At 40.8% G+C, this 139,330-nt stretch overlaps 1 protein-coding gene, 1 long non-coding RNA gene and 1 other non-coding gene across 11 annotated transcripts; 1 reads left to right on the top strand and 2 right to left on the bottom strand.

Annotated features, from left to right (window-relative positions):
* Positions 1-23,268: 23,268 nt before the first annotated feature.
* On the bottom strand, positions 23,269-23,371 carry LOC115931183 (U6 spliceosomal RNA). The gene has a single exon (XR_004067724.3). It is a non-coding gene; the product is annotated as a U6 spliceosomal RNA (small nuclear RNA).
* A 12,646-nt stretch (positions 23,372-36,017) lies between these two features.
* Positions 36,018-139,045, bottom strand: ATF7IP2 (activating transcription factor 7 interacting protein 2). 9 transcript variants are annotated; one of them, XM_063699990.1, is made up of 13 exons: positions 110,451-110,490; positions 105,479-105,521; positions 90,470-90,617; positions 88,070-88,911; positions 85,878-86,002; positions 81,304-81,438; positions 79,069-79,167; positions 62,030-62,187; positions 47,391-47,464; positions 46,054-46,109; positions 45,595-45,661; positions 38,654-38,739; positions 36,018-37,818 (listed from the first exon to the last, which is right to left on the bottom strand). In XM_063699990.1, the coding sequence occupies exons 4-13, from the start codon at positions 88,899-88,901 to the stop codon at positions 37,405-37,407; spliced, it is 2,046 nt and encodes a 681-aa protein (XP_063556060.1). In that variant the 5' UTR covers positions 88,902-88,911; positions 90,470-90,617; positions 105,479-105,521; positions 110,451-110,490; the 3' UTR covers positions 36,018-37,404. The 9 variants fall into 9 exon arrangements, with proteins under 9 accessions (XP_063556060.1, XP_018868361.3, XP_055221251.2 ...); XM_019012816.4 differs by lacking the exons at positions 105,479-105,521; positions 110,451-110,490 and adding an exon at positions 138,924-139,045; XM_055365276.2 differs by lacking the exons at positions 105,479-105,521; positions 110,451-110,490 and adding an exon at positions 138,595-139,010.
* Positions 74,806-78,784, top strand: LOC134757489 (uncharacterized). Its single transcript, XR_010131499.1, has 3 exons — positions 74,806-75,218; positions 75,336-75,460; positions 77,687-78,784. It is a non-coding gene; the product is annotated as an uncharacterized lncRNA (long non-coding RNA).
* Positions 139,046-139,330: the final 285 nt, after the last annotated feature.

Here is a 139,330-nt window from a genome sequence, read left to right as displayed (position 1 = left end):
CCTACATATTCTTTGCTATATTATGTACAGTCTGCACTGTTGTTACATACTTAGCTTTTTTTTTTTTTTTTTTTTGAGACAGGGTCTCACTCTGTCACCCAAGCTGGAGTGCGGTGACAAAATCATAGCTCACTGCAGCTTCAGCCTCCTGGGCTCAAGCAATCTTCCCATCTAAGCCTCCCAAGTAGCAGGGACCATGGGCGTGCACCACCACACCAGGCTAATTTTTTATTTTTATTTTTGTAGAGATAGGGTCTTGCTATGTTTCCCAGGCAATCTGGAATTCCTGGGCTCAAGCGATCTTCCACCTTGGTCTCCCAAAGTTTGTTTCCTGTTTTTTTTTTTTTTTTTGAGATGGAGTCTCACTCTGTCACTCAGGCTGGAGTGCATGGCATGATCTTGGCTAATTGCAACCTTAACCTCCCAGGTTCAAGCAATTCTCCTGCCTGAGTCTCCTGAGTAGCTGGCATTTCAGGCATGTGCCATCACCTCCAGCTAATTTTTTTTTTTTTTTGAGACAGAGTCTTGCTCTGTTGCCCAGGCTGGAGTGCAGTGGCGCGATCTCGGCTCACTGCAACCTCTGCCTCCCAGGTTCACGCGATTCTCCTGCCTCAGCCTCCTGAGTAGCTCAGATTGTAGGCACCCCCCACCACTTCCAGCTAATTTTCATATTTTTAGTAGAGACAGGGTTTCACAATGTTGATCAGGCTGGTCTCGAACTCCTGACCTCATGATCTGGCTGCCTCGGCCTCCCAAAGTGCTGAGATTACAGGCGTGAGCCACCACGCCCAACCCACCCCCACCTAATTTTTGTATTTTTAGTAGAAACGGGGTTTCACCATGTTGGCCAGGGTGGTTTCAAACTCCTGACCTGAAATGATCTGCCCATCTCAGCCTCCCAAAGTGTTGGGATTACAGGCATGAGCCACCAAACCCAGACCCAAAGTGTTTTACATGTCAACATGTAGAATGAATCTCTACTCCTCCCTCAAAACATGTATCTCAAAAATTTCCTGCTTCCAATGCATTTGCTTCATGGCCAGGGGAAGCCAAGCGTCCAGAAAGTGGAAGAGCGGGTACTACTACCACCCCCTAGTGGTGGCATGTGACAACACGGTATAGCAATAAAACATTGAAGCAAAGATACCAATTGCACATCCAACTTAGCCAAACCCAACGCAGTTGATAAAAGCTAATGTGTACAAATCCTGATTAATTTAGAATTAAATCTGTTACTGCTAGAACATGGCTATGTACCTATTTTCATTTATCTCAATTTATTAATATATAGCCATGGGATTAGCCATGTGATTTTTGTACTTTTGTTAGTAGTATATTACTACATTGAGACAGGTTTACAGTTTGCAACGGAATGTCAGTGTAGAATTGACTATACTTGCATGAGAAAAAGAATATATTTTCAGTACAAACCTATTATGAACTCTTTATTCATTCATTAATTATTTATTTTTGCGACAGGGTCCTGCTCTGTCGCCCAAGCTGGAATGCAGTAGTGAGATCTCAGCTCACTGCAAACTTTGCCTCCTGGGCTCAAATGATCCTCCCACCTCAGCTCCCGAGTAGGTGGGAGGATCACAGGCACATGCCACCACGCCGGGCTAATTTTTGTATTTTTTGTAGAGACAGGATTTCGCCATGTTGCCCAGGCTGGTCTTGAACTTCTGGGCTCAAGTGATGCCCCTGTCTCAGACTCCCAAAGTGCTGGGATTACAGGCATGAGCTACCGCACCCGGCCTTGAACTCATTTTAAATAGGTGTATTATGAAAAGTCTCTGTGAGTGTTTTCTTTCAAAAGTTTCTTTCTTTGTAGTTTTTCTTGTAAGAACTCCATATTGTATACCTGTAGGGCAGAGTTTTGCAGCATCAGTACAATTGACATTTGGGCTGCAGAATTATTGGTGGGGACTGTCCCGTACACTGTAGGATGTGTGGCAGCATCCCTGGCCTCTACCCACTAGATGTCAACAGTGCACCCCACCCCCCACCACTGCTGTGACAACCAAAGATATCTCCAGACATTGCCAAATGCCCTCTACAAGGGGTAGGGAGAAAATTGCCTCCAAGGGAGAGCCACTGCTGTTGGGTCCTGTATACACCAGGAAATATGGTGATTGGCAACCATGATGGTGGGGCTACTTGGGGGCTGTTGGAAATTGCCAGCAAAGGTGGTTGGCCTAGAGTAGCTCACACCCATTTGGAAGGAAAGCCAATGACAGTCTCCCCCACCAGGGCCCTTGTTGTCTCTCTGAACACACAGGAGAACAGCACGGGATGTTCCCCATCCCAAAGCTGAAACGGCACATTTGCTCAATATTTGTCATCAGCTAAAACAAACAGACCAGAGGAACCAGGAAGAAATGGCTTCCCTGTGTTTGTAGAAGGACAATAGTGTAATTTCACCACGGTCTTGAACACTTGTAAGGGAAGAGAGGTGTTACTTCACTTTGGCACAGGGTTACTTTAAGGCACAGATTTTTTATGCTTATTTTTTTTATTTTTTTTGGCCAGGAAGGGAAGTTCAATTGCTGTGGTCTGCCATTGCCCCATCCAGAAAGAAATGATGGCAAGCCAGATGTGGTGGCTTATACTTGTAAGCCTGGCACTTTGCGGGACTGAGGCAGGAGGATTACCTGAGCTCAGGAGTTGAAGACCAGCTTGGGCAATGTAGTGTGACCTTGTCTCTACAAAAAATTTTAAAAATTAGCTAGGTGAGGTGGCACACTTGTGGCCCCAACTACTCAGCAGGCTGAGGTGGGAGGATCGCTTGAGCCCAGCAGATTGAGGCTGAAGTGAGCTGTGACTGTGCCACTGCACTCCAGCAACAGAGGAAGACACTGTCTCAGAAAGGAAAGGAGGCTGGGTGTGGTGGCCTGCAATCCCAGCACTTTGGGAGCCAAGGCAGGCAGATCACTTGAGGTCAGGAGTTTGAGACCAGCCTAACCGACATGGTAAAATCCTGTCTCTACTAAAAATACAAAAAAATTAGCCAGGCATGGTGGCGTGTGCCTATAGTCCCAGCTACTTGGAGGCTGAAGCAGGGGAATCACTTTAACCCGGGAGGCGGAGGTTGCAGTGAGCTGAGATCATGGCATTACACTCCAGCTTGGGTGACAGAGTGAGACTCCATCTGAAAAAAACAAAAAAAAAAACGGGGGGAAGGGAAGGGGAAGGGAGGGGAGGGGAGGACAAGGGAGGGGAAGAGAAGGGAAGGGAAGGGAGGGGAGGGGAGGAGAAGGAAGGGGAAGAGAAGGGAGAGGAGGGGAGGGGAGGGGAAGGAAGGGGAAGAGAAGGGGAAGAGAAGGGGAAGGAAGGGGAAGGAAGAGGAAGGAAGGGGAAGGAAGCGGGAGAGAAGGGGAAGGAAGGGGAAGAGAAGGGAGAGGAGGTGAGGGGAAGGGAGGGGAGGGGAAGGGGAAGGTAAGAAAGGGGAAGGGGAAGGGAAGAGAGGGGAACGGGAAGGTAAGGTAAGGGAGGGTAGGGGAGGGAGGGGAAGGGGAAGGGGAACGGGAAGGGAGGGGAAGGGAGGGGAGGGGAGGGGGAGGGAGAGGAGGGAGGGGAGGGAGGCGAGGGGAAGGGAGGGAATGGAGGGGAGGGAAGCGAGGGGAGCCCTTTGGGAGGCTGAGGTGGGAGGGTTGCTTGAGGCCAGGAGTTCGAGACCAGCCTGGGCAACATAGGGAGGCCCCATCTCTACAAAAGTTTAAAAATTGGCTGAGTGTGGTGGTATGCACTTGTAGTTCCAGCTACTCAGAAGGCTGAGGCAAGGGGATCCCTTGAGCCCAGGAGTTTGAGGCTGCAGTGAGCTGAGACCATGCCGCTGAACTCCATCCAGACTGGACAACAGAATGGGACTCTATCTTAAGGAAGGAAGGAAGGGAGGGAGGGAGGGAAGGAGGAAGGAAGAGGGGGAGGAAGGGATGGAGGGAGGAAGCAAAGGAGGGAAAGAAAAAGGAAGGAAGGAAAGAAGAAAGGGGGGGAGGGAGGAAGTAAGGAAGAAAGAAAGGGAAGGAGGGAGAAAGGGAGGGAGGGAGGGAAGAAGAGAGGAAGGAAGGAAGGGAGGGAAGGAGGAAGGAAGGGGGAGGGAGGAAGGAAGGAAGAGGAGGAGGGAGGGAGAGAGGAATCGAGGGAGGGAGGGAGAAATGAAGGCAGGAAAGAAGAGAGGGAGGGAGGAAGGAAGAAAGAAAGAAAGGGAGAGAAGAAGAGAGGGAGGGAGGGAGGGAAGGAGGGATGAAGAGAGGAAGGAAGGAAGGAAGAAAGGGAGGGAGGAAGAGAGGGAGGGAGGAAGAGAGGGAGGGAGGGAGGGAGGAAGAGAAGAAGGAAGGAAGGAAGGAAAAGAAAAAAACAATGTCACCTGAAACATGGTTAGAGAAGTGCTGAAGCCGCTAAAGTGGGGAGGCTGCACACAGCAGGACGGAATCAGAAGGGTCATCTAGAGCAGGCGGTGGCTGATCTTGTCATCGGGAGATGAGAGGAGTCGGGGAAGAGCAGGAAGGTGTGCAGTCAGCACGTGGAGCAGCTGCTGGCTTATCCTGTAGGTTTTCCTATGGGATGAACGTGAGGCAGGTTGCTGGGAGTTCCAAGCAGGATGAGGAGCCTTCAGTCTGAACTGCAGGCATCCCAACCTCAAGAGTTGCCTCCAGGCCAGGCATGGTGGCTCACACCTGTAATCCTGGCACTTTGGGAGGCTGAGGCGGGCGAATCACCAGAGGTCAGGAGTTCAAGACCAGCCTGGCCAACATGGTGAAACCTCATCTCTACTAAAAACACAAAAATTAGCCAGACATGGTGGCAGGCGCCTGTAATGCCAGCTACTCGGAGGCTGAGGCAGGAGAATCCCTTGAAACCAGGAGGCAGAGTTTGCAGTGAGCCGAGACTGCACCACTGCACTCCAGCCTGGGTGACACAGTGACTCTGTCTCAAAACAAAACAAAACAAAACAAAACAAAACAAAACAAAACAAAACAAAAAAAGAATATTGACACACAAAAAAGAGTTGCCTCCACTCAATGGCAAGGTGGGACCTGCAGGCTCCGCCTCCCTGCTCCATGTGTGAGTTGACCCAGTAACCAGAGCACCTGCTAAAGGACAGGCGACTCCACCCCCTATGCTCCAGCCTCATCTGCTGAGCTCATTTCCTGGCAGAGGAAGCAGAGAGCCAAAGGGTGATATGGGGCAAGTGCCCACTTAGCAGATTTAGCCAGCAGGTCAACTAATTTTAAGTTTCACTTGGCTTTCTGTCTCGCTGTACATGAAAAAGTCTTTATAATTTGCTGGCTGGGAAAATAGTTGCTTAAAGAATGGTTTATGGATGCTTTGCCTTAGAATCCCATGGGGAACATCTTGAGATTGCAGATTCCTGGGCTGCGCACCAGACTTGCTGAGTCAGAACCTCAAGGGCTGGGGCCCTGGGATCTGCCATTTTGACAGGCTCTCCAGGGATTTGGATTGAGGGACGTTGGCGATTGCAATTGGGAATACTTTGTGGGATGTTTGATTCTGTAAACTAGGCCAATTAGCTCAGTTTAGGAGGTGGTTATGACCCAGAGCATCGGAGCTTCCTTCTTCCCTGTCAGTTCTCTTCTTTCCCTCCCTAAGCACAATAAACACAGTGGCCCTAAGACGTGTCTTGAAAATATAATAACAGGCTGGGCGCGGTGGCTCACACGTGTAATCCCAGCACTTTGCGAGGCCAAGGCGGGCGGATCACTTAAGGTCAGGAGTTCAAGACCAGCCTGGCCAACACGGCAAAACCCCGTCTCTACCAAAAACACAAAAATTAGCTAGGTGTGGTGGCGGGCGCCTGTAGTCGCAGCTACTTGGGAGGCTGAGACAGGAGAATTGTTTGAACCCAGGAGGCGGGGGTTGCAGTGAGCCAAGATCACACCACTGCACTCCACCCTGGGTGACAGAGGCTGACTCTGTCTCAAAATAAAAAAAAAAAAAAAGAAGAAGAAAAAAAGAAACATCTGAGACTGGGTAATTTATAAAGAAAAGAGGTTTAAGGCCGGGCATGGTGGCTGACGCCTGTAATCCCACCACTTTGGGAGGCTGAGGCAGGCAGATCACAAGGTCAGAAGTTTGAGACCAGCCTGACCAATATGGTGAAACCCTGTCTCTACTAAAAATACAAAAACTAGCCAGGTATGGTGGCAGGCGCCTGTAGTCCCAGCTACTCGGGAGGCTGAGGTAGGAGAATCTCTTGAACTCAGGAGGTGGAGGTTGCAGTGAGCTGCCATTGCTTCACTGCACTCTAGCCTGGGCCGCAGAGAGAGACTCTGTCTCAAAAAAAAAAAAAAACAAAGGAGGTTTAATTGGCTCATGGTTCTTCCGGCTTTATGGGAAGCATGATGCTGACATGTGCTCAGCTTCTGGGGAGGCCTCAGGAAGCTTACAGTCATGGTGGAAGGCAAAGGGGAAGGAGGCATGTCACATGGCCAGGGCAGGAGCAAGGGTGGGGGTGCCACACATTTTTATTTTATTTATTTATTTTTGAGACAGAATTTCACTCTTTTTGCCCAGGCTGGAGTGCAATGGCGTGATCTTGGCTCGCTGCAACCTCCACCTCCCAGGTTCAAGTGATTCTCCTGCCTCAGCCTCCTGAGTAGCTGGGATTACAGGCAGGTGCCAACACCCCCAGCTAATTTTGTATTTTTAGTAGAGATGGGGTTTCACCATGTTGGCCAGGCTGGTCTCGTACTCCTGACCTCAGGTGATCTGCTCCCTCGGCCTCCCAAAGTGCTGGGATTACAGGCGTGAGCCACCGCGCCCAGCCACCACACAGTTTTAAATGACCAGATCTCACAAGAACTCACTGTCACAAGGACAGCACCAAGTGGATGGCACTGAACCATTCATGAGAAACCACCTCCATGATCCAATCACCTCCAACCAGGCCCTACCTCCAACACTGGGGAGCAAAATTCAATGTGAGATTTGGGTGGGGACAAATATACAAACTATGTCAACACCCCGAATTCTTTCTGGAGAGCTCTCTCTGCCTCCCTGTGGGCAATGTCTTGTAGAGGTCAATCAAAGTGATTTGTAGCATATGACCCAAGCCAGGCCAATCAACTTCCTCTTTCGGAGCCTCTCCTGGGCTCCCCAGTGGGATGCCACAAGGATGGAAATCCAGTTGGTCTTGATTCCTCCAGCACCTGTCTCCTATCAAGTCTCCCCTTCAGCCTCTTCTCTGATTTTCTCCTTGCTGTGTGTTGAGCCTTCTCTAGCCCAGAGCAAGATTCTGGGGGTTACCCCATGTGCTTCCCCCAGCCCCTCTCCTGATTAAGTTCTGGTGCTCTCAGCAACTCTGAGTTTTCTGAAGGTTTGTTTTTTTTTTTTTTTTTGAGATGGAGTCTCACTCTGTCACCCAGGCTGGAGTACAGTGGCACAACCTCGGCTCACTGCAACCTCTGCCTCCCAGGTTCAAACGATTCTTGTGCCTCAGCCTCCCTAGTAGCTGGGACTACAGGTGCATATCACCACACCCGGCTAATTTTTTTTTTGTATTTTTAGGAGAGACGGGGTTTCACCATGTTGGCCAGGCTGGTCTCAAACTCCTGACCTCAAGTGATCCTCCTGCCTCCGCCTTTCAAAGGCTGGGATTACAGGTGTGAGCCACCACACCTGGCTGAAGATTTTCTCTCTTATTCCATGACTGCATCCTGCTGCAATGCTCTGGAAACCTTCGTCCTGTTTTATATTTTCAAAGGGAGCAGAAAAGAGTTGAGGTTTCCTATGTGATTTATTTGGCCACATTCAACTTAGTCCGTCAGATAAGCTTTGTCATCGTTGACTACATAGACTACATGGCTTCTATGGTTTCATTGAGATTTGAACACTTTTCACTTGTGTTGGATTTTCAGCTTAAACTAATTTATTTTAATCGACGTCATTCAATTCCAATTTTATAAAAGGATGAACGCACGACGGAAAAGTGTAGGGAACATTTTGCTTGATGAGAAAATCCGCCAGCAAGGATGTTGGGCTCTCTAAGCAGAATTGAAGCTCTGGAATTAAGAACACAGCCAAGGAAAAGCTTTGGACTCTGAGTTTAAAGAAGCTGACTGACTTGTAAGGCAATTCCAGGTAAGATTGGTGAATCAAGTTAAGAATCAAAAGCAACTGAGATCAACGTGGAGGCCTGGAAGGTAAGGGCCATATTTTACCTAGATACTAGCTTAGAGACTTGCTACATTGGCACTATATTTTAAGTATGTTATTTAGTAGTATTGTGAAATCAACTGGTTTCAACATTGAAAAGGATAAAAATAGCTTATGAAAACAAAACGGTTTTTTTTTTTTAAAGGATAAGGTACATGTTTAATTTCAATTGCAGAAATGAAGGGAAGAGGCACTCCTGCCACCTGGTGGGCATTTATCCAAATTGTTTGTTCAGGTCTTTTAGGGGTGAAATTCGGGTTGTTGAATCTAGGTTGAACACACAAACATTCCAGCCCCAGCAGCAGTTGGGTCTTATTTCCTTCCCCTTGACCTGGGATCTGTACCTTTCTGTTTCCAATTAAGGCCTTTATAAATGAAAGCAACCTGGTTTGGCCAGATGAAAGTTCATGTCTCCTTGCCCGTGTCCTTGTGAACTGTATCACACTGCTCTCTGGAAATCTCGTGTGTGTACTTTTCACTTGTTAACCTCCTGTGTCCCCCACTACAAGGTCAGCTGCAAGAAGGCAGGGATTCTGTCTGGTCGTGCTATTCATGATAGTGCCTGGTACACTGTCTGGCATATTGGTCGATAGTTCCCTGATGACTGAAAATTTAACAAATAGGTGAAAACAGAGTTTTGGGTTGCCTGAGTGGCATGTTCCAAACCTTTACCATATGGTAAACCTCTTAGTTCAACTGCTAATAATTTCTTCTGTGTCTTGGGTTACAATCAACCTACCCAAGTTTGGCCTCTATCTTGCTGCAAGAAGTAACTCCTGCCCATAGCTGTACCAGATTAGATTTATACAGAACCCAGTAGCCTGAAAGAAGGCCTCCAATCCTACTACTTAAGTATCCCAAATATCTCTCTGCTTGCTACTCATGGGTCCCAATTTGCAAGCAAGTGGTAGGTGAGTGTCCCTGGCTCATGGGACATTTTTTTTTTTCGTAAGGAGATAAGGGGTAGATAAGTAGAATTAGCCCAGTGGGAAATGATTTCAAGCTGTCGAGTGATGATTAGGGTAATTTGTGGGTAGTCCAGAGAATGCCCCATGATCCTAAAGAATTACCATCATGCGTTGTTGCGATAGTGGTCAGATGAGTTTGAATTGATCATTGGCTGTGATTAGGGAGTCTCCTGTGCTGACCCATGTCCTCCCTTCAGAGGCATCTGGAACATCAATCCTGCAGATTATTCAGCTCATTAGGAATTCCCCGTGGAAGCTCAATACTTTTCTGAATAGTTAAACCTCTGTGTTGCAAAAATCAAATACCGTCTGGCTTTTGTGTTATCTTGGCTAAATCCAGTCAATCCCAGCTTCTTCAATGGCATTTATGATATTCTGTTCCCCCAAATTCAGAGAATCATAACTGGGTTAGAAACAGTTTTATTTAATCTTGGGTGTAGAAAGATTGTTTTCATAGATCAGACAGCATTTACCTCAATCAGAGTAAGAAAAAAGAATGTCCAGGTGTGTCCTTGCCCCAGTGATCACAGCATCTGTTGATATGTTCCTCGATATCAGTATATAGATCAAACTTACTGTCATCTTTAAAGAAGTTTACTTCATTCAAGTGCGGTGGCTCATGCCTGTAAAACCAGCACTTTGGGAAGCTGAGGTGGAGGGATCACTTGAGGTCAGGAGTTCGAGACTAGCCTGGCCAACATGGTAAAACCCTGTCTCTACTGAAAAAGTACAAAAATTAGCCAGGCATGGTGGCATGTGCCTGTAGTCCCAGCTACTCAGGAGCCTGAGGCATGAGAATCGCCTGAACCTAGGAGGCGGAGGTTGCAGTGAGCCAAGATCGTGCCACTGCACTCCAGCCTGGGTGACAGAGTGAGACTCCATCTCAAAAAAATAAATAAATAACTTAATGGCATCGACAAATGGTTGCCCACCCCACAAACCACCCACACACCCTAGTATCAAAATTATGGGAAATTGTTTCTTTCAAAGAGACTTCAGAAAAATATTGTATCCTGGTATAGAATGGATGGTTATTTCATTGTTTATATGAAAGGGCCTTGCTTGTTGACCAGTATTTGCATTTTAATTAATTTTTGTCCTTTCCCACTATCTAAGTAGCAAATCTGTTATAACTCCTGTGGTTCCTGTCTTTTTAGACTTTGCCTGTGTGTTTGGATGTTTGGATTCCAGTAGAGAGGGTTCTTCCCCTGACACAGTCCCACCACTCGTAGTTTAATTGCAGGAGAGGAAAAACTTCATTTATCCTGTTAGATTCTGTGACTGGAGTCTGTAAGTTAAACTGACAACAGGTAGATGAACAGGAGGAAAAACATACAAATTTTAATATTTTTACATGCTTGGGGCTTCACATAAAAGGAGCAAAAATGCAAAGCAGTGGTTAGACTTGGGGGCTTATATACCATTTTCCTTTTTTTTTTTTGAGATGGAGTCTTACCCTGTCACCCAGGCTGGAGTGCAATGGCATGATCTTGGTTCACTGCAACCTCCGCCTTCTGGATTCAAGCAATTCTCCTGCCTCTGCCTCCCAAGTAGCTGGAACTACAGGCACAAGCCACCACGCCTGGCTAATTTTTTGTATTTTTAGTAGAGACTGAGTTTTACCACGTTGGCCAGGCTGGTCTCGAACTCCTGACCTCAGGTGATCTGCCCGCCTTGGCCTCCCAAAGTGGTGGGATTAGAGGCATGAGCCACTGTGCATGATCAAAAAAAACAATATTTTTTTTTAAATTACCCAGGAGTGGTGGTGTGTGCCTGTAGTTCCAGATACTCAGGAGGCTGAAGTGGGGGGATCTCTTGAGCCCAAGAGTTGGAGGCTGCAGTGAGCCATGATTGTCTCACTGCACTCTAGCCTAGGTGACAGAGAATCTGAGAAACAGAGAGGGAGGGAGGGAGAGTTTGGGTTCCTAGGGCTGGTAAGTTGTGGAAAGATGACTAGGAAGTGGTGGGTAAGGGTTGTTTAGTAATGTTTGTCATGCCAACTCATCTCTATGCCAGTCACCCTGCCTTGGTATAGAGAAACATCTTTACATGGGGAATTTCCCTGCTTTTAGGCAGAAAGGGAGTGGGTAGAGAGCTCTTTTTGTCTGCAGTTTCTCAGTTGCCCTCAGCTCAAAATAATCCTTATGCCGAAGTGGCCTCTTCTGGGGTAATGTATTCTGATCCCCTTCAACACCAACAGAAAATCAAGGTAGATACACACCCCTCCTCCCAAAGTCTCATGAGGGTGAAAGGCAGGAACTGAAAGGATTATATTTGTCTTCCTTATACGGCTCTTTCTCTCTCTGTCTCTTTTTTTTTTTTTTTTTTTTTTTGAGATGGACTCTTGCTGTATCGCCTAGGCTGGAGTGCTCACTGCAACCTCTGCCTCCTAGGTTCAAGCAATTCTCCTGCCTCAGGCTCCTTACAGGCAACTGCCAGCACACCCAGCTAATTTTTGAATTTTTAGTAGAGACAGGGTTTCACCATGTTGGCCAGGCTGGTCTCACACTCCTGATCTCAAATGATCCACCCGCCTCCACCTCCCAAAGTGCTGGGATTACAGGCATGAGCCACCGCACCCGTCCTCTTTTTTTCTCTACGTTCAGTTCAGTTCTTCCAGTCTGTCATCCTGGATTTGTGGTCATGGGTAATATGTAAGATCATTAGTCTGTCTCTGCTTTTGCAACCTTGACTGCCATCTGATAATTCAGGATAAGGCCTCTCTGCTTTCATGATGCTGGGCACATCTGATTGAGGTAAGAGCTCTTGAGGGGATTGATGGAGGGCTTTGCAGCTTCCTTATTGGTGGGTAAAACGTCTCCCAGCAAATGTGGGTGTCTAAGAGTATGCAGGGGAACCCACCTCCATGGCATATGGGGTGAGGGCCTGGTATCATTTCTTTGAACAAACTATGGCTCCCAGTGGAGACGGAATGTATTAGTCAGGCTAGGGCTGCTATAACAAATTACTATAAATGGCCAAGCGTGGTGGCTCATGCCTGTAATCCCAGCACTTTGGGAGGCTGAGGTGGGCGGTTGACCTGAAGTCAGGAATTCGAGACCAGCCTGGCCAACATGGCAAAACCCCGTCTCTACTAAAAATACAAAAATTAGCCAAGTATGGTGGCACATACCTGTAATTTCAGTTACCCAGGAGGCTGAGGCAGGAGAATCACTTGAACCCGGGAAGCAGAGGTTGGAGTGAGCCGAGATCGCACCACTGCACTCTAGCCTGGGCAACAGAGTGAGACTCTATCTCAAAAAAAAAAAAAATACTATAAACTTGGTGACTTAACCAACAGAAATTATTTTTCTTGCCATTCTGGAGGCTGAAGTGTCCACAGGACTATGCCCCCTCTGGAGGCCCTCATGGAGAACTCATCCTTGCTTCTTCTAGCTCCTGGTGGCTCCAGGCATTCCCTGGCTTTTGGCTGCATTGTTCCAATCTCCACCTCTGTCTTCACATTGCATTTCTTCTCTCTCTCATCTCTGTGTGTCTCTTATCAGGACACTTGTCATTTAATTTGGGCTGAGATCATCCAAGATGATCTCATCTGGAGATTCTTAATTACATCTGCGAAGATCCCCTCCCCTCCCCTTCCTCCGCTCCCCTCCCTTCCCCTCTCCTTCCCTCCCCTCCCCTCCCCTCTTCTTTTTTAAGACAGAGTCTCACTCTATCGCCCAGGCTGGAGTACAGTGTGGTATGATCATAGCTCATGGAGCCTCAATCTCCTGGACTTAGGTGATCCTCCCAACTCAGCCTCCTGAGTAGCTGGGACTACAGGTGTGGGCCACCATGCCTGGCTAATTTTTAATTTTTTTTAGAAATGGAGTCTCGCTATATTGCTGGTCTCAAACTCCTGGGCACAAGCAATCCTCCTGCCTTGGCCTCCCAAAATGCTGTGATTACAGCAGGCATGAGCCACCGTGCCTGGCCGATCCTTTTTTCCAAATAAGGTCACATTCACAGATTCTAGGATGAAGACATCTCTTGGGGTGGGGGACCCAGTTCAACCAGCTGCACACGGGATGTAGATAAATGCTGGAAGGGCCCAGAGGACGCCTCTTGATGATGGAGTAGAGTTTCTCTTTCTTCATTAGCAAGGCAACTACACATATTTGTAGTGCAGTGCCCTTAAAAATCATCATTTATATTTTCAGTTCCTGTCTCAGCAACCAGATGAAGTTTTGAGTGGAGTCCCTTCCATCCACATTAATCTGTTGATGGGAGTGGTGTGTTCCTTCAACATTACCACCAGGTGGCAGCCAAGAACTTAGAGTCAGGCGGGCTCATGCTTGCTGCCTGACCCAAGTACATGGTCTTAGCTCCTGAACTGAGATCCAAGTTTCCAAATAACGACAGAGGATGCCAAATCGCCTTTGCTCTGGCCTATTCAGTAACATGTCACTTAATAAGGAGAATTACCGGATCAGTCCACCAGCCAGCCTAGTGTGGCAATAACTTACCCCAACTGTTTAAGCATTTACATAGCACTACCTGTTTTTTGGTGTTTGTTTGTTTTTTATTTTTGAGAGGGAGTTACGGTCTTGTTACCCCGGCTGGAGTGCAATGGTGCGATCTCGGCTCACTGCAACCTCCACCTCCTGGGTTCAAGTGGTTCTCCTGCCTCAGCCTCCGGAGTAGCTGAGATTACAGGTATGTGCCACCAAGCCCAGGTAATTTTGCATTTTTAGTAGAGATGGGGTTTCTCCATGTTAGTCAGGCTGGTCTCGAACTCCCGACCTCAGGTGATCCACCCACTTCGGCCTCCCAAAGTGCTGGGATTACAGAATTAGATTTCAGAATTAGATTTCAGAATTAGATTTCAGAATTAGAGGTGATTAATTTGACTGTTATCTCTTTCTCTCTCTACTTTTTGTGCCTGGAATACTTAGTTAAAACTTATTAAGCATGGTGGCTCACACCTGTAATCCCAGCACTTTGGGGAGGCGGAGGCAAGCAGATCACTTCAGGTCAGGAGTTCAAGAGCAGCCTGGACAACATGGTGAAACCCCGACTCTACTAAAAAAATACAAAAATTAGCCAGGTGTGGTGGTGTGTGTGCCTGTAGTCCCAGCTACTCGGGAGGCTAAGGCAGGATCACCTGAACCTGGGAGGTGGAGAATGCAGTGAGCCGAGATTGCACCACTGCACTCCAGCCTGGGTGACAGAGTGAGACTCCATCTTAAAAAATAAATTAAATAAATAAAACCAATTAATCTCAGGAGACCTGATTCTCTCTTGCTGAGATGGGTAGAGAGAAATCCTTTGGCAACTAAACCTGTTACTCTAGCATTCTCTCTGTTTTCCAAAAATCCTGCTTAAGCTCTACTTATCTGTATTCAATGTGAAACTATCCCCCCTTATTGTTCTTCTATGCCGCCTCATCTTAAAGTCTATACATTGATAGGTTCTGCATTGAGTTCTTGCACTTCTCTAAGGAAAGAGAGCAAGAGAATTGTGGAAGTTTGGAAGAAGTGAGGGTAAAGAGACTGGATATCTTTCCAAGTTAAAGCAGTTTGGAGCCAAGGCTGATGGTAAAGAGAATATTGCAGAATTTGTTAAATATCCATTAATGAGTAGAATCTGGCAATTCCTGGAACCATAGTTCGAGATTGAGGGTGGAATAAAGATATATCAGATACACCCACAATCAGAGAATTTAACACCTATAGCCCCTAACTGAAAGAAAAAGTGTGGGATGCAAGAAAAATGGTGAATACAGAAATGTGATAAAAATGCCAGTAAATTAAACAATTATTGACTGGAAATAGCTGTAATGAGCTCTTTTTGCTTTTAAAAGATGGGTCTAAACTTATTGATAAAAATAACAAATAGGGTGGGTGCCGTGGCTCACACCTGTAATCCCAGCACTTTGGGAGGCTGAGGCGGGTGGATTACCTGAGGTCAAGAGTTCGAGACCAGCCTGACCAACATGGTAAAATCCCGTCTCTACTAAATACAAAAAATTAGCTGGGCATGGTGACACATGCCTGTAATCCAAGCTACGCAGGAGGCTGAGGCAGGAGAATTGCTTGAACCCGGGAGGCAGAGGTTGCAGTGAGCCAATATTGCACCACTGCACTCCAGCCTGGGCAACAAGAGTGGAAAACTCTGTCTCAATCAATCAATCAGGCAGTAGGTGTTTATCTGGGGTAGGCAACCTGTAGTTAAGGCATTTTCTTGTAAGATCCTTTTCTTGATTGGAAGGATGTCAGAGATATGGATTAGACTTTGTTGGGAAAAAAGGTTTTGAATGTATGTTGATATTAAAACATTATGAATAAAATGACATATCACAGATCTGCATCATAATAATTCAGTGCCTGATGGGAGCTGAGAGGGTATACAGGGTTTAGATGAAACAAGGTTGACATGAGTTGAAAATTGTTGGCAGGGCATGGTGGCTCACGCCTGTAATCCCAGCACTTTGGGAGACCGAGGCGGGCGGATCACCTGAGGTCGGGAGTTCGAGACCAGCCTGACCAATGTGGAGAGATCCCGTCTCTACTAAAAAATACAAAATTAGCCGGGCATGGAGGCACATGCCTGTAATCCCAGCTACTCGGGAGGCTGAAGCAGGAGAATCGCTTGAACCTGGGAGGCAGAGGTTGCAGTGAGCCAAGCTCGCACCACTGCACTCCGGCCTGGGTGACAGAGGAAGACTCTGTCTCGAAAAAAAAAAAAAGTAATATATGTTGGCATTTGAGGGAAGTCACTGAAAGAACAGAAAAACAATGAAATTACTGTAAACAAGCAGAAGGAAGAAGGAAGAAAGGAAACGTTTCAACAGAAGGAATAGAAGGAGAAAAATAAGCAAACAAAAAGGATAATAAACAAAGAAAATACACAAAATAATACGGTATAAAATAAGTCTCACTGCACATTTCAGTTGTGAACCCAAAAGTATGAAAGACAGATCTCAATCAATTTAGAAAGTGTGTTTTGCCAAGGTTAAGGATGTTCCTGTGGCACACTGCCTCGGTGTTACAGGAAAGGGGTCCCGATCCAGACCCCAAGAGAGGGTTCTTGGACTCCACACAACAAAGAATTCAGGGTGAGTCCACAGATTAAAGTAAAAGCAAGTTTATTAGGAAAGTAAGGGAATAAAAGAATGGCTACTCCATAGACAGAACAACCCTGATGGCTGCTGGTTGCCCCCCTTTTTTTTTTTTGAGACAGAGTCTTGCTCTGTCACCCAGGCTGGACTGCAATGGCACGATTCTCCTGCCTCAGCTTCCCAAGTAGCTGGGACTACAGGCACATATGCCATCATACCCGGCTAATTTTTGTGTTTTTAGTAGAAACGGGGTTTCACCATATTGGCCAAGCTGGTCTCGAACTCCTGACCTCAGGTGGCCCACCCGCCTCAACCTCCCAAAGTGCTGGGATTCCAGGCATGAGCCACTGCACCTGTCTGGTTGCCCATTTTTATGGTTATTTCTTGATTATATGCTAAACAAAGGGTGGATTATTCATGCTTCCCCTTTTTTAGACCATATAGGGTAACTTTCACGCGTGTATGTGTGAAGAGACCACCACACAGGCTTTGTGTGAGCAATAAAGCTTTTTAATCACCTGGGTGCAGGTGGGCTGAAGAGAAGGGAGATAGAGGTGGGGCTGTTTTATAGGATTTGGGTAGGTAGTGGAAAATTACAGTCAAAGGGGGTTGTTCTCTGGCTGGCAGGGGTGGGGGCCACAAGGTGCTCAGTGGGGGAGCTTTTGAGCCAAGATGAGCCAGGAGAAGGAATTTCACAAGGTAGTGTCAGTTAAGGCAGGAACAGGCCATTTTCACTTCTTTTGTGATTCTTCAGGCCATCTGGATGAATATGTGCAGGTTTGGGCTCAGAGGCCTGACAGTAACCTCCTGACATTTCCATGGCATTTGTAAGCTCTCACGGCACTGGTGGGAGTGTAGCAATGAGGATGACCAGAGGTCACTCTTGTAGCCATCTTGGTTTTGTTGGGTTTTAGCTGGCTTCTTTCCTGCAATCTGTTTTAACAGCAAGGTCTTTATGACCTGTATCTTGTGTTGATCTCCTGTGTTGTCCTGTGACTTAGAACGACTTAATCTGGGAATGCAGCCCAGAAGGTCTCAGCCTTATTTCACCCAGCCCCTATCAAGATGGAGTTGCTGTGGTTCACACACCTCTAACATTAGGAGGTCCAGATGACACGTGCCTACTGTGGTTGAGGCACAGCTTGGATTTATACATTTTAGGGAGATATGAGACATCAATCAATATGTGTACGATGTACATTGGTTTGGCCTGGAAAGGTGGTGTTAGAAATAAGAGCTCGGAGTCATAAAGAAAATGAGCACTCAAACAAAAGATTTCTCAGCAAGCCAAACTTACTTCTGCAGAAAGGTGCAGCTTGCACCAGTCATGACTGCAAGAGCACACTGAGCGGGGCAGGGCAGAGGTTTTTATCCCTAACACAGTTCCTAGCACTTCTGTGTCCTTTCCCCATTGGCTGAGGTTGGACTTCACAATCTAAGGTAAGGTTGAAACTGAATAGGGTCTATTAGATGGGAAGGACGATGGACTGTCCTTTACTAGGCCAGAAGGACTTGTCTAAGCACCGCAAAGGTGAGAAGGTTGTTTACAGAACAGGTAGCTAGGAGACAAGGAAGTACAAGGAAGTTGGTCGTAAGAAACAAAGAACAGAGAACTAAAGCTTTTTGAAGATTAATTTATCATCTCTGACATTGGGACAACTGGGTGTAGGGTGGGAATTTCCGGGTCATAGGTAGACGAGAGACAAAGAGTTGCATTCCTTTGAGTCTCTGATTAGCCTCTCACCGAATATGCAATTTACATGTGAGAGGAGGGTGGAGGAATGGTCACTTAGGCCTTAGTCTGGTTTAGTGAAACAATAGGGCAGAGGAAGCAGATAGGCATTTGTCTCAAGTGAGCAGAAGGAAGACTTTGAGTTCTGTCTGTACCTTGTCCACAAGGAATTTCCTTCTGGGAAAATTGTGAGGGAGGTATGTAGCTTTTTTTTTGTTTTTGCTGTTGTTGTTAAATCTTTGTAGCTATGTTATTTAGGAATAAAATGTGAGGCAGGTTTGCCTGACATAGTTCCCAGCTTGACTTTTCCCTTTAGCTTAGTGATTTTTGGGGTCCCGAGATTTATTTTCCTTTCACACAGTAATCACTATAAATAGAGTCTGAGGGGTAGAATCTATCAGATTGAACTGAAATAAACAAACTGTGAAGGAGACCGTAAGAACCTCACCCAAATCTCCCAAAGTAAGAGTTCCCAGATTCTTCCAGCTCTGATATAACTTGTGTGTTTTGGATTTTTTTTTTTTTTTTTTTTGAGATGGAGTCTCGCTCTGTCACCCAGGCTGGAGTGCAGTGGCGTGATCTCGGCTCACTGCTGCAACCTCCGCCTCCCGGGTTCAAGCAATTCTCCTGGCTCAGCCTCCTGAGTAGCTGGGACTAGAGGTGTCCGTGACCATGCACGCCTGGCTAATTTTTGTATTTTTAGTAGAGATGGGGTTTCATCATGTTGGCCAGGCTGGTCTCGAAGTCCTGACCTCAAGTGACCTGCCTGCCTTGGCCTCCCGAAGTGCTGGGATAACAGGCTTGAGCCACCGCACCCAGCTAACTTCTTTTAATCTATAACTAAGGTCTCAATCCTGAAGACCTTCCTCTGTAAATTTACTTAATCTAAATGGCTCCAGGTGCTGGGGGGATTACCCTTATCTTGTCTCCTGCTAAATCATGGAGGTTTGGGGAATTCCTTCAGACCTGGTGGGATAAGAGTACCACCATCTTAACAAGACTCCACCACCTTAAACTATCGTTTCCATTTCTCAGAACTGTCCATTGCCACCTGACCAAACTGCAAAAGTCAGCCCCACCTATATCTTCAACACAGCATAACAACCCGAAGCAAGCATATCAAAGTCCCCAGCAGTCCCAACCAGCCAGCACTCCCCTAACCCCTCCCCCATAGGAACCACACCCAGAGCACACTTCCCCCACTGGGCCCTTTTTAAATGCCTCAGGCTGTAAGAGAAGTTTGCTCCTGATCCTGCCAGCCAGAGGCCCTTCTCAGGTTTACTCTCAATAAACCAGTCTCAAGTGTTTGAGCCACTCTCTTGTTTCATCTTCCTTCTTATCTCTCCCTCTGCTCTAACAGGACCCCCAGTAAACTTCTTCATTGGAGGCCTGGGGAGTTTTTTCAGACCCCCAATAAAACTTGTTTAATCCTAAACAGGTCCCATTAAGAATTCCTTCGTTATCTTGTCATGCTTTATAAGGCCCAGGAAAAGCCTAGGCAAAACTCTTGGTGGGCTTTTGTTCATTCCAGCCTTTGAATAAGGGCACTGGCTCTCTCAGCTTTTAACCACCCAGTCAGTGCTGAGACAGTTGTCATGGAGGCCTTTGTTAACGAGACCTGGCCTGCCATGGAAAGACTGAGTTGGGAGTGACTGGTGCTAAAATGAGACTTTTGATTTTTTTTTAAGTGCTATATTTATAAAATAATTTTCTATTGGGAATATGTTCACATATTGTGATTTTTTTGAAAAGAGGCTGCTGGGTGCGGTGGCTCACGCCTGTAATCCTAGCACTTCGGGAGGCTGAGGTGGGCGGATCACAAGGTCCGTAATATATAAAAGATACATATAAAAGATATATATCATTGATCACAAGGTCAGGAGATCCTGGCTAACACGGTGAAATCCCATCTCTACTAAAAATGCAAAAAAATTAGCTGGGCATGGTGGCAGGCACCTGTAGTCCCAGCTACTTGGGAGGCTGAGGCAGGAGAATGGCATGAACCTGGGAGGTGGAGCTTGCAGTGAGCTGAGATCGTGCCACTGCACTCCAGCCTGGGCAACAAAGCGAGACTCCATCTCAAAAAAAAAAAAAGAAAAGAAAAAAAGAGAGGCCAAGCACATCTGTCATCCCAGAAAATTAAGAGTCCGAGGCAGGTGGATTGCTTGAGCTCAGGAGTTCAAGATCAGCCTGGCCAACATGGCGAAACCCCATCTCTACAAAAAATATAAAAATTTGCCAGGCATGGTGGTGCGCACCTGTAATTCCAGCTACTTGGGGGGTGAAAGGCTTGCTTGAGCCTGGGAGGTCAAAACTACAGTGAGCCAAGATTGTACCACTGCACTCCAGCCGGGGCAACAGAGTGAGACACCCTGTCTCAAAAACAAACAAATAAAATATATATATATATATATATTTAATTTATATATATATCTTTATATTATATATAAAATATAACATATTACATATATTATATATCAACAGAAGATGGCAAATCACTCAGAAGTAGTCATGGAGATAAATATATATATCATTTATTTTTATACATAAAAATAAATAACATGTATCTTTATTATATATAATATATAAAAATCCCAACATATATAATATATATAATACATATTATCTATTATATATTATATAAAAATCCCAACATATATAATAATATATATTTATAATAAATACTATATATTTATAATAAATACTATATATAATAAATAATATATATTTATAATATATAATATATATTTATAATATATAATATATTTATAATATATAATATATAATATATAATATATATTTATAATATATTATATATTATATATTATATATTTATAATATATATAATATATAATATATATTTATAATATATAATATATTTATAATGTAATATATATTTATAATATATTGTATATTTTATATATGATATATATTTTATATATAGATATATATTTTACATATAATATATTTATAATATATATGATATATTTTATATATAATATATATTTTATATATAATATATAATATATTATATATATATTTATATATAATATATTATATATATTTTATATATTATATATATTATATAATATAGTATATATAATACATATAAAATATATATAATTCAATGATATATATCTTTTATATATTATGTATAGTTATATATCTTCTATTTTTATAAATAAAATAAAAGATATATAATTATATATTTTATTTATTTTTATTATATATAAAATAAATGATATATAATAAGTGCTATGTAAAATAAATGATATATGTTATATAATATATATCTTTTATTTATTTTTATTATATATAAAAATAAATAAGTTATATATATATTTATCTCCATGACTACTTCTGTGTCACTTGCCGTCTCCTGTTGACCCTCTTGTCTTAGTAAATCAGCAGTTAGGAAACAAGGTATTTTTCATTCTCTGCCTCCCCTAGCATTTTTGCTTTGTCCTAGGTATTTTGAGTTATCTCATTGTTGGGATTTTGCTCTAACTTGGTCTTGAAGTCTCTCTTGGGCAAGGATCTATAAACTCTAGCCCTGTCCTGATGGGGCTCCAGGAGAAGTGGGCGTTTGGAGCGTGCCTTTCATGGGATTCTTCTTTTTCTGGTGGACGACCTGAAGCCTGTGTCCAGCTGGTTACCAGGTGTCCCTCTCCCACGAGACTTGTTTGTACTGGCAGACACCCTTTTGCTCGTGCTGACCTGTGTCCAGTTTGTTCTTACCAACACAGCCACTGTCTGGGAGGAGAGCCCTGACCAGGAGGAGAGTCAGGCTCAGGTGTGTGGGTCAGGTGAGACACAGAGCTGGCAGTGCCACAAAACACAGGAAATCACAGCAGCGCTTTGTCACTCACAGGTCCAGAGAGAAGAGTGGTGACCACAGGGTTGATGGGACGTCCAAAGGCAACAGGGAGCTCATCCAGTGGGTGGGGAGCAAGAGAGAGAAGGATCTGCAGGACTAAAGCCTTTACTCGGGTCCAGGGAATCACCCCAGCAGGTTTCCTGTGGGGAGTTCCCACTGGTGGCTTTAAAGCAAGCTTGTCCAACTCACGGCCCACAGGCTGCATGTGGCCTCGGACGGCTTGGAATGTGGCCCAATACAAATTCGTAAACTTTCTTAAGACACTATGAGATATTTTTGTATTTTTTTTTTTTTTTTTTTTAGCTCATCAGCTTTCATTAGCATTAGTGTATTTTATGTGTGGCTCAAGATGACTCCTCTTCTTCCCATGTGGCCCAGGGAAGCCAAAAGGTTGGACAGCCCTGGTTTAAAGCAAGCAGGCACGGGTCGGGCTGTAACTGAGAAGTGATCACTGCGGCATATCTGCACAGCACAGGCAGGCTGTGGGGTTCACTGGAGTGAGGCAGGCAGGTTGTATCTAGCTATCCCATGGGGGGGTGGTCACCAGGATAGGGCAGACATCTGGATGGATGACACTGAGGAACTGGGAGGAGGTGGAGAACTGCAAATTGGAACTACGCCCTGCTTCTGGTATGGGAAAGTGTAACTTGTATTCAAAATGGAACCATACAAATGCAAATTAAAACCACAATGAGATTCCACCTTAATCCTGCAAGAATGGCCATAATTAGAGTCAAAAAACAATAGATACTGGCATGGATGTGGTGAAAAGGGAACATGTTTACACTGCTGATGGCGATGTAAATTAGTATAACTACTTTGTAAAACAGTATGCCTCAAAGAACTAAAAGTAGACCTACCATTTGATCCAGCAATCCCACTACTGGGTATCTACACAAAGGAAGAAAAGTCATTTGAAAAAGACATATGCATACACGTTTATAGCAGCACAATTTGCAATTGCAAAGATATGAAACCAACCTACATGCCCATTGACCAAGGAGTAAATAAAGAAAATGTGGTGTATATACACCATAGAATACTCAGTCATAAAAAGGAACAAAACAATGTCTTTTGCAGCAACTTGGATGGAGCTGGAGGTCATTATTCTATGTGAAGTAACAGGAATGGAAAACCAAATACTGTGTGTTCTTCCTTTTTTTTTTTTTTTTGATCTAGAGTCTCACTGTGTCACCTGGGCTGGAGTGCAGTGGGGCAATCTCGGCTCACTGCAACCTCCGCCTCCCGGCTTCAAGTGATTCTCCTGCCTCAGCCTGCCGAGTAGCTGGGATTACAGGTGTGTGTCATCACACTCGGCTGATTTTTGTATTTTTAGTAGAGACAGTGTTTTACCATGTTGGTTAGGCTGGTCTTGAATTCCTGACCTCAAGCAATCCACCCACCTTGGCCTTCCAAAGTGCTGGGATTACAGGCATGCGTCACCATACCCAGCCAAAAAAATATGGAATGCTTCATGAATTTGTGTATTATTCTTGCACAGGGGCCATGCTAATCTTCTCTGTATCATTCCAATTTTAGTATATGTGCTGCCAAAGCAAGCCCTGTTCTTACTTTTAAGTGGAAGCTAAGGTGTAAGGATGCAAAAACATATGGAGTGATATAATGGACTTTGGGGACTTGGGGTGGGGTGACATTGGGAGGTGGGAGAGATAAAAGACTACATACTGGGTACAGTGTACACTGCTCAAATGACAGGTATAATAAAATGTCAGAATTCACCACTAAAGAGTTCATCCATGTAACCAAAAACTACCTATACCCCCAAAAACTATTGAAATAAAAAAAGCAAATAGAACCAGAAAATTATAAGAATTTACCACACTCATTTATTCCTTACAATGGCACTGTATGTATCTATCAGGATTCTTAGTCTCACTTTTATTTTTATTTTTATTTTTTGAGACAGAGTTTCGCTCTTGTCACCCAGGCTGGAGTGCAGTGGCATGATCTAAGCTCACTGCAACCTCTGCCTCCTGGGTTCAAGCCATTCTCCACCTCAGCCTCCCGAGTATCTGGGATTACAGATGTGTGCCACCACTCCTGGCTAACTTTTGTATTTTTTTCAATAGAGACGGGCTTTTGCCATGTTGGCCAGGCTGGTCTCGAACTCCTGACCTCAGGTGATCCGCCTGCCCCAGCCTCCGAAAGTGCTGGGATTACAGGCATGAGCCACCACACCTGGCCTAGTCTACCTCTTAATAGAAGAAGAACCAGTTAATTATGGAAAAAGAAACAGAGAAAAAGAGGGAGAAGGAGGAAGGAAAGAAGGGGGAAAGAGAAAAGAGGAGAAGGGCACAGAAGGGAAGGAAACTATTACAAAATGTAGGTGGCCAGTAGTGCCTACATTTTGCACATAGAGAAAAAGAAGGCTCGGAGACATAAAACGTGTTGCCCAAACCAGTTAATAAGTGTTGGAACTGACTTTCAGACTCAAGGGTGTATTTGTGAAGTCCATATTCTAGCACACACCAGTAAATGAGATATGCTGCTTTCCAGGATAGGTTGGGAAGCTACTGCCCTCCTCACTTCCTCAGAGCAAGGTTGCTCTTCCTGTGTCCTGGGAGTCCCCGTTGTCTCAGGCAGGGAGCTACAGAAAGTTATAAATAATTTTTTGGTGCTGCAAAAGAAATAGCACTCGAACATAAATTTAATTTTCTCAGCAAGGCAATTTTACTTCTATAGAAGGGTGTGACTCACGGATGGAGCAATGGCGACAGCGCACCTGAACAAGGGAGGGGAAGGGGTTTTTATTCCTGACGCAGGTAGCCCCTACTGCCATGTTCCCTGTTGGCTAGGGTTGGACCTCACAGTCTAAGCTAATTCTGACTGGCTATTTTAAAGAGAGCAGGGGTATGAACTGGAGTGGCGGAGTGAGTAGTTTGGCAGGAAGGGCAGTTACAGAACAGGTGACTCAGGATAATTCAGGACACAGCATGTGAACAGGGGTGACTCAGGATGGAGCAGGTGACCAGGGGAACAGATGTGAACTACTGATTAAAACTGGAAAAGGTTGTCTACTGAAACTAGGGGTGAGGAGGATGAGGAAGTTAAACTATAAAATGGAGAATAAAGAACTGAACATACTGACATACTGATTCTTTGAAGAGAAATTTAGAACTCACTGTATTCAACAACTCCATCCTCTTGAATTTTACTTTCTCTTCAAACTTCCTTAACGTGTCTTGGGTTAGTTGTTCTGCCTGATTCTCTAAAAGAAGAAGCTTCTCTGAATAAAGTGGAGGAAAGTTAAGGGAGGTTTTAGTAAGTGCTGTCTCTATGACTCTCTGCACCAGCCCACGGATGCGTGGTATGACACAGCACCCAACACGAATGAGTACACCTATTACAGCTGCAAGAGAAGTAAGAATTGAGGCTATGATTTCTTTCCATTTACCGAACCACCTTTCTAGCCGCCCTGAGAAATGTTTATTTACTCCTGAGTTTTTGGCTAATTCATTGGACAGAGCAGTTAGACTTTGCAATGCCTTTGTTATACTTCCATCAGGGGTGGTATTGTTTGGGATAAAGGTACAATATTGAGTTTTTTTTGTTTTGTTTTGTTGTTTTTTTTTTATTTGAGATGGAGTCTTGCTTTCGCTCTGTTGCCCAGGCTGGAGTGCAATGGCATGATCTCAGCTCACTGCAACCTCCATCTCCCGGCTCCAAGCAATTCTCCTGCCTCAGCCTCCTGGGTAGCTGGGATTACAGGTGCACACCACCACACCCAGCTAATTTTTGTATTTTTAGTAGAGACGGGGTTTCATCATATTGGTCAGGCTGGTCTTGAACTCCTGATCTCATGATCCACCCACCTCAGCCTCCCAAAGTGCTGGGATTACAGGCATGAGCCACCGTGCCTGGCAACTACAGTATTGAGTTTTAATCATGACACAGACTCCTCATTTTTCTGCTAATATCATATCTAAGTCTATTCTATTTTCCCAAGCTATCTGGCTAGTAGCCCCTAATTGCTCAGCTATTCGTTTAACAGCATCTCTAGTGTAGTTAATAAACTGCTGTTTGTTGTAATAAATGTAATTTATCCAATCTACATTCTTATTGTCACCCACCAAAATATTGACTCAACTCCTGCAGCTATTCGATCTTGAGCTTTAAATTTATCTAGTACTCCTTGTGGGACTCTAGCTGCATCTAAATAAACATGAGAGTTGAAAGACCCATAAGGGTCTTCCCTTGTTTTACGATGCTGTATTTTCCCTCTCTCTGGTTGATGAAATGCCAGGGTGAAAGGGATAGCCAGTTGGACTAGAGCACAAGTCCCGCTCCAGTTACTTGGCAGAGTGTCCAGTAAAGGTCCACCACAATACTGCCACACATCTGCTCGGGGATGAACAAGGCTGACTGATTGGTAAGCTCCTGAAAAGTCTCGTGTCCTTTCAGGTCTCCAAGGAATAAGTTCCCTCCTTGTGAAAGACATGAAGTGAACTTAGTGTTGGGAGATGGAGGCTGGGTGGCCCTCAGAGGCTGACCAGCAGGGTGTCGGACTTTGGGATATAGCAGAGAGACAGCTTGGCAGGACTTGCTACCCCAGGCTGTGGGATCCTGGAAAAGAGCTACCATACAGCCCATGCCTGGTCGACTGGAGGACCATCCTAGTGGAGAGCAGACAATCTGGGCCTCTGGCCTGTTGTGTGTCCAGGCATAACAATTGCTTTTGTTTAGCGTGCGAACAGAATATCGGATCCATTCCAACTAGGCATTTGCATGTTGATATCCTGTCTCTATTGCTAAAGTTTGTTTTAAATCATTTACTTCCTCAACGTCCACTTTGATCCTATCACTGGGTATATAACAAGAGAAGGTTTGTTTAGCAGAGAACTTAGGAGAGGGAGAAGGCCATGCAGGAGGCGAGGAGGCAGTGAAGCACATTTCAAAGGATCTTATGGGGTCCTTGCCTGAGACTTCTGTTCCTATATCATAGAAACAGCTTAATGAAGGGGAAGACCTCTGGGGAGCAGAGATGGTCCTCTGTACTGGATTATACTGGTTCAGCTGACAATGGGGAGGGTAACTTCTTTAGGAAAATGAACATATGGTTTTAAGAAGCTGCAAGTACAAGTTGGGGCTGTCCATCCTTGCTCTTTAGTATTTTGTAAAGCATTGGACCAACTTCGGCAGAGAAGCTCTTCTCTAGGAGGACAGGATTCCCAGTTGATACTGGAAATCTTCATCAAACTCTTCCCAACTAACTTATCCCAGTTAACAGATTTCCGGTCTAAGGAGAGCTAGGAAGGATAAAAATACTTTTCTGAAGTGGAGAGTTGCCTCTGGTTTGGCAAATCTCCACAGGGCATCACAAGGCAAGCATCAAAAGTAATAGTTTGGGGTGAACTTGACCTAGTTACATTAATAACGAGAGGACTAGCAATAGAAGGGGAAAAGAAAGGGATGCAATATAAGAGGATCAACCCCGTTTTAGCTTTAGCTTCCTTGGAATTGGCCTTGGAATAGCTGTCCGTGATTTTGGAGGGGGTGTTGCTCTTTTGACCCAGGTGTGATGAGTCCATCCTTTTTCTGCTTTTCGAACTGTGATCTCGGTGGTTTGAAGCACTAGGTAGGGTCCTTCCCAAGCCAGTCTGAGTTTTCCTTCCATCCAACTTTTGACGAGGTCGTGGTCCTCAGGCTGATGGTGGTGTACTGGAAACGCTAGGGGTGGTAACTGTGCTAAAAGACCTTTAGTTCTGGGGGAAGAGAAAGTGGAAGGTAAACCAAGTATATAATTTCTGAGAAACTGATCGTTTGTTTCAAATGTAGGAAGATCAGTAATAGAATGTAGATAAGGCAATCCATGAAGCATCTCATGAGGGGATAGGCCTATGTCTTTGCGGGGAGCAGTTCAGACTCTCAACAGGGTAATAGGCCTTTCTACTTTCCCTGATGAAGGTGGGTGTCAAGGAGTATATTCCCATGTTATATCCGGTACCTGTGCTAATTTCTTAATGATATGTGCAGTGAAATGAATCCTATTATCTGAATCAATGTTTTCTAATAATCTAAACCTGGGTACAATATTTTCAACTAATGCCTTGACTACATTATTAGCAGTCGTACTTGAAAAGGAAATAGCTTCTACCCAGTGAATAAGGTGATCTACTATTACTAATAAATACTTTAGATGACCAATTGGAGGCATCTCTGTGTCATCAATCTGGATACTTTGGAATGGCCTTAAGCCTGGACTCCTTTCCCTAAAGGGGAAGCTTTTACTGTGCAACTTTCTGTAACCCATTTGGCCAGGGTATAAATTTCTATGCATCCATAAACTCTGAGGACTGCGTCACACATGACTTGGGGCCCCCAGTGGTTCCCTTGATGCAGTTGGAACAAGATTTTCCTCATAAGGGGTTTGGATAACATTTCTTTCTGGTCTAGCAATATCCATTTTCCTTCTGAATTCTCTTTAGCACCTGTTTTTTATTAGTTTTTAGAGCAAAGAAGCCAAACAGCATTTTATATTTGACAGTGCTTCCTGTATGATTTTATACTGGATAAGCTACATTTCACCTTTATATTAATGTGCTATTAATGTTAAACTCAATTTTAATAAAACCTTGTGACATATTTATGCAATTTTAATGTCTGACCATAAGGTAAGATTTTTATAGACTCTTTTAAACCCTTTATAATTTTTGTTAAAGACCAGGTTAGTGCTTTAAGAAAAACCTGTTGTGCTTTTATTTTAATGCCCAGTTCACAGAAAAACTGGATGATACCCCTTTAGCTTTAATATGTTTACACACAGTATTTCCTTTACCATTAATGTTTCAAAACTTGCTTAAATTTTCAAAACAATTTTTAACCTTTTAATGTAGGTAAAAATCCACATTCTTATGCCTCCTTGTAATCCTTTTACCAAAAGTTTATTTTATTTTTCGTACACACCTTGCACATAAACTGTTTCTTCAATAGTTTTACATTCAGGAGGCCTAATTACTTTTAAATTATACAACATTTCTGGCATAAATTCCCTTTTATAACATTTTTCACGACTTTCACAGACAATCTTTAACATGCCTTAACTTTCTGACTTGTTGTAAACATCCTTTTCTTTCAACAACCAGTTAATTTATTTTAGGACAAGAATTTACCATATAAGATTGTTTTTACATAAATTCTCCTTTTTTTTTTAATGTCAGAGATGATAACCATTCTTTCCTAAGGCAAACTTCCTTCATGTCTGTGGACTAGACTGCCTACGGCACAAGATTAAAAGTTAGGATAATACATGTTACACTGTTAACTTTTAGCAAACTTTACTTTTGTTGAAAACCTTGTAAATTTGGGACTTTAATTAAAGAAAGGCTTTTTCTGGTATCTGGGGACATGGACAATAGCTATTTCTTTTGGCAATTGAAGGTTATTTAATACTTGGGTGATTAAATAGCCAGGTCTTGGCCTTTGCTATTAATAAGACCTCGTTCAGTCCAAATTTTTTCAAATCTATGAGCCACTCCAAAGAAATGCTTAGAATTGGTATAGATGGCTCTTTCCTGGTTCTGTAAGTGCTTTAAGGCTTGGCTGAGTGCAAACAGCTCACAAGTTTGAGCAGACCAATTATTAGGCAAATTTCCTAACTCTATTTCTACAAGAGTTTCTCTACCAATTACTGAACACCTATTGTGTCTTTTTCCCTCAATCATGTGGGAGGAACCATCTATAAATAAGTGTTGTCCTGTTCTGAAGGGAGTTTCTCCTAGGTCTGGTCAGATCTTTGTATGGTAATTAATTACATCTAAACATGTGTGCTCTCTCTTTAGATTTAGATCCCCTGTTAGGAAACCTGCTGGGTTAAGCGAATTATCAGTGGTTAATGTTAAATCATCTTTTTCTAACAGAATAGCCTGATTTAAGATTCTTGAGTCAGTAAGCTACCTTTGTTTTTTGACTTAGGATAGTTCTGACCTGGTGAGGTGTGCTCACAATGAGGATTCCTCTAAAAGTTATTTTTCTACTTTCTTCAGTTAGCACAGCAGTTGCCACTATAGATTGAATGCATCTGGGCCATCCACAGGTTACTGGAGTAAGGATTTTTGATAGGAAGGCTATGGGTTGCCAGTGGCCTCTGTGCTTTTGGGTATTTCTAAGGCTACGCCCTTGTTCACACTGAAAAAAGATGGAATGGCTGCTTACAGAGGGTAAAGCTAGGACAGGGGCAGTTACTAATAGATGTTTTAACCTTTCCACCTACTGGATTTCTGGTAATTGCCAAATGGGGGGGTTTGGCCCATCTTGCATGAACTTTTTGTATAAAAGCCTATCCATAGACGACAGTACCCGACTAATCCTAAAGTTTTATAAGTTCTTGTTTAGTCTCTGGCAGAGGCAAGGATATAATGCCTTCAATCTGATCAAGCTCAATTTTCTGTTTACCTTTGCTAATTAAATGGCTTGTTCTAGTATTTGACATTTGGAGACTCTGTAAACCCTTGGGGTAAGACTGTCTATCAGTATTGCTATTTTTGACTGGAGTCAGGGTCTTCTTACTCAAAGGCAAATAGGTCCCGGCTGTCCTCTGCTAACGGACAAGCCCAGAAGGCATCTTTTAAATCTATTACTGTAAACCACTGGTGACTGTATGGGACCCTACTGTTAACAGTATAAGCATTGGGAACAACAGGGTGGGTAGTTTGGACTATTTGATTAATAGCTCTAAGGTCTTGCATTAACCGGTATGACCCATCTGGCTTCTTTACAAGCAGTATTGGAGTGTTTTAGGGAGACATACAGGGTTTAAGAAGCCCATCACGGAGAAGACCTTCAATTATCAATTATAGGTTTTAAATTTATCCTGGCTTTTAAAAGAATAGGGTACATTGCTTTCTCTTTACTACTTCCCCAGGGGTTTTTAATTTAACATGAATCTGAGGAATCTAACTTTCCTCAATTCCCATCTTTTGACGGTATCTCAGGATGAATGTGTTCTTCGTCTGCGGTGGTGAGCAAGTTTAGGGAGGGGAGGAATTTTCCATGATTGATTTGGAGGCCTAAGCCTAATTCTAGCATCAAATCTCTTCGTAACAGATTTGTCTCTGCTTCTGGAATTAACAGAAATTTAATATTAGCTGATTTTCTTTTATATATGACCTTTGTTCTTCTTCCTATTTGGAACTTTCTCTTTTGAGGGTGACCTATTTTTAATTTGAAGCATTTGTTTTGTCCTCTTTCTCTCCCTTTGCCTCTCCCTCTCTCTTTGCCTCTCTCTCTGCCTCTCTCTCTCTCTGCTTCTCTCTCTCTCTTCTACTCTTTCTCTCACTCTGATTCCCTTTGCTTCTCTTTCTCTCTGCCTCTCTCTCCCTTTGACTCTCTCTTTCTTTCTCTCTCAGATTTTTTTTTCTTCTATCTTTGAGTCTCCTGGCTTTACTTTCATACCCTTTATATTGCCTGGAGAGTGGGGATCTAGGTTTTTATAGGTTCTGGGCCCCTGGGTACTTTGTTGCATGGTGGGCAGAATTTTTGCCTTCTGCTTTTGTTTTTCTTCATCTCTTTATTTTTGAGACGGAGTTTCACTCTTATTACCCAGGCTGGAGTGCCAATGGCATGATATCAGCTCACCGCAACCTCCACCTCCCAGGTTCAAGTGATTCTCCTGCCTCAGCCTCCCAAGTAGCTGGGATTATAGGCATGCGCCACCACGCCCAGCTAATTTTGTATTTTTAGTAGGGATGGGGTTGCTCCATGTTGGTCAGGCTGGTCTCGAACCCCTGACTTCAGGTGATCCACCCACCTTGGCCTCCCAAAGTGCTGGGATTACAGCGCCCAGCCTCTTTGTCTCTTCTTACATAGACTTTTTGGGCTTCTCTTAGAAACTCTTCTATAGGTTTATCTTTCTAGTTCTCTTTCTTTTGTAATTTCTTGTTAATATCTGGCTGTTACTGACAAAATGAAGTTTTAACATTTCCTATGCAAGAGGGTCCTCGAGACCTAGACCAGTATATTTTCTCATTTGTTCCTTTAATCTGTCTAAAAATTCTATAGGCCCTTCATCTTTCCCTTGCTGTATATCAAATGTTCAGGTAAGATTCTGGGTTCGGGGTACAGATTCAACCCAGGTACAGATTCTGGGTTTGGGGTACAGGGACAAATCTATTAGGAAGAGATTTGATGCTAGAATTAGGCTTAGGCCTCCAAATCAATCATGGAAAATTCCTCCCCTCCCTAAACTTGCTCACCACCGCAGATGAAGAACACATTCATCCTGAGATATGGTCAAAAGACGGGAATCAATTCTCTAAGGTCCTGCATATTTTCTCGGTGGGCTGTGTTGTTATTGTCCCACTGGGGGTCTTCGGTGGGAAATTTTTGATCTGTTGTAGGAATGTTTTGGCCAGGAGGGTGTTCACAGTTCCTAGGCTCCCATAACTGCTCTATGGATCGTGTCTCTTTCCTCCGAGAAGAGGGGAAAGGGAAATTCTGAATATCCTTTTTACATTGCTCTGTCTCGCGTTGAAGTCCTTTTAGGGAAAGGTACTTAGGCTGGTAGTGAGTGGGCTCTTGGGATGATTCCCAAGAGGCAGGGTTATAAGGAGGGGGCAACAGGGATAGGAGAAGGGTCTGGGACAGCAGCTGATTTTTCTTGTTTTTGGTCCTTTCATTATCCTTCTAATATTTTAACGTTAGGCCTAGGGCATTATTAGGTGGAATATTATTGTTGCTAGCTTTATCCTTTTTATCCCTTAAATTACTTGGCTTATTTCCCATCTTGATGGTTTTGGGGTGAGGCTCAATCTCCCTTTACTGGAAATTTCTCACGTATTATGGTAAGGCTCAATTTCCCTTACTGGAAATTGCTTGCCAAAACTTTTGGAGTGAGGCTCAATTTCCCCTACTGGAAATGTCTTGCCACTTCTTACACTTTCAGTCTCCAAGATCCCCCGACCAAGGAATACTTCACCACCCCTGAGGCTTTTCTTGCCTTGGTACGTCCCAACCACCAAGGAAATACTTTGCCGCTTTTGCAACGTTTCTTACCTTGGTCTGTGCACAGAGGTACCTAGTCACCGTGGTATGTGAGGATCCTTTCCCCAAGGTCGCTGGTCAGTTTCTTTCGGCGTTGCTGAGAGTGTGGGTTTATTGATCATACTGGGTGGGTCTCAATTCCTTACCCGAGGCTGCTGCAACAAGGCAGTGGGGCACTTCTCCTGATGGGAGCGGTCTAGACCCACCCCAGATGGAGAATGGGAATCTCGGGCAAGCCCCCAAATTATTTTTCTGAGACGGAGTCTGGCTCTTTCACCCAGGTTGGAGAGCAGTGGCGCTATCTTGGCTTACTGCAAGCTCCGCCTCCTGGGTTCAGGCCATTCTCCTGCCTCAGCCTCCCGAGTAGCTGGGACTACAGACGCCCGCCACCGTGCTCGGATAATTTTTTGTATTTTTAGTAGAGACGGGATTTCACCATGTTAGCCAGGATGGTCTTGATCTCCTGACCTCGTGATCCATCTGCCTCGGCCTCCCAAAGTGCTGGGATTACAGGTGTGAGCCACAGCGCCTGGCCGAAAATTGTTATAAATTTTCGGTACCACAAAAGAAATAGCACTCGAACATAAATTTAATTTTCTCAGCAAGGCAATTTTCCTTCTATAGAAGGGTGCGACTCATGGGTGGAGCAATGGTGAGAGCACACCTGAACAAGGGAGGGGGAAGGGGTTTTTATTCCTGACTCAGGTAGCCCCTACTGCTGTATCATTCCCCTATTGGCTAGGGTTGGACCACACAGTCTAAGCTAATCCTGATTAGCTATTTTAAAGAGAGCAGGGGTACGAGCCAGAGTGGCAGGGTGAGCAGTTTGGTGGGAAGGGCAGTTACAGAACAGGTGACTCAGGATGACTCAGGTCAGAGCAGGTGACCGGGGTGACTCAGGACAGAGCAGGTGACCAGGAGAACAGATGTGAACTACTGATTAGAACTGGTGGAGAAGGTTGTTTATTGCAACTAGGGGTGGGGAGAATGAGGAAGTTAAGCTTCAAAATGGAGAACAAAGAACTGAACATACTGACATACTGATTCTTTGAACAGAAATTTAGAACTTGTGGTATTCAACAAGAATAAGGATGTCTCATGGGGCCAGACTTGTTCCTATGCATGAAAGCTGGTGGAGAAGGCCACATAAATTGTTCCCTTTGTGTCTGTTGTGAAGCCTGGAGTCACCATCGGTCAACCAGGCAGGCTGTTGGGGAGGAAGGATGGATGTAGTTGGGACCAAGTACAAACTGGAATCTGTGTCACCAATCCCACCTTGAAGCCATGGGAATAATGGGCTGTGGGAAAAACACACAGCAGCACCCATATGTGCCCTGTACTTGGACAGGCTAGAGGTGGCTTTGATGGCAACTGCAGGTCCATCAACTTGCAGATGAGCAACAGTGCACACCAGCTGCCTTGTTCTGATGTCCTGCACTGCCCTTCGGAACCTAAGACATGTGATGCCATTTCACTTCTGCTCTCCAAATCTCAGCAAATGTCTCATGATCAATGCTAACCTTGAACCAGCCAGGAAAGGAAATCCTGGGCAGGTAGTTCTAGCTTAGCTACGGGAACACAGTCCAGAACAACCACACTTACCTTGTGTACACCTCTCACTGAAGATGAGAAATACCAGAGGTTTGCTTCCCCAATTCACCTTGCAACTTGAACATACGCCCTAGGATAAGCCAATCAGAGGCTGGGATTTCAATCTGGAGCCACAAGGCAGCAAAGAGTGTGAATTCTAACTGTTCCTTCAGTCTAGTTCCCACAGACAGCAGAGCATGGTGTACACAGCATGAATCAGAACCATGTAGCTGGTTTTGAATCCTGGCTGTAATTATTCCCTGGGCCTCTGTGACCTTGCACAAGTCTCCTAAGCTCTCTGGGCTCGTCTCTCCATCTTTAAAATGGGCATAAAATGTCTAACATATCATTATGTAGAATGTGAAATGCATAAACTGTAGCAGGTTCCAAACTTCATTGGGTTGTTGCAAAGTATTTTTTCCTTGAGTCTGTAGGATTCCTAGTGATTCCGTGGGCCACTCCGTAGCCTTTTCTCAATGTATTCAATTTTCAGTCATCACTCAGTTTGATTCTGTTACCTAATGAAGGTATAAAGATTTCCCACTGGAGGTATAGGAAGCATTTCGTGGGGTGGGGTCAGGTTGTGGGTTCTGTGTACTGTGTGACTGTGTTACGAGCACGACTTTTGTCTTTAGGCTGGCTAGCTCCTTTCTGGTGTCACTGCTGTGTTAACAGTCGAGGATCTACCTATAATCCAAGCACTTTAGGAGGCTGAGGCGGAAGGATCCCTTGAGCTCGAGACCAGGCTGGGCAACATAGTGAGACCTCATCAATACTAAAATTCAAAAAAATTAGCCATGCATGGTGGTGCACACCTGTAGTCCCACCTACTTGAGAGGCTAAGGTGGGAGGATCACTTGAGCCCAAGAAGTAGAGGCTGCAGGGGCACTGATGCTGCCACTGCACTCCGGCCTGGGTAACAGAGATCCTATCTCAAAAACAAATGAACAAACAAAACTGTTGATCTTGCCCCGCCTCACCAAAAGGCAAAACAGTAATGCTTTCTTTTTTTTTGAGATGGAGTCTTGCTCTGTCTCCCAGGCTGGAGTGCAGTGGTGCGATCTTGGCTCACTGCAAGCTCCGCCTCCTGGGTTCACACCATTCTCCTGCCTCAGCCTCCCGAGTAGCTGGGACTACAGGTGCCTGCCACCACGCCCAGCTAATTTTTTTGTAATTTTAGTAGAGATGGGGTTTCACCATGTTAGCCAGGATGGTCTCGATCTCCTGACCTCGCGATCCACCTGCCTCGGCCTCCCAAAGTGCTGGGATTACAGGCGTGAGCCACCGCGCCAGCTACAGTAATGCTTTCTGAGGTACCACCTCTTAAGAGGTTTGCTGTCAGCCTTTCTCCCTCTTCCTGTGATCATAAAGGCTCATTTGCTAGAGACTTGAGCATCGATCATTATTCCAGATGGCCCACTGGTTGCAGATGCAGGTTCACTTGGTAATAGGTACCAAAATCTTGTTTATAGGCCGCGTCTTTGGGCTTCACAGTGAGTGAATGTCTAGTCCATGGCAATCCCAGGGTGAGTTCCTGGCTCTGAGCAGGAAATGGAACTCACAGGGCAGTTCCTCTCATGAATCAGTAGTTTTCTTAAAAATAAAGACACAGAACACTGCAGAAAATAACAGCTTTATTACTGCAGATGTGAGAGCATTTACAAAATGCCAAGGAAAACCATTCCGTTTTGAGTCTCTGGAGCCTGAACTCTCGCCATGTACCAGAAAAGAATGCCCCTCTTTTGAACTTTCAAACAGTTGGGATTATTTTTGTTTCTTATCATCCCAATTATTTGCTCAAGTTTGCCTCCACTGGGCCCTGTTCAGAGTTTCTTGGGCTGCTTGTACTAGTCACAGCTCCACTTCCATCTCTGCTCAGGAAGAGGTGGGCACAAGACACATCTGAGCCCCTTAGTATTGTGATGGTGGCTAGGAAATGATCAAAGGGTAGCATTTAGGAAATCAGCAAACTAAAGCCTCAAATCAAAGGTGGACAAATCCATTCTCAACTCAAACAGGTTGGGTAATGCTTTCATAAGATACTATTATGTTTTTGTGTACACAGCACACAAATTTTATTATGTCTACAAACAGATTCAGGAAAGACCTCCAGGCTATTTCCCCAAATGATTGACAAAGTGCAAAACAAAACAAAAAAGAGGAGAGCACAAATGAATAGCCCACTAAGAAGCTGAATAGAATGGGAAGCCATTTCATTTCATAAAATCTTTTAATTTTTGGCCAGGCATGGTGGCTTACGCCTATAATCCCAGCACTTCGGGAGGCCGAGGCGGGTGGATCCCCTGAGGTCAGGAGTTTGAGACCAGCCTGACCAACAAGGTGAAACCTCATCTCTACTAAAAATAAATTAGCAGGGCATGGTGGCAAGTGACTATAGTCCCAGCTACTTGGGAGGCTGACACAGGAGAATTGCTTGAACCCGGGAGATGGAGGTTGCAGTGACCACTGTACTCCAGCCTGGGCAACAGAGCAATATTCCATCTCAAAAAAAAAAAAATCTTTTAATTTTTATAATTAACTTTTATCATGCAGCCCAACATGTCATCTTTTCATAAAATCTTAGCAGAGGTGCACTCCAGGGATGATCTGGCCCTCAGTCAAGGGCTGACTTTTCCTGTAGCTATGCTGACCACAGCAGGTTACTAAAAGCTGATTGTCAATGGAGGAAACAGTGGCTGCTTGTATCCTAGGTCTTCTGATAGAAGTAGCAGTTCCACAGTCACCAAAGGTATTGTTCACAATGCACCTCAGCAACATGGGCCAATGATAGCGTATGTTTTAGAACTTATCCATTGGAAGGACATATTTAATACAAACCACAAATTCATTAAATTACTGGCCACTTACAACATATAGAAGAGGACTGTCCCAATAGAAAGGGCTCACAATCTGAGCTGGCCTTTTACAACGGCAAATAGTATTACAGTAACATTGCAAACAAACAAATATGAAAAAAAAGTAGTATATCATTATTAAACACCTTTTAGGTAAGATTTTCAGAAAACCCAGGGATAGATTTTATATCACAGAATGGTCCATATCGTCCAAAAATATCTTTTGATTGGACAGTAAAATAGTATCTGTTGGAAGCTAAAAACTGAGATAAAGTACAGGCCATGGGGAGTGGTAAAGCTTTAATTTCTCCAATCTTCTTCCAAATCAACTTATTATTAGAGGTCTCATGACACAGGAAGAGGTGGTAGCTTTCTACAGGAGCGCACTTGGGATTGATTTTGGTTATATTCCAAGTCAGGGCAATGCCATTGGGTCTGAAAACCCGTTTCACTTTGAGCTCAGGCTTCTGGGGAGGAAGTGTGTCTCGGGTTTTGTCTACTAATTCAGGTAGTGGTGCTGGTGGTTCTGGGAGAGGTGGCAGGTGCTCAAAGGACTCAGGAACCTAAAAACACAATTGTAAGAAAATCTAGCTTTTAAAGTGGTCAATTGCAGTTGTAGAAATATATATTTCTCATTCTTCAATCCATTTATCAAAATAATAAAAGGATATTTCAGTAATATGTGAGGCTGGATCCAGTCCTTTAAGCATAATCCTCTTTTGGATTTAAGATTTCTATATCCTGGAATATCAATAATCCAGAATGGGTTAGGTTCCAGACATGTGGGATAAATATTCCATCTCATTTCCAAATTGCGCTCTCAAACACTATACTAATTTACATGAAAAGTGTCAGCATGGCTGGGTGCATTGCCTCACCTGAGGTCAGGAGTTTGAGACCAGCCTGGCCAACATGGCAAAATCCTGTCTCTACTAAAAATACAAAAATTAGCTGTGCGTGGTGGTGCGCGCCTGTAATCCCGGCTACTCGGGAAATCCCAGCTACTCGGCAGGCTGAGGCAGGGGACTCACATGAACCCAGGAGGTGGAGGTTGCAGTGAGCCGAGATCATGCCACCGCACTATAGCCTGGGCAACAGGGCAAGATTTGGTCTCAAAAAGTGTCAGTGTATGAGAACACCCTTTTCCTCCCATCCTCATCAACAATGGCTATTGCTTCTTTTCTAATTTGTTCAATAAAAAAAGTATTTGTTTTAATTTCTGTAGCTTCTGTAAAACTCAACTGAATAATTTTAATTGTATAAATAAGTAGATTAACAAAAGCACATTAAATTGTTTTCTAAGCTGAAATGTGACCCAAATGTTTCTTCAAGAGTAACATAGGTACTTCCCACTCAATTTGGAATAAATATCCCTTACAGAGCACTTTAAATCAGTACCTGGATTGCATTTTGTGCCAGTGGGGTTGTTTCCTTTGAGTTTGAAGCAGCTTTTGAATGTGACTCCAGGGGGGATACTGGACTTTCTGTGAACAACACAAGGTTTAAGAAGTAAATGTTATCTGCAATAATGAATTCCATAGCCTTTAAGCTATAGTTTACATCTTTGGTGGCAATTAAATGTGAATTAAAATTATAAAACTGTGAATTATGAAGATACACTTTAAAGTTCAAGATACAGAGGTACCAAATATAGAAAATTTTTAAGGTGACAAAAATTCCCCTTAAGGTAAACACTTTAGACATTGTGTAACTGGCAACTAGATAAGTTTACACATGGGACAGAGATCTCTGATAAATGATCTTAGAGGCAAATTTTCTCGTTAGGCCAACAAAGATGTCTACAAACACAGAGCCATTTATACTCTATAGCCAAGTTTTAGGAATTCAAACTAAAAATCATGTGGGTTGGGGTTAAAGAAATCTCAACTAATGAGGTCTGTGCTCCTCTGGAAGGAATTAGGTATAAAATGTGGAGTGGGGAAAAGAAGAGGGGAAGGAGGAGAAACAGAAAGGAAAATAGATGGTGAGAAGAAGAAAGGAAGGGAACACGAAAAATGTGGGTGGGTGGGAGGGAAAGAACGTACAAGTAGGCAAAAGAATGGATTGAAAACAACTGGGGAGGCTGTGCATAGTGGCTCACATCTGTCATCCCAGCACTTTAGGATGCAGATGACTTGAGGTCAGGAGTTCCAGATCAGCCTGGGCAACATGGTAAAATCCTGTCTCTACTAAAAATACAAAATTAGCTGGGTGTGGTGGCACATGCCTGTAGTCCCAGCTACTCGGGAGGCTGAGACAGAGAATTGCTTAAACCCGGGAGGTGGAGGTTGAAGTGAGCCAAGATCAAGCCACTGCATTCTAGCCTGGGTGACAGAGGGCAGAACGAGACTGTCTCAAAAAAAAAAAAAAAAAAAAAAAGTATTTCCAGTTCTAAATCACTGAGAAATCACCAGACTGTTTTCTACAATGGTGGAACTAATTTACATTCCTACCAACAGTGTAAACGCATTCCTATTTCTCCACATCCTCGCCAGCATCTGTTGTTTTCTGACTTTAATAATCACCATTCTGACAGGCATGAGATGGTATCTCATTGTGGTTTTGATTTGCATTCCTCTGATGATCAGTGATGTTGAGCTTTTTTTCATGTTTGTTGGCCAAATGTACGTCTTCTTTTGAGAAATGTCTGCTCATGTCCTTTGCCCACTTTTTTTTTTAATTATTATTATACTTTAAGTTTTAGGGTACATGTGCACAATGTGCAGGCTAGTTACATATGTATACATGTGCCATGCTGGTGTGTTGCACCCATTAACTCGTCATTTAGCATTAGGTATATCTCCTAATGCTATCCCTCCCCACTCCCCCCACCCTACAACAGGCTCCAGTGTGTGATGTTCCCCTTCCTGTGTCCATGTGTTCTCATTGTTCAATTCCCACCTATGAGTGAGAATATGCGGTGTTTGGTTTTTTGTTCTTGCAATAGTTTACTGAGAATGATGATTTCCGATTTCATCCATGTCCCTACAAAGGACATGAACTCATCATTTTTTATGGCTGCATAGTATTCCATGGTGTATATGTGCCACATTTTCTTAATCCAGTCTATCATTGTTGGACATTTAGGTTGGTTCCAAGTCTTTGCTATTGTGAATAGTGCCGCAATAAACATACGTGTGCCTGTGTCTTTATAGCAGCATGATTTATAGTCCTTTGGGTATATACCCAGTAATGGGATGGCTGGGTCAAATGGTATTTCTAGTTCTAGATCCCTGAGGAATCGCCACACTGACTTCCACAAGGGTTGAACTAGTTTACAGTCCCACCAACAGTGTAAAAGTGTTCCTATTTCTCCACATCCTCTCCAGCACCTGTTGTTTCCTGACTTTTTAATGATTGCCATTCTAACTGGTGTGAGATGGTATCTCATTGTGGTTTTGATTTGCATTTCTCTGATGGCCAGTGATGGTGAGCATTTTTTCATGTGTTTTTTGGCTGCATAAATGTCTTCCTTTGAGAAGTGTCTGTTCATGTCCTTCGCCTACTTTTTGATGGGGTTGTTTTTTTCTTGTAAATTTGTTTGAGGTCATTGTAGATTCTGGATATTAGCCCTTTGTCAGATGAGTAGATTGCGAAAATTTTCTCCCATTTTGTTGGTTGCCTGTTCACTCTGATGGTAGTTTCTTTTGCTGTGCAGGAGCTCTTTAGTTTAATTAGATCCCATTTGTCAATTTTGGCTTTTGTTGCCATTGCTTTTGGTGTTTTAGACATGAAGTCCTTGCCCATGCCTATGTCCTGAATGGTCATGCCTAGGTTTTCTTCTAGGGTTTTTATGGTTTTAGGTCTAACGTTTAAGTCTTTAATCCATCTTGAATTAATTTTTGTATAAGGTGTAAGGAAGGGATCCAGTTTCAGCTTTCTACATATGGCTAGCCAGTTTTCCCAGCACCATTTATTAAATAGGGAATCCTTTCCCCATTGCTTGTGTTTCTCAAGTTTGTCAAAGATCAGATAGTTGTAGATATGTGGCGTTATTTCTGAGGGCTCTGTTGTGTTCCATTGATCTATATCTCTGTTTTGGTACCAGTACCATGCTGTTTTGGTTACTGTAGCCTTGTAGTATAGTTTGAAGTCAGGTAGCGTGATGCCTCCAGCTTTGTTCTTTTGGCTTAGGATTGACTTGGCGATGTGGGCTCTTTTTTGGTTCCATATGAACTTTAAAGTAGTTTTTTCCAATTCTGTGAAGAAAGGCATTGGTAGCTTGACGGGGATGGCATTGAATCTATAAATTACCTTGGGCAGTATGGCCATTTTCATGATATTGATTCTTCCTACACATGAGCATGGAATATTCTTCCATTTGTTTGTATCCTCTTTTATTTCATTGAGCAGTGGTTTGTAGTTCTCCTTGAAGAGGTCCTTCACATCCCTTGTAAGTTGGATTCCTAGGTATTTTATTCTCTTTGAAGCAATTGTGAATGGGAGTTCACTCATGATTTGGCTCTCTGTTTGTCTGTTATTGGTGTATAAGTATGCTTGTGATTTTTGTACATTGATTTTGTATCCTGAGACTTTGCTGAAGTTGCCTATCAGCTTAAGGAGATTTTGGGCTGAGATAATGGGGTTTTCTAGATATACAATCATGTCGTCTGCAAACAGGGACAATTTGACTTCCTCTTTTCCTAATTGAATACCCTTTATTTCCTTCTCCTGCCTAACTGCCCTGGCCAGAACTTCCAACACTATGTTGAATAGGAGTGGTGAGAGAGGGCATCCCTGTCTTGTGCCAGTATTCAAAGGGAATGCTTCCAGTTTTCAAAGGGAATGCTTCCAGTTTTTGCCCATTCAGTATGATATTGGTTGTGGGTTTGTCATAGATAGCTCTTATTATTTTGAGATACGTCCCATCAATACCTAATTTATTGAGAGTTTTTAGCATGAAGGGTTGTTGAATTTTGTCAAAGGCCTTTTCTGCATCTATTGAGATAATCATGTGGTTTTTGGTACATCAAAAAGCTTATCCACCATGATCAAGTGGGTTTCATCCCTGGGATGCAAGGCTGGTTCAATATACACAAATCAATAAATGTAATCTTTTGCCCACTTTTTAATGGGGTTGCTTTTTCTTGTAAATTTGCTTAAGTTCCTTGTAGATTCTGGGTGTTAGACCTTTGTCAGATAGACAGATTGCAAAAATTTTCTCCCATTCTGTAGGTTGTCTGTTCGCTGATGATAGTTTCTTCTGCTGTATACAGGCTCTTTAATTAGATCCCATTTGTTGATTTTTGCTTTTGTTGCAATTGGTTTTGGTGATTTCATCATAAAATTGTCATTTGACCTAGCAGTCTCATTACTGGGTATTTACCCAAAGGAATATTAATCATTCTATTAGAAAAATACATGCATGTATATGTTAACTGCAGCACTAATCACAACAGCAAAGACATGGAATCAACCCAAAAGCCCATCAATGATAGACTAGATAAAGAAAATGTGGTACATATACGCATGGAATACTATGCAGCCATAAAAAGAAATGAGATCCTGTTCTTTGCAGGGACATGGATGGAGCTAGAAGCCATTATCCTCAGCAAAGTAACGCAGGAACAGAAAACTAAATACCACATGTTCTCACTTAAAAGTGGGAGCTAAACAATGAGAACACATGGACATAGGGAGGGGAACAACACACACTGGGCCTGTTGGGGGAGGGGCAGAGGGTGGAGAGAACATCAGGAAAAATAGTTAATGCATGCCAGGCTTAATATCTAGGTGATGGGTTGATAGGTGCAGCAAACCACCATGGCACACATTTACCTATGTAACAAACCTGCACATCCTGCACATCTACCCCAGAACATAAAATTTAAAAAAACACACACACACACACAACTGGGGAGAGTAAATACAGGGATGGTTAAGAAAAGGGGGTTTATATTGGAAAGTATGAAAGTTGGGTAGCTAAAAATCCAAGAATTAAGCAGTAAAAACCATTTTAGATCCTTTATATCCTGTGATGTAACTAATATATTTTATGAATCCTCCAAATGAAATTTCTTTTACTTATATTTTTCTTTTGACAAAGATGAACAAGATTCTGTATTGTGTTTCAGAGTTAGTCACCTTATTTACTGGTATTTTTACAAAAACCTTCCTAGAAGTAAGGAGTTTATTATTTTAGACAGTCTGTTCAGCTATTTTGTACTAGCTTTAAGAGACAGATTTGTAAAATTATAATCTACAGGTTAAGAACTAATACCAATAACCTTTACATTTTTAGCCAACAGCTGAATATTTAAAATATCCTAGCAAATATAATTTCTTGTAAATAATATTCCTTTTTTCAAGGCAGTAAGTCAACTGGCCCTTGGCAAATTAAAACAGACTACAACAGAAGCTGAACTTTATGATAATAAGAGACAAAACAGGACTTTCATTCCAACCCAAGTAATGTTTATTTCCTTTTTAAAGTACATCTCTTGTAATCATAGTTGAGACTTGTATTGTTCTCCAGTCTAACAATGCTTTTCAATGGAGTGTTTGGACCATTTACATTTATTATCAGTGTGGTCAGGTTTAAATTGATCATTTTGCCTTTTGTTCTCTATTAGTCTTGTTTGTTCTTTCTCTGTTTTGTTTTTTTTTTTTCTGGCTTCTTAGATTGGGTTTTTTTTTTTGAGACGGAGTTTCGCTCTGTTGCCCAGGCTGGAGTGCAGTGGCGCGATCTCGGCTCACTGCAAGCTCCACTTCCCGGGTTCGCGCCATTCTCCTGCCTCAGCCTCCCAAGTAGCTGGGACTACAGGTGCCCGCCACCACACCCGACTAATTTTTTTTGTATTTTTAGTAGAGATGGGGTTTCACCATGTTAGCCAGGATAGTCTTGATCTCCTGACCTCATGATCTGCCCGTCTCGGCCTCCCAAAGTGCTGGGATTACAGACGTGAGCCACCGCGCCCAGCCAGTTTGGATATTTTAAAAATTCCTTTTTATCTCCACTATTGGTTTCTTAGCTTTACTTCTATTTAAAAGAAAAAACTGTTGCTCTAGGCATTACCATATATATCTTTAACTTATCACAGTCTAGCTTCAAATAACATGACACCACTCCATTTAAGAGCCTTGTAACAGCATACTTCCAATCCCGTGACTATCTTTTGCACTACTGTTTTCATCTACTGACTTCTACATACATTCTACAATATAGTTTTATTCTTTGTGTAGATCTACTTTCCATCTGGTATCTTTTACTATCATTTGAAGAATTTCCTTTATTTCTGATAGCAAAGGTCTGCTGGCAACAAATTTTATTGATCTGAAAAATTTTAATTTTGCTTTATTTATTCTTATTTTTGTAGAGATGGGGTTTCCCTATGTTGCCTAGGCTGGTCTCAAACTCCTGGCCTCAAGCCATCCTCCTGCCCTGACCTCCCAAAGTTGCTTTCTTTTTTGAAAGCCACATTTTCTAGATAAAGAATTACAGGTTGACAGTTATTTTCCCCCAACCCTTTAATGAAGTCATTCAATTGTCTTTTGGCTTGCATTGTTCTAGCCTAGAAACCTGTGAATTCTTTGTTCTTTCACCTGCATTGTATCTTCATTTTTCTCCTTATCACTGGATTTCAGGAACTTGACTATGATATGTCTTGGTATGAATTCTTTTGTGTTTATCCTGGAGTTTTTTAAACACCTTGGGTATGTGGGTTTATACTTTTCATTAAATTCGAATGAGACCTTATAACTGATCCCCAGCCCCACGATTGTATTTCACTTCTTTTTCCTTAAATCTGTGAAAGACGACAGACACTGTTGTCACTCTCTGTCTACATTTTCATGTTATACCCCAGTTTCTGTTTCTCTGTGCGTCCTCTTAGCTGCTATTGTTGTGGTTAGGGAAAAAAGTATGTACCACAGGAAGAAAATAAATGTGTAAAAGTCCCCAACAAGCCAGATGTCTTTCAATGGGTTTATGAATAAAGAAATTATGATGCATCCACACCACGGGCTACTCTTGGCAATAAAGAGGAACACACTACTGATACACAAGAATGTGGATGACCTTCGGAAGAAGTCAATCTCCGAAGGACACATATTGCATTATCAAATTTATATAAATTTGTGAAATAACAATTATAGTACAGAACAGATTGGTGGCTGCCAGGGATTGGGGCAGAAACAAGGTGTGAGTATAAAGGGGTAGCATGAAGGAGCTTTCACTGTGATGGCAGTTACATGAATCTGCACATGAGCTAAAACTGCATAGAGATATAAACATAGGCACACTAACATATTAAAACAAACTTCATAAGTAGACCCAGTGCATTATGAGTTGTTACCCTTCCCTCCTTTTTACAAAAGAAAGATCTAAAAAATCCTTTTACCTGTATTGCAGTTGGATAGGCCTTCTTTTGTCAAATCAATTATAGAATCAAGTTTCTTCTGTACAGCCTAAAAAAATTGTAAAAAAAAAAAAAAAAAAAGCTTTGCCTCAATAGCTGAAAATGTTTTTAAAAATTTAAAACCATTTGGTAATTTTAAATGGTAATTTTAAATCACCATTCAGAAACTAGAGATGGAACATTCTCTAAGTCTCTTGTGGTTTAACTCTACTATTAAAAAGCTCTTATAAAATACTAAATGGTTTCTGAGAATATGACTAAGGAGAATGTAAATGAATTTGGTAAATGAGTATCGTTATGAATTATGCTTATCATTAGCTGTCTGCTTTTCAGTGTGTAAGCTGGACTAAAACTAAATCATCCAACGTGTAGCAAACACTAAAGTTTCTTGAACTAACATATTTAAATAAACAATATTCAGAGTCAATATTTATTACTCACCATAACTTCAGCATTGGGAGAACTGCTAGAATTTCCTGATGTAATTTTTCTGGTATCTGAAAGAAATTAGACATTTGACAAATTTATTACACAATATTTATGGGCTTTGTGAAATATGAATGCTAAAACAAAATAATAGGGATGCTAATTAGTTGTTAATTATATAGTGATAAAAAGTAACTCAATTGACTTTACCTATTCCAAAGACTGAATGAAATTTTTTTAAAAAAATGTAATTTTGGGTCAAACCATTTTTTCTTTCTGTAACTTTGCAACTATATTAGTAACTCTTTTTTTGAAAATCTACCTAGAAATTTCCATGAGAAAATACACCTGGAAATGCATTACAGTATCTTTAGACTACAACTGCCTGACATGGCTGAGAAGCACTCTTCCTGGAACCAGTAGGAAGCCTAAGATAAATGATTAACATCCTTTGTAATTCTCTGATTCACAATCTTAGCCCAAATTGTGGGGACAATTAAGTAGCTATTAAGTGGAGGCAAAGCTTTAAAATTAAGATGCAAATACTTTAACATAGTAGAAAATGAAATGAAAATGGGGAATTTTGAATAAGAAATTATGAGCCAAACAAGATGGGTATTTTTGAGAGAGAGAAAAGTTATCATTAGAAATGTAAGGTTAAAATTTTTTTTTTTTTTTTTTGAGATGGAGTCTTGCTGTTTTGCCCAGGCTGGAGTGCAGTAGCACGATCTCAGCTCACTGCAGTCTCCGCCTCCAAGGTTCAAGCAATTCTCCTGCCTCACCCTCCAGAGTAGCTGGGATTACAGGCACCTGCCACCATGCCTGGCTAATTTTTGTATTTTTAATACAGATGGGGTTTCATTTTGTTGGCCAGGCTGGTCTTGAACTCCTGACCTCAGGTGATCTGCCTGCCTCGGCCTCCCAAAGTGCTTGGATTACAGGCGTGAGCCACCACACCCAGACTGACTAGACAAATTTTAAATCTTAAGTAGACTATAAGGTAAATTAATAGATAAAAAATAAGAAGACAAAAAACAAACCATCACTACCATCAAAAAAAGGCCAGGGCAAACGATTAAAAATAAGTAGTTTTACAACTTATAAAGTCATTAAACACATAAAAGAAACAAAAGGCCCTAAACTGATAAAACACAAGGTTAAAATGAAATCTCAATTACATTAAGGAATCATTTATTTAGGTAATATTAACCATGATATAAATTAGAACATTTGAGAGTACATTTAAATTTTTCATTTTATTAAAAGATATTATTCAGTTTTTCACTTTAAAGCAAACATTGATTTAAGGCCTTCTAACTTGATAGATCATATTCTAATCAGCTATAAGATACCTGTTGGATTTGATGTAATTGGAGTTGTCAAATTAGGACTTTCCACAGAAATCAACATAACATCATCATTGTTACTAAAATGATAAAAAGAAATTAAAAACAAAAACTAAACATGCATTATCAGGCTTAAACATGCAATTAGTGGTTAGGAGTCCTCTAACTTAACATTTCATAATGTTTTAATTGAACAATCGTGGGGGGAAATAGAAATGATAAAACCAAATACCCAAAAAAACTCCATTTATTACCAGTTCAGTTATATGACTAAAGATTCATCAAAATCCAATAATTAGATCCCTACTACATTTTATGGGTCTTTCACAATGACTCAAAATATATATAAGTATACAATGGACATAAATGTATAAAACATACAAATTCATTTGAGCGTATATACTTACTTCTATAGAAATGAAACATCATGTAATGAAGGAAATCTATTAAGACCCATAAAGACACCTGGACTCCTAAAGGTAGAAAACTATAACAAAGAAAATTATTTTAAAAAGAACTGCTACTACTCTTCATTTTCTCTCTCCAGTAGCAATATTTACCACAAATTTGAGACAATGATGATAAATGATGCTGATTACGGTTATAGAATATTTCAAGCCATTTTGACCCTGTTTTTTTATGAGCGACTTTTTTGTTTTTTGAGATGGAGTTTCGCTCTTGTCCCCCAGGCTGAAGTGCAATGGCGCAATCTTGGCTCACCGAAACCTCTGTCTCCCAGGTTCAAGCGATTCTCCTGCCTCAGCCTCTTCAGTAGTTGGGATTACAAGCATATGCCACCATGCCCGGCTAATTTTTGTATTTTTAGTAGAGACAGGGTTTCACCATGTTGGTCAGGCTGGTCTTGAACTCCTGACCTCAGGTGATCCGCCCACCTTGGCCTCCCAAAGTGCTGGGATTACAGGTGTGAGACACTGCGCCCAGTCCAATTATACCATTTTCTTGCAGACATCTTCTGTTTTTACTGTTTGTACTTAGGTGTATGATCCATTTTGAGTTAATTTTTGTTTATGGTATGAAGTAAGAGCTGAGGTTCACTTTTCCCTCTATTCGAGCAACATTTTTGAAAAGAACATCTTTTCCTGTTAAACTACATTGGTACCTTTGTTGTAAACCAATGAACTACATGTGCATTCTCTAGTGTGTCCACTGGTCAACATACCTATCCCTATGCCAACACCACTGTCTTAATACTACACCTTTATAGTTAAGTCTTGAACAAAGATAGTGTAGTCTTCTTTCTTTCCCAACATTGTTTTCATCTTCTAGGTCTCTGCATTTTCATATATATATTCACACACACACACACACATATATATATACACACACACATATATATACACACACACACATATATATATATACATATATATAATTTTTTTTTTTTTTTTTAAGAGACATTCTCGTGCTCTGTCTCCCAGGCTGGAGTGCAGTGGTGCAAATGTATCTTGCTGAAGCCTGAACCTCTGGGCTCAAAAGATCCTCTCATCTCGGCCTCCTAAGTAGCTGGGACGACAGCATGTGTCACCAGGCCTGGCTAACTTTTAAAAAAAATTTTTTTTTAAATGTTTTTTATGTTGGCCAGGCTGGTCTTGAACTCCTGACCTCAAGTGATCCTCCTGCCCTGGCCTCCCAAGATGCTGGGATTATAAGTGTAAGCCATCATGCCTGGCCTTAAGTTTTTAATCAGTTTGTTACTTACTACAAAAACGGCTGAGGCATTGATAGATATACAATTTGGGGTGAAGTAACATCTTAATGAATTCACGAAAGTTGCGTATCTCACCACTTATTTAGGTCTCCTTTAATTTCTTCAGTAATACTTTGTAGTTTTAGGTTAGGTGGTTTTGGTTTATCCCTAAATATATTATGTTCTCTGAAGTCATTGTAAATGGCATCCATTTTAAATTTCAAATTCCAATTGTTTCTTGCTTGTGTGTGTGTATATATATAATTTCTAAACTATATATTCTACATATATATAGGATGTAGTGTTTCTATATGAAGTGTGTTGTGTGTATACACTACAAAGAAACAAAAATATTTTCTATTTGCCAACATAATTTACAATGTCTGTCAGTCTATATTACTTTGTACAGATCCAAATTTCTATGTAATACTATTTTCCTTTTGCCTGAAAAATCTCCTCCAAAATTTCTTGTAATGTAGGTCTGTTGATGTATTCTCTCCCTTTTTTTTGGCTTAAAAAGTCTGTTTTTCCCCTACACTTTGGAAACATATTTTCACTGCATATAGAATTCTGAATGGACTTTTTTTTTAAAAACTTTCAATACTTTAGGTGTATCTATGATCTCAATTTTAGAGATGTCTTCTAGTTTGCACAGCTTACAGCAAGAAGTATGGTGCCATTCTTACTTTTTGTTCCTTTTTTGTTTTTTGAGACGGTGTTTTGCTCGTTTCCCAGGCTGGAGTGCAGTGGCATGATCTCGGCTCACCGCAACCTCTGCCTCCTTGGTTCAAAGCGATTCTCCTGCCTCAGCCTCCCGAGTAGCTGGGATTACAGGCATACGCCACAATGCTGGGCTAATTTTACATTTTTAGTAGAGACGGGGTTTTCTCCATGTTGGTCAGACTTTCTGTTCCTTTCCATGTGATGTGTCTTTTGTGTGGCTACTTTTTAAAATTTTCCCTTCCTCACTGACTTTCAGCAATCTGCTGATGTGGTTTTGTATGCTTTCATGTTTCTTCTGCTTGAATTTAACTTTTTTTCATTTATGGATTTAGAATTTGCATCAACTATGGAAAATTTTCAGACACTGTATCTTCAAACATTTGCTCAGCTCCTGCCTTAGTGATACTCCAATAATGTGTATTAGACTGCCTGATACTGTTCCATAGGTCTCTGATGCTCTGTTCATTGTTTTTTCAGTCTTTTTCCTCTCCATGCTTTAGACTGAACATTTTCTATACCTATTTCACTGATATATTGGCAATAGCTCTTTTAGGTCGTCTGCTAAGTCCAAATTATTTCTGGGTAGATCACTTCATTCTTCTCCTTGTTAATAGGTCATATTTTTTGCTATGTTGCATGCCTGGGAATTTCTTATTAGATGTCAGATATTGTAAAATTTATGCTGTTGGGTAATGGATGTTGTTTCATTTCTTCAAAAGAGTGTTAGACTTTGTTCTGGCATGCAATTAAATTACTTAGGATTAGCCTGATTCCTTTGAAGCTTGCTTTTGGCTTTTCTGTGTATAGATTCTTTGCAGTCTCTGGGACTAACTGAGCCCCACTAAAGCAATAACCATCTGTGGACCCTACCTGTTACTTCTGATTATAAATTTTCTTCATTTTAGCCAAGGGGAAAGCAAAATGTTACCAATCTTTCTTCTAGCCAGGGGGAAAACAAGATGTATGACTTCTAGGAATCAATCACTTGGCCTTCTTTCCAATAGTTCTTTCCCCAGTCTCTCGTAGTTTCATCCTTTGCATGCAGATCTGTATTCAGCCAATATTTCAAGGCCCCTTTGCAGATCTTCAGAGCTCTATCTGAATTTTTTTCTCTTCACTGTTCCACTTCATAAATTCTGGTCAACTCAGATTCTCCAATCTCTGACCTAAACTCAGCAAGACCACAAGGCTCTGTTTGGAATCCCTCCTCCATCCCTGCTCTTGACCTGGAAAATGCCTCCAGGCAGGAAGCTGGGACAATGGTAGAGTTCATGTCATTTGTTTTCCCAATCATGATCCTAAACTCCTGGTTGAACAATATCTGAAAACAATTTTTCAGCCTGATTTGCCTTGTTTATAGCAAAATGTCAGTTCCTGTAGCTGTTGACTGCATGGGGAGAGGCAAAAATCATGTTCATTTTTCAGTTTATGCTCAACAGTTTTCCATGCAGATTTAAAAAAACACAAATTCAACAATTTTTTAAATATCACATTTCTCAATGGGACTCTAACATTTGCCATTATTTCTAAGAAACAAAAACAAATATTTAAATCTAAATTTTATTAAGAATATTTGATTTGGGCCAGGCACGGTGGCTCATGCCTGTAATCCCAGCACTTTGGGAGGTGGAGGTGGGAGGATCACCTGAGGTCGGGAGTTCGAGACCAGCCTGACCAACATGGAGAAACCCCGTCTCTACTAAAAAATACAAAATTAGTCGGGCATGGTGGCACGTGCCTTTAATCCCAGCTACTCGGGAGGCTGAGGCAGGAGAAACGCTTAAACTCGGAAGGCAGAGGTTGTGGTAAGCCAAGATCATGACATTGCACTCTAGCCTGGACAACAAGAGCGAAACTCTGTCTCAAAAAAAAAAAAAAAAAAAAAAGAATATTTGATTTTTGGCCGGGTGCCATGGCTCACACCTGTAATCCCAGCACTTTGTGGGGCCGAGGCGGGTGGATCACCTGAGGTCAGGAGTTTGAGACCAGCCTGGACAACATGGTGAAACCCCATCTCTGCTAAAAATACAAAAAATTACCAGGCGTGGTGGGAGCTCTACTCAGGAGGCTGAGGCAGGAGAATCGCTTGAACTGTGAGGCACAGGTTGCAGTGAGCCAAGATACACCACTGCACTCTAGCCTGGGTGACAGAGAAAATCCATCTCAAAAAAAAAAAAAATTGGTTTTTCTATCCACTTTTACCCTCTAAATTGTTAAATTTCTTTTATATATATTTTTGTCTTCTAGTAATATTAGTCATAAATTGGATGAAAGACTGATAGCTGTATTTTTCATTGCTAATCTGTAAGAAAATTTTAAGTAATTCTTCTCAGATGTTCATTATACGACAGTCAAAACACTTTATCAATCTCAAAATCCTTCACTTAATTTTTCTTTGGTTGAAGCTACAGTACTTCAAATTATTGCTATTTGAGAGTATAAGAAACTGAGCAGAAAATCTTTAAAAAGGAGGTAATTTTTGGCAGTTTCATTGTATTTACGAGGTAAATAATAATATTTGGGACCCACCAAGGTGAAGGAGCCCTGGCAAACAGTCTAAGCTTTCAGATGGTAACCATGGTAGGCTATGTCTTAGAGACCAGAGTGAACTAGAGGTAGAAGGAGCCTTACCAAGATTACTACAAGCCTTGTGATATCATTCCCTTAGAAGATCAGGTGATCAGATCCTACTCTATTTGGCAAGCAGAGGATTAGCCTTGTCTTATGGCAAGATATCACTTACAGCCTCAACAATTTTTCAGAAACTATCAAGCATGCCAAAAAAAAACCAGAGACTGACAGAAAAACAATAGAAACAGATGCACAGGTGATCCAAATACTTGAGTTAAAACAAGAGCATTAAAACAACCATGATTAATAATTTTAAAAATATGGAAGTAGGAGCAAACAGTTAAAAAAGAGAGCATTCATCAGAAAAGCATATAGTCTATGAAAAAAACTACACTGAAATTAAGTACAGTCAGTTCATATAAAGACACCATTAGGGAAACAACATGACTCTGGGTCAGGAAAGATATTTATAATGAATGTATCTGTCAAAAAAATTGAAAAGACAAAGCAAAAATCTTCATAAAAGAAGATATCCAAATGGCTAACATGCAAATTTGCTTAATTTTCATTATTAGAAGGAAATACAAATTAAAACCACAATGTGATGCTATACACCAGTATGGCTAAAAAGAAAGAGATACCACCAAGAGTTGGCAAGGATACGCAGTAATAAAAATCTCATGTACTTATAGTGGGAGTATAACTTGGTACAACTTCTTTGGTAAACTGGTTGGTGGTATCAGACCTCAAGATATGCATACCTTATGACCTAGCAATTCCACTTCTAGGCATATGTCCAACAGAAGTGTATATATGTACATTCACCAAAAGACATGTAAAAGAATGTTCACAGCAGCACCATTTATGTTTTCCCCAATCTGCAAACAATCCAAATGGCAATGAACTGAACTAAACAGATTAATTGTGGCACATTCATATGATAGATATAATTGTGGCATATTGATATGATATTATATAGCAATGAATAAACTGCTGAATAGCAACAGCACGGATGGGTATCACGACACACAATGTGGGATGAAAGAAGACATAAAAGAGCTCACTGAGTATGATTCCGTTTCTATAAAGGCAAAAATAAAGCAAAAACGATTTATGGTGTTAGAAGACTGATGACTAGGAGAACAGGCATGAGGCAGGCTGGATGCCATTGGTGTATCTTAATCTGGGTCATCTGTCACTTTGTGAAAATTCATCAGGCTAACATACTGTTCATGTAGCTTTTAGTAGATATTACATGTCAACTAACTTTATTTTAAAAATTATGTCTGTATATAAAGCTGTTAATGCTTATCTTGAGAAATCCATTTGTAAAAGGCAAACTTATGGTCTAACTGGAATTCCACTAGATTTTAATGTAATGATATGAAACTTTCATGAAACTATTCAACTAACTGCTACCAATGAAAGCTCTTTTTTGTTTTTGGGCCAGAGTCTCGTTCTGTTGCCCAGGCTGGAGTGCAGTGGTGCAATCTCGGATGACGCCAACCTCCACCTCCCAGGTTCAAGCAATTCTCCTGCCTCAGCCTCCTGAGTAGCTGGGACTACAGGTGCACACCACTACGCCCAGCTAATTTTTTGTGTTTTTAGTAGAGATGGGGTTTCACCGTGTTGCCCAGGCTGGTGTCAAATTCCTGAGCTCAGGAGCCTCGGCCTCCCAAAGTGCTGGGATTACAGGCGTGAGTCACTGTGCCCGGCCCAGCTCTTTTTTAATGAACCACATCTGGGAGGGAAACTGAGGAAACTGATAATTTTTATGGAAGACTGAGTGTGACTAACATATGTTGTCTACTTGTAGTTTACCTTGGAGAAACATTTCTATGTCTAAAATTAGTAATTCATTTCTCTAGGCATTGTTATTATGTAGTAGGTAAGAGCATAGTTTCTGGAGACAGAATGTTTAGATCCAAATCCAGGCTCTGCCATTTACTACTTGAGTGTTTTGGGGCAAGAAACTCTGCTTTGGTTTCCTCATCTGTAAAAGAGGGATACATTTATTATTAGGATTAAATAAATTTTAATAATGAGTAGGATGGACAGGCGTGGTGGCTCACGCCTGTAATTCCACCACTTTGGGAGGCTGAGGCAGGTGGATCACCTGAGGTGACGAGTTCGAGAGCAGCCTGACCAACATGGCGAAACCCCGTCTCTACTAAAAACACAAAATTAGCTGGGCGTGGCAACACATGCCTGTAATCCCAGCTATTCAGGAGGCTGAGGCGGAAGAATCACCTAAACCCAAGAGGTAAAGGTTGCAGTGAGCTGAGATCGTGCCGTTGCACTCCAGCCTGGATAACAAGAGCGAAACTCCGTCTTCCAAACAACATCATCAACAACAGCAGCAACAAAAGAATGAGTAGGGAGCAACACATGCAAAATAGTAGTAACTTTCTTAAGACACTGTGGCTAGTAACTCCTTCCTGTCCCCCTTTCCATCTCTGTAAACATTTCCTTATCACACGAAATTCAATGCAAGATTTTTTTAGGCAGGATTAATATTTTATTCAATCAGTATTGGTGAAACGGTCTGCTCTTGGGTGCCTTAGACCCTGATGCTTACTCTTTGGAAGTAATTGCACATAAAGGCATTTCCTTCCAACTTAAGCAAGTTTAATTTTTGTCATGTGTTTTGGGCCATAAACTTTCTCTTCTATGAGCTTCTGCAGCTCAGTTGTTATTGCCTTTCCCATTTCCTCCTGATTTTAAAAACAAAAATGCTTAAACTTCTATATCTAGCCATACTATAGACACAGACAACAGTAGCACTAATTCCTTCAATACCTGTGGCATGAGAAAAAACAATTATAAAATCTCCTGGTTTTCTCTAGAGCCAGGATAACAACAGGGAACAATATATTTCTTTTTTCCTTTGTAAGGGTTCCTTTATTTCTTAAATGTTTTTAAACATTTAAAAATAGATAATGTATACAAAAGTACATGAAGGACAGGTAGAACAGCCATGATGGAGCCCCACACTTGAGCAATTTGAAAAATTGGGGAAAAAATATCTATTTGAAGACATTAGAAAGCTGTGGTGGCAGCCATAACTTGAGAGACCAATAACTAGAGAGACCAAGATCCAAGAGAAGTGAGCTGGACACTTGGCCAGTGTTCTTCTCTCAAGGCATCTGTCAACTCAGCCACACAGGATGCTATGAAACCAAGCAAAAAGTGACTGAAATCACAGAGGGCTGGTATTGAGGAGCCAAGAACTGGAATATAAGACCAGCAATAGGAGGGGTGCCACAGGCCATATCCCAGGCATGAGGGCTGTAACACAAGAATGGGGGAAAATAAGAAATCACTGTCTTATAAAATCTGTAGATCAGCCTCAGTTCTGCTCAAGTTCTGAATAGATGGAAATATTGTATTGTATCTCTATTGCCATGTAATAATTTACCCCAAAACATAATGGCCTAAAAATCCAAACATTCATTATCTCAGTTCCTGTGGGTAAATAAGTAGGAAGTCGTGTAGTTCAGGAGTTCTAGCTCACGTTTTCTCATGAGGTTGCAGTCAGGATGTTGGCAGGTGCTGCAGTCACCAAAGGTCTGACCAGGGCTGGGGGTCAGAGCCTAAAACGGCTTGTTCACATAGCTATTAGCAGGATGCCTCACCATGTAGAGCTCTGCATAGATTGCTTGATGTTCTTATGACATGACAGTTAACTTGCTCCAGAGCAAGTCATCTAAGAGAAAGCAAGGAAGCTAATGTCTTTTATGACCTACGAAAATAATGTCACTTGTGCCATATTCTATTCATTAGAAGTGAGTCACTAAGTATAGTCCAAGATGGAAATTAGGCTCCACATTTTAAAGGAGGGGTATCGAAAATTTGTGGACATATTTAAAATCCATCACAGGTGCTGTGTCTCTCTGCTGCTTTCCAGAGTACAGAGTGAATCTAGTCTGGTGGAAGACATCATTTAGAGCCTTTACAGTTTCCAATATACAATATCCAGTAATCAAACACAAAATTAGCAACTGTCCTAACAAATAGGACAAAGATGTAAAACAGCAAACACAAATAGAGTTCAAAGTGACCCAGATAGGAGAGTCATCAGAAATAGATCTGAAAATCTTAGTGACTAAAATGTTCAACACCTGGATGGCAAGGTAAAGAATTTCACCAAAGAACATGAATTTGTAAAAAATAACCAAGAACTGAAAAATATACAAATTGAAATTAAGAATACATGGGTTTAATAGCTACTTGGATCCAATAAAAGAAAGGATTAATAAGCTGGAACACAACACAGGTTAGTTGAAAATATCCAGACAAAAGTATCTAGAGCAAAACAGATGGAGTATATAGAAAAGCACATAATTAGAAACCAGTAAGGCAGAAGACATAGAATGCTCCAGAAGCAATATCTGAAGCAATAATGTCAAGAATTTTCCCAAGATAATGAAAGGTATCAAGCCATAGATTCAAGAAGGGCCACAAGCCCCCATCAGTATAAATTTAAAAGGCAAAGTATACTACCACCACCCCACCACCTAACATCTTATAGTATATTGATGAAAACCAAAGTAGAGTATCTTAAAAGCAGCTAGAGACTTATCTTTGAAAAAGCAAAAATAAAACAAATGTTAAAACATTTCAACAGAAATAGAAGTCAGAAAGCAATGTGATGAAAATGAAAGTGCTGAAAGAAAAATAACTGCCAACCTATAATTCTATACCCAAGTTAAAATACCCTTCAAAATTAAGACAAAATGAAGTCATTTCCGGATAAAAACTGATGGCATTTTTTCTAAGCAAAACTAAAAGCAAAAGAAATAATAAATGGAGATCTTCTTGTGAAAAAAAAAATGAGCCCAGATGGAAAGATGAAACTACAGGAAGAAATGAGCAAGAGAAAACATAAATATGTGGGTAACTCGAAATAAAAAATGATGGTACATAGTAGTCATCCTCTAGGACTTAATGTAAAATCGAAACGCACAAAAACACATAAGATGGGGAAAACAGTAAACAAAGCTAAAGTATTCTAAGATCAAGCATTGTCTATAAAATAGCAGAAGTACTATTCCGAGTAAAGAATACATATCATTATCTTAGAATAACTTCTAAAGGAATAATGAAAACGGTAAAATTAACAAAGTAATGGGGAATGGAAAAAAGATTAATTCAAAAGATGGCTATAACAGAGAGACAGATACATATGAGGAAAAGGACCATAAAACAGGGCAAACAGAAAACAGGTAGTAAGATTGTAATTATAAATCCACACACATCAGTCAGATTACACTAAGCATACATCATTTTTCTGATTAAAAGATAATTATTTTCAGATTATATTAAAAATATATTTTCCATTAAATAAATACAATGCCAGTGCCCATGCAGCCATATTCAGGTAAGTAAATTTTAAATTATCAGCACTTCAGAAATCCATATGCCTCTATCCTATATCATAAACTTCCTCACCATAAATGGCATATGTGGTACTAATCTCCTTGTTTTATTCTTTAGATTTACTCTCCAGCTTAGAATCCCTGAATCATGCACTTTGTTTTATGGCTATTTTTGAACTTCATTTAAATGGAATCATACGAGTCTTTTGTGTCTGCTTTCCAATCATACGTTGTGGGAATAATCCATACTGTTGCATGTGACTGCAGTTCCTTCATTTTCATTCATTTGCAACATTCCACCGTATAGATTTACGGTAATTTCTTTTTCAACTGTAGATGGACACTTTTTCCTTTCAGTTTTTGGCCATTATAAAAAATGCTGCTAATAAACATTCCTATACATATATTCTATGGCATAACAACATGCAATAGATATACCTCTAACTAGGATATATCAAGAGCTGGGACTGCTAGGTCAAAGGATATTCATATCTTTGATATTTCCAGATAATGCCAATTTTCTTTTAGAGTACTATACGAATTTACTCACGCAACAAAACATTAAATACTACTCCCTTTATTTCAAAACTTCACCAATACCCAGTAGTCAGATTTTTAAATGTATTTTTTCCTTACCTGATATGAAATGATATCTCATTGTGGTTTTAATTTGCATTTCCCTGATTACTAATGAAGATGAACACCTTTTCATATGTATATTGGCCATTTCGAACTCCTCTTTTGTGAAGTGGATGCACAAGTCTTTTGCCCATTTTTCTTTTGTATTATTTGGCTTTTACTCATTGACTTGTTGAAGTTCTTTATATATATTCTGCGTACTAGTCCTCTACAGGTTATATGTGCTGCGATTATCTTCTCCAACTCGGATGGCCTGTCTTCTCACTATCTTTATAGTGCCTTTTGAGAAAAGAAGTTTCTAATTTTAATGTGGTAAAATTAATCAATTTTTCTTTTATGGCAAGGGCATTTATGTCTTAAGAAAACATTCCCTATCCAAGTTCATGAAGACATTATATATTCTAAAAGCTTTATAATTTCCTTTAGATATTTTTAGTTCCTTAATCCATATGATTTTTTTTGTATAGCTTTACAAAGAAGTCCAATTTCATATTTCCCCCAACATAAACAGCAAACAAGATGGTACCATTTACTAAAAGTCAATCATTTCCCAAATGACTGACTGCCACACAATCTCCATCACATATCACATATACATACATACATGGGTTTCTGGACTTTCTACTGTTACACTGGTCTATTTGTCCAGCACATGCCAATCTCATGCTATGCTATTACTGTAGCTTTGTAATATCCTAACATCTGATGGCAAATTCCTTCCATTTTGTTTCACTAATTAAAGAGTATCTTGACCTCTGAACCCATTGCATTTTAGAATCACGTCATTAAGTTCTACAAAATTACACACTGAGATACTGACTGAAGTTGTACTCTATAAATATAATACTCCTTTGTCCACACCATATATCTTTTTAATTGATTTTTCTTTAATATCTAACGTTTTACATTTTCTTCAGCTATTGTTTGTCTTTTTAAATGTATTCCTAGGTACTTGATATGTTTTGGGGCTTCTATAATGGTGTTACAGCTTTTCCAAAATTTTATTTCCTGATTGTTTCTATCATGTATTCTAAACAGGAATACGAAAGATTTCTTAGATATTTGAATTCAGCAACCTTGTTTTACTCTTATTAATTTTAATAATTAATCTCTAGGTTTCACTAGATTTCAAACACACACCCCCCAATCACCCCAAAATAGTAATAATATTGTTCCTTCTTTACTATACTTTGTATTTTTCCTTTTCCCCCGATTTTTTGGCATTCTTGCATTAGCTAAGGCATCCAGTATGTTATATAAAATGGTGACAGCAGGCATCTTTCTTTTATATCTCCAAGGAACACTTCCAATGTTTTACCATCAGATTTGTCTTAGGGATTTTGTAGATAATTTTTGTCAGATTAAAGAAGTTACCTCTATTCTGAGTTTGCCACGAATTTATTTTAATCATAAATGGGTATTTTATCAAGTCCTGCATCTATAGTGAGTTGTGAGTTGATAATGGTTTTTCTCCAGGCAAATCACATTAGTGTATTTATTTTATTTTTTGAGATAGAGTCTTGCTCTGTCGCCCAGGCTGGAGTACAGTGGCGTGATCTCAGCTCACTGCAGCCTCTGCCTCCCGGGTTCAAGCAATTCTCCTGTGTCAGCCTCCCGAGTAGCTGGAATTACAGGCATGCACCACCATGCCCAGCTAATTTTGTATTTTTTTTTTTTTTTTCTTTTTGAGATGGAGTCTTGCTCTGTCGCCCAGGCTGGAGCACAGTGGTGTGATACCGGCTCACTGCAAGCTCCGCCTCCCAGGTTCAAGCCATTCTCCTGCCTCAGCCTCCTGAGTAGCTGGGAGTACAGGCACCCACCACCATGCCCGGCTAATTTTTTATATTTTTAGTAGAGACGGCGTTTCACCATGTTAGCCAGGATGGTCTTCATCTCCTGACCTCGTGATCCACCCACCTAGGCCTCCGAAAGTGCTGGGATTGCAGGCGTGAGCCACCGCACCCGGCCTAATTTTGTATTTTTAGCAGAGACAGGGTTTCTCCATGTTGGTCAGGCTAGTCTCGAACTCCCGACCTCAGGTGATCTGCCCGCCTCGGCCTCCCAAAGAGCTGGGATTACAGGCATGAGCCACCGTGCCTGGCCAATTTTTGTATTATTATTATTATTTTTTTAGTAGAGATGGAGTTTTACCATGTTGGTCAGGCTGGTCTCAAACTCCTGACCTCAAGTGATCCACCTGCCTCAGCCTCCCAAATTGCTGGGATTACAGGCGTGAGCCACCGCGCCCAGCCACATTAATTGATGTTTAATTGTTAAACAAAGATTCCCTGAGTCAAACTCAACTTTTGTAGACTATTGAACTTGGTTTACTAGTTATCTTGTTTAGGACAGCTGCATCTATTTTGTGGTTTAAAGCAGGCTGTAATTTTCCATTTCTGTAAAATTTAAAAATTGATTTTATAATAGTATTAGGGTTATGCTAGTCTCATAAAATGAGCTGAAGAACATTCCCTTTTTTTCTATTCTTTGGAAGAGTTTGCTTCAAGCTGGTGTTATTTCTTGCTTAAATATTTTATAAAACTCACCATTAAAGCCATCAGAATCAAGTTACACATTTGTTACACCTATCCGCACATTCACCATGGGCTGAGAGTGCTGCCTCAAACAGTTTTATAAATCGCAGGGTTCTTCCTTCAGAATAGAACATGAGATAGATTTGTTCATATAAAAGACACAAACCATGGCTAAATTGGATATATTTTTCTATGAAGTGCTATTTTAATGGTGTCTTTTTCACTTCCATCACTAGCACTTTTTATTTTTTGTTACTTCATGAGTTTTAGCACATGCATCAATAAGGGGTCACACTACAAAGTGTCACTGAAATGTAGCTCTTGCCTTCATCAACTAAATGCCTGCTTCACAGCAGCTTCCTGGCTTAAAACTAAAATGTGGGCCCAATATTACAGAATATTAGGGCATCTCCTGAAGGGTCACAACTGCATGTTAAATCCCCCAAAACAAACATAAATGGTTTAGATCTGTAATGCTTCTCCTTTGCTTTAGAGCCTCCTTGTGTACGCATAGTTATTTGTGGGAAAGGGTGTTCTTCAAACAATGGCCATCATTTAATCTACTTATTTTTGATTGTATGTTTTCCTCTTTTTAAAAACTCAAGTATAGGGCCAGGTGCAGTGGCTCATGCCTGTAATCCCAGCACTCTGGGAGGCCGAGGCAGACAGATTGCCTGAGCCCAGGAATTCCAGACCAGCCTGGGCAACATGGTGAAGCCCTGCCTCTACAAAAAATATAAAAAATTAGCCCAGCATGGTGATTGCACACCTGTAGTCCCAGTTACTTGGGAGGCTGAGGTGGAAGATCACTTGAGCCCAGGAAGGAGGTCGAGGCTGCAGTGAGCCGTGATTGTACCACTATACTCCAGCCTGGACAACAAAGTGAGACCCTATCTCAAAAAACACCAGAAAACCCAAAAACCAAAAAAAAAACCCCACAACTGAAGTATAATATGTAAAAGTAAAACTATAGGACATTTTAAGAGTGAATGTTAAGAATAATCAATATTACAAAGATCCAAAACTGTGATGAAGAAAAAATTCATTATTATAGATTTAGATAAATTTATGCATTTTTGCAGAAACACCTACCTTTCAGAAACAGACTTATTTTGATCTGATGACAAATTAATTTTTTTACTTCCTTTTTCTGAAGGGTTAGAAGGCTCATAATTCACAGAAGACTTTTCAATTGGACTATTAACTGACTCAAGATTCTTATCCAAAATCATAGCCTCTGAATTTGCAACCTATTAAATAGGTGAGAAAAAAGCAGTTGAAGGGAATTTTACCAATTGTATCCTTCCAAACAAAATTAGCATTTTCAAAGTATTCTTGCATACATATGGCAAAACATAAGTTAAATCACATGTATTTCGATGGCTGATGACCATGATTGTGATTTGCCTGCCAAAATGAATTTTTAAAAACTCCGAAGAAATAAAAATGATGGTATACATCAACGTCCTAGCTTGGATGGAAAGAAGGAAAAACAAATGTTCAGGTACTTAGACAACACTTTATTCCTATTAGACTAACTTTTAGGAACTAATAAACACTATATTTAAGAAAATTTTACTTTTGTTATACTTTTAATAAAGACTAGAAATAACTCAGATTGCTAACTTGCTCTTCCAATTGTTGAGTTTATTTAAAACTTGAAGCTGAAACATTCAGTGTTCTCAGCTTTGGTTGAGAACTTGCAGCATTTTATATATATGTAAATATATATGTACATTAATTCAAAAGGATCAAGGACAGCATGAACAAAAATGCACTAGGTGCCATGGAAGCTGGGCACCCATCTGTTGCCCCAAACCTGTAGCAGTGGTGGCTAACCCCCCAATTCCATACTTGTAGGATTAGGGGGCCCAATTCACCACAGCAGCACTATCAGTTGGGTGCTCATCTGACATCTGGGGCAACGGCAGGCCCAATCCGTTGCAGTGGTAGTGACCATAGGCCAACTTTTCCTGAATTTCCCACCCAATGGCACTGGGGATTGAGGTGGCACCGGCAGGGGCTAAATGGGAGACCCAGTGGAGCCAGAAGAATGAAGCTAAGCAGTATGGCACTGTAAGAGCTCTGAAAAGTAAACTGTCATTGAAACTGCAGCTTAAAAGAAGAGGCCAGGATCTACACACTAAACCTAAACAGGGGAACTTCCTGCTGAAAGGGAGTCCTATGCTTAGTGTTTTCAAAGAGCCCTCCCTGTGACTGGATACTGAGACATTTGATCCTTCCAAGGCACTAGCAAAAGGGTGTCCAGCCAAAATCTTGACTTTCTCTCCAGGGCATACTCTTCTGATAGTGAGCCTCTTAGAGTCTTCTGCAATCTGGTCAGGCTGAGAATTGCCTAAATCATTAAGTCCTGGTTCCTTTCTGCTAAACAGCTTGTTTCTTCTTCAATTTTTCTCTTTTTTTTCCTCACATTGTGAAAAGAAGCAAGAGGAAATCAGGCCAAACCTTCAACACTTTGCTTAGAAACCTCATACACCCCGGTAATCCCAGCTACTCAGGAGGCTAAGGCACGAGAATTGATTGAACCCAGGAGGCGGATGTTGCAGTGAGCCGAGATTGTGCCACTGCACTCCAGCCTGGGCAACAGAGCCAGACTTTGACTCCAAAAAATAAAAAAATAAAAATAAAAAAAGAAATAAAATCTCATAAGTCAAACAAAATCCAAATTCATAGTTTACAAGTTCTGTTTTCCATATAATGTAGGATACAATGCAACTAAACTTCCTGCCACTACGTAACACAAATCCCCTTTCCTCCTGTTTCCAATAACATGTATCCTCATTTCCTTTCAAGTCCTCACCAACAATGCTTTTAATGTCTATATTTCTATCAAAAGTTTGTTTATGAAGATCTAGGTATTAAGTCCATGGTAGGTTTTCTCCACTGTGCTCATTTCCTTTTAACCTCCACGGGCAGTCTTTAACTTCCAAATTTCTACTAAGAGTCTGTTCAAGGTAATCCAGGCTTTTTATAAAGCATGCTCCTCAAAACTCCTCTAGTCTCTACGCATTACCCTACTCAAAAGCCACTTTCACATTTTTAGGTATTGGTTACAGCAGAACCCCATACTTCCTGGTACCAAATTCTTTGTGAATTTCCTGAAGTTACCTTAACAAATTACCACAAACTGCATGACTTATTTTATCACAGTTTTAGAAACCAAAAGTTTGAAATCAGTTTTACTAAGCTAAAATCAAGGTGCTGGCCTTCCTTCTGGAGGCTGCCTGCGTTTCTGGACTTGAGGCCCTCCTCCATCTTCAGTGTACTTCATTCCAGCCTCTGCTTCCATTGTCCCATTTCCTTTTTCTGCCTTTGACCTTCTTGCCACTTTTTTTGTAAGAACCCTTTTGATTAAAATGAGCCCACACAGATAATCCAGGATTAACTACCCATCATCTCAAGGTACTTAATTTAATAATACCTACAAAGACTCTTTTCACCATGTAAGGTAACATATTCACAAGTTCTGGGAATTAGGTCATGGACATCTTGCAGGGACCATTTTTTCCATCTACCATAGCTGTAGAAGGTCGAAAAAACACTATCAACCATCTTGGCACAATTAACTCAAACATGACATTTACAGAACATTACAACCAACATTCTGTACATGGAACATTCGTCAAGTAAAATAATATGCTGGACTACAAAATAAGTTTAACTTTCAAAATTTAAGTTTTACATAGTATGTTCTCTGACCAAATGAAATCAGGTATTATAAAAATAAAATACCTAGAAGTCACAAATATTTTGAAATTAAACACACACTTCCAAATAATTCATATGTCAAAGAATACAAGGAACATTATAAATCATTTTGAACTGATGGAAAACAAAGATATGATGTATCAAAGATTATAATATTTGCATCAAGAAGTACATAATCTAACCACTAAGAAGATGCTTAGAATAAGTGATACTTAGAAGGAAATTCAGCTTTAAATGTTTAATGTTAGAAAAGGTCTCTTAAGAACCTGGAAAAAGAACAAATTATAACTCAAGTCAGTAAAAGAAAGACAATAAAGAAAAACAGGAATCAAAATAAAGAAATCAAATGATAGAAATAACAAAATCTGGTTGATCAAGAAGGAAAAATAATAAATATACAAATTAACCCACATCAGAAACAATGTAGAACCCCAAACATTAAAAGGACAAGTGAATTTTGTTTTTTTTTTTTTTTTTTTGAGATGGAGTCTCACACTGTCACTGGGCTGGAGTACAGTGGCACAATCTCGGCTCACTGCAACCTCCGCCTCCCAGGTTCAAGCGATTCTCCTGCCTCAGCCTTCCAAGTAGCTGGGATTACAGGCACCTGCCACCATGCCCGGCTAATTTTTTGTATTTTTAGTTGAGACGGGGTTTCACCGTGTTAGCAAGGCTGGTCTCGAACTTCTGACCTTGTGATCTGCCCGCCTCGGCCTCCCAAAGTGCTGGGATTACAGGCGTGAGCCACCCCGCCCAGCCTAGGACAAGTGAATTTTACTGATAACTTTATGACAGTGAATTCAATAATTTAGATAACATGGATAAATTCCTTACAAAGATAACTTGCAAAACTGATAAAAGATGGAAAAAAAAAAACTGAATGGCTCTGTACCTACGAAAGAATTGGATTTTCAAGTAAAAACCTTCTTACGAAGAAAGCTGTGGGCCAGGCGTAGTGGCTCACGCCTGCAATCCCAGGACTTTGGGAGGCCAAGGCGGGTGGATCACCTGAGGTCAGGGCAGGCGGATCACATGAGGTCGGGAGTTCAAGACCAGCCTGACCAACATGGAGAAACCCTGTCTCTACTAAAAATACAAAATTAGCCAGGTGTGGTGGCGTATGACTGTAATCCCAGCTACTCGGGAGGCTGAGGTAGGAGAATTGCTTGAACCCAGGAGATAGAGGTTGCGGTGAGCTGAGATCGTGCCACTGCACTCCAGCCTGGGCAACAAGAGTGAAACTCCATCTCAAAAAAATAAATAAATAAAAAAAGAAAGCTCCTTGCTCAGTTTTCAGAATCTAAGTGCTGAGTATACAAGTATTCACTATAAAATTATTTCGGATTGCTGGCAAGATGGCTGAATAGGAACAGCTCCAGTCTGCAGCTCCCAGTAAGATTGATGCAGAAGGCGGGTGATTTCTGCATTTCTAACCGAGGTACCTGGTTCATCTCATTGGGACTAGTTGGACAGTGGGTGTAGCCACAGACAGCGAGCTAAAGCATGGTGGGCCTCTCACCAGGGAAGCACAACAGGTCGGGGAATTCTCTTCCCTACCCAAGGGAAGCCATGATGGACTATGCCATGAGGAACGGTACACTCCAGCCCAGATACTGCATTTTTCCCACGGTCTTCACAACCCACAGACCAGGAGATTCCCTCCAGTGCCTATGCTACCAGGGCCCTGGGTTTCAAGCACAAAGCTGGGTGGCTGTTAGGGCAGACACTGAGTTAGCTGCAGGAGTTTTTCTTTTCCATACCCTAGTGGTGCCTGGAATGCCAGTAAGACAGAACCATTCACTCTTCCTGCAAAGGGGGCTGAAGCCAGGGAGCCAAGTGTTCTGGCTCGGCAGGTCCCACCCACACGGAGCCCAGCAAGCTAAGATCCACTGGCTTGAAATTCTCGCTGCCAGCACAGCAGTCTGAGGTTGACCTGGGATGCTCAAGCTTGGTGAGGGGAGGGGCATCGACCATTGCTGAGGCTTGAGTAGGTGGTTTCCCCCTCACAGTGTAAACAAAGCCACTGGGAAGTTTGAACTGGGCCGAGCCCACTGCAGCTCGGCAAGGCCACTGTGGCCAGACTGCCTCTCTAGATTCCTCCTCTCTGGACAGGGCATCTCTGAAAAAAAGGCATGAGGGGCTTATAGATAAAACCCTCATCTCCCTGGGACAGAGCACCTGAGGGCTTCAGTAGACTTAAATGTCCCTGCCGGACAGGACTCTGAAGAGAGCAGCAGATCAGTGGATCTCCCAGCACAGCATTTGAGCTCTGCTAAGTATCAGACTAGCTCCTCAAGTGGGTCCCTGACCCCCGTGTATCCTGACTGGAAGACACCTCCCAGTAGGGGCCAACAGACACCTCATACAGGAGAGCTCTGGCTGGCATCTGTCAGTGCCCCTCTGGGATGAAGCTTCCAGAGGAAGGAAGAGGCAGCAATCTTTGCTGTTCTGCAGCCTCTGCTGGTGATACCCAGGCAAACAAGGTCTGGAGTGGACCTCAAGCAGACCTGCACCACAGGGGCCTGACAGAAGAGTAACAAACAGAAAGGAACAGCATCAACATCAACAAAAAGGACGTCCACTCAGAGACCCCATCCGAAGGTCACCAACATCAAAGACCAAAGGTAGATAAATCCACAAAGATGGGGAGAAACCAGCCCAAAAAGGCTGAAAATTCCAAAAACAAGAACGCCTCTTCTCCTCCAAAGGATCACAACTACTTGCCAGCAACAGACCAAAACTGGACGGAGAATGAGGGTGACAAATTGACAGAAGTAGGCTTCAGAAGGTGGGTAATAACAAACTCCAATAAGCCAAAGGAGCACTTTTTTTTTTGGGACGGAGTTTTGCTCTTGTCACCCAGGCTGGAGTGCAGTGGAGCGATCTCGACTCACTGCAACCTCTGCCTCCCGGGTTCAAGCGATTCTCCTGCATAGCCTCCTGAGTAGCTGGGACTACAGGCGTGCACCACCACGCCCAGCTACTTTTTTGTATTTTTAGTAGAGATGGGGTTTCACTATGTTGGCTAGGGTGGTCTCGAACTTTTGACCTTGTGTCCATCTCGACCTCTCAAAGTGCTGGGATTACAGGTGTAAGCCAGTGTACCCAGCCTAAAGGAGCATCTTCTAACTCAATGCAAGGAAGCTAAGAACTTTGAAAAAAGGTTAGATAAATAGCTAAGTAGAATAACCAGTTTAGAGAAGAATATAAATGACCTGATGGAGCTGAAAAACATGGTATGAGAACTTCATGAAGCATACACAAGTATTAACAGCTGAACTGATCAAGCAGAAGAAAGGATATCAGAGACTGAAGATCAACTTAATGAAATAAAGTGAGAAGACAAGATTAGAGAAAAAAGAATTTTTGAAAAGGAACGAACAAAGCCTCCAAGAAATATGGGACTATGTGAAAAGACCACACCTATGTTTGATTGTTGTACCCGAAAGTGACAGGGAGAAGGGAACCAAGTTAGAAAACACTCTTCAGGATATTATCCAGGAGAACTTCCCCAACCTAGCAAGACAGGCCAACATTCAAATTCAGGAAATACAGAGTACACCACAAAGATACTCCTGGAGAAGAGCAACCCTAAGACACATAATCGTCAGATTCACCAAGGTTGAAATGAAAGAAAAAATGTTAAGGGCAGCCAGAGAGAAAGGTAAGGTTACCCACAAAGGGAAGCCCATCAGACTAACAGCAGCTCTCTCTGCAGAAACCCTACAAGCCAGAAGAGAGTGGGGGCCAATATTCAACATTTTTAAAGAAAAGAATTTTCAACCCAGAATTTCATATCCAGCCAAACTAAGCTTCATAAGTGAAGAAGAAATAAAATCCTTTACAGACAAGCCAATGCTGAGACATTTTGTCACCACCAGGCCTGCCTTACAAGAGCTCCTGAAAGAAGCACTAAACATGGAAAGGAACAACCGGTACCAGCCACTGCAAAAACATACCAAATTGTAAAGACCATCGACACTGTGAAGAAACTGCATCAACTAACCGGCAAAATAACCAGCTAGCATCATAATGACAGGATCAAATTCACACATAACAATACTAACCTTAAATGTAAATGGGCTAAATGCTCCAATTAAAAGACACAGACTGGCAAACTGGATAAAGAGTCAAGACCCATTGGTGTGCTGTATTCAGGAGATCCATCTCACATGCAAAGACACACACAGGCTCAAAATAAAGGGATGGAGGAAGATCTACCAAGCAAATGGAAAACAAGAAAAAAGCAGGGGTTGCAATCCTAGTCTCTGATAAAACAGACTTTAAACCAACAATGATCAAAAGAGACAAAGAAAGACATTACCTAATGGTAAAGGGATCAATGAAACAAGAAGAACTATCATAAATATATATGCACCCAATACAGGAACACCCAGATTCATAAAGCAAGTTCTTAAAGACCTACAAAGAGACTTAAGATTCTCAGACAGTAATAGTGGGAGACTTTAACAACGCACTGTCAATATTAGACAGATCAACGAGACAGAAAATTAGCAACGATATTCAGGACTAGAACTCAACTCTGGACCAAGTGGACCTAATAGACATCTACAGAACTCTCCACCCCAAATCAATAGAATATACATTCTTCTCAGCACCTCATACTTATTCTAAAATTGACCACATAACTGGAATTAAAACACTCCTTAGCAAATGCAAAAGAATGGAAATCCTAACAGTTTCTCAGACCACAGTGCAATAAAATTAGAACTCAGTATTAAGAAACTCACTCAAAACCACACAACTACATGGAAACTGAACAACCTGCTCCTGAATGACTAACGGATAAATAACAAAATTAAGGCAGAAATAAAGATGTTCTTTGAAACCAATGGGACCAAAGACACAATGTATCAGAATCCCTGGGACACATTTAAAACAGTGTTTAGAGGGAAATTTATAGCACTAAATGCCCACAAGCGGGAAAGATCTAAAATCGACACCCTAACATCAAAATTAAAAGAAGTAGAGAAGCATGAGCAAACAAATTCAAAAGCTAGCAGAAGACAAGAAATAACTCTAAGATCAGAGCAGAACTGAAGGAGATAGAGACATGAAAAACCCTTAAAAACAAACAAACAAACAAAAAAATCAATGAATCCAGTAGCTGGTTTTTTTTAAAAAAGATCCAACAAAATAGACCACTAGCCTGACTAATAAAGAAGCAAAGATAGAAGAATCAAATAGACACAATAAAAAATCATAAAGGGGATATCACCACTGATCCCACAGAAATACAGACTACCATCAGAGAATAATATGAACACCTCTATGCAAATAAACTAGAAAATCTAGAAGAAATGTATAAATTCCTGGACACATACACCCTCCCAAGTCTAAAGCAGGAAGAAATCGAATTCCTGAAAAGACCAATAATGAGTTCTGAAATTGAGGCAGTAATTAATAGTCTACCAACCAAAAGTCCAGGACCAGATGGATTCACAGCCAAATCCTACCAGAGGTACAAAGAGGAGCTGGTACTGTTCCTTCTGAAACCATTCCAAAGAATAGAAAAAGAGGGAATCCTCCCTAATTCATTTTATGAGTCCAGCGTCATCCTGATACCAAAACCTCGCAGAGACACAACAAAAGAAAATTTCAGGCCAATATCCCTGATGAACATCAATGCGAAAATCCTCAATAAAATACTGGCAAACTGAAACCAGCAGCACATCAAAAAGCTTATCCACCACGATCAAGTTGGCTTCATACCTAGGATGCAGGGCTGGTTCAACATACACAAATCAATAAACTTAATCCATCACATAAACAGAACCAATGACAAAAACCACATGATTATCTCAATAGATGCAGAAAAGGCCTTTGACAAAATTCAACACCCCTTCATGCTAAAAACTCTCAATAAACTAGGTATTGATGGAACATATCTCAAAATAATAAGAGTTATTTATGACAAACCCACAGCCAATATCATACTGAATGGGCAGAAACTGGAAGCATTCCCTTTGAAAACTGGCACAAGAGAAGGATGCCCTCTCTCTCACTACTCCTATTCAACATAGTATTGGAAGTTCTGGCCAGGGCAATCAGGCAAGAGAAAGAAATATGGGGTATTCAAATAAGAAGAGACGAAGTCAAATTGTCTCTGTTTGCAGATAACATGCAATTTTTAGATTTAGAAATATCTACATATAAAATAGATTTAGATTTTCTAAATAATATTTAGAAAACCCCATCATCTCAGCCCCAAATCTCCTTAAGCTGATAAGCAACTTCAGCAAAGTCTCAGGATACAAAATCAATGTACAAAAATCACAAGCATTCCTATATACCAATAACAGAGAAACAAATCATGAGTGAACTCCCATTCACAATTGCTACAAAGAGAATACCTAGGAATCCAACTTACAAGGGATGTGAAGGACCTCTTCAAGGAGAACTACAAACCACTGATCAAGGAAATAAGAGAGGCCACAAATAAATGGAAAATATTCCATGATAATGGATAGGAAGAATCAATACTGTGAAAATGGCCATACTGCCCAAAGTAATTTACAGATTCAATGCTATCCCCATCAAGCTACCATTGACTTTCTTCACAGAATTGGAAAAAAATACTTAAAATTTCATATGGAACCAAAAAAGAGCCCATATAGCCAAGACAGTCCTAAGCAAAAAGTACAAAGCTGGAGGCATCACACTACCTGACTTCAAACTATATTACAAGGCTACAGTAACCAAAACAGCATGGTACTGGTACCAAAAGAGATATATAGACCAATGGAACAGAACAGAGGCCTTAGATATAACACCACCTATCTACAACCATCTGATCTTTGACAAACCTGACAAAAACAAGCAATGGGGAAAGGATTCCCTATTTAATAAATGGTGTTGGGAAACCTGGTTAGCCATATGCAGAAAACTGCAACTGGACCCCTTCCTTACACGTTACACAAAAATTAATTCAAGATGGATTAAAGACTTAACCATAAGACCTAAAACCATAAAAGCCTTAGAAGAAAACCTAGGTGTTAGGAACAGTTTCTCTTCAAAGGATTTCACCCCCCTTGTCCTTTGTTCTATTTTATAAGTAATCTTTCCTGCCTTTAACAGGCCCAGGCATCCACCAAGCTTGTAGCTGACCCACACTGCCTTACTTTAAGTTGTTAGGTACAAACAATAAACTTCCTGGTTCTTTGTCCTATTCTAAATGCTAAATCTAGTCAATTGGGATCTGTTTAGATTGTGCAGTCTGACCCCAATTAATGGGAGAGGTGGGGGAGGCAGGGAAGACACAGAAACAGGAGTGGCATTAGGAATAAAAACCCCTGCTTTCCTTTGTTCGGTGTGCTCTTGTGATTGTGACTGATGCAGGCAGCACCCTTCTGCAGAAGTAAATTTACCTTGCCGAGAAGTCTTTTGAGTGTTCGTTTTCTTTGCAACTCCCAGCTGATTTCTAACAATTTGGGGGCCCTGCCTGGGATCCCATTCTTCTCCGGAGAAGGGTCTCTGGTCATCTTCTGGGAGGGGATGCATCCCACTGACTTGGTGCAGTGGCCTCAAAGGCTGGAGACTGAGACCCACCCGTTGTGACAAATAAACCTGGAATCTCAGCAACGCGAGAAGAGAAGGACTACAAATACTGTGGCGACCAGGTAACTATGTGCACAGACCAAGGTAAGAAAAGCCGCTGGGGTGGTGAAGTGCTTCCTTGATGGTTGGAGTATCTTGGAGGTTGAAAGTGCGTGAATGGTAACAAGCACTACTGCTGTGCAGAGTGAGTGAGTCCAATCTGCAGTTCCGTGGTCAACTCATATGGCTTATGGCGGCCCTCTGGGGGTCCCGTCAGGGTTTTCTACTGATCCATCAATGTTAAGAGGGACCTAAATTCCCTCTGGGGAAGTAGCCAGAGAAGACGAAGCAAAAGGAGAAGAGTGCGAGAAACCTCCAGTGGTTGGGGGGCAGGGGGCGGGTTGAGGCTGTAGGAAAGGAAAGGCAAGAAATCTCCAGCAGGGGGGCATTGAGCCTCACACAAACTTCCAATAGTTGGGAAGGCAAGAAACTTCCAATAGGGGATATTGAGCCTCACCCCAAAACCCCCAGGATGTGAAACACCCCAAATAAGGTAGGGCATAAAAAGGATAACACTAGCAGCAATAACATTCCCCCTGATAGTCCCCTAGGGCTTATGTTAAAATATTGGAAAGATAATGAAAGGACTAAACACAAGAAAAAGCAACAGATGATAAAATATTGTTGTCTCATTTGGACCCAGGAACCAATCCTCGAACCCTCAGTTTTCTGGCCAAAGTTTGGGTCATATGAGGATTGGATTTGTCAGCTTTCAATAGAACATATTAATAGTAAGAGCCCTACCTCCCAAGAGGAAATAGGTTATGCCCTATGTTGGTGGCAAGGACCTGTACTCCTTCACCCCCTAAAGACTGGAGGGAACAAGTCAAAAACTAACCTTTGGTGGAAAGTTGGTTGTAATCACACCTCATCAAGTTAGAACCATCTTAAATCAAAAGGCAGGAAGGTGGCTTACTGACTCAAGAATTTTAAAATATGAAGCTATCCTGTTATAAAGAGATTATTTAACACTATCCTTACTGATGATTCACTTAACCCAGCAGGTTTCTTGACTGGAGATCCAAATCTAAAGAAACCTGAACATGAGTGTTTAGATTTAATTAATTACCATACAAAAGTTAGGCCTAATTTAAGAGAGACCCCTTTCAAAAGAGGGCAGCACTTATTTACAGGTGGCTCTTGCTGAGTAACTGAAGGAAAAAGATATAATGGGTACTCAGTAGTCAATCAATGGGGAAGCCCTTGAAGAATTAGAGTCAGGAAGACTGCCCAATAATTGGTCTGCCCAAACATGTGAATTGTTTGCATTATATCAAGCCTAAAGCACTTGCAGAACCAAGAAGGAACTATTTATACTAATTCCAAGTATGCTTTCAGGGTAGCTCACACTTTTGGAAAAATTTGGATTGAACAAGGCCTTATTAATAGCAAAGGTCAAGACCTAGTTCACAAAGAGTTAATCACCCATGTATTAAATAATCTCCAGGGCCGGGCGTGGTGGCTCACGCCTGTAATCCCAGTACTTTGGGAGGCCAAGGTGGGCAGATCACCTGAGGTCGGGAGTTCGAGACCAGCCTGACCAACATAAATAAATCCTGTCTCTACTAAAAATACAAAAAAATTAGACAGTCATGGCGGCACATGCCTGTAATTCCAGCTACTTGGGAGGCTGAGGCAGGAGAATTGCTTGAACCTGGGAGGTGGAGGTTGCTGTGAGCCAAGATCACACCATTGCACTCCAGCCTGGGCAACAAGAGTAAAACCCTGTCTCAAATAAATAAACAAATAAATAATCTCCAGCTGCCAGAATAAATAGCTATTGTCCATGTCCCAGGACACAAGAAAAGCCTTTCTTTTGAAAGTCAGGGAAATAACCTTGCAGATCAAATAGCCAAACAAGTGGCTGTTTCCTCTGAGAGGCCTGTTTTTCACTTAACTCCTTGCCTTCCTCCCCCACCACAGTCCCCATTTTCTCTTCCACTGAAAAAAGAAAAATTAATAAAAACAGGGGCTAAAGAAAACTCAGAAGGGAAATGGGTATTATCAGACCAAAGAGAAATGTTATCCAAACCTCTCATGAAGGAGGTCTTGTCTCAGCTGCATCAAGGAACCCATTGGGGACCCCAAGCTATGTGTGATGCAGTTCTCAGAGTTTATGGGTGTATAGGAATTTATACCCTAGCCAAACAAGTTACAGATAGTTGCTTAATATGTAAGAAAACTAATAAGCAAACTCTAAAAAAATCACCACTTGGGGGAAGACGTCCAGGACTAAGACCATTCCATAGTGTCCAAACTGATTACACAGAAATACCTCAATAGGTCACCTAAAATTCCTATTAGTAATAGTAGATCACCTCACTCACTGGGTAGAAGCTATTCCCTTTTCAAATGCAACTGCTAATAATGTAGTTAAGGCATTAATTGAAAATACTGTACCCAGGTATGAAATAATAAAAAACATTGATTCAGATAATGGAACTCATTTCAGTGCAAATATTGTTAAAGGGCTTACTCAAACTCTAGGAATAAATTGGGAATATCATACTCCATGGCATCCACCTTCATCAACGAAGGTAGAAAAAAATGAACCAAACTTTAAAGAATCATTTAAATCGATTTTGAAAACTTCATTGCCTTGGACCAAGTGTCTCCCCATTGCCCTGCTCAGAATTCAAACTGCCCCTCAAAAAGACATTACGTACTTGGTCTATCTTCTATTCGAACTGCCCCTCAAAAAGACATTACATACTTGGTCTATATTCTACTTTGTCTTCTCTTAGGACCCAAGGTCTCTTAGCACAAACACCGCCTCTTGAGTTCCCAGTGCATCTGTATCAATCTGGAGATTACGTCCTCATCAAAAGCTGGAAAGAAGAAAAACTCGAACCAACCTGGGAGACCTTATCTAGTGACCCTAACCACTGAGACAGCAGTCTGGACCGTTAAGAAAGGGTAGACCCATCACACTCAGGTGAAAAAGGCATGACCCCCTTTGGAGGCATAGGTTGTCACTCCCGGGCCAACACCTTCCAAACTAATATTCAAAAAAACTTAACCTGTCTAACTTGCTTCCTCTTTCTTTCCTTAGCTACCCAGGAACATTTTATTTTATCAATGTAACCTGATCATCGTTTCCTCAAACAATTACATTTGATGCTTGTCTTGTTATGCCCTGTGGGGACCTACAAACCCAAAGGCAACTAGCCTCTTCAGGTAAGTACCTTTGCCCTGGCCCTCTAGAACACACAGAACCCACCCCTAACTCTCACCGTTGTGACCGTCTAGCATGGTATTTGAAACCCTGTAGCTCTTGGGAACGTGTTTATTGGACCACTCAGTACCAAGGCTGGACTTTCACGGAAGGTCCCTGTGCCGCCCTAAAGCCTTATCTCTACATCACTAAATGAACCACCCCCTCTAATTGTCAGTCCTAGCAATGTAACCCAGTTCTTCTCTCCACTACCACTTCTATTTCCATTGACCCTAAGCCCACCTTAGGCTGTCTCTATGGTTTAGGAGCCAATGTTGCTGGAAGGGACCCTATAGCCTCCTTGAAATACATTTTGTCCACCATTCTCCACCTCCTACCACTTCACCTTCCCTAAATCCACCAAATCAAATAGTGGGTGCCACTCCTCACCCCCTTCCCAATGACAAAACTAAAGTAGCTATTGTAAAAGTAAAAGATTTAAAACAGACTTTAGCAACTGAGACTGGATACCAAGAAGCAAATGCCTGCATGGAATGAATTGAATATTCTGTTTGCACTCTCAACAAAAGCAGTTGTTACGCTTGTGCACACGGTAGGCCAGAGGCCCAGGTTGTCCGCTTTCTACTTGCATGGCCTTCAAATCGACTGGGCGTGGACTGTATGGTAGCTCTCTTCTAGCACCCCACAGCCTGGGGTAGTAAGTCATGCCAAGCTCTCTCTCTGCTATTGCCTGAAGTCCAGCACCCTGCAGGTCAGTCCCTGAGGGCCACCCAGCTTCCATCTAACGATGCCAATTTTACTTTGTGTCTCTCATGACAGGGAGAAAATTTGGCATTTCTTGGAGACCTAAAGGGATGCAGTGAGCTTAAGCCTTTCTAAGAGCTTACCAATCAGTCTGCCCTTACTCATCCTCGAGTGGATGTATGGTGGTACTGTGGTGGACCCTTACTGGACACTCTGCCAAATAACTGGAGCAGTACTTGCGCTCTAATTCAATTGGCCATCCCTTTCTGGCATTCCATCAACCAGAAAAAGGAAAAACACCACCATAAACAAGAGAGGCCCCTCACGATCTTTTGATTCTCACGTTTATATAGACGCCATTGGAGTTCCATGAGGGGTACCAGATAAATTTAAAGCACGAAACCAAACAGCAGCAGGGTTTGAATCCTTGTTCTGGTGGGTAACTGTTAATAAAAACGTGGATTGGATAAATTATATCTACTATAACCAACAACAATTTGTCAGTTATACTAAGGATGCCATTAAAGGAACAGCTGAGCAATTAGGGCCAAATGGCCTGTGAAAATAGAATGGCACTAGATATGATACTAGCAGAAAAAGATGGAGTCTGTATCGTGATAGAAACCCAATGTTTTACCTTCATCCCTAACAATACAGCCCCTCATGGAACAATCACTAAACCTCTACAAGGTCTCACCTCCTTACCTAATGAGTTAACCAGGAATTCTAGGGTAAATGACCCCTTTACAGGATGGTTAGAAAGGTGGTTTGGTAAATGGAAAGGACTCATGGCTTCTATTTTTACTTCCCTTGCAATTATAGTTAGGGTACTCATTCCCACTGGCTGCTGTATCATACCTTCTATTCATGGATTAGTTCAATAAAACAATAAAACTTATAAAAACAGCCCCTACTGAAACTTTCCTCATTTCTTTTCCACCCTATTCTGACAAGCTTTTACTGCTAGACAATCAAGAAGAACAGCAAAGTCAAGACATGTTAGATAAGTTTGAAGAAGAAAGTGTATAAATTCAAGAGGGGGAAAATTGTTAGGAACAAACAAGTTTCTCTTCATAAGGGTTTCACCCTCCTTGTCCTTTGTTCTATTTTATAAGTAACCTTTCCTGCCTTTTATACACCCAGGCATGCCTTCATCTACCAAGGTTGTAGCTGACCCACACCACCTTACTTTAAGTTGTTAGGTACAAACTAACTTCCTGGTTCTTTATCCTATTCTAAATGCTAAATCTAGTCAATTGGGATCAGTTTAGATTGTGCAATCCGACCCCAATTAATGGGGGGAGGACACAGAAACAGGAACAGCATTAGGAATAAAATCCCCTGCTTTCCTTTGTTCAGTGTGCTTTTGCGATCATGACTGATGCAGGCAGCACCTTTCTGCAGAAGTAAATTTGCCTTGTTGAGAAATCTTTTGTCTGAGTGCATGTTTTCTTTGTGACTCCAAGCTCTTGTTTCTAACATAGGCAATAACATACAGGACATAGGCATGGGCAAAGACTTCATGACTAAAACACCAAAAGCAACAGCAACAAAAGCCAAAATTGACAAATGGGATCTAATTAAACTAAAGAGATTCTGCGCAGCAAAGGAAACTATCATCAGAGTGAACAGGCAACCTACAGAATGGGAGAAAATTTTTGCAATCTATCCATTTGACAAAGGGCTAATATCCAGAATCTATAAAGAACTTAAATTTACAAGAAAAAAACAACCCCATCAAAAAGTGGGCGAAGGATATGAACAGACACTTCTCCAAAGAAGACATTTATGCAGCCAACAAACATGAAAAATGGCTGATCATCACTGGTCATTATAGAAATGCAAATCAAAACCACAGTAAGATACTAACTCATGCCAGTTAGAATGGCGATCATTAAAAAGTCAGGAAACAACAGATGCTGGAGAGGATGTGGAGAAATAGGAATGCTTTTTATACTGTTGGTGAAAGTGTAAATTAGTTCAACCATTGTGGAAGACAGTGTGGCGATTCCTCAAGGATCTATAGAACCAGAACTACCACATGACCCAGCAATCCCATTACTGGGTATATACCCAAAGGATTATACATCATTCTGCTATAAAGACACATGCACACATACGTTTATTGCAGCACTATTTACAATAGCAAAGACTTGGAATCAACCCAAATCCCCGTCAATGATAGACTGGATAAAGACAATGTGGCACTTATACACCATGGAATACTATGCAGCCAAAAAAAGGATGAATTCATGTCCTTTGCAGCGACATGGATGAAGCTGAGAACCATCATTCTCAGCAAACTAACACAAGAACAGAAAACCAAACACTACATGTTCTCACTCATAAGTGGGAGTTGAACAATGAGAACACATGGACACACGGAGGGGAACATCACACACCAGGGCCTGTCGGGGGGTGGGGAGGCTAGGGGAGGGATAGCATTAGGAGAAATACCTAATGTAGATGACAGGTTGATGGGTCTGACAAACCACCATGGCACGTGTATACCTATGTAATGCAATTGCACATTTTGCTCATGTACCCCAGAACTTAAACTATAATTAAAAATACATAATTTCAACTTTGCTGTATATATTTGATACTTTTCATGATAAAATGGGGGTGAGGGAAGCCAATCTTGGCAATCACCAATCCTCTTTCTACTCCCTTTACTACAGAAATACAAGTGGCATGTACTACCTAAGGGTGTCTTTTCCAGAGACAGATGCATGGGAACACTCTAAGTAAAAACTTACTTACCTTTACACCTTCTGTCCTAGCCTGGAAATATATTCATTTCTTCTAATCAAACCACTTATATGAGTCAAATAGATGATTACAATTCCTGTGTGTTTATACAAACCTTAGAGGCTCCATTACTGGATAACATGTTTGGTTTCAAACAATTCCTTTGAAATAATAATACTGTTTTAATACGTCTTTGAAGTTTTGCTATTTTTGCCTAGAAGAAAAAGAGAAAAAAATAAATACTAAGCCAGAGTACTATATACCACATAGAGATAGAGGGTAAATTATTTGCCAAAGTAGTTTTGTAAGACCTAGACATCTACCCAAATGAGAAATTCTAATATATGCAAAAGCTTGAAATCACATTTTATGCTTGTATAACATATACATATATATAAATAAATTTTTTTTTTTGAGATGGAGTTTCGCTCTTGTTGCCCAGGCTGGCGTGCAATGGTGCGATCTCGACTCACTGCAACCTCTGCCTCCCGGGTTCAAGCGATTCTCCTGCCTCAGCCTTCCAAGTAGCTAGGATTACAGGCATGCGCCATCACACCTGGCTAATTTTGTATTTTTAGTAGCGACGGGATTTCTCCATGTTGGTCAGGCTGGTTTTGAACTCCTGACCCCAGCATCCACCTGCCTCTGCCTCCCAAAGTGCTGGGATTACAGGCGTGAGCCACCGTGCCCAGCCTATGCTTGTATAATATTAAAGGTAAGGAAGATAAAAATCTCAAACTTCGGCCGGGCGCAGTGGCTCACGCCTGTAATTCCAGCACTTTGGGAAGCCGAGGCGGGCAGATCACTTGAGGTCAGGAGTTTGAGACCAGCCTGACCAACATGGAGAAACCCCATCTCTACTAAGAATACAAAAAATTAGCTGGGTGTAGTGGCAGGCGCCTGTAATCCCAGCTACTCGGGAGGCTGAGGCAGGAGACTCGCTTGAACCTGGGAGGCAGAGGTTGCAGTGAGCCGAGATCACACGACTGCACTCCAGCCTGGGCGACAGAGTGAGACTGTTTAAAAAAAAAAAAAAAAAAAAAAAGGCTGGGGGCGGTGGCTCACGCCTATAATCCCAGCACTTTGGGAAGCCGAGGCAGGCGGATCATGAGGTCAGGAGATTGAGACCATCATGGCTAATACAGTGAAACCTGTCTCTACTAAAAATACAAAAAATTAGCCGGGCATGGTGGCAGGCGCCTGTAGTCCCAGCTACTGGGACTACAGTAGGCTGAGGCAGGTGAATGGTGTGAACCCTGAGGCAGAGCTTGCAGTGAGCCGAGATCGCGCCACTGCACTCCAGCCTGGGCGACAGAGCGAGACTCCGTCTCAAACAAACGAAACAAAACAAAAAACTCAAACTTCTAATTGGTCTACAATAAAATTAATGTGGTTAAAAACATCAATCAGCAAGTAATACTAGAAGAGGAAAACAAAAAGTCCAAAAAAGCTTGAAACAGGTTGTACAAGTTCTAATAAAGGATATACTTAGGTTTAAAAGAAACTGCCTATTTTTTTTTTTTTCTTTTTTTGAGATCGAGTCTCGCTGTCGGCAGACTGGAGTGCAGTGGTGCAATCTCTGCTCACTGCAATATCTGCCTCCTTGGTTCAAGCAATTCTCCTGCCTCAGCCTCCTGAGTAGCTGGGACTACAGGCACACGCCACCATGCCCAACTAATTTTTGTATTTTTAGGAGAGATTGGGTTTCACTATGTTGCCCAGGATGGTCTCGATCTCTTGACCTTGTGATCCGCCCACCTTGGCCTCCCAAAGTGCTGGGATTACAGGCATGAGCCACCGCGCCCGGCCGAAGCTGCCTAAGTATTAAGCCTGCCAATTGACACAGAATGCCTAACAGTTCTGAGTATTTCTCAAAAGCCAATATTGCTAAGCTATAATAAATTACATTGCCTATGATATGTTCTTACATTAGGCTAATGGCCAGGAATCAGGTATGTCTTCCCTTATTGTTTTCCTTTGCTAATATGAAAAATATCACCAAATTCTTCTTTTTAAAAGGACTCACATGGGCCAGGTGTGGTGACTCACTCCTGTAGTCCCAGCACTTTGGGAGGCTGAGGCTAGATAATCACTTGAGCTCAGGAGTTTGAGGGAAGCATGGGCAACATGGTGAAACCTCATCTCTAAAAAAAAAAAAAAAAAAAACCCAAAAATTAGCAGGGTATGGTGGTGTGCACCTGTAGTCCCAGCTACTCTGGAGACTGAGGTGGGAGGATTGCTTGAGCTCAGGAGGCAGAGGCTGCAGTGAGCCACCGTACTGCAGCCTGAGCAACAGAGCAACAACACCCCCTACTCCCCTAAAAAAGACTCAAATGAAATCAAAACTTACCAAAAGTTTATCAGCTATTCCTTCATGCTTATTTCCGCACTCTGTCTTCCCAATGCGTTGGTTCAATTCTTTCAGTTTCTTATCAAATAGTTCATAATTTATGCTATAGATCTCCTGTTGAATCAAATGTCTGACCTAGAATTTTAAAATAAAAACCAAAACACCCTACGTTTCAAATTTAAAAGCAATTTTACTTTCTACTTAAAAAGCCTTGCTCTTTTCCAGATTTACTGTAACCAATTAAATATAGTTTATTTATATTTGTATGTTTATATAACTATACCAGTAAGTTTTTTAAAACTTGAATATTAAACTCAGAACACATCCAATATTTAAGTATACTGGACATGTTAGAAATTAAATTTATTCTCATAATGCTAACTTTAGTTTCCTATAGTTCCACTTGAATTTCATACTATACATTATAGAAACAATTAAAAGACTACATGCCATTTATATTTTTTAATATCCATAACTCCTAGTTAGTATTCCATATAAAGGAACTCTACTTATCTGAAAACCAGCGCCTGATGAAAATGGTTGGTCTGTAGTAGATATAGAACAAATTACACAAGTGTGAGACTTGACATTACCACTAATAAGCTACTTGACCCTTTAGTCAGTCACATTATTTTTGAGCTTCATTTTCCTTGTTGACAAATGAGTATATAATAAATGTTGAACAAGTGATACTCAAAGGATTTTTATAGGAACATAAGGTAATACGCAAAAGAGCACCATAAAATAAAAAACACTGAATTGATATGAAAGAAATAAATATGTAAGATAATCACCATTACTTCCATAATTTTTTTAGGGGGTGGCTTTCTTATTGTTAAAATTGAAATAATATCAATCAGTTGGTTAGCTCAGCTAGTTAGAGCATGGTGCTAAAACTGAAAGAAGCCAGCCGGGTGCAGTGGCTCACGCCTGTAATCCCAACACTCTGGGAGGCCGAGGTGGGCAGATCACGAGGTCAGGAGTTGAAGACCAGCCTGACCAACATGGTGAAACCCCGACTCTACTAAAAATACAAAAATTAGCCAGGCATGGTGGCAGGCAACATAGTCTCAGCTACTCTGGAGGCTGAGACAGGAGAACTGCTTGAATCCAGGAGGTGGAGGTTGCAGTGAGCCGAGATCACACCACTGTACTCCAGGCCTGGGTGATTGAGCGAGACTCCGTCTCAAAAAAAAAAAAAAAATGGGAAAAATAGCCAAGGACAATTATGTAGTTACCAATGTTATCTGCCATAATGCATGCCATGCTAACAAATCGTAGTAGCTATAATATGAAAAATTAATGAACTTATCTTTTTTTTTTGAAAACAGACTGGCCCATTTTCAGGGAGAATAATTAATTTCAATGCCCACTGATATGAGCAGCTCTGCTGAGCCATACATTCAGAAACATTCACTGTAGTTTTTCACTCAGTGTGTATCCTCCTGGTAAGCAATTTTCACCACAGTGTAAGTAGTCTTTGTTAATATGACCTGTTATGATACATTTAAGGTATTTATAATATTTATATATTTTTTCCTCCAGTATCTTGCTTCATGATGCTCAAAACAGAACACATAGTTCCTACATTAAACTCTTATATTGATATCACCTGGATGATTATATTCTTTAATTTTGATCATTCCCAAGGCTCTTCCTTCCTGTTTCCAAGTGTTCTCACTCTTCAACATTGTCTACTTGATCTCTTCTCTAATGCTTCACTAACATTTCTTCCATGGTTTCTCTACATTAGACATGATTGTCATTTTTACTTTCATAACTTTTAAACATGTGAGCAAATGAATGTGCTCAAAATGTATTATTTAAAAAAAAAAGGCTCAGTAACACATACTATTATATTTTTTGAGACAGAGTCTCGCTCTGTTGCTCAGGCTGCAGTGCAGCAGCGTGATCCCGGCTCACTGCAACCTTCACCCACCAGGTTTAAGTGATTTTCCTGCCTCAGCCTTCCTAGTAGCTGAGCCTACAGGCATGCTCCACCATGTCCAGCTAATTTTTATATTTTTAGCCGAGACAGGGTTTCACCATTGTTGGCCAGGCTGGTCTTGAACTCCTGACCTCAAGTGATCCACCCAACTTGGCCTCCCAAAGTGCTAGGATTATAAGCGTGAGCCACAACGGCCGGCCAATACTATTTTTACCGATGACCATTACCTATTACTCGTGTGGTTTCTATGGATCATCACATGTTTGTTAGTTCACTGGCTGGGTTCAATATGTGAAGCTCATACCCACATGAATCTTGGAGAAACAAATCTAAATCTTTTGAACGTGGAAACACTGTTTTGTACAGTGTTTCTCTAACAGTGTTCCTCATCCTTGGTGAGGAACAATCACATGGGATGGTTGTTAAAAATCAAATTCCTAGGCCACATCCTGGATCCACCAAACACAATCTTTTGGAAAGGAGCCTGGAAAGTTGTATACTAAACAGTTACTACAAATGATTTTTATCAGGTACGTCTGAGAAAGCAGTAGCCTACAACAACAGTCTTCAACTATTAGCTCAAGAAACCACAATTTAAACAAGTACTCCTGGTGGTTCACATTGGGACAGGTCCTTAAATTTGATCATTTTTGACTAAGTACCCACCATGGGGCAACTCCTCTTGGTTAGACTATACACTTGTTCTAATTTAATGGTAATGTTCCTTATACAGAAGGAAGACACAATAACTTCCATCAAATACCTCATAAATGTTTTTACCAATGGTAATGTGCCCATCAACAGGGAATCAGATTGAAGTCCTGGCTTCAAAGTGGAGATGGCAGCCAAACTGGCCTAAAGTTTGGAGAAAGTACAAACTTATCTCCAATCTGTGCCAACTTTCTGAGATAATGGGTAGAGTGAATAACTTAAGACTGTAAAGGAAAAACCCTTCCTCTTCAGTAATTTAACTGGAATTAACCAGGCCATGCTCCTTATGAAACCTCAAAAGGCTAAGAAATGATCACTGCAGGACTCTTTCAGTAGGGGAGAACAATGTCAGAATGACGGGGAGGGCTATCTCATTGAGATTCAAACAAGGTAAACATCTAGATATGGTTGAGAGAGACAACTGTTTGGGCAGCAATAAAAAGTGAGGAAAAGCTAGCTATTTAGAGATGGTTATGTACACATCAGAAGTTACTTCTGGCTGGGCGCGGTGGCTCACACCTGTAATCCCAGCACTTTGGGAGGCCGAGGCGGGCGGATCACTGAAACTGCTGTTCAAGACCAGCCTGGCCAACATGGTAAAACCTGTCTCTACTAAAAATACACACAAAAAGTTAGCTGGGTGTGCTAGTGCACACCTGTAGTCCCAACTACTCAGGAGGTGGAGGTAGCACTGAGCCAAGACTGTGCCACTGCACTCCAGTCTGGGTGACAAAGTGAGACTCTGCCTCAAACAAACAAACAAACAAAAACTTACTTCTCACTTCAGCTACTAATTACTGGAAACAAGACACAGCTGGAATCCCCAACCTTCTTCTTGAATAACATGGTCCTTAGGGCTAGGATCCATGCTTACCATACTTCTACCCTTTCCCTGCCAACAACAGAACACTTACATATTTTTTACTGTCTCCTTTGGTCTTCTTCGAAGAAAACCAAAAGGTAGACACAGAAAAACTGTTGACTCACCCTTTAAGCTGGTTCTGCGTAACTCTTTCCCTTTATTTTCCCTTATTATTAGGTGAAGAATACACATTCATAGTATATGTAACTATGTAATTGTAATGGTCTGTTTTAAAAAATGGTAGTGTTTCTGTTTCTGAAACAGTTTGCAGGGTAGTTTAGACGGGGAAATTTCGGTCCATTACAGCTGGGAGACATTAGTCTACTAGGTAATGATTTGTGGTGGTGGCATTCTAGTGGTAGTGAAATAGGAAAACATGGTCATCAAAACCCGTCCTCAGTATAGCCATTCTACTAGAACTGAAACACGCTACATACACTTCAGCTAACAATTGATCAAACACATACTGAGACTGTAGTACAATGAGATAAAATGAGGCCACAATGAAAGCAAGAAGTGTATTTAATGATGCTATAAACCAAAATGTCAGATAATGTACCATATCCGTTTAAGTTTGGAAAATAGGCCAAGTAAACCTGAATGCACAGGGACTTTGCAATGGACTTCCAGGTTGTTTGAGTCTTCTGGGTTGTGGTGAAATCTACAAATGGATAGAGCTGCAGATCTAAGAACCCCATAACTAGTACAAAAGAGACTGGATTCTTTAATAAAGCTGAAGGTCATGCAGTGTCTGACTTACAGACAAATATGAGTGTAATACCGACTGAAAGCCCATTCTCTTTTTGCAACAGGACTCTACCTACACATGATCCCTAGGTTATTCTGCATGAGACCATTTTCAAGAAACCAGAGCTGTTTTGGTAATGTAAGTAATTATCTCTCCCCAGTCTGTCTGATAATTTGGCTTTCACACACCAGCTCTGCATCAAGTGAAAGTCGTCTGTGTTATGCCACTGTGGGGACCAGATAATTAACTTTTACCATGTTTTACTAATCAAAAGTAAAAGTTCCATTTAAGCCCCAATATTTTACCTGTTCCAGGAATGCTGTTTGCCTTTCCAAACTTACACAAATATTTTCATTAATTTGCTCTGAAGTTTTCATGCGTTTAACATTTTCCTCGTTTTCTGAAAACATCCTCTTCTTTTGATAATGGCCTTGAGGAGATGGAAAGATTAGAAAGAAAGATATTTTAAAGAAAAAAACAGGTTCACTGTGGTGGCTTATGTCTGTAATCCCAGCACTCTGGGAGGCTAAGGAGGGAGGGTGGCTTAAGGCCAGGAGTTCAAGACCAGCCTGGGCAACATAGTGAAAATTCATCTCCACAAAAAATTTAAAATTAGCTGGGTATGGTGGGGCATGCCTGTAGTCTCAGCTACTCAGGAGGCTGAGGTGAGAGGATTGCTTGAGGCTGGGAGGTTGAGGTGGCAGCACCTTGACCACTGCACTCTAGCCTGGGCAACACAGTGAGACCCTGTTTCAAGGAGGAAAAAAGAGAAGGAAATAGGAATTCTCTAATTTAGAGACCCTCTGAGCAAATGGAAAAACTAAAATGTGACACTGCAGCATTTTTTAGAACATTCAATTGCATAAAAACGTACCCACAAACTAACCTTGAAAAAAATGAGTTATCTTAGGTAGGGTTCTGGTCTCAGATACTCTGTCCCTTTAATCTTACTTAATAATTCAATACACATATACGAACAAAAACTTAACAAATTATAGCATTTAATTCTCTATTTATAGTGACTTAAGTGGTTCTACGTTATTTTATATAAAGGTACTCTTTTTTCATTTTGAGAAGGAGTCTCACTCTTGTCGCCCAGGCAAGAGTGAAGTGGCACGATCTTGGCTCAATGCAACTTCCGCCCCCCAGGTTCAAGCAATTCTCCTGTCTCAGTCTCCCGAGTAGCTGCCATAGTAATAATAGGTGCCCACCACCACGCCTGGCTAATTTTTTTTGTATTTTTAGTAGAGACGGGGTTTCGCCATGTTGGCCAGGCTGGTCTTGAACTCCTGACCTCAGGTGATCCACCTGCCTCAACCTCCCAAAGTGCTGGGATTGTATTCGTTAGGCACAGCGCCCAGCTTCTTTTTTTTTCTTTAAGAGACAGGGTCTTGGATCTGTTGCCCAGGCTAGCCTGGATGGCTCAAGCGATCCTCCTGCCTCGGCCTCCCAAAGTGCTGTTAATTACAGGCATGAGCCACCACACACAGCCAGTCCTATTATACATATTTTAAATAGATGATACTGTTATTATTTTTAAGCAATTTTAAATTCATCTTGTTAAATGACCATTCTGTAGTCTAGACAAGAACACAAAATTTATAGCATTAAATCAGTTTTTTTCTATTTCATTAACAAAATACCCTACTTCAAATGAAATTCACTTTTGCTATTTTAATGATGTTATAACCCAAGGACTTCATTTATTATTTGGGGTGCTTCTCTTTCTCTACACACACATATACACATGTGTGAATATATTATCTATCATACTTAGCATGTGATTTACAGGTCAATTCTATAGAAAGAAATAGGGTTGGCTGGGCACAGTGGCTCACGCCTGTAATCCCAGCACTTTGGGAGGCCAAGGCGGGTGGATCATGAGGTCAGGAGTTTGAGACCAGCATGACCAACATGGTGAAACCCTGTTTCTACTAAAAATACAAAAAAAAAAAAAAAATTAGCCGGGCGTAGTGGTGCCCATCTGTAATCCCACCTACTCAGGAGGCTGAGGCAGGCGAATCACTTGAACCCGGGAGGTCAGGGTTGCAGTGAGCCAAGATCGCGCCACTGCACTCCAGCCTGAGCGACACAGCGAGACTCCATCTCAAAAAAAAAAAAAAAAAAAAAAAGAAATAGGGTTACCAACAATTTTTAAAACTCACTCTTTCAACTAGCCTCCTTCTTAATCTAATAAAACTTCAAAATAAGAAGAGATGTATATGAAATGAACCAAATAATTGCTATAAACCACCTTTTGATATTTTGTACTTAAGGAAAAGTGATTGATTCCTTCTTTGCAATAATTACCCTTTTAATATGGTGGATACCTGTCCCCCACCTCACTAAGAATGGTTCAGAAACAAGATACTGTGAAATAATTGTCATCATTTATCTTTTTTCTGTCTATACTCGTTTGTATATTTGAGACTTTAAAATACCCTAAAGAAAAGTGACTATTTTAATTTTTCTAAAAGGTGCGTAAGTATATACTTACTGTTGTTATTAGTGTCAAGTGATGACTGCCATGTTGAGTCTGCACTTTCACAATTTGAAATACTGGTTCTACTACACTCATCGGTTTTCAAAATGTCATCAGCACAGTTGTTAGAAGTGACTGAATTCACCAAATTAGGTGTTTTCTCAACAGGCACAAAACCTGAGTCTTCTGAACATAAAATGTTGTCACTTTGCCTTTTATCATGTGATTCTGAATTGGAGTTTGTTTCTAAATGGAAAACCATCTGGTCAGTTTTCTTATCACCCACGGTACTGGTTACTGTAGACTCTGGCATCTGAACACCACCACTCAATACACTGGGTGGACAGCAACTGGACTTTAGACTACAAGCCCCTTCATGCTCAAAAAGGGATCTTGTTACATTTGTCTGATACTCAGAATCGTTTTCAGAAGTGTTCAGTGAATCTTTTGCCTCTTCTGTGAAGACTCTGCTGGGGGATTCTGTTGTTCTACTTGGCTTTTGGTACGAACAAACAACTTGTTCCAATTTTGTTTCTGAATGAACAATTTCTTCTACTGGTTTTATGCAATTCTGAGAGAATACTTTACTTTTCTCTGATATTGAATTTTTATTAGAGTCCAATGAGGATGCACCATTTTCAGAAGGGCTACATTTGGTTATTTCAGTCCTAGTTATGACACTAGGACTGAAACTCTGATTACCGCTTGGAACATTACTCCCAATTGCTGTTTTCAGCGCTTCAACATTCCTTGACTTATTCAGCATCTCTACTTGCTTCCGGCAACTTAGGGGCATTGTCTTTTTGGCTTTTAATATCTTCCGTTTACTTCTATCTGGACTTGCCATCTTTCATATCCTGGAATTTAAGACATCATATTTAAATGCATTTCTCTAGTGAATAAAAGTTATTTACTACTGAATTAAAGTTATTTATTTACAATATTAAAGTAACATTGACACTGTCTCTCCGGATTTAGATAATCACCTTACTGAAAAAATCATATCCATTTTCATGACACTGAAAACATAAAAATCTTTTCTATTGTTTCTATAAATCTAAACTACATAAATTCAAAATCTGTATTGCTAGTAAGCCTCTACCTGATAGTTTTATCTAGCCACTTCTTGTTATATCACCTCAGTGCTATAACCATTCACTATTTATTCATCCAGGTAAGTCATAGTTTAAATAATCTAAACATTAAATTGCACTTATTCATAAAAACAAAAAAAAGTTTTTATAAAACATTCCATTTTCTATACATAATGGCATCTGTTTAAGCTTTCCTAATGTTCAAGTTTCTAAAATAAATGTGGCCAGGTGTGGTGGCTCATGCCTGTAATCCCAGCAGTTTGGGAGGCCGAGTTGGAAGGATTATTTGCAGTAAGGGGTTCGAGACCAGCTTGGTCAACATGGTGAAACCCTGTCTCTACTAAAAATACAAAAATTAGCCAGGCATGGTGGCATGCATCCGTAATCCCAAGCTACTCGGCAGGCTGAAGCACAAGAATCACTCGAACCCGGGAGGTGGAGGTTGCAGTGAGCCAACATCGCGCCACTGTACTCCAGCTTGGGCAACAGAGTGAGACAGTCTAAAAATAAAATAAATAAAATAAAATAAAATAAAATAAATAAAATAAAATAAAATAAAATTAAAATAAAATAATAAAATAAAATAAATAAAATAAAATAAAATAAAATAAAATAAATAAAATAAAATAAAATAAAATAAAACCAGCACTAAGATACATAACATTCCAGCTTAAATAAACAAGCCAACTAACCTGGTAGGGTGGCTCACGCCTGTAATCCTAGCACTTTGGGAGGCCGAGGCAGGTGGATCACCTGAGGTCAGGAGTTCAGGCCAGCCTGGCCAACAGGGCAAAACGCCATTTCTATTAAAAATACAAAAACTAGCCAGGCATGCTGGCACATGCCTGTAATCCCAGCTTCTGGGAGGCCGAGGCAAGTGAATCACTTGAACCCAGGAGGCAGAGGTTGCAGTGAGTCGAGATCGTGCCATTGTACTCCAGCCTGGACGACAGAGCCAGACTCTGTCTTAAAACAAACACACAAACAAACCTGATATATATACTAAATAAATCCAAAAAACAGCACAATACTCTTCATTAATTAAGACCCTAATATGCCTATACAATTCTATTTTCCCTATAGGACTGTGTATTATATGATTGTCTCTTCATGAATACAATTTTTGTATTATTTTCCAAAGAAAATGAACAAATCAAATCTTTCCTCTAGCATGGTTTTATGATGTATTTGCTAAAAGTGATAATCATGATGCATAAAATTAGCAGCTTTGCCTGAAGACACTGCTACAGTTTTGTGTCCTACAAATAAAAACATTCTTATATTATTTTAAAGGGAGAATTCAACCAGGTGTGGCACATACCTGTGGTCTCAGCTACTCAGGAGGCTGATGCAAAAGGTTCACTTGAGCCCAGGAACTAGACACTGCCGTGATCTGTGATCGCACCACTGCACTCCAGCAAGGGTGACAGAGCGAGACCGTGTCTCAAAGAAAAAAAAAAGCAGGATTCCTATCAAAAAAAGAAAATAAATATATGGTGAATTTATAATTGAATGTGCTATGTTATTTTTGACAGGAGAAAAGTGCTGTTTTGACTGGAAATTGATGAGAACGAAATCCTACACTTAAAATTTTAAACATCAGATAATTGGGAATTTTTTCCTGATTACCTTCTGGTTCCATAATTTGCACTTTGGCTTCTCTAATACTCACATATTACAGGTGCCAGGCACCAGAGACCACATTCCCAACACAATCGGCTGACAGGCTATAATTACCTACATCCAGAAATGACTCTGAATCACAAACACATCCCACTAAACACAAATAAATCCCCCAATCACAAAATGCCTGAAACCACTCTACTGCCAGCTGACACAAAGAAGAAATCAAGGAGGGGCGCCCGCCATTGCCCAGGCTTGCTTAGGTAAACAAAGCAGCCAGGAAGCTCGAACTGGGTGGAGCCCACCACAGCTCAAGGAGGCCTGCCTGCCTCTGTAGGCTCCACCTCTGGGGGCAGGGCACAGACAAACAAAAAGACAGCAGTAACCTCTGCAGACTTAAATGTCCCTGTCTGACAGCTTTGAAGAGAGCAGTGGTTCTCCCAGCACGCAGCTGGAGATCTGAGAACGCGCAGACCGCCTCCCCAAGTGGGTCCCTGACCCCTGACCCCCGAGCAGCCTAACTGGGAGGCACCCCCCAGCAGGGGCACACTGAAACCTCACACGGCAGGGTATTCCAACAGACCTGCAGCTGAGGGTCCTGTCTGTTAGAAGGAAAACTAACAAACAGAAAGGACATCCACACCGAAAACCCATCTGTACATCACCATCATCAAAGACCAAAAGTAGATAAAACCACAAAGATGGGGAAAAAACAGAACAGAAAAACTGGAAACTCTAAAACGCAGAGCACCTCTCCTCCTCCAAAGGAACGCAGTTCCTCACCAGCAACGGAACAAAGCTGGATGGAGAATGATTTTGACGAGCTGAGAGAAGAAGGCTTCAGATGATCAAATTACTCTGAGCTACGGGAGGACATTCAAACCAAAGGCAAAGAAGTTGAAAACTTTGAAAAAAATTTAGAAGAATGTATAACTAGAATAACCAATACAGAGAAGTGCTTAAAGGAGCTGATGGAGCTGAAAACCAAGGCTCGAGAACTACGTGAAGAATGCAGAAGCCTCAGGAGCCGATGCGATCAACTGGAAGAAAGGGTATCAGCAATGGAAGATGAAATGAATGAAATGAAGCGAGAAGGGAAGTTTAGAGAAAAAAGAATAAAAAGAAATGAGCAAAGCCTCCAAGAAATATGGGACTATGTGAAAAGACCAAATCTACGTCTGATTGGTGTACCTGAAAGTGATGCGGAGAATGGAACCAAGTTGGAAAACACTCTGCAGGATATTATCCAGGAGAACTTCCCCTATCTAGCAAGGCAGGCCAACGTTCAGATTCAGGAAATACAGAGAACGCCACAAAGATACTCCTCGAGAAGAGCAACTCCAAGACACATAATTGTCAGATTCACCAAAGTTGAAATGAAGGAAAAAATGTTAAGGGCAGCCAGAGAGAAAGGTCGGGTTACCCTCAAAGGGAAGCCCATCAGACTAACAGCGGATCTCTCGGCAGAAACCCTACAAGCCAGAAGAGAGTGGGGGCCAATATTCAACATTCTTAAAGAAAATAATTTTCAACCCAGAATTTCATATCCAGCCAAACTAAGCTTCATAAGTGAAGGAGAAATAAAATACTTCACAGACAAGCCAATGCTGAGAGATTTTGTCACCACCAGGCCTGCCCTAAAAGAGCTCCTGAAGGAAGCGCTAAACATGGAAAGGAACAACCGGTACCAGCCGCTGCAAAATCATGCCAAAATGTAAAGACCATCGACACTAGGAAGAAACTGCATCAACTACTGAGCAAAATCACCAGCTAACATCATAATGACAGGATCAAATTCACACATAACAATATTAACTTTAAATGTAAATGGACTAAATTCTCCAATTAAAAGACACAGACTGGCAAGTTGGATAGAGTCACGACCCATCAGTGTGCTGTATTCAGGAAACCCATCTCACGTGCAGAGACACACATAGGCTCAAAATAAAAGGATGGAGGAAGATCTACCAAGCAAATGGAAAACAAAAAAAGGCAGGGGTTGCAATCCTAGTCTCTGATAAAACAGACTTTAAACCAACAAAGATCAAAAGAGACAAAGAAGGCCATTACATAATGGTAAAGGGATCAATTCAACAAGAGGAGCTAACTATCCTAAATATATATGCACCCAATACAGGAGCACCCAGATTCATAAAGCAAGTCCTGAGTGACCTACAAAGAGACTTAGACTCCCACACATTAATAATGGGAGACTTTAACACCCCACTGTCAACATTAGACAGATCAACGAAACAAAGTCAACAAGGATACCCGGGAATTGAACTCAGCTCTGCACCAAGCGGACCTAATAGACATCTACAGCACTCTCCACCCCAAATCAACAGAATATACATTTTTTTCAGCACCACACCACACCTATTCCAAAATTGACCACATAGTTGGAAGTAAAGCTCTCCTCAGCAAATGTAAAAGAACAGAAATTATAACAAACTATCTCTCAGACCACAGTGCAATCAAACTAGAACTCAGGATTAAAAATCTCACTCAAAGCCACTCAACTACATGGAAACTGAACAACCTGCTCCTGAATGACTACTGGGTACATAACGAAATGAAGGCAGAAATAAAGATGTTCTTTGAAACCAACGAGAACAAAGTCGCAACATACCAGAATCTCTGGGACGCATTCAAAGCAGTGTGTAGAGGGAAATTTATAGCACTAAATGCCCACAAGAGAAAGCAGGAAAGATCCAAAATTGACACCCTAACATCACAATTAAAAGAACTAGAAAAGCAAGAGCAAACACATTCAAAATCCAGCAGAAGGCAAGAAATAACTAAAATCAGAGCAGAACTGAAGGAAATAGAGACACAAAAAACCCTTCAAAAAATCAATGAATCCAGGAGATGGTTTTTTGAAAGGATCAACAAAATTGATAGACCGCTAGCAAGACTAATAAAGAAAAAAAGAGAGAAGAATCAAATAGACGCAATAAAAAATGATAAAGGGGATATCACCACCGATCCCACAGAAATACAAACTACCATCAGAGAATACTACAAACACCTCTACGCAAATAAACTAGAAAATCTAGAAGAAATGGATACATTCCTCGACACATACACTCTCCCAAGACTAAACCAGGAAGAAGTTGAATCTCTGAATAGACCAATAACAGGAGCTGAAATTGTGGCAATAATTAATAGTTTACCAACTAAAAAGAGTCCAGGACCAGATGGATTCACAGCCGAATTCTACCAGAGGTACAAGGAGGAACTGGTACCATTCCTTCTGAAACTATTCCAATCAATAGAAAAAGAGGGAATCCTCCCTAACTCATTTTATGAGGCCAGCATCATTCTGATATCAAAGCCAGGCAGAGACACAACAAAAAAAGAGAATTTTAGACCAATATCCTTGATGAACATTGATGCAAAAATCCTCAATAAAATACTGGCAAACCGAATCCAGCAGCACATCAAAAAGCTTATCCACCATGATCAAGTGGGCTTCATCCCTGGGATGCAAGGCTGGTTCAATATACGCAAATCAATAAATGTAATCCACCATATAAACAGAGCCAAAGACAAAAACCACATGATTATCTCAATAGATGCAGAAAAAGCCTTTGACAAAATTCAACAACGCTTCATGCTAAAAACTCTCAATAAATTAGGTATTGATGGGACATATTTCAAAATAATAAGAGCTATCTATGACAAACCCACAGCCAATATCATACTGAATGGGCAAAAACTGGAAGCATTCCCTTTGAAAACTGGCACAAGACAGGGATGCCCTCTCTCACCACTCCTATTCAACATAGTGTTGGAAGTTCTGGCCAGGGCAATCAGGCAGGAGAAGGAAATAAAGGGCATTCAATTAGGAAAAGGGGAAGTCAAATTGTCCCTGTTTGCAGACGACATGATTGTTTATCTAGAAAACCCCATTGTCTCAGCCCAAAATCTCCTTAAGCTGATAAGCAACTTCAGCAAAGTCTCAGGATACAAAATCAATGTACAAAAATCACAAGCATTCTTATACACCAACAACAGACAAACAGAGAGCCAAATCATGAGTGAACTCCCATTCACAATTGCTTCAAAGAGAATAAAATACCTAGGAATCCAACTTACAAGGGATGTGAAGGACCTCTTCAAGGAGAACTACAAACCACTGCTCAAGGAAATAAAAGAGGATACAAACAAATGGAAGAACATTCCATGCTCATGGGTAGGAAGAATCAATATCGTGAAAATGGCCATACTGCCCAAGGTAATTTACAGATTCAATGCCATCCCCATCAAGCTACCAATGACTTTCTTCACAGAATTGGAAAAAACTACTTTAAAGTTCATATGGAACCAAAAAAGAGCCCACATCGCCAAGTCAATCCTAAGCCAAAAGAACAAAGCTGGAGGCATCACACTACCTGACTTCAAACTATACTACAAGGCTACAGTAACCAAAACAGCATGGTACTGGTACCAAAACAGAGATATAGATCAATGGAACACAACAGAGCCCTCAGAAATAACGCCACATACCTACAACTATCTGATCTTTGACAAACCTGAGAAAAACAAGCAATGGGGAAAGGATTCCCTATTTAATAAATGGTGCTGGGAAAACTGGCTAGCCATATGTAGAAAGCTGAAACTGGATCCCTTCCTTACACCTTATACAAAAATCAATTCAAGATGGATTAAAGATTTAAACGTTAGACCTAAAACCATAAAAACCCTAGAAGAAAACCTAGGCATTACCATTCAGGACATAGGCATGGGCAAGGACTTCATGTCCAAAACACCAAAAGCAATGGCAACAAAAGCCAAAATTGACAAATGGGATCTAATTAAACTAAAGAGCTTCTGCACAGCAAAAGAAACTACCATCAGAGTGAACAGGCAACCAACAAAATGGGAGAAAATTTTCGCAACCTACTCATCTGACAAAGGGCTAATATCCAGAATCTACAATGAACTCAAACAAATTTACAAGAAAAAAACAAACAACCCCATCAAAAAGCGGGCGAAGGACATGAACAGACACTTCTCAAAAGAAGACATTTATGCAGCCAAAAAACACATGAAAAAATGCTCATCATCACTGGCCATCAGAGAAATGCAAATCAAAACCACTATGAGATATCATCTCACACCAGTTAGAATGGCAATCATTAAAAAGTCAGGAAACAACAGGTGCTGGAGAGGATGTGGAGAAATAGGAACACTTTTACACTGTTGGTGGGACTGTAAACTAGTTCAACCCTTGTGGAAGTCAGTGTGGCGATTCCTCAGGGATCTAGAACTAGAAATACCATTTGACCCAGCCATCCCATTACTGGGTATATACCCAAAGGACTATAAATCATGCTGCTATAAAGACACATGCAGACATATGTTTATTGCGGCATTATTCACAATAGCAAAGACTTGGAACCAACCCAAATGTCCAACAATGATAGACTGGATTAAGAAAATGTAGCACATATACACCATGGAATACTATGTAGCCATAAAAAATGATGAGTTCATGTCCTTTGTAGGGACATGGATGAAATTGGAAACCATTATTCTCAGTAAACTATCGCAAGAACAAAAAACCAAACACCGCATATTCTCACTCATAGGTGGGAATTGAACAATGAGATCACATGGACACAGGAAGGGGAACATCACACTCTGGGGACTGTGGTGGGGAGGGGGGAGGGATGGCATTGGGAGATATACCTAATGCTAGATGACAAGTTAGTGGGTGCAGCGCACCAGCATGGCACATGTATACATATGTAACTAACCTGCACAATGTGCACATGTACCCTAAAACTTAAAGTATAATAAAAAAAAAAAAAAAAGAAGAAGAAATCAAGGTGAAGATAGACAGGGGTCTTAAATGACTATACTTAAAATATCTTACTATTGTAAATCTGATGAAAACATCCAACCATGTGAACATATTGTTACTATGGCCCTTCTAAGGGCCTTTGGAAAAGGCCGAAATTAGTAAAACGTGCTGAAATTTAAGCTCTGGAGTAAAAAAATGCCTCTACATTTGATGCATACAAAAGACTTGTAATATGTGTTAATTACAAAGTATAATAAAGTGAACATCTTTGAAACACCCACAACAAATAAGTAGAATACTATCAGTAACCTGCATTTACTTATGTTTCTCCAAACTATGCCCCTTGCACCTCTTCTCCATCCTGATGATGTATCCTAAACTTAGTTTATAATTCTATTACTTTTTCTACAGTTTCATCATAAATGTCATATGTAAACAAATATACTGTTTAATTTTGTTGTTGAGCAAACTATAGCTAATACTTGTTTTTTCAGTTATATATATGTACAAAATTCATCCATGTGCTTATGTATAGCAATAACTCATGTTCTTCTTTGCACTGTAATAATTCTTTGGGTAGATATACCAAAATTTGTTTATCTGATCATTTGTGAAAGATCTTTGGGTCACCTCCAGTTCCTTTTTTTTTTTTTTGAGACAGGGTCTTGCTGCTCTGTTACCCAGGCTGGCGTGCAGCATGGCTCATGGCAGCTTCAGCCTCCCAGGCTCAAGCTATCCTCCCACCTCAGCCTCCTAAGAGGCTGGGATTACAGGCATGCACCACCACAACTGGCTAATTTGTAAAAAAAATTCTGTGGATATTGGGTCTTACTGTGTTGCCCAGGCTAGTCTGAAACTCCTGGGCTGAAGTGATCCTCATGCCTTAGCCTCCCAAAGTGCTGGGATTACATCTCCAGTTCTTGTTGATGTTCTGACACAACAATGCTATTCTGATTATTTCTGTCTCAAGGGGCTTATGTGTAAGCATTTCCTGAGTGAATTTCTAGATACTGATAAGGTATCCATGTTCAACTTTTCAAGAAAACCAAATTATTTCCTGGAGCAGTTTTACCAGTTTGCATCCATACAGTCAATACGTAAGAGTTACCACTGAGCCACATCCTCTTGAACCCTTGGTATTGCCAGATTTGATTTTAGCCAATCTACTTCCATAAAGAATTAGCTCTCATTGTCTTAATTTGTGTTTCCCTAATTACTATCATCTTTTCCTATGTTTATTAGCTATGTTTACTTGTCTGTAAAAATTCCTGGTTATTTCCTGCTCATGACTTCTTGGGGTGTCTTTCCTCTTTCATTTTCAAAGCATACTTAACATATTATAAACCATATTCCGGCCAGGTGCAGTGGCTCAAGCCTGTAATTCCAGCACTCTGTAAGGCTGAGGCGAACGGATTACCTGAGGCCAGGAGTTCGAGACCACCCTGGCCAACAGGGTGAAACCCTGTCTGTACTAAAAACTACAAAAATTTGCTGGGTGTGGTGGCACACATCTGTATTCCCGGCTACTTGGGAGGACAAGGTAAGAGAATCGCTTGAACCCAGGAGATGGAGGTTGCAGTGAGCCGAGATCACACCACTGTACTTCAGCCTGGACAACAGAGTGGGACACTGTCTTAAAAAAAAAAAACAACAAAAAAAACAAAAACCAAAAACATATTCCTTGTCAATCCTTTGTTATATGAGTTACAGGTATCTTATTAGGCTCTTCCTAATTTTAATATAGTCAAGTTAAATAATTTTTTTTCTTTTATGGTTAAAGTTTGATCTCTCTTCCTTGTGACATCCTTCTCTACTCCATGTTGTGTGAAATAGTGAAGCCTACTGGTGGTAAAGAAGCCTTTCACTGATGTAAGTTATTTAAGGACACGGTGCTATACCATGGCTGTGCAATTATTACAATATATAGTAAGAATGCAGAGTGCCAGCTCAGAGTAAATTTGTTAAACTTCATGAAAAACATGAACTAAATGGTCATTAACATTACACACTTCATAACTGGTTAAACTTCCGGCTCTGAGGAGAGGTATTTCACCTGGAAAATGTCTGCATGAGAATGCTTAGGGGAGACAAGTAAAACTGCTGATAAAAGGTGCAAGTAAGTTAAATATTTCTAACTATATAGTTTGCCTATCATAGAACCCGTTTAGTGAAGTTGAATTCATTGCTGAGAATAAAAAGCCACCCAAACTAATTGGGGATCCCTACCAACACCAGAACTCCTCTCTTTAGCCAATTTGAATTATTTGCTGTCACATAAGCCACAACTCACAGATCTTTGAGATGGTAATACTGTCCTGTAACACATGCTGCAAAAGATGAAATTACATTTTCTCAAGTTTTAATTATATTTTCTCAAGTCATTTATAATTTAAGTCCTTAATCCATCTAGAATTTATTTTAGCACATAGAAAGAGGAAAGGACCTATTTTCATTTTCCCCTCAGATGCATAATTGTTTGGCTGTATCCTCACTGTTAACTTCATTTTGAAATAATAAAATTATCTAATCTGTACTTTTAATGTTTTATGATGTAAATCCCACTGAATATAATGTTGTCCATCCTTTACCTTTATTTATTTATTTATTTTTTTTGAGATGGAGTTTCACTCTTGTTGCCCAGGCTGGAGTGCAATGGCATGATCTCAGCTCATCGCAACCTCTGCCTCCCAGGTTCAAGTGATTCTCCTGCCTCAGCCTCCTGAGCAGCTGGGATTACAAGCGTGTGGCACCAGGCCTGGCTAATTTTGTATTTTTAATAGAGATGGGGTTCCTCAGTGTTGGTCAGGCTGGTCTCAAACTCCCAACCTCAGGTGATTTGCCCACCTCGGCCTCCCAAAGTGCTGGGATTACAGATGTGAGCCACCACACCCGGCCTACTTTTAACATTTTTGTATCAATTTATGTTTCTTGTAATACATAAATATTTTCACCTAATGAATTTGTCTTTCAACAGAATTTAATCCATTTAATTAGTTATACATGCCATATTAAAGCCTTACTTTACATTATTTACATTATTGCTTCTATATTATTTAATATTAAGGTGTCATTATTATTATTATTTTTTAAGATCTGAATCTGCTTCACAATTGCATGGAATTGAATACCTTTAAAGATTTCCAGCTGGGCACAGTGGCTCACGCCTGTGTAATGCCAGCAGTTTAGGAGGCTGAGGCGGGCGGATCACTTGAGGTCAGGAGTTCAAGACCAGCCTGGCCAACGTGGTGAAACCCCGTTTCTACTAAAAGTACAAAAAAAAAAAAAAAAAAAGCTAGCCAGGCATGGTGGTAGGCACCTGTAAACCCAGCTACTCAGGAGGCTGAGGTGGGATAATCGCTTGAACCGGGGAGGCAGAGGTTGCCGTGAGCCGAGATTGAGCCATTGCACGCTAGCCTGGTCAACAGGAGCGAAACTCTGTCTCAAAAAAAAAAAAAAAAAAAAAAAGAAAAGAAAAAATCTGATATAAACATTCATGTACAAGTTTTTATGTGGACGTAATGTTTTCATGTTTCTTTGTTCTATATACCTAGCAGTAGAATTATTTGGTCATGTGGTAACTCTAGATTTAACCTTCTGAGGAACTACCAGACTGTTTCCCAAAATGGCCAGAACAACTTACATTCACACCAGCAGTGGATGAGAGTTCCAATTTTAACACCTTTTCACCAACACTTCTTATCTGTTTGTCTTGGTATAGTCATCCTGTTTCAACTGATGTAGTGCCTTATTGGCATTTTGATTTGTATTTACCTGACGGCTAATGATGTTGAGAATCTTTTCATGTACTTCTTGGAGGCTTGTGCATCTTCTTTGGATAAATGTCTATGCAGATTCTTTGAGAATTTAAAAACTGTGTTATTTGCATTTTTATTACTGGCTTGTAAGAGTTCCTTATATATTTTAGATTAAGTCCCTTATAAGATACAATTTACAAACTTTCCCTCGCATTATATGGATTGTCTTTCCCATTCCTTGATGGTATGCTTTGAAAACTGTAAAATTTTCATAAAGCATAATTTCTAAAGATTTAAAAACACATTTACGTGTGTTTTTAGCAAGTATATCACAGCCTAATCCAAGGTCCTAAGAATTTTAAAGTTTTATAAGTGCTTATATTTAGGTTTTTGATCCATTTTCAGTTAAGTTTTGCTTATGGTGAGATAGGGGTCTGCTGGGAACAGGACCCCAAATCTAGCCATAAACAGGCCCCAAAACTGGCCATAAACAATATCTCTGCAGCAGTGTGACAGGCTCGTGATGGCTATGATGCCCACGCTGAAGGTTGTTGCTTTACCAGAATGAGGGCAAGGGAACATCTCGCCCACCCAGGGCAGAAAACCCCTTAAGGCGTTCCAGAACTGCAAACAATACCGTGAGTGATCTGTGCCTTAAAGACATGTTCCTGCTGCAGATAACTAGCCAGAGCCCATCCTTTTGTTTCCCGATTTAAACTATAATCTATAGAAACAATACTTATCACTGGCTTGCTATCAATAAATATGTGGGTAAAACTCTTCGTGGCTCTCAGCTATGAAGGCTATCAGCCCCGATTCCTGCTCCACACTCTATATTTCTATGCGTGTGCCGGAACAATGACTGGAGAACGTGGAACTACGCTGGAGGACACCCGAGTACTCTTAAGCAATCCCTGTGGTGAGTAAGAAGGGGAGCTCGGAAGCATCAGGGTAACAATGGGACAAGTGTGGGCTCTGGCTCGTTCCACCTTGGAACCTTTTCACACTGATGAGGAGGAGGAAGGAGGGTGTAACGAAGTAACATAAGAGGTGACAGAGCAGGTTTGTCGGCCAGCTAAAGCTAAAGTGGCAAAGGAGGGAGAGGTTTGTCCCTACCCTTCTGCACCCCCTCATTATTTTGAAGAAAAAGAGTGGCCTGACCCTCCAGATCTTTTTCCAGAGGACAGTGGGTGAAAAGTAGATGCCCCAGTAACTGTTTGGGCAGTGCCTTGAGCGACCGCTCTCAGTTCTTTTCAGGCAGGAATTCAGCAAGCTAGACGAGAGGGTGATATAGAGGCTTGGCAGTTCCCTGTCAGAATACACCACCCATATCAACAGGGAAATATAGCTACGTTTGAGCCTTTTCCTTTTAAAATACTTAAAGAATGTAAACAAGCTATAAATCAATATAGACCAGGTTCTCCTTTTGTAACAGGACTGTTAAAGAATGTTGCTGTCTCCAGCCAGATGATGCCAGCATTACTTCTAGGTAGGTCTAGTTTAAATAAATTTATTTATTTATTTATTTATTTGATGGAGTCTCACTCTGTCACCCAGGCTGGAGTGCAGTGGCGTGGTCTCGGCTCACTGCCAGCTCCGCCTCCCAGGCTCACGCCATTCTCCTGCCTCAGCCTCCTGAGTAGATGGGACTACAGGTGCCCACCACCACGCCTGGCTAATTTTTTGTATTTTTAGTAGAGACGAAGTTCCACCATGTTAGCCAGGATGGTCTTGATCTCCTGACCTCGTGATCTGCCTGCCTCGGCCTCCCAAAGTGCTGGGATTACAGGCGTAAGCCACTGCACCTGGCCTCTAGTTTAAATTTAAAAGGAATGCAAGTACATACAGGAGCCATTAATTCAGATTACAATGGGGAAATTCAAATTGCAGTATCTACTTCTGTTCCCTGGAAAGCAGAGCCAGGAGCGTGTATAGCACAGCTCCTGATTGTGCCATATGTGGAAATGGGGAAAAGTGAAACTAAACGAACAGGAGGATTTGGAAGCACAAATAAACAAGGCAAAGCAGCTTATTGGGGGAATCAAATTACTGATAAATGTCCTATCTGTGAAATAACTGTTCAGGGAAAGAAATTTAAAAGTTTGGTAGATACAGTAACAGACATCTCATTCATTTCTCTACAGCACTGGCTGTCCTCATGGCCAATTCAACCTGCTCAATTTAACATAGCTGAAGTTCGTAAAGCCCCTGAAGTATATCAAAATAGTTATATCTTGCATTGTGAAGGGCCTGATGGGACAACCTGGGACTATTCAACCAATTGTAACTTCTATACCTATAAATTTATGGGGGAGAGATTTATTACAACAATGAGAACAAGTTCTAATTCCAGAGCAATTATACAGCCCTCAAAGTCAACATATGATGCATGAAACAGGGTATGTCCCTGGTATGGGGCTAGGAAAAAATTTGCAAAGTTTGAAGGAACGCTTCAAGTGGAAAGACAAAGTCCCGCCAAGGTTTAGGATATCATTTTTGATGGTGGCCATTGTTAAGCCTCCAGAACCTATACCTTTAAAATGGTTAACAGATAAGCCAATTTGGATAGAACAATGGCTGCTGAGCAAAGAGAAACTGGAGGCTTTAGAGGACTTAGTTACTGAACAATTAGAAAAAGGACACATAGCTCCAACATTTTCCCCTTGGAATTCTCCAGTTTTCGTAATGAAGACAAAATCAGGTAAATGGATAATGTTAACTGACTTAAGGGCCACTAATTCAGTTATACAACCTATGGGGGCATTACAGCCAGGACTGCCTTCTCCTGCTATGATTCTGAAAAATTGGCCTTTAATAGTCATAGATTTAAAAGACTGTTTCTTTACTAACCCTTAGCTGAGCAAGACTGTGAATGGCTTGCATTTACAATTCCTGCGGTAAACAACCTGCAGCCTGCTAAGCATTTTCATTGGAAAGTGTTGCCACAAGGCATGTTAAACAGTCCAACAATTTGCCAGACGTATGTAGGGCAAGCAATTGAATCTACTCGTAAAAAATGTTCAGTGTTACATTATTCATCATATGGATGATATACTTTGTGCTGCCCCACTAGAGAATTATTACTCCAATCTTACGATCACTTGCAAATTTTGATTTCTTGTGCTGGTTTAATCATAGCTCCTGACAAAATTCAGACTACTACTCCTTACTCCTACTTGGGGACCTTAGTAAATGATACTACCATTGTGCCACAGAAAGCAACCATACGTAGGGATCAATTGAAAACATTAAGTGACTTTCAAAAATTACTAGGGGACATAAATTGGATACAACCTGCTCTAGGCATTCCTACCTATGCCACGAGCGATCTATTTTCTATCCTTAGAGGTGATCCTAGTCGCAATAGCCCTCAGCAATTAACAAAGGAGGCGGAGGCAGAGTTCCAGCTAATTGAGAAGCAAGTGCATAAGGCTCAAATAAGCAGAAAAGATCCAGAGAAGACTCTAGATTTCTAATTTTTTTCAACTCAGATTCACCTACTGGTGTTATTGTTCAAGAGCAAGATCTTGTACAGTGGCTTTTCTTCCACATACTAATTCACGGACTCTAACTCCTTATTTAGATCAAATTGCTACTGTGATAGGAAATCAGAGAACTCAGATTGTTAAATTACATGGATATGATCCTGGAAAAATTGTCCCTCTCACAAAGGCACAAATACAGCAAGCTTTTATAAATAGTCTTACTTGGCAAACTCATTTAGCTGATTTTGTGGATATTCTCAATAACCATTTTCCTAAAACAAAACTCTTTCAATTTTTGAAATTAACTAATTGGATTCTCCCTAAAATAACTAAATTTTAACCAACTGAAGGTGCTGAAAATGTCTTCACAGGTGGGTCTAGTAATGGTAAAGCTTCTTATTCTGGCTTGAAAGGTAAAGTATTTCAGATGCCCTATACTTCAGCTCAAAAAGCAGAGCTTGTAGCTGTAATTGAGGTATTGACTGCTTTCGATATGCCTATTAATGTGATTTCTGATTCTTCATAGGTGGTTCATTCCACACAATTAATTGAAAATGCTCAGTTACGATTTCACACAGATGAACAACTGATTATTTTCCCAATTGCAAACAGCAGTTAGGAATAGAATGCACCCTTTTACATCATTTACATTAGGACTCACACACCTCTTCCAGGACTTGGACTGCAGGGAATCAAATGGCTGATCACCTAGTTGCTACTGCAGTATCTAATGACAGACACTTTCACAATTTAACCCATGTTAATGCCTCTGGTCTCAAACGCAGGTATAGCATTACCTGGAAAGAAGCTAAAGCTATTATCCAGCAATGCCCAACCTGCCAAATGGTGCATTCCTCATCTTTTATAGGAGGAGTTAATCCTCGCAGATTAGAACCTAATTCTCTTTGGCAAATGGATGTCACCCATGTTCCCTCGTTTGGGAGACTAGCTTATGTGCATGTATGTGCAGATAACTTTTCTCACTTTGTCTAGGCTACATGCCAATCAGGACAGTCTTCTGCCTGTGTTAAACATCATCTTTTGCAGTGTTTTGCGGTGATGGGCATTCCAGCATCTATTAAAATGGACAATGCCTCAGGCTATATATACTAACCAAGCTCTAGCTACATTTTTCTCTGTATGGAATATTAAACACATTACTGGCATCCCATGTAATTCTCAAGGACAACCCATTGTGGAATGAATGAATCTCTCCCCGAAACAGCCGTTGCAAAAGCAAAAGGAGGGAAACAGGGACTACAGGACATCATGAATATGCAACTGAATCTAGCATTATTGACTTTACATTTTTTGAGCCTGCCTAAAGGCCAGATGCTATCAGCAGCTGAACAGCATCTACAGAAACCAGCTGCAAAGGCAGAAGCAGAACAACTGGTTTGGTGGAGAGATGCAATAACAAAAATTGGGAAACAGGTAAAATAATAATTTGGGGTAGAGGTTATGCTTGTGTTTTGCCAGGACCGAATCAACAGCCAATTTGGGTGCCACTGAGATACCTAAAGCCTTACTATGAGCCAGATACTCCGGAAGAGGTTTTGGGAGGATTCCAAACACACACCAGTTGCAGCCATGTTGAGACTGACACTGAGGAGGACCCCAACTGTCACGAGCAACACCTGTCGAATGCAGCCACCTACCTGGGGACAGATCAAGAAGCTGTCACAGATGGCGGAAGAAAACCTGAGGAAAGCGGGACAACCAATCACAATGAGTAATTTAATGATAGCTATGATAGCAGTGATCACCATTGCCATGAGTATTCCTTTAGCAAGGGCTGACACAGAGAACAATTATACTTATTGGGTATATTTACCTTTTCCACCACTTCTATGGCCTGTAACTTGGCTGGACCCCCCAGTGGAGGTATACACTAATGATAGCTCTTGGATGCTTGGTCCTACAGATAATAGAGGCCCGTCTCACCCACATGAGGAAGGAACTGTTAGGAATATTTCTCTAGGATTTGAACATTCACCTATCTGTTTGGGAAAGGTCACCAGTTGCCTACCCCCTCACTATCAATCTTGGCTGGCAATAATGCCTGCATGTAATCATTCTATGACACAGTTACACATGCTTTCTGGTCTCACTATTTACCATAATAAATCTGCTCCTATAATTGAGGCATACCGCCATCAAAAACCTGTTTGTAAACAGAATTGGACCTGGCCCGAAAAAATGAATGTACTTGTTTGGGAAGATTGCACTGCAGAACAGGCAGAGGTGCTGCGCAATGATTCCCATGGAATCATTACTGATTGGTCCCCTAAGGGGATGTTTAGCACGAGTTGTACCTCTCAGTCTGCGTGCCATGGCCACACTATGTTCAGTTGGTCTGAACAAAACGGTCAGATGGTAGAAATGGTAAGAAGTATGGCAAGAGTTCCTATTATCTGGAAACACGGCAGTATAGTGGCACCTCAACCTCAAATGATATGGCCTGCTCTAGGAGCTAAACATAAGGATTTGTGGAAACTATTAATGGCTCTTAATAAGATCAAAATTTGGGACAGAATAAAAAAGCATCTAGAAGGACACTCTACAAAACTTGTCGTTGGACATTGCAAAATTAAAAGAACAAATATTTAAAGCATCCCAGGCACACCTGACCTTAATGCCAGGAACTGGAGTGCTTGAAGGAGCTGCAGACAGATTAGCAGCTATTAACCCATTAAAATGGATAAAAACACTTGGAGGCTCTGTGATTTCAATGATGATTGCACTATTAATCTGTGTTGTCTTTGTATAGTCTGCAGATGTGGATCCCGACTCCTGCTCACCGTGATAAAGCCGCCTTTGCTTCTATCGTCTTGCAAAAACAAAAAAGGGGGACAGGTTGGGAACAGGCCCCCAAATCTGGCCATAAACAGGCCCCAAAACTGGCCATAAACAAAATCTCTGCAGCAGTGTGACATGCTTGTGATAGCTATGATGCCCACGCTGAAGGTTGTTGGTTTACCAGAATGAGGGCAAGGAACACCTGGCCCACCTGGGGTTCCCGAACCACAAACAATAGCATGAGTGATCTGTGCCTTAAGGACATATACCTGCTGCAGATAACTAGCCAGAGCCCATCCCTTTGTTTCCCATTTTAGTTAATCTATACTCTATAGAAACAATGCTTACCACTGGCTTGCTGTCAATGAATATGTGGGTAAAACTCTGTTTGCGGCTTTCAGCTCTGAAGGCTGTCAGCCCCGATTCCCACTCCGCACTCTGTATTTCTGTGTGTGTGTCTTTAATTCCTCTAGTGCCACTGGGTTAGGGTCTCCACGACCGACGTGGACATCCAATTGTTCCAGCACAATTTTAAAACACCATTACTTACCTTTTTTATGACACCCTCATAAAAAACAAATTGACTTTAAATGAGAAGGTGTATTTCTGGGTTCACGATTCTATTCCATTTGTGTATAGGTCTGTACCACATTATCTTGATTACTGTCATTTGTGAGAAGTTTGGAATTCAGGATGTGTTAAGTCCTCCAACTTTGTTATTCTTGGAGAAGACTGTTTTGGCTATTGTGGGTCCCTTGAATTTCCATATAAATTTTAGGACCAGATTATCAATTTCTGTCTAGTATGAGTGTGGTGTTGTTCCCTACCATTACTGTTCAGCTATCTATCTCTTTCTTTAACTATAGTAATATTTAATGAATCTGGGTGGCCCAGTGTTCAGTGCATGCATATTTAGGATTGTTATATCCTCTTGTTGAATTGATCCCTTTATCATTAAATAATGATCATGTTTGTCTTTCTTTACTGCTTTTGATTTAAAGCTAATTGTATGTGAGATATGTCTAGCTGCTCCTGCTCAATTTTGGTTTCCATTGCACAGAATATCTTTTTCTACCCCTTCAACTTGAGTCTAAATGTGTCTTACCATGTAAGACACATTTCTGGTAAGCAGCATATACGTGGTTGATGGGTTTTGAAAATCCATTCCATCAATCTCTCTTTTCAGTGGAGCATTTCATCCATTCAGGTTCAATGTTAATATGAGAGGTTTTGATCCTGTCACATTATCAATTATTACCTAGTTGTTGTATAAATTCTTTCCTTGTTTTCCTCATCTTTGTGGTATAATGGAATTACACTGTGTTGCCATTTGATTCCTTTCTCTTCTTCCTTTATGTGATTGTTTTATATGACCTCTGATTCTTATACTTTCATGAGGTTTCATTTCCAGTTTTAATTTGTAACTTCTCTGCGTACATAAGATACTTTGATACAGAAATGCAATGCATAATAATCACATTGGTAAATGGGGTATCTATCCCTTGAAGCATTTATCCTTTGTGTTACAAACAATCCAATTATAGTCTTAGTTATTTTTAAATGTATAACTAAATTATTGATGACTATAGTCACCCAGTTGTGCAATTAAATACTAGGTTAACTAGGTCTTAATTCATTCTAACTACTTTTTTTTGAGACAGAGTCTTGCTCTGTTGCCCAGGCTGGAGTGCAGTGGTGTGATCTTGGCTCAATGCAACCTCCGCCTACTGGGTTCATGTGATTCTGCTGCCTCAGCCTCCTGAGTAGCTGGGATTACAGGTGCCCATCACTACCACACCAGGCTAACTTTTGTGTTTTTTAGTAGAGAGGCAGTTTCGCCATGTTGGCCAGGCTGGTCTCGAACTCCTGGCCTCAGGTGATCCACCTGCCTCGGCCTCCCAAAGTGCTAGGATTACAGGTGTAAGCCACTGTGCCTGGCCCATTCTAACTACTTTTTATACCCATTAACCACCCCCACCTTCTTCCCCAACACAAAATACCTTTCCCAGCCTATGGTAACCATCCTTCTATTCTCACCGCAAATTCAAATGTTTTGATTTTTAGCTCCCACAAATAAGTGAGAACATAAGTGTGTCTTTCTGTGCCTAGCTTATTTCACTGAAGATAATGACCTCTAGAGCCATCCACATTGTTGCAAATGACAGATCTCATTCTTTTTCATGGCTGAATAGTATTCTATTGTGTATATGTACCACATTTTCTTTATCCATTTATCTGCTGATGAGCACTTAGGTTGCTTCCAAATCTTGGCTATTGTGAACAGTGCTGCAACAAACATGGAATTGCAGATATCCCTTTGATATACTGATTTCCTTTCATTTGGGTATATATTCAGCAGCGGGATCGCTGGATTGCATGGTAGCTCTATTTTTAGTTTCTTAAGGAACCTCCAAACTGGTCTCTATACTGGTTGTACAAATGTACATCCCCACCAACAATGTACAAGGATTCCCTTTCTACACATCCTCACCTGCATTTCATATTACCTGTCTTTTGAATAAAAGCTATTTTAAATGAGGTGTGATATCTCACTGTAGCTTTGATTTGCATTTTGTTGATGATCAATGACATTAGGTAGCTATTCACATGCCTGTTTTCCATTTGTATCTCTCCTTTTGAGAAATGTCTATTCAGGTATTACCATTGTATAATTGGATTATTAGATTCTTTCCTACAGAGTCGTATGAGCTTCTTATATTCTGGTTATTAATGCCATGTCAAACATGTAGTTTACAAATATTTTCTCCCATTCTGTGCCTTGTCTCTTTACTTTGTAGATTGTTTCCTTTGCTGTGCAGAAGCTTAACTTGAAGTGATCCAATTTGTCCATTTTTCATTTGGTTACCAAGGCTTATGAAAATTCTTTTGCCCAGAACAATGTCCTAGAGAGTTTCCCCAATAATTTCTTCTAGCAGTTTCATAGTTTGGGGTCTTAGATTTAAGTAATCCATTTTGCCTTTTTATATATAGTGAGAGATAACAGATCTAATTTCATTCTTCTGTATGTGAATAGCCAGTTTTCCCAGCACCATTTATTGAAGAGACTGTCTTCTCGCAAATGTTTGTTCTTGACATCTTTGTCAAACATGAGTTCACCCACTGTAGGTATATGGATTTGTTTCTGGGATATCTATTCTGTTCTACTGTTTGGTCTGTTTTTATGCTAGTACCATGCTGTTTTAGTTACTATAGCTCTGCAGTATAACTTCAAGTAAGGTAATGTGATTCCTTCAGTTTTCTTCCTTTTGTTCAGAATAGTGTTGGCTATTCTCAGTCTTCTGTGGTTCCATATTAATTTTAGGATTGTTTTCTCTATTTCTGTGAAGAATGTCATCGATGCTTTGATAGGGACTGCACTGAATCTGCAGACTGCTTTAAGCAGTATGACCATTTTAACAATATCGATTTTTCTAATCCACAAACATGAAGTATCTTTTAATTTTTTTGTGTCCTCTTCAATTTCTTTCATCAGTGTTTTACAGTCTTCATTGTAGGTATCTTTCACATCTTCGGTTAGTTACTAGGTATTTAATTTTAAAGAGAGATAACAATCACTACAGCTCGGCTCTCAGAAAGCCACATTCCTAGGAAAAGGGGAAGAGTACTGCATCAAGGGAACATCCCGTGGGACAAAAGAATCTGAACAACAGTCTTGATCCCTAAACCTTTCCTCTGACAGAGCCTACCCAAATGGGAAGGAACCAGAAAACCAACTCTGGTAATATGACAAAACAAGGTTCCTTAACATCCCCCCCCCCCCGCCTAAACACACACACACACACACACACACACACAATCACACTAGCTCACCAGCAGTGGATCCAAACCAAGAAGAAATCCCTGATTTACCTGAAAAAGAATTCAGACGGTCAGTTATTAAGCTAATCAAGGAGGCACCAGAGAAAGGTGAAGCCTAATTTAAGGAAATCAAAAAAATCATACAAGAAATAAGGGGAGAAATCTTCAGTGAAATAGATAGCATAAATAAAAAACAATCAAAACTTCAGGAAATAATGGACACATTTATAGAAATGCAAAATGCTCTAGAAAGTCTCAGCAACAGAACTGAACAAGCAGAAGAGAACTTTAGAGCTTGACAAGGTTTTTAAATTAATCCAACAAAGCAAAGAAAAAAGAATAAGAAAATATGAACAAAGCCTCCAAGAAGTCTGAGATTATGTTAAACAACCAAACCTAAGAATAATCAGCATTCCTGAGGAAGAAGAGAAAGCTAAAAGTTTAGAAAACGTATTTGGGAGAATAGTCAAGGAAAACTTCCCGAGCCTTGTTAAAAACCTAGATATCCAAATACAGTAAGCTCAAAGAACACCTGGGAAATTCACTGCAAAAAGAGCATCACCTAGGCACACTGGCATCAGATTATCTAAAGTTAAGATGAAGGAAAGAATCATATCAGCTACAAGGCAAAAGCACCAGGTAATCTATAAAGGAAAACCTATCTTATGAGCTGTAAGGCAAAAGCATCAGGTAATCTATAAAGGAAAACCTATCAGATAAACAGCAGATTTCTCCGCAAACCCTCCTAGCTTGAAGGATTTGGGGCCCTATCTTCAGCCTCCTTAACAAAACAATTATCAGCTAAGAGTTTTGTATCCAGTGAAACTAAGCTTCATAAATTAAGGAAACATACAGTCTTTTTCAGACAAACAAATGATGAGTGAATTCATCACTACCAAGCTAACACTGTAAAAACTGCTATAAAGAGCTCTAAATCTTGAAACAAATCTTGGAAACACATCAAAACAGAACCTCTTTAAAGCATAAATCTCACAGGACCTATAAAGCAAAAATACAATAAACAAACAAACAAAAAACCAAGGTATAAAGGCAACAAACAGCATGATGAACAGAATAGTACCTCACAACTAAACACTAACTGTATTAGTCCATTTTCATGCTGGTGATAAAGACATACCTGAAATTGGGAAGAAAAAGAGGTTTAATTGGACTTACAGTTCCACATGGCTGGGGATGTCTCAGAACCATGGCGGGAGGCAAAATGCACTTCTGACATGGCAGTGGCAAGAGAAAAATGAGGAAGCAGCAAAAGCGGAAACCCCTGATAAACCCATCAAATCTTGTGAGACTTATTCACTATCACGAGAATAGCATGAGAAAGACTGGCCCCCATGTTTCAATTACCTCCCCCTGGGTCCCTCCCACAACACATAGAAATTCTGGGAGATACAATGCAAGTTGAGATTTGAGTACGGACACAGCCAAACCATATCATTAACATTAAATGTAAATGGCCTAAATGCTCCACTTAAAAGACACGAATTTGCAGAATGGGTAAGAATTCACAAACCAACTATCTCCTGCCTTGAAGAGACTCACCTAACACATAACGGCTCACATAAGCTTAAGGTAAAGGGGTGGAAAAAGACATTCTATGCAAATGAATATCAAAAGCAAGCAGGAGTAGCTATTCTTATATCAGATAAAACAAACTTTAAAGCAACAGCACTTAAAAAAGACAAAGAGGGACATTATATAATGATAAAAAGCATTATCCAACAGAAAAATATCACAATCCTAAATATGTAAGTACCTAACACTGGAGTTCCCAAACTGATAAAACTTAAGAAATGAGATAGACAGCAACACAATAATAGTGGGGGACTTCAACTCCACTGATAGCACTAGGCAGGTCATTAAGACAGAAAGTCAACAAAGAAATAATGGATTTAAACTATACCCTGAAACAAATGGACTCAACAGATATTTACAGAACATTCTACCCAACAACTGCAGAATATACATTCTATTCATTACACATGGAACTTTCTCCAAGGTAGACCATATCATAGGCTACAAAACAAGCCTCAATAAATTTAATAAAATTGAAATTATATCAAGCACTCTCTCAGACCATAGTGGAAAAAAACTGGAGATCAACTCCAAAAGGAAACTTCAAAACCATGCAAACACATAGAAATTAAATAACCTGCTCCTGAATGATCACTGGGTCAACAATGAAATCAAGATGGAAATTAAAAAGTTCTTCAAACTGAATGACAATAGAGATACAACCTATAAAACTTCTGGGATATAGCAAAGGCGGGGCTAGGAGGAAAGTTCATAGCCCTAAATGCCTAAATCAAAAAGTCTGAAAGAGCACAAACAGACAATCTAAGGTCACACCTCAAGGAAATAGAGAAACAAGAACAAACCAAACCCAAACACAGCACAAGAAAGAATATAACTAAGATCAGAGCAGAGCTAAATGAAATTGAAACAAAAAAAAATACAAAAGATAAATGAGATGAGTTAATGGGTGCAGCAAACTAACATGTCACATGTATACCTATGTAACAAACCTGTACCTTGTGCACATGTACCCTAGAACTTAAAAGTGTAAAAAAACAAAAACAAAAAACAAAAAAAAACAGAAAAAGATAAATGAAACAAAAAGCTGGGTCTTTGAAAAGGTTAATAAAATTAATAGACCATTAGCAAGATTAACCAAGAAAAGCTGAGAAAAAAAAAACAAATAAGCTCAACTAGAAACAAAATGGGAGATATTACAACTGACACCACAGAAATATAAAAGATCATTCAAGGCTAATTCAACAGCTTTATGCATATAAACTAGAAAACCTAGAGGAGATGGATAAATTCCCAGAAAGATATAACCCTCCTAGCTTAAATCAGGAAGAAGTAGATACTCTGAAAGACCAATAACATACAGTGAGATTGACATGGCAGTTAAAAAATTGCCAACATAGGCCAGGCGCAGTGGCTCACACCTGTAATCCCAGCACTTTGAGAGATCAAGGTGGGTGGATCACCAGAGGTCAGGAGTTCAAACCAGCCTGGCCAACATGGTGAAACCACATCTCTACTAAAAATACAAAATCAGCCAGGAATGGTGGCACACGCCTGTAATCCCAGCTACTCTGGAGGCTGAGACAGGAGAACTGCTTGAGCCAAGACTGTGCCACTACACTTCAGCCTGGGTGACACAGCCAGACTCTGTCTCAAAAAAACAAAACAAAACAAAACAACAACAACAACAACAAAACACCAAAAAAAAAAAAAAAAAAAAAAGGCCCAGTACCAGACAGATTCACAGCTGAATTATACCAGGCATTCAAAGAAAAATTGGTACCAATCCTGACTCTATTCCAAAAGATGGAGAAAGAGGAAATCCTCCCTAAATCATTCTATGAAGCCAGTATCACCCTAATACAAAAACCAGCAAAGGACATAATCAAAACAGGAAACTACAGACCAATATCCCTGATGAACATAGATGCAAAAGTCCTTAACAAAATACTAGCTAACTGAACCAACAACATATCAAAAAGATAACCCACCATGATCAAGAGGGTTTCATACCAGAAATACAGGGGTGGTTTCACATATGCAATTCAATAAATGTGATACACCACATAACAAGAATTAAAAACAAAAATTATACAATCATCTCTAAATAAACACAGAAAAAGGATTCAACAAAATCCAGCATCCCTTTATGATTAAAACGTTCAGCAAAATTGGCATACAAAGGACATACCTCAATGTAATAAAAGCCATCTATGACAAATCCACAGCCAACATAATACTAAATGGGGAAAAGTTGAAAACATTTAAATCAGGAAGAAATAGATACCCTGAAAGACCAATAACATACTGAGATTGACATGGCAATTAAAAAATTGCCAACATAGGCCAGGTGCAGTGGCCTCAGTTCCTCTGAGAAGTGAAACAAGACAAGGATGCCCACTCTTACCACTTCTCTTCCTGGCCAGAGCAATCAGACAAGAGAAAGAAATAAAGGGCATCCAAATCGATAAAGAGGAAGTCAAACTGTCACTGTGTGCTGATGATGTGACTGTATACCTAGAAAACCCTAAAGAGTCCTCCAAAAAGCTCCCAAACTAACAAAAGAATTCAGCAAAGTTTCTGGATACAAAGTTACTGTACACAAATCAGTAGCTCTCCTATACACCAGCAGCAACCAAGCTGAGAAACATGCAGAACTCAACAACTTTTACAATAGCTGGGGGAAAACAAAACAAAACAAAAACAAAAACAAAAACAAAACAAAACACAAAACAAAACATAACAAAACAAAACTTAGGAATATACCTAACCAAGGAGTCAAAAGACCTCTACAAGGAAAACTACAAAACACTGCTGATAGAAATCACAGATGATACAAACAAATGGAAACACATCCCGTGCTCATGGATGGGTAGAGACAATACTGTGAAAATGACCACACTGCCAAGAGCAATCTACAAATTCAATGCAATTCCCATCAAAATACCACCATCTTCTTCACAAAACTAGAAAAAAGAATCCTACATTCATATGGAACCAAAAAAGAGCCTGTATAGCCAAAGCAAGACTAAGCAAAAAGAACATATCTGGAGGCATCACATTACCTGATTTCAAACTACATTATAAGGCCATAGTCACCAAAACAGCATGCTACTGGTATAAAAATAGGCACAAAGACCAATGGAACAGGATACAGAACTGAGAAAATCAAATACTTACAGTCAACTGAGCTTTGACAAAGCAAACAAAAACATAAAGTGGGGAAAGGGCACTCTATTCAACACATGGTGTTGGGATAACTGGCAAGCCACATGTAGGAGAATGAAACTGGATCCTCATCTCTCACCTTAGACAAAAATCAACTCAAGATGGATCAAGGAGGCTGGGCATGGTGGCTCACGCCTGTAATCCCAGCACTTTGGGAGGCCCAGGCGGGCAGATCATGAGGTCAGGAGATCGAGATCGTCCTGGCTAACGCCGTGAAACCCCATCTCTATTAAAATTAAAAAAATTAGCTGGGTGTGGTTGCAGGCGCCTGTAGTCCCAGCTACTTAGGAGGCTGAGGCAGGAGAATGGCTCATTAAAAAAAAAGTCTCAATAAAAAAAAAAAAAAATGGATCAAGGATTTAAATCTAAGACCTGAAACTATAAAAATTCTAGAAGATAACATCAGAAAAACCCTTCTACATATAAGATATAATAAATTCCTCTGCAAAGGTTTAGCTTGTTAACTTCCTTATTCTTTGTTCTCAAACTCAACTTTCTTGTTCTCCATGCCTCCTTGCCCCTAATTAGTGTAAACAACCTTCCTATCAGTTCTAATCAATAACTCACATCTGTTCCCTTGTTTGCTAACTCTGCACCCATTCCACCCTTCGAAACCACACGTCCCACCACTGTAACGCACATCCCCCTTCCCTTCCTTATTTGGAAAATATCCACAAATAGCCAATCAGGTCAACTTAGAATGTGCAGTCTGACCCGCCTACCCCCCGCCCATGGGAGATTGATACAGATGTAGGGGCCACATTAGGAATAACCCTTTCCCTCCTTTGTTCAGTGTGCTCTTGTGATCGTGAATGACACGAGCAGCACCTTTCTGCAGAAGTAAATTGCCTTGCTGGGAAAACTTTTGCCAGAGTGCTGGTTTCACTTTGCGAACCGAGCATTTATCTCCAACATAGACATTGACTTAGGCAAGGATTTCATGACCAAAAACCCAAAAGCAAATGCAACAAAAACAAAGATGAATAGGCAGGACTTAATTAAACTAAAGAGCTTCTGCACAGAAAAAGGAAGAGTCAGCAGAGTAAACAGATAACCCACAGAGTGGGAGAAAATCTTTATAACCTATACATCCAACAAATGACTAATATCTAGAGTCTACAAGGCACTCAAACAAATTAGCAAGAAAAAAACCAAATAATCCCATCAAAAAGTGCGCTAACGAAATGAACAGGCAATTCTCAAAAGAAGATATACCAATGGCCAACAAACATATGAAAAAATGCTCATCACCACTAATGATCAGGGAAATGCAAATCAAAACCACAGTGCAATACCACCTTACTCCTGCAATGGCCATAATCAAAAAGTCAAAAAATAATAGATGTTGGTGTGGATGTGGTGTAAATGGAACACTTCTACGCTGCTGGTGGGAATGTAAACTAGCACAACCATCATGGAAAACAGTGTGGCGACTCCTTAAAGAACTAAAAGTAGAACTACCATTTGACCCGGCAATCCCACTATTGGGTATCCACCTAGAGGAAAAGTAGTCATTATACAAAAAAGACATTTGCAAAGGCTTATTTATAGCAGCACAATTCACAATTGCAGAAATATGGAACCAGCCCAAATGCCCATTAATCAACGAGTGCATAAAGAAATTGTGATATAAGCTGGGCATGGTGGCTCACATCTGCAATCCCAGCACTTTGGGAGGCCAAGGCAGGTGGATCGCGAGGTCAGGAAATCAAGATCATCCTGGCCAACATGGTGAAACCCCACCTCTACTAAAAATACAAAAATTAGCTAGGTATGGTGGCACATGCCTGTAGTCCCAGCTACTTGGGAGGCTGAGGCTGGAGAATCGCTTGAACCCAGGAGGCAGAGGATGCAGTGAGCCAAGATCGTGCCACTGCACTCCAGCCTGGTGAGAGAGCGAGACTCCATCTAAAAAAAAAAAGAAAGAAAGAAGTAACTCAAGAGTAGAAAACCAAACATTGCATGTTCTCACTCACAAGTGGGAGCTAAGCTATGAGAATGTAAAGGCCTAAGAATGATACAATGAACTATGGGGACTCAGGGGAAAGGGTGATGAGGGATAAAAGACCACAAATTGGGTTCAGTGTATAGTGCTCGGGTGATGGGTGCACCAAAATCTCACAAATCACCACTAAAGAACTTACGTAACCGAGTAACACCTGTTCCTGAATAACCTACAGAAATAAAAAATTTTAAAAATAATCTTATTTGTCAATATTATAAATGAGACTATTTTGATTTCCTTTACATATCATTCACTGTTAGCATATAGAAATGGTACTGAATTTTGTATGGTGATTTTGTATACTGCAACTATACTCAATTTATCAGTATTACTAGTTTTGGTGGATTGTTTAGGATTTTCCAAATATAAGATCTTATCATCTGTAAATAAGGACAATTTGACTTCTTCCTTCCCAATTTGCATGCCCCTTATTTCTCCTCTGATTCACCTAGCTAGGACTTACAGTACTATGTTCAGTAACTGTGGTGAAAACGGGCAGCCTTGTTGTGTTCCAGATCTTAAACCAAAGGTTTGTAGTTCTTTTGTAGTTTTTCCCCATTCAGGATGATACTAACTGTGGTCTGTCATATGTGGCTTTTATTACGTTGAGATACATTCCTTCTATACCCAGTTTCTTGAGGGTTTTTATCATGTAGGGAAGTTGAATGTTATCAAATGCATTTTCAGCATCAAATGAAATGACCATATTTTTGTCCTTCATTTTGTTGATATAATGTATCACATTGATAGCTAGCATATGTTGAAGCCAGGTGAAATCCTACTTAGTCATGATTAATACTCTTTTTCATGCATTGTTAAATTCAGTTTTCTACCATTTTGCTGATTTTTACATCAATACTCATATTGGTCTGTAGTTTTATTTATTTTTATGTGTCTGTTTGGTTTTGGTATTGGGTAACCTCATGGAATGAGTTTGGAAGTATTACCTCCTCATCTATTTTTCAAAATGATTTCAGTAGGATTGGTATTACTTCTTTAAATGTTCAGTAGAATTCAGCAGTGAAGCAACTGGGGCACAGGCTTTTCTTTGCTGGGCAATGTTTTATTACGGCTTTTATGTCATTACTTTTTACTGGTCTGTTCAGGTTTTTGATTTCTTAATGGTTCAATCTTTGTAGGTTGTATGTGCCTAGGAATGGATCCATTTCCTCTAGATTTTCCAATTTACTAGCCTACAAAGTTGCTCATAGTAGCCACAAATGATGCTTCGAATTTCTGAGGTGTTCTTTTTCACAGTCTGCATAAATGTTTGCTTTATATTTAAAAAAACTAACTTTTCATTTCACTGATCTTTTGTTTCTTCTGCAATGATCTTTATTACTTCTTTTCTTCTACTACTTTTGTGTTTGCTTTGCTCTTGCTTTTCTAGTTCTTTAAGATGCATCATTAGGTTAATTATTTTAAGTTGGCTGGGCACAGTGGTTCACGCCTGTAATCCCAGCACTTTGGAAGGCTGAGGCAAGTGGACAGCTTGAGCCCAGGAGATCAAGATCAGCCCAAGCAACGTGGCAAAACCCCATCTCTACAAAATATAAAAAATTAGTTAAGGGTGGTGGTGAACACCTGTAGTCCCAGCTACTCGAGAGGCTGAGATGGCAGGATTGCTTGATCCTGTGGAGGTCGAGGCTGTGGTGAGCCGTGATTGCACCACTGCACTCCAGCCTGAGTGACAGAGTAAAATATTCTATGAAAAAAATTATTTGAAGCTTTTCTTTTTTTTTTTTTGAGACAGATTCTCACTCTGTCGCCCAGGCTGGAGTGCAGTGGCATGATCTCGGCTCACTGCAACCTCCACCTCCTGGGTTCAAGCAATTCTCCTGCTTCAGCCTCCTGAGTAGCTGGGATTACAGGCACGTGCCACCACACCCAGCTAGTTTGTTTTTAGTAGAGATGGGGTCTTACCATGTTGGTCAGGCTGGTTACGAACTCCTGACTTCAAGTGAAAGCTTCTGTTAGGTTTTGAAGGAAAGTCAAGGGTTAAGGACAGAGTTGGCAGCTCAACAGCAACACAGGTTTATTGTCAGTACAAACCTACACAGGGGACCAACTTAGTGCCAGGACCCACTGCCACTTACAGGCTGGGGTAATTGTAGGTCTGGGCAGGAGGGATCTAGGTGGTATGGCTTGCTGCCTGGGAGGATGTTGATGAAGATATTCCTGTGGTCAGGTGGTTTGGCCTTTTTGTCCGGCAGGATGTGATAAGAATGTTCCTTGGGCCTTTGTCCAGCAGGATGTGATAAGAATGTTCCTGTAGTCAAGTGGTTAGGCAGGATGTTTCTCACGGCCCAAGCCCCTGTGGAATGTTTCACTCTGAGCAAGGTCTGCAAAATGGTGGGGGGCTTACAAAACAATGCAGCTTGGACTAACAGTTTCCATTCAGCCACCTTGCTCTGCCCCTTCCAGGTGTCTTCACGATAATGAATATTAACTTTTTTTTTTTGAGATGGAGTTTTGCTGTTGTTGCTCAGGCTGGAGTACAATGGTATGATCTCGGCTCACTGCAACCTCCACCTCCTGGGTTCAAGCAATTCTCCTGCCTCAGTCTCCCGAGTAGCTGGATTACTGGCACCTGCCACCAGACTTGGCTAATTTTTTCTATTTTTTATTTTTTAGTAGAGACCGGGTTTCACCATGTTGGCCAGGCTGGTCTTGAACTCCTGACCTCAGGCAATCCAACCATCTCAGCCTCCCAAAGTGCTGAGATTACAGGCATGAGCCACGGCACCCAGCCAAATATTGACCTTTCATTAAGATGTTTAGGATTTGAGGATTTATTGTAGGGAGGGTCTACTTACTGGTGATGAATTCCCTCACCATTTGCTTCTATAAGAAAAACTATTTCTCCTTCATTTATGAAGCTTAATCTAGTTGGATATAAAATTCCTGGTTCACTGGTTTTTTTTCTTTCAGCACTTTGACAATCCCATCCCATCCCATTCCATCCCATTCTGACTTGTAAGGTTACTTCTGGTTGGGCCCACTGGTTCATGCCTGTAATACTAGCACCTTGGGAGGCCAAAGTGGGCGGTTTACTTGAGTCCAGGAGTTCGAGGCCAGGAGCCTGGCCAACATGGGGAAATCCTGTCACTACTAAAAATACAAAAAAATTATCTGGGTATGGTGGCACACGCTTGTAGTCCCAGCTGGAGGCAGTGGCATGAGAACTGCTTAAACCTGGAGGTGGAGGTTGCAGTAAGCCATGATCGTGCCACTGCATACTATCCTGGGCAACACAGTGAGATTCTGTCTCAAAAAATAAAAAAAAGGCTGGGCAGAGTGGCTCACGCCTATAATCCCAGCACTTTGGGAGGCCAAGGTGGGTGGATCATTTATAAAGTCAGGAGTTCAAGACCGGCCTGGCCAACATGGTGAAACCCAGTCTCTACTAAAAATCAGCAGAGTCTGGGGGCACACACCTGTAATCCCAGCTACTCGGGAGGCTGAGGCAGGAGAATCGCTTGAACCTGGGAGGCGGAAGGTGCAGTGAGCAGAGATCGCACCACTTCAATCCAGCCTGGATGACAGAGTGAGACTCTGTCTCAAAAAGGAAAAACAAAAGATTATTGTTGACAAGTACACTATTCATCTAATGAAGTTTCTTTTATAGGTGATTAGACACGTTTCTCTCGCGGATTTTAAAATTCTTTCCTTCACCTTGACTTTAGACAGTTTGATGACTATATGGCATTAAATCCATGTTGCAACATATTTTCCTAGGAATCATTAGGCCTCCTGTATCTAAGATGTCTGAATCTTTTGCTAGACTAGGGAGGTTTTCATTAATTATTTCCTGAAAAAGGTTCCCCAAATATTTGCTTTTTCTTTCCCTTTGGAAATACTGTTAATTCATTAGTTCTGCAGCTTTATGTAGTCTCGTATGTTTCAAAGGCCTTCTTCATTCTTATATATTATTTTTGTCTGACTAGGTTAATTTAAAAGATTATTTCTTCTGCTTTGGCTGATCTATACTTGAGGCTTCCAAATGCATTCCAAAATTTCTTCAATGAATTTTTCATTGCCATAAAGTTCTGTTTGGTTTTACGAAAAGATATCTATTTCCTTGGTAAATTTCTCATTCATATCCTAAATTGATTTTCTGACTTCTTTGTATGGGTTTTCAGATTTCCCTTGCATTTCATTAAGTTTCTTTAAAAACATTTTGAGCTCTTCAGCATTTCAATTATCATTTTTGGTTAGAATCCGTTGCTAAGGAATTCCTATGTTCCTTTGAGGGGGTGTTATAATACCTTACTTTTTCATGCTTCCTGTAACTTTATGCTTATTTCTGCACATCCAGAGACACATCTGCTTCTTGCTATTATTAAATTTATTTTCACTAGGACAGGAGTTTTTTTTCTTGAGGTTGTGACTTTGCTTCTGGATGAGTTCAGTGGTGAAAACTCTATTATTTCCTTGGTTCTAAAAAGCCTTAGTGTGGTGGTTTTCTCAAATGCCAGTCGTAGTAGCAGTGTGCTAGGTAGGTGAGCAGGTTCACAACCTCTTGAGTAGCCAGCATGGTATGGACAATTCCGGTAACATGAAGTCATGAGAACTCACCTCACACTCCTGAGCCTGGTGCATTTGTGTCACATATTGTAATAAGCTATGTGGGCTGACCTCCAGGCCAGTAGGTGGCACTTACAGTTAAGAGCCAGCTGCAGTGGTAGCAGGATTTATACCTGACATCCATTAACCTGGAAAATCACTAATCTCCACAGAAACATCACTAGACAGATGGAAACAGAAAAATCAAATATTGGACTGAAATTGAACTTTAAACCAAATGAACCTAACATTCATTCATAGAACAGAGTATACATTTTTCTCATTAGCACGTGGAACATTCTCCAAGTCAGACCATTAGACCACAAAACAAGACTCAACATTTTTTTTTTTTTTTTTTTGAGAAAGGGTCTCGCTGTGTTGATGAGGCTGGTCTCGAACTCCTCACCTCAAGCAAACCTGCTGCCTCAGCCTCCCAAAATGCTGGGACTACAGAGGGAGCCACTGTACCTGGCTGTGAACAAATTTTTAAAAAACCAAAATCAGGCCAGACATAGTCACGCATGACTGTAATCCCAACACTTTGGGAGGCTGAGGTGGGAGGATCACTTAAGCTCAGGAGTTTGAAACCAGTCTGGCAACATGGTGAAACCCTGTTTCTACAAAAAAGTATAAAAATTAGCCAAGCATGGTGGCACATGCTTGTAGTCCCAGCTAGTTGGGAGGCTGAGGTGGAAGAATCGCTTGAGCCCAGGAGGTTAAGGCTGAAGTAAGTAAAAAATCATGCCAATGCACTCCAGCCTGGGTGACAGAGTAAGACCTTGTCTCAAAACGAAACAAAACAAAAGAAAAATCAAAATCATATCAAGTATCTTCTCAGACCGCAGCAGAATAAAACTAGAAATCAATGCAAAGAGAATCTTCAGAACTATAAAAATATATGGAAATTCAACATGCTTCTGAACTATCACTGAGTCATTGAAAAAATGAATATGGGTATTAAGAACATTTGAGACAAATGAAAATAGAAAAACGACATACTAAAACTTCTGGGATATAGCAAAGGCAGTGCTTAGAGAGAAGTTTATGGCATTCAACGTCTCCATCAAAAAAACAGTTCAAAAATTAAAAATCTTACATTGTACCTCAAGAGACTAGAAAAATAATCAAGCCAAAAATCAGCAGAAGAAATAAAGGTCACAGCAGAACTAAATGAAATAGAGACCAAAAAGAAGTATCAATAAAACAAAAAGTTGGTTCTTTGAAAATTTAAACAAAATTGGAAAACTACTACTTACACCAACCAAGAAGAGGTAAGGTCCAAATAAACAAAATCAGAAATTAAGAAGGACACCTTACAGCTGATACCACAGAAATACAAAACAACAACAGAGACTATTATGAGCAACTATATACTGACAAACAGGAAACCCTATGGGAAATGGATAAATTACTGGAAACATACAACCTCCCAAGCCTTAACCAAGAAGAAACAGAAATCCTGAATAGATGAATAATTAGTGAGACTGAATCAATTAAAAAAAAAAAAAAGACTCCGAACAACAAAAAAGCCCATAACCAGATGGATTCACAGCTGAATTCTACCATACAAAGCTGAACTAATACCAATCCTCTTTAAACTATTCAAAAAAAAGAGGGGAAAAAAAGGAGGGAATTCTTCCTAACACATTCTATGAAGATAGTATCACTTTGATATCAAAACCAAACAAGGACACAGCAAAAAAAGAAACTACAGACCAATATCCCTGGTAAACATAAATGAAATAATCCTAAACAACATACTAGCAAACTGAATCTAACAGCACATAAAAAAGATAACAGGCCAAGCACAGTGGCTCACACCTGTAATCCCAGCACTGTGGGAGGCCGAGGTGGGCGGATCACAAGGTCAGGAGTTCGAGACCAGCCTGGCCAACATGGTGAAACCCCGTCTTTACTAAAAATACAAAAAAATGAGCCAGGCATGGTGGTACGCACCTGTAATCCCAGGTACTCGGGATGCTGGGGCAGGAGAATCGCTTGAACCTGGGAGGTGGAGGTTGCAGTGAGCTGAGATCACACCACTGCACTGCAGCTTGGGCAACAAGAACAAAACTCCATCTCAAAAATAAATAAATAAATAAAAATAAACCATAATCAAGTGGGTTTTATACCAAGGATGCAAGGATGGTTCTACACACACAAATCAATAAATGTGATTTGTCACAGCTAAGAACAAAAACCATATGATCTCAATATATGCACAAAAAGCATTTCATAAAATTTAGCATTATGGTAAATTTAGCATTAAGGCCAGGGGGGCTCATACCTATATTCCCAGCACTTTGGGAGGCTGAGGCAGGTGGATCACCTGAGGCGGGTGGATCACCTGAGGTTAAGAGTTCGAGACCAGCCTGGCCACAACATGGCGAAACCCTGTCTCTACTGAAAATACAAAATTTAGTTGGGCATGGTGGCGGGCACCTGTAATCTCAGCTACTCAGGAGGCTGAGGCATAAGAATCACTTGAACCCAAGAGATGGAGGTTGCAATGAGCCAAGATCGTGCCACTGCACTCCAACCTGGCAAAAGAGCAAGACTCTGTCTCAAAAACACACACACACACACACAAAAAGGAAGGAACATAGCTAAAAATAATAAAGGCCATAAGGCCATATACAACAAACCCACAGCCAAAATCATACTAAATCAAGAAAGGTTGAAAGAATCCCCTCTAAGAACTTGAACAAAACAAAGATGCCCACTTTCACCACTTCTATTCAACATACTACTATATATCCTAGAGGCCACAGCAATCAGGCAAGAGAGAGAAAGAAAAGGGAAATAGGATATCAGTGTATCTGTTTGCTGATGATATATGATCTTATGTATAGAAAATCCTGAAGACTCTTCCAAAAAACTCTTAATTTAATAAACAAACTAAGTTTCAGGATGCAAAAATCAACACACGGCTGGGCACGGTGGCTAATGCCTGTAATCCCAACACTTTGGGAGGCCAAGGCAGGTAAATTACCTGAGGTCAGGAGTTCAAGACCAGCCTGACCAACATGGTGAAACCCCATCTCTACTAAAAATACAAAAATTAGCCAGGTGTGGTGGCAGGCGCCTGTAATCCCAGCTACTTGGGAGGCTGAGGCAGGAGAATGGCTTGAGCCCGGGCGATGGAAGTTGCAGTGAGCCGAGATTGTGCCACTGCACTCCAGCCTGGCTGACAGAGTAAGACTCTGTCTCAAAATAAATAAATAAATAAAATAATCAACAAATTAAAATGTGTAGCATTTCTATACACCAATAACAATCAAACTGAGAGCCAAATCAGAAGGCAATCCCATTTACCACAGCTACAAAACATAAAATAAAATACTCAGGAATATTTTTAACCCAGGAGGTCAAAGACCTCCTATACAAGAAAAACTATAAAACACTGACAAAAGAAATTGTAGCTGACACAAATGGAAAAATATCCCATGCTCACTGATCAGGAGAATTAATATTGTTAAAATGGCCATACTGCCCAAACCAATCTACAAATTCAATGCATTCACTATCAAAATACCAATGTCATTCTTCACTGAATTACAAAAAAGTCTTGAAATTCACATGGAACCAAAAGAGAGCCCAAATAGCCAAAGCAATCCTAAGCTAAAACAATAAAGCTGAAGATATTGCATTACCTGACTTCTAACAATATTATAATACAAAGCTGATGGTAATCAAAACAGCATAGTAATGTATAGAAATAGACATACAGATCAACTGAACAGAGAACCGGGAAATAAAGCCACATATCTACAGCCAAGTGATCTTTGACAAAGTTGACAACAATATATGCTGCAGAAAGGACACACACTTTTCAATAAATGGTGCTGGGAAAACTGGATTAACATATGTATAAGAATGAAACTGAATCCCTATCTGTTACCATACTTAAAAATAAACTCTCATTAAATTTACACAGAAAAGAAAAATCATAAATTTCTCCCAAGCCAGCTGCAATTTTCATAAGGATTGTGTTGAATTTGTAGATCAATTTAGTATTACTATTTTTTCATTTAAGATTATAGTTATTATTTATGAATTTCAATAATACCGTTGTATAATTTTCCAAGTATACAGCATATTGTTACTGACTAGTCAGGTTTTGCACAATAGAACAATAGATCTCTTTTTTTCTTTTAGTCTGAGTTTCCTTCTTGTTGCCCAGGCTGGAGTGCAATGGCACAATCTCGGCTCACTGAAAACTCCGCCTCCCAGGTTCAAGCGATTCTCCTGCCTCAGCCTCCTGAGTAGCTGGGATTACAGGCATGCACCACCACGCCCAGCTAATTTTGCATTTTTAGTAGAGATGGGGTTTCTCCAGGTTGGTCAGGCTGGTCTTGAACTCCTGACCTCAGGTGATCTGCCTGCCTCGGCCTCCCAAAGTGGTGGGATTACAGGAGTGAGCCACCACATCTGGCCAGATCTCTTGAACATATTTCACTAAATGAAATTCTATATCCTTTGACCAATATCTATTCAACCCCACCCCCCATCTGTATAATCACCTTTCTACTCCTTCCTTAAATGAGTCTTAGATTCCAAAAATGAGTGACATCATATAGTATTTGTCTGTGTCTAGATTATTTCACTTAACACAATGTTCAGGTTTATTCATGTTCTTGCAAATGACAGGCAAAATAGTATTCCATCATGTACATATACCACATTTTCTTTGTTCATTCCTTGATAAACAGGTTGATTCTGTTATCTACTGTGAATAATGCTGCAATAAACATGTGAGTGCAAGTATCTCTTCAATATAATGATTTAATATCCTTTAGATATATATCCAATAAGATTCCTGGATCATAGGTATATTTTTAATTTTTTTGAACTTCTAAAAAATAATGGCTATACTAATTCATGTTTCCATGAACTGTGTGCAAGAGTTCCCTTTTCTCTACATCTTTGCCAACATTTGTTATTTATTATTATTTTTTTTTTTTTGAGATGGAGTCTTGCTCTGTTGCCCAGACTAGAGTGCAGTGGTGCAATCTTGGCTCACTACAACCTCCGCCTCCCGGGTTCAAGCAATTCTCCTGTCTCAGCCTCCCGAGTTGCTGGGATTACAGGTGTCCACCACTGCATCCAGCTAATTTTTGTATTTTTAGTAGAGATGGGGTTTCGCCATCTTGGACAGGCTGGTCTCAAAACTCCTGACCTCATGATCCACCCGCCTCAGCCTTCCAAAGTGCTGGGATTACAAGCACTTGAGCCACCATGCCCAGTCTTATCTTTTATTTTTGATAAGTCATCCTAACAGGTGTGAGATGTGATATTTCATAGTGGTTTTAACTGACATTTCCATGAATATTAGTGATGTGCACTTTAGCCATTTGTATGTCTTCTTTTGAAAAACATCTCTTCAGGTCCTTTGCCTTTTTTTTTTTTTTTTGAAATGAGGTCTCACTCTGTCACCCAGGTTGCAGGGCAGTGGCACGATCTCAGCTCACTACAACTTCCACCTCTCAGGCTCATGCAATCTTCTCACCTCAGCCTCCTGAGTAGCTGAAACCACTGGCGTGCACCTAATTTCCTGCAGAGACGGGGTTTTGCCATGTTGCCCAGGCTGGTCTCAAACTCCTAAGCTCAAACGATTCACCCGCTTTGGCCTCCCAAAGTCCTGGGATTGTAGGCATGAGCCACCACGCTCAGCCCATTTTCTTTTGAGGCACGGTCTCTCTGTGGCCCAGGCTGGAATGCAACTGCAAGATCACAGCTCACCGTAACCTCAAACTCTTGAATTCATTTTTTAATTGGCTTGTTTTCTTGTTATTTGAGTTCCTTATATATTTTGGAAGAATTAATACTGCTAAAATGACTATATTACCCAGAACACTTTATAGAGACAATGCAATCCCTATAACAATTCCAATGACACTTTTCATAGAAATCAAAAATACAATCCTAAAATGGATAATTTATGTGGTACCACAGAAGAGTCCAAAAAGCCAAATCAATCTTAAGCAAAAAGAATAAAGCTGGAGGGATCATACTAGACAATTTCAAAATATACCACAAAGCTACAGTAAACAAAACAGTACAGTATTGGGATAAAAACAGACACATAACCAATGGAACAGAATAGAGAACTCAGAAATAAAATCCACAGATTTACATTAAATTGATTTTCAACCAAATGGCAAAACATACAATTTGGAAAGAATAGTTGCTTTGATAAATGGTGCTGGGTAAACAGAATATCTACATGCAGAAGAAACTAGGCAGTATCTCACACCATATACAAAAATCAACTTTAAATGCATTACTACAAAGTTAAATGTAGGCTGGGTGTGGTAGCTCATGCCTGTAATCCCAACACTTTGGGAGGTCAAAGCAGGAGGACTGCTTGAGCCCAGGAGTTTGAGACCACCCTGGGCAATACAAGGAAATCTTGTCACTACAAAAATCTTAAAAAAAAAAATTTTTTTTAATTAGTCAGGCATGGTGTCACGTGCCTCTTGTCCCAGCTACTGGGACAAGCTGAAGCAGGAGCATCACCTGAGCCCAGGAGGTGGAGGCTGCAGTGAGCCAAGATCAAGCACTCCATCCTGTGAGACAGTGAGACACTGTCTCAATTAAAACAAACAAACAAACAACAAAAACAGGCTGAGGTACAACAATTGTTTCAATCCAGGGACGCTGCAGCGAGCAAAGATCATGCCACTGCACTCCAGCCTGGGCCACAGAGCAAGATTCCATCTCGAAAAAAAGAAAACAAACTTATATTTAAGACCCAAAACTGTAAAACTACTGGAAACACAGGGAAAATCTCCATGACCTTGGTCTGCACAATGACCTTTTTTAGATATGACCCTGATAGCATAGGGAACGAAGGCAAAAATAGACCACTAAAATTATATATGAAACTTAAAAACTTCTGTACAGGAAGAGAACAATCAACAGAATGAAGAGCCAATGTATGAAATGGGAGAAAATATTTGCAAACCATACATCTGATCAGGGGTTAATATCCAAAATATATGAGTCCTTTGGCTAGATGAACATGGGATTATCTATTTACTTATTTAATTTCTCTCAACATTTTGCAGTTTTCAGAGTATATGTTTTGTACTACTTTTTGATGCTATTATATATGCTTTCCTCAATCTCAGTTTTGGATTCCTCTTTGCAAGTATATGGAAATAAAACAGATTTATGTACACTGATCTTCCATCCTTCAATTTTGTTGAACTGGCTTTTATCTTTAATGGTTTGTGAATCTCTTAGAATTTTCTACATATTAAATCATGTTATCCGTGTATGTTTTACTTCTCCCTTTCCAATTTCGATGCTTTTATTATTTGAAAAAAAAAAATGGGCTTCATTTTCCTGACTAGATCCTCCAGTACAATGTTGAATAGAAATGCCAGGAGGGGTCATCTTGTTCCTGAATTAGCAGGAAAACCTCCAATCCTCCACTATGATGTTAACCGTGGGTTTTTTTACAGATGCTTTTTAACAAGTTAAGGAAGTTCCAAACTTTCCCTATTGTTTAATGTTTTTATCATGAAGGGACACTGGATCTTATCAATGCTTTTCACTATCTCTTAAAAAGATCATGTAGCTTTGTTCTCTTTGATATGGCACTTAACATTAAAGATTCTTGCATGAGAAATTTATTTTGCATTCCTGAGATAAATCTCACTTGGTCATGGTGTATAATCCTTTTATGTTAATTTCAAATTACTAGTATTTGGTTGAGGATTTTCACATCTCTATACATTAAAAAAAATCGTTCTGCAGTTTTCCTATAGTATTGGGGTCTGCTTTTGGTATCCAAATAATACTAGCCTTACAGAATTATTTCAGAAATGTTCTGTCCTCTTCTATTTCTTGAAAGAATTGAAGAACTGTACCTTTAAATGTTTGGTAGAATTTACTAATAAAACCATCTGATTTGGGGCTTTTCATTTTGTCCTAATTCCACTGCTTTATGTTTGTTCAGATTTTCCTCTTCTTCAGTCAGTTCTGGCAGTTTTGTGTCTTTTTAGGAATTTGTCTGTTTCATCTATTAAATGGAGTACCATACAATTGGAATTATTCTATAGTATTCCCTTATAATTTTTTTTTTTAACTACTGGAAGGTCAGAAGTAATGTCCCCTCATTCATTCCTGATTTTAGTAATTTGAGTCTTCTCTCCCTTTTTTGTGCTCAGTTTAGCTGAATGTTTAATTTTCTTGATCGTTTAAGAAAATGATTTATGGTTTCCTTTTCTATTTTTGTCTATTCTATTAATTTCCACACTAATTTTTTCCTACATTCTGCTGACTTCAGGCTCAGTTTGTTCTTCTAGTTCCAGTTTTTCTTAAAAGGTCTAGGTTATTGATTTGAGGTCTTTTTTAATATAGCATTTATCACTATAAATTTTCTAAGAATTGCTGTAATTGTACCCTCCAAAACCTTTGATATGTTTGTCTTCATTTTCATTCACCTCAAAGTATTTTCTAATTAACCTCATGATTTCTTTGACCCATTATTTAGGAGTGTTAATTTCAACATATTTGTAAATTTCTCAAGTTTCTTTTTAGTACTGATTTCTGATTTTATTCAATGGTCAGATAATGTTCTTTCCCATAATTTCAATCCTTTTAAGTGTGTTGGTTTGCTTCATGGCCTAGTGTGACTATATTGATGGATGTTCTACATACACCCCAAAAGTCTATTCTGCTGTTGTTGGGTGGGCTGTTCGAAGATATCTCTTAAGTCTAGTTGGTTTAGTGTTGCTCAAGTCGTCTCTTGTCTCACTGATTTCCTCAGTTTTCTATCCATTATGACAGTGTTGTATTGAATTCTCCAATTATTACTGAACTGTGCATTTCTTCCTTCAATTCTGTCAATAGTTGCTTCATACATTTTGCTGCTCTCTTAGTAGGTGCATATATGTTTATGATTTGTATGCCTTTCTGAGGCACCAACTCTTCTGTCATTATAGAATGTCCCTATGTATCTCCAGCAATACTGTTTCAGTATATTTTGTCTGAAATCAGTATAGGCACGATAGCTTTACTATGGTTGCTATTTGCATGTTGTATCTTCATCTATCCTTTTACTTTCAGCCTATTTGCATCTTTGAATCCAAAGTCTGTCTCCTGTAAACAGCCTATAGGCCAAGGCTGTTTTTCCCTTCAGTATGAAAATCTCTGCCATTTCATGGGTTTGTTTAATCCTTTCACACCTGACATTACTTGGTTGTTTTTGTTTGTTTAGAGATAGGTCTCTCTATCATGCACAGTGCTGAGATCAGAGCTCACTGCAGCCTTGAACTCCTGGGCTCAAGTGGTCTTCCCACATCAGCCTACCAAGCAGCTGGGACTACAGGTATGTGCCATCACACTCAGCTAATTTTAAAATTTTTTTGTAGAGACAAGGTCTTACTATGGTGCCCAAGCTCATCTCAAACTCCTGGCCTCAAATGATCCTCGGCCTACCAAGGTGCTAGGATTCCAGACATGAGCCACTGTACCTGGCCTTCATATTACTAATGACATACAGATGCTGTGTGACTTGCAGTAGTATTACATCCCAAAAAACCTATCAGAAATTGAAAATATCCTAGGTCAAAGATGCAGTTAATACAGGTACAACTAACATACCGAGCATCATAGCAAAACCTAAGCCTACCTTAAACATGTTCAGAACACTCATATTAGCCTACAATTGAGCAAAATAATTTAACCCAAAGTTGATTTTATACTGAAGTCTTGAATTTCTCATGGCTTTATATTCTACCGAATGCCTATCACTTTCTGTAGCATCATAAACTAAAAATCATGTCAAATCACAATTCAGAGTCCACCTGTAGCTTGATTTATGTCTGCCTTTCACTTTTTGGCTTATGTCTCATGCCTTTTGTTCTATTCCTTTACTGCCATAGGATTTTTCCAATGGTGTCTTTTTTTTTTTTTTTTTTTTGAGACAGAGTCTCACTCTGTCACCCAGCCTGGAGTGCACTGGCATTGAGGCAATCTCGGCTCACTGCAACCTCCGCCTCCCAGGTTCAAGCAATTCTCCTGCCTCAGCCTCCCAAGTAGCTGGGATTACAGGTGCCCACCACCATGCCCAGCTAATGCTTGTATTTTTAGTAGAGAGGGGGTTTCACCATGTTGGCCAGGCTGGTCTCAAACTTCTGACCTCAAGTGATCCGTCCACCTTAGCCTCCCAAAGTGCTGGAATTACAGGTGTGAGCCATCGCACCTGGCCTAATGGTTTCATTTTTAAAACTTCATTTTTCTTTTCTTTTGGAGACATGGATTCACGTTGTTGTTCAGGCTAAAGTACAGTGGGCATGAACACAGCTTACTGCAGCCTCAACCTCCGGGACTCAAACAAGACTCTAACCTGACCCTTCAAGTAGCAGGGACAACAGGGGCGCCCATCACACCCAGCTAATTTTTTTTTTTTTAAAGACAGAGTCTCACTATGTTGCCCAGGCTGGTCTTCAACTCTTGGGCTCAAGAAATCCTCCTGCATTGGCCTCCCAAAGTGCTGACATTAGACAATTTATGGGCCTGTGCCTGGCCTATAAATGGCTAACATTATGTTTATAATTTTTATATCAATGTTAATGAGAGATGGGTCTATTTCATTGGGTGTTGATATCAAAGGTTTGCTGACCTCATACAAACTACAAAGTCTTTCTAGTCTCTGAACAATCTCTGTGTGAATGGTGTTATTTTTCCTTAAATATTAGAATAATTCACCACTAATGCCATCTGGGCCTGGGGTTAACTTAGTGGTAAAGGTTTTCCATTAAAATTGAGGTAGAACCAGCTGGGAGCAGTGGCTCACACCTGTAATCCTAGCACTCTGGGAGGCCAAGGCTCAAACAGCCCAGGAGTTCAAAACCATCTTGGAGATGTCATCTCCAGTTTAAAAAAAAAAAAAAAAAGGCCAGGCGCAGTGGCTCATGACTATAATCCCAGCACTTTAGGAGGCCAAGGCATGTGGATCACCTGAGGTCAGTAGTTCAAGACCAGCCTGACCAAAATGGCGAAACCCCCTCTCTACTAAGTACAAAAATTAGCTGGGCATGGTGGCGGGTGCTACTTGGGAGGCTGAGGCAAAAGAATCACTTGAACCTGGGGGGTGGGGGTTGCAGTGAGCTGAGATCTTGCCCCTTCACTCCAGCCTGGGGAAAAGAGTGAAAATCCGTCAAAAAAAAAAAAAAAAAAAAAAGATAATACAACCATTCATACTTTTTATATCTTTTGGTGTCAATTTTACCTATTTTTCCATTTCAACACAATTTAAAATTTGTCAACACAAAGTTCTTATAGTATTCTCTAATTGTATGTGTAATACCTGTAGTGCTGTCCCTCTTTTCTTTTCTTTTTTTTAAGCAGAATCTCACTCTGTCACCCAGGCTGAAAGGCAGTGGCACGATCTCAGCTCACTGCAACCTCCACCTCCCGGGTTTAAGCAATTCTCCTGCTTCAGCCCTCCAGCAGCTGGGACTACAGGCGTGCACCACCATGCCCAGCTAATTTTTGTATTTTAGTAGAGATAGCGTTTCACCATGTTGGCTAGGCTGGACTTGAACTCCTGACCTCAGGTGATCCACCTGCCCTGGCCTCCTAAAGTACTGGGATTACAGGCATGAGCCACTGCACCCGGCCTCATTCTTGGTATTAGTGATGTGCTTTTCTCTTTTTCTTGATCATTTTTATTAAACATGTACCAAGATTGTCAAAGTCAACAAAAATACAAAAAAGACAAAAAGAGGCTGTCAAAGTACTTTAAGTTTGCTAGCTTCCTATTATACAGTGTTCCATTTCATAATTTCCTGCCATATTCCTTTTCTTTTTTTATTTGACACGGAGTTTCACTCTTGTTGCCCAGGCTGGAGTGCAATGCAAGATCTCCGCTCACCGCAACCTCTGCCTCCTGGGTTCAAGTGATTCTCCCATCTCAGCCTCCTGAGTAGCTGGGAGCCACAGCGCCTGGTCTTTTTAAAATTTTTATTGCCCAGGCTGGTCTTGAACTTCTGGGCTCCAGCAATCCACCCACCTCAGCCTCCCAAAGTACTGGGATTACAGGTGTGAGCCCCCACGCCCAGCACATTTTTTTTTTTGAGACAGGGTCTCTCTCTGTGGCCCAGGCTGGAATGCAATGGCGCGATCATAGCTCACTGTAACCTTGAACTCTTGGGCTCAGCAATTCTCCCATCTCATTCTCCAGAGTAGCTAGGACTACTGGTGCATGCTACTACACCCAGCTAATTGTTTTTCATAGCGATGGGGTCTCATTATGCTGCCCAGGCTGGCTTCAAATTCCTAGGCTTAAGTAATCCTCCAGTCTTGGCCTCCCAAACCATTGGGATTACAAACGTGAGCTACAATGCCCTACCCTCCTTCCGCTTTCTTTGCGTTTGCTTTGCTGTTCTTGTTCCAGCTTCAGGTAAAAACTCAGATATTTTTTCATTCTCTCTTTTTCCTTTTCTATTTTTAGAGTCTCACTTTGTCACCCAGCTGGAGTGCAGTGGCATGAACACAGCTCACTGCAACCTCAAAATCCTAGGCTCAAGTAATCCTACTGCCTCAGCCTCCCAAGGAGCTAGGATTACAAGTGTGTCCCTCCATGGCTGGCTAATTTTACAAAACATTGTTTTGTAGAGACAGGGTCATGTGTAATGTTACCCAGGTGGGTCTCAAACTCCTGACCTCAAGTTATCCTCTACCTCAGCCTCACAAAGTGGTGGGATTACAGGCATGAGTCAGCAAGCCCAGCCTATTACCTTTTTTCCTAATTTCTTACTTAAAGCTGTAAATTTTCCTCTAAGCCCTACTTTAGTTGAGCCCGCAAGTTTTGAAAAACTCTACCTTATAATTTGATATTTATCCAATATTCTCTAAGATGCACTGTAATTTTTTAACCTGCAGATTATTCACAAGCATGTTACTTTCCAAGCAATGGCATATTTCCTGTATCTTTGTGATTAAAAGTTAGCTTAATCTTTTTTCCTGTTATAGTTCGAAGTTATGGGTGCATGCTGATTTAGTTTGTTTTTTTCCTGCTTCATTGGGTTTCTCCATTATAAAACATCTCTGTTCTCCAGTGATGTTCTCCAAGGTAGTATCTTAATACATAATAAACACTTTAATAAGAACAATTCTCATTAAATTAAAAAAACTACTGAACTGAATTTTTACTGTTACTCTTTTTAAAAAGTAAAAATTTAGAAAAAAACCCATTTAACTAATCTTGTTCAAAGTCAGATACTTCAGCCAATATTTGAACGGAGGGTCTTAAGACTCGAAGAAGTCTATCACAAACACAAAACAGTTATTATGAAGCGACAGGGCCCTTTAAGAGTTATATAGTGGTTAACAAAATAACAAAACTCAGGCCAGGTGGCAGTTAATCTCATAATGAGCATGAAGTAATGCCAAGTGTGGTTCATAGACCAGCAGCATCCGCATCACCTGAATGCTAATAGAATTCTGACATTACTTTTTTCAAGTTTTATCAATGTAATAGTATAAAATGCTCATTATGAAATAAAGCAGTTGCTTGCCAGCACTCCCGAATATCTAATGGCAATCACTTTAATTTTAACAACTTGTTTTTAAAATCTCAGTATTTTAAAATATTTTCATACTGTTTCTTGAGTTACAAATTTTAGCCATGTCGATTTCCTGTAATTGCAGATGAAGATTTAGCTCACATATGTATTTTTTTTGGAGGTGGGTTGGAAACATTTTAATTGGATGGTAGGGGATGGTAACACTGGACGGGGAGCACTCACAGTTCCAAGAGTTTCCCTCCAAATTATAAAGACGTTCTTGCAATTAGCTAGATTTCCTATAGCCAGGTCTTATGCCCAAGGGAAGGAGGGGAGGATGTGAAAAGCACTGTGGTCTGCCCTCCTGTCATTCACAGATCCAGTTCTGTAGTTCACATGTCTCTTACAGCTCATCGTATTTTCAGTTAAATCAATTTTTAAGTTGTTATAAATATTCTCTATATAGCCAGATAGACTACCATGACTACATTATCTTTCTTTCACAGTAGTTTGTCTTTTCCTGGAGATATCAACTGAACCTTCTTATAAACCTAACCTTCACTTTCCAAATTGACCAGAACTGTCATATTATCAACCTTCCCTCCTAGTCTATGCTCTTTCAAGATCAAGCTTAAAGACCACCTCCTCAAAAAAACAGCCCCGAGAGAACTACTACTTCTTTATCTAAATTTCCCACTATAATTTTTTTTTTTTTTTTGAGACAGTCTTGCTCTGTTGCCCAGGCTGGAATGCAGTGGTGCGATCTCGGCTCACTGCAAGCTCCGCCTCCCGGCTTCACGCCATTCTCCTGCCTCAGCTTCCCGAGAAGCTGGGACTGCAGGTGCCCGCCACCACGCCCGGCTAATTTTTTTGTATTTTTTAGTGGAGACGGGGTTTCACCATGTTAGCCAAGATGGTCTCAATCTCCTGACCTCGTGATCCACCTGCCTCAGCCTCCCAAAGTGCTGGGATTACAGGTGTGAGCCACCGCGCCCGGCCTACAAATATTTTTTATATCTTCAGTGACATGCCTTTCTTACAGTAGTTTTAATGCTGTTTAATGAATATTCACTTAAAAAACAAACCTCTGGAAAGCCACCCAGAGTTATTCTCTCCTTAATAACAAGTACTGAAAAGCCTCCCAAAGTCACTGTCTCCTTAGTAAAGAGTACTAAAAAGGCCTTGGCAACTTTTGCCATGGCTATCTGATAAGCTATTTCACATTGGCATACTGTACACACTAGAGCCTCAGAGGTATACTAATGAAACTTAAGACCACATTTAGTAGACACATATAATGCCTCTAAATAATTCATGGCTAACTTCAGTAACACCTCTCTAAACATTTCATGGCTTAATCAGAAGTTCAAAAAAATCCAATATATTATCTCCCTTTCCTCCAAAAAGTCATGGTTATTTCTCTCTAGACACTGGCTTACTCCAATCTGTCCCATCGTTCGTAAAAATGAAGATGAAAAACTATCCTAGTCTACTGTAAAGCAGAATAATTATCTAAATGATATAAAAATATGAGATAGGCCGGGCGCTAAGACTAGCGCCTGTCATCCTAGCACTTTGGGAGGCAGAGGCGGGCGGATCACCTGAGGTCAGGAATTCGAGACCAGCCTGGCCAACACGGTGAAATCCCATCTCTACTAAAAATACAAAAACTAGTCGGGCGCCTATAATCCCAGCTACTTGCAAGGCTGAGGCAGGAGAATCACTTGAACCCGGAGGGAGGAGGTTGCAGTGAGCCGAGATCGCGCCACTTCACTCCAGCCTGAGCCAAAAAGCGAAACTCTGCCTCAAAAAAAAAAAAAAAATAAATAAGTAAAATAAAATAAAATAAATGAGATAGATAAGTCACCGCAGTGTGTGTGTGTGTGTGGGTGGCGGGGGGAGGGGGGGGGGGAAGTAAAATAGACTGACATAGAATGAGAGAATACGATTTTTTGGTATTTTATATCATCTCGCTCAACAATGAGAATACTCTTGCGCATTTAAAGTTGTATTTTATTTTTAACTATCCAATATATTAAACTTTGATTACATCAAATGAAATAGATTGTGCACACTCACTATAAGAGAGCTATGATATATGCAGAAGCAAAGGTGCAGGGATCATGCAATAGTTTCGTACCAGATTTCAAGATACCAAGTAGCAAGGAAACACAATGGAATTGAAGGCTGAGGTGAAGTACAGGCATAAGGCAAGGAAAGCAGAACATTCAAGATGTACCTATATACACCAGTTCTTAAAACACGCAAATCATTTCCAATAAGGCACTGGCTCATGTATTTCTGTTGAGGCAGAAGTCAATCTTAGGATGTGGTCTGTACATATCTGCAGATAAGACTGAGAGTGAAGTAAATTTGATTAAGATCGGAGTCAACACTTCTACAAACGTATTGCAGAATAAACGAGCTAAGAAGAAAGGCATACTTCACAAAAGCTGAATTCAGTGTTATTAGTCCTTCATTCAGATGCTTCATTTTTGCATTTTCAATTGCTTTCCTGTGATATAACTTATCTTTATCTTGGTCTTCCCCATTTGTTTTGCAAATAGTTATGTCGCAGGTCATTTACTGGCTACAATAAATATGACAAAATCATAATAAAAACAGTATTAAGTCGCAATCTAGAGTAACAATTTAAGTGAATATGACATAATTTTTCTAATGTGGACTATTCAGCACAACTGTCCTCTTCTTCCATACATATTAACCATATGCAAGTCTTCAGAGCAGAAAAAGCCATTGTGTCGTAAAGGAAGGAACACGTGGTTAGAAACTTCATTTTCAACACAGAAACACGGTAAGGTAGAAAGTCCGCTTCCTTAAGTGCGGTAAGATTTTAACAAAAATAAGGCAAAAATAATTACTGCGTCCTCTCTTTCTCAAACTTGCTTGCCAAACTTGGAGAAAATTGGTTAGAGAAGGGCGGTAAGATGGAATTTTCTTAAAAACATATTCATAAAAACGAACTTCTCTACCTTAAGGAAATCGTCTTCCTTAAATCCTACCATCCTTACCCCGGCAAGCTCAGAGGTACGGGATTTCAGCATTTTACTCAGAATTTTCTATTTTTCCTGATGCTCTGGTCCCTACTTTTAACAAACTTCAAGGCCGCCTGGCGAGATCCAGTTGCCTTCTGGCACCTGGCTTCATTAGATGATTAAAACAACTCAAGAAAATTTGGCAATGGGACACTAAAGTTGGTGGAGGTGGAGATTTATCCGTTAATTTCTGAAAGCATTCCGGACAAGAGCGAGCTTTTACTTACCCCTCAGGACAAAAAACACGCACCACTTCCCTCCGCAGTCCCTAACCCCAGTGCCGCCCGGACCTGAGGCCGCACACCACTCCGGCTTCACCAGCACCCCTCTGCGAAAACAGTGCAGACGCGCCCGTCCGCCCCTCAGGGGCCTCTTCCCGGCCCTGTCAGACGGCCCCGCGGGCGCTTTTCAGTCAGGGCAGCCTCGCCGCAAACGTCCGGTCGGCCCGGCGCTCCGAGGCCTCCGGGGCCGGCCCTCAGAGAGGCGACCGACGCTCCTAGAACCGCCACCCCGCCAATCACCGATCTCGCAGGACACTCGCCCGGCCCCAGCGTACCTAGAGCGACGCCGCGCCAGCCGCAGCAATACCCACAGCCACTTCGACCCGCAGCCGTTAACAATGGTGGTCCGGCCACGACCTGCTGAAGTAGGTCTCCCTACGCCCACCCCCAGCTGATTATGGACCAATGGCAGCGCGAATTTGTGGCAGCCCAGCCAATCAGGCACAGCCAGCTAGAGTGGGCGGGGCGAAGGGTCGCGAGGGGAAATGGAAGTAGGCTGAGGGGCGCCTGGGGTTCGCCTCCGTGGGCGCTTCTTCCGGTCAGCCACCGGGGCTTACCCGCCATATCGCAGATGCAGGCTCCTGAGCTTGGCCTTTCTTTTGAGTGACTCGTGTGAAGATATAGACTTTCGAAACTTATTAGGAATAAGACCTTATTTACAAAAACAACTCCTCACCCGATC

This window comes from Gorilla gorilla, chromosome 18 (genome assembly GCF_029281585.2).
Source record: "Gorilla gorilla gorilla isolate KB3781 chromosome 18, NHGRI_mGorGor1-v2.1_pri, whole genome shotgun sequence".
Classification (NCBI taxonomy): domain Eukaryota; kingdom Metazoa; phylum Chordata; class Mammalia; order Primates; family Hominidae; genus Gorilla; species Gorilla gorilla.
The sequence above is the reverse complement of the archived record's forward strand: the minus strand, read 5'-3'. Positions and strand labels throughout refer to the sequence as shown.

Coding starts and splice junctions, on each gene's coding strand:
- ATF7IP2 (XM_019012816.4), bottom strand. CDS start 88,901: ATGGCAAGTCCAGATAGAAGTAAACGGAAGATATTAAAAGCCAAAAAG. Junction 62,188..79,068: donor CCAGTAATGGAGCCTCTAAG/GTTTGTATAAAC, acceptor CCTATTTAATAG/GTTGCAAATTCAGAGGCTAT. Junction 45,662..46,053: donor CTCCCAATGCTGAAGTTATG/GTGAGTAATAAA, acceptor CAATTTTTTTAG/GCTGTACAGAAGAAACTTGA.